General features: G+C 40.6%; 4 protein-coding genes across 8 annotated transcripts in view; 1 reads left to right on the forward strand and 3 right to left on the reverse strand.

Moving 5' to 3' along the window:
* tle2b (TLE family member 2, transcriptional corepressor b) overlaps window positions 1–6829 on the reverse strand; it is a 68268-nt gene extending 61439 nt beyond the window's left edge. For both annotated transcript variants that reach the window (XM_026345087.1, XM_026345085.1), the window contains exon 1: window positions 5966–6829. In XM_026345087.1, coding sequence (XP_026200872.1) covers window positions 5966–5989 — 24 coding nt within the window. In that variant the 5' untranslated portion in view covers window positions 5990–6829. The remainder of the gene's footprint in view (window positions 1–5965) is intronic.
* Window positions 6830–34013: 27184 nt separating this feature from the next.
* tle5 (TLE family member 5, transcriptional modulator) lies at window positions 34014–74127 on the reverse strand. Of its 2 annotated transcripts, none has more exons than XM_026345878.1 (7): window positions 73274–74127; window positions 56330–56418; window positions 51579–51642; window positions 45826–45870; window positions 40379–40441; window positions 39580–39654; window positions 34014–37748 (listed from the first exon to the last, which is right to left on the reverse strand). In XM_026345878.1, the coding sequence occupies exons 1-7, from the start codon at window positions 73298–73300 to the stop codon at window positions 37521–37523; spliced, it is 591 nt and encodes a 196-aa protein (XP_026201663.1). In that variant the 5' UTR covers window positions 73301–74127; the 3' UTR covers window positions 34014–37520. The 2 variants fall into 2 exon arrangements, with proteins under 2 accessions (XP_026201663.1, XP_026201664.1); XM_026345879.1 differs by having other exon boundaries at window positions 37521–37745.
* A 1045-nt stretch (window positions 74128–75172) lies between these two features.
* On the reverse strand, window positions 75173–105914 carry LOC113152086 (guanine nucleotide-binding protein G(q) subunit alpha). 2 transcript variants are annotated; one of them, XM_026345083.1, is made up of 7 exons: window positions 105779–105914; window positions 87998–88182; window positions 86810–86964; window positions 85537–85665; window positions 82372–82501; window positions 80212–80365; window positions 75173–79826 (listed from the first exon to the last, which is right to left on the reverse strand). In XM_026345083.1, exons 1-7 carry the CDS (start codon window positions 105912–105914, stop codon window positions 79636–79638), a joined length of 1080 nt encoding a protein of 359 aa, XP_026200868.1. In that variant the 3' UTR covers window positions 75173–79635. The 2 variants fall into 2 exon arrangements, with proteins under 2 accessions (XP_026200868.1, XP_026200869.1); XM_026345084.1 differs by lacking the exon at window positions 85537–85665 and adding an exon at window positions 86238–86366 and having other exon boundaries at window positions 79636–79826.
* A 6471-nt stretch (window positions 105915–112385) lies between these two features.
* Window positions 112386–124951, forward strand: LOC113152141 (guanine nucleotide-binding protein subunit alpha-11-like). Of its 2 annotated transcripts, none has more exons than XM_026345203.1 (8): window positions 112386–112650; window positions 113000–113182; window positions 115170–115354; window positions 115705–115859; window positions 117839–117967; window positions 118683–118812; window positions 119441–119594; window positions 122256–124951. In XM_026345203.1, exons 2-8 carry the CDS (start codon window positions 113032–113034, stop codon window positions 122459–122461), a joined length of 1110 nt encoding a protein of 369 aa, XP_026200988.1. In that variant the 5' UTR covers window positions 112386–112650; window positions 113000–113031; the 3' UTR covers window positions 122462–124951. The 2 variants fall into 2 exon arrangements, with proteins under 2 accessions (XP_026200988.1, XP_026200989.1); XM_026345204.1 differs by having other exon boundaries at window positions 113039–113182.
* The last annotated feature ends 19228 nt before the right edge of the window (window positions 124952–144179 follow it).

Genomic DNA, 144179 nt, shown 5'->3' on the forward strand with positions numbered 1-144179 from the left:
ATCTTATTGTTTGAGTCCGTTGAGTAACCTCCATTACTTCCCGTCAGTCAGTTTTCTTACATTTCGTTTTAATATTAGATCAGTCTTGGTCTGTCTGTCCCTCTGTCAGTGCCTCTGCCTGTCTGACTGTCAAATGGAAGTCTTCTGATATAGCAGCTGCATGTTTTTACCCACCACTGGCAGCGGCTCTTAGAAATAGACAACTGTGAAACAGATACATGTCTGACGTCACTGAGAAATAAATGATTGTGTCTGTCTGTGTATCTTCTTCGTCTGTCTGTTTAACCCCCGGCACATGCACTTAACAACAGATGAGTATTCACATGGTATAAGCAGGCATGCCTATGCATGGATATATTCACTTGAACCCACAAACAACAATGCCTTCTCTTTCTCTGCAGTGTCATTCATCCCTCCTTTTTCTCTCTTTTCCTTCTTTACTTTTTCTTCTTAGCCCCTTTGTTCTTCCTTTTTCCCGTGTCTTTCTGAGACAAGCAGAGACACATTCAGATAGCACATAAAATAGTAATTGGCTGGTGAATTATTTACGAAAAAGGCATATGAATAGATGAGAAATACCAAGAGTAGCAGAGGAGTGTCAGTGCCCCTGTGTACATGCCTGTGTGTGTGTGTGTGTGTGTGTGTGTGTGTGTGTGTGTCTGCTGATGTGAGCAGCAATGAACATAAAAAACACCTCATTGGTTTGTGTGTGAGAGAGAGAGAGACGGAAGAAAGGCTGCAATGAAACTTGGGAATATAACTTACATCAGCAGCCTTTTTATGAAGCCCCCATATTTTTACTTTCCTGTCAGTCAGTTCTTCGTGAATTCTGGAGAGAGAGCCACCCTGCCAGCATCCCAACAATACAAGTTCATTTAGAAAAGTGTTACTGTTTAGAGTTTGCAGCCCCTTTGTTGTGTGGACAACCAGTGAACATCTTTACCAGTCATTTATTTTGCCAGCTAGCTAATCAGTCATCCAGTTTAACAGTTAATTAATAAGCCAGCACTGAGTGAGTCAGTCAGTCAGTCAGTCAGTCAGTCACGTAGCTAGCCAACGAACCAAAAGTCAGACAGACAGTCAATCAGAGAGCTACTCAGTTAATGCTGCAGCCCACCAGTCAGCCATTAAGCCAGCAGTGGATTACAAATCAGGGAAAGATTGGCAGCCAAAAGAGTCGGTGGACTCCATCCAAGCCTTGCTGTGATCATTTCTTTTAATGACAAAGAAAAGAACAGGGAACACAGGATTTGAGGATAGAAAATGGCCTGTTTTTTTAATCAGAGAGCAGACTTAATCTGGGCGGCAGCTGATGTTTGAGTAGAAGTTGCTGGCTGCTTGTATGACTTTTTGCTTGCTCTTTGGGTTGTCTCACTGCAGCTATATTGTTGGTGTTTGACTTTTTGCCATTTTGCGGGGTTGCCTTTGAAATGTAGAATCAAATTAAATGTAAACAAGAAGAGGACAAAGGAAAGGAGGGGAGAATGTCATCGGTGGGAGGTGACAGCAATCCGCTGTGCTGTTTACCGTACATGGCTTTCATTACAGCCACAAATGTTGGGGAAAAACAAACTGCCTGACACAGCTGGACGCCAAAAAAGACAGGTCCACTCTGTGCAAAAACAAATAGCACACAGTTGCATGTCCAAAAATCTCACTCATACACATCTGCAAACACATACACACAGCTTAAGTAGTTAAGTTTGTCTGCAACTACAAAATGAAGTCACAAATTCCATCTTATACACATTGACACAGCGATCAAAATGGCCCTGGCCTCATTAATAAAGCATATGTGATTTCTGTGGCTGCATACTTGGCGTCAGTTCATTTACTTGGCCGTAAAAATTAAGTGTTACCCGACTCATGGCCAAATGAAAAGAAGGACACCACATGCACATTCACAGATGATTATGCATTTTCAGTCTACAGATTTCCAACAGTTTCTTCAGTTGTACCACAGACTAATATCCTTGCTTCCTCTGAGCTTCTGCTTTTCATATTTCTCTCATTATCCCCCAAACATCCTCCTGACACTTCTAAAGCAGAAAGTGACGTTCATGGACAATGTAATGATAATGATCTGATCAGATTTGATTAGTTATTCACAGTACTGTTTTTAATTCAATGCTGTAAATCTAGAGCATTTGACACCAACTCAGCAGCTAAAGCGGCCAACGCTGCACTAAGGAAGTCCAGCTTTCTGTCTTTCTCTTTCACACTCACTCTTTCTTTCGTCATCGCATGCTTGCTGAGTAAACTCTGTCTGATCTTAGTCCTCTGGGATCAGCAGCTGAAACTTCTGGAGGACAATTTGGGGAAAAATGTGTAGTATGCCTACACACACAGTGACAGGTTTAAGTAGACATTGAGCTAAATCTGTCTAGATTCTGCTGTAAATGTCCAGAGAGTAAACCAGAAAGCTGCATGTGGAAGTAGAGTTGTGCTTTTCAACTTGCGTGGGTTCACATACTTTTTCCACTAGCAAAATTAGGTTTTTATGGTTGTTCTCAAGAAAGACACGAAAGATCAGGATTTCTTTTTTGAGTTATAATTTTAGGCACGTTGTATGCACAAGGTTGAAATTAGGAAAAATGTGAGCGTGCGTCTTTCGTAACGATGAAAACACAGTAAATCCTCTCTCTCTGTCTCAGATATTGGGGTGTGGTAGCCAATCAAGGGCTTGTACACGCACAGCAACAGTCGAGGTCGGACTGGGACATTATTTATTGTTATTGTTGTTGGCACACAGAGCACACACATGCACACAAACCACTACCGCTCTCCTTTCCCTTTCCTCTCCCAGATCCAAACACACTTTAACAGCTGCACGCACACATGCACAAGCACTTTTACAGGAACACAAGGACACATACAGACACGTACATTGTGCACTCACACCAAGGCGTACTGTACATATACACACAAAGACACTTAACACATACGAGCAAATGCATGCAAAAAAAAAAAAGCACAAAAAAAAAAAAAAACACTGCGCACACACCTCAAATAGAATATGTACATGCACACATTTATACAAATCTAAGTCAACGAACAAGTGAACACACACTGGTAATACAAAAAATGTATACACTCACAAAGCACGAAAGGGACAAGGACACATAAAAAGAAGTCACAAACAAAAAAACACACATTAACACATCTCACACAAATGCTCACACACCCACATTCACACAGTTCTGATAATGCTTGCCACAAAAATCCAGTGGAACCAATTACAGCTCTGCTCGCCTGGCAAGTCAGCCCTTGGTTTTAACCCTTTCCTACTGTGGAGTAGGGAGAAGAAGGTCTTACTTCTTTTCAGAAAAACACATAACTCTGCTTGAGTCTTGGATGTACAGTGCATTTATATGTTTATATTGGAAACACCTCCAAAGGGACAAGTAAAGGGTTGAAAGGAGCAGCTCTGAAGGCAGCTCTGTCTGCTCTGGATGATGTTTGCTTTCAGGAAGTGGACCATGAGACATGATTGACACCAGCAGGAATACATCAAGCCTACAGTAAACAGTGTCACGCCTGTTTTCTAGGGTGCCACTTAAGCAATGTGATGGGTGGTTATGTACCACAAAACCACCAAACAATATGTGAGAGGTTCATTAAAAAGGCATTTATTTACTTAAAAGCGCAGTGCGCACTATTTTCCAGCACAACATCCTAAATGAACTTTTTATCTTGAATTTCATACAGTCAAAGTCACCTCCAGTTCCAGAGCGTGTAACAGCGATATGAAAATCAACTTGGAGAAATTAGCTCTTGATCAGTAATCTTACTTTTTGATCAAAGGTTATGACTTTGTGGTCGTGCAGTAGCAATTGGAGACTTCAATCAAAACTAAACTGACATTTGAAAGTCAGCAGCTGCATAACTTTTGGTTTTGGAATCGTGGCTAAAGCGTGTGCATATTTAGACCCCGTGAACTCACTACTCATGTATTTAAACCCAGTAAGTGAAAGATTTATGTGACAAATACATGCTATGACTATTCCCCTGTAAAAATGGGCAATTAGGACACTTAAACTATGAAAAAATGACACAGGGAAATGTAGATTCCTGCTGCAGATTCCTGCTGTGCTTGGAGAAACAGATTGACTGAAAAAAACAGGGTGAACTGCATATTTTATAAGCTAAATAACCTTAAACTGAATTTATAGGAACAAACACACATACAGATCCATTTTGTACACATGCACAGGCACAGACTCTGCAACCACAAACATACAAAAGCATGAAAACGCAAGCAACACACACACACACACACACACACACACACACACACACACACACACACACACACACACAACTGTTCTTTGCACCCTCACACCTCTCCACAGATCACATTTCATAGCAACACCAGAAATAAAGTTCCACTGGCAGAGGAGGGCTGCAGAGGTAGAAGGAGACAGAAAAACGTGAGAGAGACAGAAGGGGAGAGATAGAGGCTATCGATCGGTTGGAGTTGGCTCAATCTGGGATTGAACTTTATCACAAACGCAGAGCATCGCAGCAGGAAGCTCTCTGATACGCCTTTAAAGGAGAGAACAGAGGAATGTTCACACTCTATTCTTCCTTCGCATCTCCCATTCATTTTCATTTCTCTTTCCACCCCCGGCCGTGCCTTTTTAAGGAATTCGTTCTCTCTCTTCTTTTTCAGCTCTTGCATCTTTCACTTTCTCCTTTTGTTTTTCACTTCTCTCTTATTTCTTTCAGCGTCTCTCTCTCTCTCTTTCTCTCTCCTCTCCCTTCCAGCGGCTGGCTTATTAGCATTCTCTCTGTATATATAATTGATTCCTCATGCCTTCCTCTTGTGAAAATGTCATTCATAATTCTGTGTGATAGCTAGCTGGCTGGCTTGCTGGCTAGTTGGCTGGCTGGCTCGCTGACTGGCTGGTTGGCTGGCTGCTGCCTGGCTGACTGTGTAGCAAAGTGGCCACTGACCCATTTGTAGCAGATTCAAAGAGACTGACAACCAAATCTGATTATAGCAACCGAACCGGAGCCCATGTGAAACAAATGGCCTAAGCCAGACTGAGCCTAAGCTGCCATTCATCTGTCTGTGCTTTTTAGTCTTTGTATTTACCCTTTATTTTGCCTAAGCAGGTAAATTAATGGCAAATTATTCACTTTTTATAAATGTTAAAACTGAAGAAGGTAAAAGAGATTAGGGAGGTATTAAAGGTAAAGTACTTGTGCACTCACAAAGCTTTCTTAGTGGTAATTGAATGAATTAAGTAATATTACTTTCAATTACGGTCTGTGTGTGAGTGTTTGCGTAGCAGCAGAAATAAGCAAATGGACAGCTGACGGTCGGACAAACTTTTGCACACATGCACATACTCTAGTGCATCTCAGCTCTATTGTCATTCAGGTGCTGCCATGCACACAAATGGTGTCACACATACTGTACAGTACATACACACCGAGATGAATAAAACACATACGAACACACATGTAAACGCACTCAAGCTGAGAAGTGCAGACGCAGTTATATGCCACCTACACAGCCAACCACCAACAAGATCTCAAAGGCACCTGGGTGCAGCTGACAGAGAGGGAGGTTGTGTGTGTGTGTGTTGTTGTACTTGATACATATTGAGACCAGAAAAAAGTATTTTCCTAACAGAATAAGGACATTGTGGCCCGTTCTCACAACCTCAAAGGCTGTTTGAGGGTTGGCAGTCTGTTTTAGGGTTAAGCTAGGGTAATACATAATGTCAATCAGTGTCCTCACACATAACGACAAAGACATAGGGAGACTTGAGCAGAGAGACATAAGGAGAGGCCATGAGGAAATAAATAGAGGAAACAAGATAAGAGGAGCAGAGAGGCAAGAAGAGAGAGAGAGCAAAAAGAGGACAGAAGAAGACTGGACATGAGACACAGCCATGGAAAGAAAGACAGAAAACAGTAAGACAGACAGGAGAAAGAGACATAAGGAGGTACTTACCGGATGCCTGCCCTGAGGGTACATGATCCCAGGAGAGGAGAGGCTGCCAGTCCGTTTGATGGCCAGGTTAGTCCCCTGGCCCTCCACTCCTCTGCCCTCCACCGGTTACTTAGCCTCACACACACACAGACCCACACTCACACACACTCAGTGAGCCCGGTCCCTGCTCTTTAGCTGGACTGAACACAGTAGTCTTTACTCTTGCACAGTCTCTCTCCTTCTTGTTCTTCCCAGCTCTCACTCTTTCTGTCTTCTAAGGCGAATTCCTGTTGACATACAACTGAAAAGTGCTCAGTCCGTCATGCTGTTTACCCATCAGGGACATGATAAAACCTGGAGCACCAGACTTTACCTCATTTGTCTTTGTTTCGCCAAAACTAAAGTCTCAGTTTCTCCTCCTCCTCTTGGTCTTGATGTCTCCCTCTCTTTCCCTGTGATCAGTCAAGGTCCACACAGTGACATGACACAGAGAATTTCATCCAGGCTCTCCTCTTCTTCTCCTCCTCCTCTTGTGCTCCTCCTTGTGCCCCTTCACCCGGCCGTCCAATGGCGAAACATAGAAACATAAACACACACTCAGCTCTGTCCAAATAGTCTTCTTCTCTGATTTTTCCTCCTCGTCACCCTCACGCTGACACACTGAAGCCTCTGCCTTGACTGCTGCCGCAGAAAAGAAGAAGAAGGAAGAGAAGAAGAAGAAAAAGAAGAAGGAGGAGGGAGGGGATAGGCGAGGGAGAGAGAGTGAGAGCTTTGTTTTTAATCTAAATGTGGAAAAAAAAACGCAAGAGGAAAGCAGGAAAGAACAGCAGGTCAGTGGAGGATCCAGCGGGCTTTTCAGCAGCAAGCCCTAGACTGTAATATATTGTGCCTGTTGGCTTCAACACAAACAGGACAGGCTGCTAAAGCTCCTCTTAAGGTGGAACTGAGTAAAGAGAGACCCACTCACAGAGAGAGCGAGAGAGGCAGAGAGAGGAGAGAGAGGCGAGAGAGGCAGGGAAGAGAGATGGATCCCTTTTCAGTTGTGGTCAGACAGACAAAGCAATCAGTCATGCACAAAGACTTAGGCTCAAACTGATATGAATCGAGATTCACACACAGACGAATGCTCCAACGCTCAAACACACATTCACGACAGCCATAAAGGACAGCAGCACAAGCAGACAGATAATAGTTATCTAGAGCGATAAGTTTATTACTCTGTTTACGCCTTGCATTGAAACGCGTCTTGGATAATTGGATAGTGAGCCAATCATGCTTAGCCACACGTAAATCCAGATGTGCACACACGCAGGTTGCAGCGACGGATGATGCAGATCAGGAAGATGTGTGAGAAGTGCTCCATACAGATGTTTTATAACAAGTCACACACTGTGCATCTACTCCCCACTCATCTCCAACATCCTCATCTGAAGACCAACACGGATGAACTCAATATCACATCAAAATGGAGGCATTTTTTTTTGTTTATCGTAGTCTGAGAAGCATCCAGGTTACATCAAGCCGCTTTTGTACCAAATCACTGCACTGTGTGACCCATCTGGCAGGCGCACACAAACACTGAAACAAACTAGATTAACAGGTAATCTAGGTCTGTTAATTAGGTAATGCTCACTCACATACTGACCTGGGTTTGGCTAATAAAAACCAGTCAGGTGCAATAGTTAGACTACCACCTAAACCTTATTATAGTGCTGGACATGCATGCTGCTTGATTCGTTTGGACACAAGTCAAATGTCACATGTAGAATATCCCAGGAAATGCACCCATGCACATGCACATATGTTTAAATGCTTTATCTAACATGGTTATGCAGATTGCCAGTGACTTAGCTTAATCAGGTATTAAGTGTCTTGCTCAGAAGCACAGACATAACAGCTGAGATTTAAACCTCATCAAAACCCTGCAACTCAACAAACACAGCCCAAAACCACGATGACATAACAAAACTCATTTCTCTTAAGAGCAACGTTGATTTACTCGGAACAAACACAGCAGCTGAGTAGCTACCAAAAAAACATTAATCAACAGCTACCAAGAAAGTGTGCCGCCTACATAAACGTATGTGTAATCAACAGATACTCAAAGAAAATGGACCTTACAGAAGGGGCCACCTACTGTAAGGTGTCGGCGGTGCAGAACCACCCCAGTAATGTCCACCTACTGCCAAAGATGTCATCAAAATCAATATGTCGAGTATCTGGGGGATTACCACTGTAACATCCCACAAATATCCCCACTACAGCAAGATAAAAATGTCTGCCTGCCTACTTTTGACTGCTGGCTCCGGTGCACATGTTATTTACAGGACTGACCAGAATGGACCTGGACCAACTAAGACCGGGTATTTAAAGCCTTTCCATGTACAGTACAGCAGTCTTGGCGCTGTTTATAATGACTTTATCCGGGGCAGCTCTGCCTTTGAACTTGATCAAACAGCCATTAATCCGACACTGCAGAATCGGACACAGCCAGTCTTGGCATCCGTGGAGGGTTTCCAGTAAGACAGAAACTGCATTTGATAACAAGCAGGTTATCCAGAGGGCAACTCCAAGCCTCAATTAAGGTCACATACAGACATCCTATTATCCGATGCAGTTTGTTACACTATAGAGCCTTTTGGGGAAACCTAATTCTGTCTTATGTTAACCTGCATTAAAGCTAATTTTAGCGTCTTAGCTGAGCTGAGTAGTAACCACGGTGCTATTTTGAGTAAGACATTCTGTTTGTGCAGATGTGTCTGGAGAAAGACGTTTAACTATGTAGGTAGATAACAGGTGTTGGACATGTAGTGGACATTCAGAGGAGAAAAGACAGTTCTGCATCATGACAGTGGTGATGAAGGCCTTTTATCAACAGCATAAGATCACTGACACTAAACGGATTGAAACTGTTACCCAGCAGGCAAAGACAGTCCATTCCCATCATTCATTTATGGGTGAGAGCAAATGGAGTTTGAGTAAGTTTAATGCAATTCATGTTAAATGAGTAAAAATGAAACTGTTAATAAATCATATTATTAAAAAAGCCAATTAAAAGTTAAACTTTTATCATAACTTGGTCTTCATATGAGTAACTCATTGCTTGTACGTGTACGTTTACTTGCATATTTCCATTATATTCCATCTCACCCTCTTAAAATGAAACACTGACTTCCTATGTAAATACAACACAGTCTCATCTGATGAGGTGTGTTGCCATTGCAGATCTGTTTGGCCTGGAATGACCTGTAGTTTATGGTGGCAAATGTTATGTTTGAAAACTTTAAATGTATATATAGATTATATTTGAAAAGCATGATACTATGTTGTTTCACTGATGTAATGAGTCTATTTAACATTACATTTTAACGTGATAGATAAACATTCCAGCGGTTTTATGTGTGAAATAAGTGAATTCCCAACCCACAGGGCTGTAACAGAAGCTCTCACTCGCCAACATTATGTTCTGTGAACTCTGCAGTCTCCCTCTGTGAATATTTCACAACTAAAGCTCTGCAGCATCAGTAGAGTTTTCTCCAAAAGTTTGAGAGGAAAATCAAAAAGTAAGAGACAGAGTGGAAATAAAGTGTGGATTTGGAAGCCAACAGCTGTCAAAAGTCAGGGTTGCATGAGGAAGGGGCCTAACCCTGCTCAAACGGATCAACAAGTAAACCCTGAACAGATCTCCTGTGTCACAGGACTGTGGATGTCACCCCCACACGCCATGGAGCCAAATGTACTCTTCACCTAATTGTCTGTAATGGATTCAACAGGTAACAATGTCCTCACACTGCATGGACAGGTGCACACACACAGACATAACATTGTCCAGAGGTCACACAGGTTGAATGTTAACAGTTGTAGTTACCACCAGCACTTATGAAAGAGTATTTTTCCACAGCAACACAGTTTATGTTCAGCAGGTTTGTCTGGTCACACCTGTCCAAGCTGACAATAAGTATAACTGGAGTTCAGAATATCGTGTGTTCACAATTAGATTAATTTATTTACATTTCATGTTGATATCAAGAGCAAGAAGGTAAAATCCCTCCAAATGCAACACTAGAAACTCCATCATTACCGGTATAGTTTGAAGGTGCAAACATTAGCAATAAATAAACTAATAAACATGGTTCAAAGGGCTACGGTATATAATCAGAGTAAATGTGTCACCTTCCTTTTAAAAGAAATTAGTTCAAACAATTAAAATAAAATGCTTGGTTGCTATCTATGACTTCTTTTTCTCAATAGATGCTGAAACTAGCAACAGGTTACAGTTTCACCTGCGTGGGACAGAGTGCGCTGCACTGACCTCGGCCCGGGTGAAACATGAGGAAGAGCGAGGACGCAGGCCGAGGAGATCCACACAGAGGGGTCAACAGGGTCGGGGTCAGCATCAAGCAGCTGATCACTAAATACATGGAAACAGATAACAGACAGTGGGTTATTGTGTAAGTCCGCACTGTGCAGGACAGTGGGAAAAGAGGAGAGGGGTTAGCATTACAGGATGAAACTCCACTGGACTGTCTGGTTCATTCATGTGAGTGAAGCTTCAGTTCCTGGTATCAGACTGTGAGAGTGCACCTTAACATTTCTAAGAGGGAACTGAAAATTGGCAAGATAATTTAATCACTTGTTGTTGTAAATATAAGTCAAACTCTACCATACAAATGCGGCATTATTTTATTGTTAGCTTCCTACCTGACTTTAACACTGAAGAGTGATTTTATCTTAGCTCTGTTAGTGAAAACTACAAAACACAGGTAGCAGCATTTTAACATACACCTCGGTGGTTGGAGTCCACACTTGCATTACTAACTTATATTAAAACCAGGTCATCGGTCTGTTAGGTAACTACACAAACTTTTTCTTGCACAAACAACAAATCCTGAAGGTGATGGAAACTCTGGTTTCATGTACACATCTCAATTTAGACTCTACAAGAAAATACCTGCAATCCTCCCGGTCCACCTTAAAAGCTCTTGCTTGGCTGAGGGCTCACTGCGCGTGCTGATTGGACGGACCGTGTGTCGTCCTATCCAATCGTTGCCAAGGAACCCCACGTTGGGTCCTGATGTCATGGGGCAATCGGACCAATAGCGAGCGGACTCTGCCGCTGAATGGGGGCGGGCGGTGGCGGGGGGGGGGGGGGGGGGGGGACTGAGGAGTCTGTGGGGATTGTGGGTATTGAAGTTCCAATTATTCTGCACACACACACACACACACACACACACACACACACACCTGTGAGTGAAGTCCAGTACGACAAAGTTTTATTTTCCTTTGTTCCACGAATGCAGAACAAGCCAAAATAAATTAAATGAACTAAATGAACTAAACTCTTTCTTCCTGTATTTTACAAATGAAATCTGTCCACTTATAAATGTGCACGATCTGAACCACGGGTGCTTTTTGCTGCCTCTTTCTCTCTTTTTATTGTGACATGTGTCCTCTCCTCTTTCTCTCTCTTTCTCTCTCTTTCTCTCTGAGATCTGTCCTTGAATGCATCTCATTTCGGGGTAATATTGTGATATTGGGTACATCTCTGCACACGTCGCCACGATAGCTCCCTTCACAGACCACATTTTATATCTCTGCTGCTGCAGAGCAAAAATAAAAACCTGCTGACTCCCATTTTACTCAGTGTCTTGTCCTTACTTGTGAGGGAGGCTGATGAAAAGCTTTACGGAGGGGGTACACATATTTCTCTCTCACAGAGGGTACCGTCATATTTATGAACGTAAGGCTGAAGTGCACCATGTGTGGTCCTCGCCGTATCTACTGATTGACGCAGGGACACAGTGAGATCATCTCCAACTAGGATGTTCAGTGTGTGAACATGCGATTGGAGTTTTCTGTGCATCATCTTCAGTTTGTGAATTTGAGTGTCGTTTGATTTCAATAGTAAACCAAAGTGTTTGTGGCCTGGCTGTGTTACCTTTGTAGTCAGAGCTGCTGCTGGTGGAGGAACCTACCTGTGCAGCGGGTTCCTAAGTTATAGTGGTAAACATTGAATTTGGCAGCGGTAACTCTGAAGAGTTGACTCTTTAACCTCATTTTACTTCTGTCATTTTTGGTTATTCAGATCGAACAGTATTCTCCTTTATAACGTTAAGTATCTCATAAAGCTATCTTGCCGGTGGGAGTCATTTCTTTCTTTTCTTTGCAGGTTTATAGTTATATTTTCCATTTTCTTTGGTAAAATGTTTAATTTAAGAACGTCATGAAAGAGTAATGAACACACAAAGAGTCCAATCCACAAGTTTATTTAAGCAGCAAAGACGTTAACGCTGCACCGAGCTGCTTTAAAAGGCAGGCCGATGACCCCGATCATCAAATCTAACATGACAATAATTCAGAGGAATTCAGAAGAAGAAAAGATTAGCAAGTGATATGTACAGAAAATATTCTGTTCTGTTTCATCGTAGTCCTTCACATTGTTCTACCCTTTTAAAAAAGACTGTGGGATTGATATGAAAAATGAGGACAGAAATTTATCACTGACTGACCTCACACACACACACACACACACACACACACACACTCCCTCCGCTGTCAGTCAGTGAAATGATCTGCAGACCTGCTTTGACTAATCCGTGCAGTAATAGGAAACGGCAGAGGGAGAAACCTTATCCTCTGTGATGTGGAACTCTGGATAAACTCTGTGCTAGTTTGACGCCGGATAAATAGACGACTGTTCACACACCGGCAGACACACACACATAAGCACACAGAGGAACACAAACATATAGACGCACACACACACACACACACACACACACACATACACAGGGGCGAATAAAAAAAATACAATGTGTACGTACCTGCTGTGTGTTGCAGGTCCCCAAGCGCCTGCAGGCACATGTGATCTCCTGACCTTGCAGTGCAAACATTTGGCCATACTGTGTATGGATACACGTGTGCGTGCCTGCGTGTGTTTGCTTTCGAGTGTGTCTGTTTGTGCGTGCGTTTGACGTGTCTGGGGTGCGATTGTGTATGTTTTTGCAAGATTAGTGTGACTTCCTGGCTGGCTGTGTGTCTAGCGGGTCCGTATGTGCAGTAACACTCTGTGCCATAATTAGCTTCATCCAACTTATTTCCTGCTCCTGGCTGCAGGAAAGAACTGTGTCACTTGTGTTCATGTGAGTGCGGACAGCGACATATTTCTGCATTGGCTCTGTATTCTGGGACATTGGATATGAAATAAAACGGAGACTGTTGAAGGGCGCTTCCATTCATATTGGTTGAACAGTGTAGGATTTATACCCAAGTTTTCAAACAATAAACACGAAGCCAAAGCGGGGAATGAGTTCTTAATGGACAAACGCTGCAGTGTTCAGTCCAAGTGGTCGAGTGTTGCACGGGGTCCTATCACAACATGTTGGATGCACCTGCAGAACCACCTATTTCTCTTAACCCATCCACACCACCCTCTTATTTTTCTCCCTGCTCTTTCCCTTGAAGCAGTGTAGAGACTGTCCTGCTGTAAAATATGGCTCTGTAGGTCCTTAAAACAACCAATGCAGACCAATGTAATACAGTTGGTTGATGTCTAGTGGCTGGAGTAAATATGACACGGTCACATAGTGTTTAGAGGTGGAAGGTTTCATAGGGAGGAGGTCAGCGTGGATAGTTAGACCAACAAATCACAGGTGTTGTTGTTATTGTAACCATGAGGACGTTTCGCTCATTATGGGAGTGACGGACGTGATGTGATGTCACGTAAAGCACGACATTTGTGCCTAAACACAGCTAAGCCAGTGTGTTCCCACAGGTGCTACTGTATTGTCAGCTGAGACATCACCTTCACTGAATGATGCAGGGTCATCCAACATGAACATGGTTGTTAGTGTAACTCAGCTGGTCGCCCTCGCTGAAGACCAGACTGAAGGCATTAAAAGCCATGTTAACAGTCAATCAAAAAAAAAAACTGAAGAGGGAGCACTAGAGAAGAAATCAACTGCAACGATGCGAATGGTTCACACACTTCAGACTGTAATTGAACAAAATAATTACCTCAATTAAAGAGTAACTGCAGGCTTGTACCAGCAACCGGTGACTACATCCACTTGGTACAGCACAAGAATACCAGATCACACCGGGCTCTGATGTAGGGTGTGGACAGGATGTGTAAAAATGTAACCTGGATGTAAACAATAAAATCTAAAAGACAATATTATAAGCTCACATTCGCATTGTCTGATTTCAAGCCCAATTTGCAGGAGAACGAAGCCAACAGAAGTGAAAATGTGTTACCTTCCCTCTATTAATGAACATCAGATCAACAGGAAATGAGGCAAGTGTTCATTTGAGCACAACGACAGTCGGTGTCAGTCATGGTCTTGTTCTGACAAACACCGCGCAGCTCGAGATAATGAGAGGAAAAAAATAAGTGCACGTTCGATACGAGTGGATCCAAGTTGTTCTGTTAATCAAATTCAGGTTCTGTTAAGCGAGGTGTGTGTGAGTGTGTGTCTGTCCGACCTACGTAGCTTTATGTGACTTTTGTACTTGGAGCCTTTTTTTTTTTTTCTCACTCTAATTCTGTCTCTTCAGTCGCACGCAAACGCGTACAGAGACGACGGTGTGTAAATGTATTAAAAGCTCTATAAGCTGTTCCTGTCTATATGCATCTCAGCGCCTGTCACTTTGATGAGCTGTAATGAGTGTACTTACAGTACATCAGCTATAAATACAATGTCTTTGTGCATTTTTGCACAAACCTGGGGAAATGAAAGTGCATTACGATTAATATATAATGACCTGTGGCTAAACTGTGTTAGTGTGTATCATTTTTGCACAGTCCTCATTTTCTTTATGTTTGTCCGTGTGAACCCGTGCTTGTGAGTAGGTGGAGTGTGTGAGACCTCAGGTGCTGCTCTATTCGTGCCCCTGCCTTTTTCCTTTCTTGATCATTTCCACTGACATCAGGCGAATAGACCCAAGCAAGCTTTTACCTCGCAATAGCTCGTCATTTATCCTGCAGCAGCAGCAGCAGCAGCACTGCACAGAGTCCCTGTGTTTTGTTTCTCATCTCTGCATGTTGCTCCATACGTCCTGCATACCAAACACTTGCCTTTGATTCCTCAGGCTCGCTCTCTTCATCCCACTCTCAGGTCTTTCTTCAACTCAATATGTCCCATCGGAGTGGAAAAATGGTTTGTTGCTTTATCAATAATACTAATCAAATGAGAATATCAATATGTTTCTCTCCCTCCATCCCTCACTGTGGTTTTGTTCTCTCCTCCTCTGTCTGCACGCCTCACCTTTTAAAACACTCTGACAGGAGAACGCATTATGTAAGTTTAAAACGTTCTGGCGGGGATCTTCCGACCAGATGCAGAGGGTTCGAAAACACACAGGGAGGAAGAGAGCGAGGTGAGACAGACGGAAAGATGGCAGATGCATGTGTGCGTGTGAGGAATGCCGGATTGGTGTGTACTGTATGTAGGTGTGTGTGTGTGTGTGTGTGTGTGTGTGTGTGTGTCTGCTGGACGAGGTGCAGATGGCGGATGTCAGTGTTGAAAAATTCATGATGCCATGTTTGGAGATTCCTGGGGGATATCTTGTTATTCAACTGGCCTTACAGAGCAGTGCACACACACAAACACACACACACAGCAGACCTATCAGACCTCTGTTAGTGTGTGTGTCTGTTAAAAGATTTGGAATCAAAGAAAGAGCCGGACGTTAGCAACATGCAGAGAAACACTGATACAAACAGCGAAATTAAATATATTTTTGTTATTTTGATTTTTTTCTCTCTCTCTTTTTGTTTTTGGAGACGTCTCCCGGGAAATTTCTTTGTCCTAAAAAACTGCTAGATCCATCGAACTGTCAAGTGAGTATTTCACAGCATTTTCACAAGAATAAAATGTTAGTTACTGTATGCACATTTCCAACAAACACACTGACTTATCCAACTTTACACCAAATCTATTCCCACAGAAGATAAAAACAAAGCAGATAATACTGCAGGGGCAGTTTGTAATGTCGCTTACTGTGCACCAAGTGCATCAAAGTGGTTCATATTTTAAGGCTTTTCATTCAAATATGAAACAGTTCCATGTTGTATAAGTAAAATTACAGTTTGCAGCCATGCTGGAATCTCTGTGCAGCTCCTTGGCACAGCAGTACTTTGGATTAGATGCTGAAATGAATATGTTAACATACTCACAGTGACAATGGTACCATGCTGATGTTTCACACATGTAATGTCATGATAACACGTGCTAAACAGCGCTTAACACAAAGTTGAGCTGAGGCTCACAGGAAGTTCTAGTTCTGATACTCTGAGTGTTTAAATATTGGACAAATTAAAACACATACCTTGCTATGTCTCCGCATTGGAAATCAGATGAGCACTAAAGTGATTATAATTCATCCAGAAGCAGATACAAATGTCTACAATAAATGTTGAGGTGATGCATCAGAAGAGTGTTTTAATGGTTTGAAACTACACAAGTGAGACCATCTCTCAGTATTTTTACCAAGTTCCACAGGAATGTATCTGATAGAGTTGACACTGACACTGACCTCCAAAACAGAAGGAAGAGGAAGATGATGATGCCTTTTTTGCATAAGGTACTGAAGAAGCTCTGCGTGTTTGCAGGTTCTCTCTTTCTCTCCTCATGTGCAGCACGTACGGGGTTCCTCTGTAACAGTTACTAACGCTGGGAGAAAACTATGCATGGGTTCAACGAGCAATAAAGAAAGCGATCCTGACTCCCCATTGCAGACATTACTCCATGGCTTCTCCTGTGACACTGTGTTTATTGAGTGAGGTGTACTAGACGTTCGTGTGCCAGGACCATTTGTGCAAACAGAGCACTCCAAGTCCAAGTGGAGCAAGTTCGGACTCTGCAGCATAGAGAAGCTAATGGAAACTGGCAGCGGCCGACGTGACAAACCCAGAGCCCCACAGAGAGCTGAATAGGATCCCTGAACATGTTGTTCTCATTACAAACCCAATGTCTCCTTTATTTCTAGTTTTTGTGCTTAACACGAGATGCCTCAATAGTACCTCACAGAAGTCAGTGGAATATTTACTTTGGATGGATTTGTCTTCTTGACTTCTTTATCTTGGATCTTCTTGTCTTATTTGATTTCACGTTTTGTAAGCAGTGTATCAGATATTCACTAGAAACTGGTTGTGCTTCTATAATGAACCCATAAAAAGATATTTTCATAATAATGGTTTGTCTTGCAAAATAGACACTTGAATACTTAAATAGGTCCCCTGATGATGATGTCGTTTTCTTTTTAGCCTCTCTCTTCATGCCCATGATGACTTTATATGTTTCCTATAACCAAAGCTCAGGATATTGATGCTCTCTAAATCTATTCAACACATTAGCAGACTGTTGGATGAATCACATTCATCACTGCATATTTCCTTAAGTAACTTTTTTTTTTTTACAAGAGATAACATAACATCTAAAAGCCAAATACAAATTACTGGATTTCCAGAAGCCTTAAGTCAAATCACGACCACCTTTCTCCATATTGAAATGTATTGTATAACCTTATGCTTACATGACATACAAATAAAGTATGAACCTTAAGGAATAAGAGGGCTGTCATCCACAAACCACACATAGAAATCAATGTTCGGGATGATCGATGCTGTAAATGAAATTGTTTTCAAATTCCCCCTTTTGTGATCAATATTTACACTAAAGCATTTAAAATGCCTAATAAAACAACTCAGCTAGCTCCTGCAGTTTATACGTTTCTTTGACTTCTGGCTAAGTTAGAGGTAGAGAGGTAGTAAAGAAAAGCCACTTCCACACAAACGTCTCTGGACAGATCCTCGTGCACCAAGGAACCAGTTTCAGGTTTGGCTGTGGTGTGTGTGCACATGACTTACGACGCATCATCCACACATACTGTATATCTACAAACCTGGACCTCTGTGCGAATGAGCACACGAGTAAACGAACATTAAGTGTGTGTAAGTATGGGAATTACTGCAGCGGGGACCACACAGATACCCACACAGACAGGCACGAACACATACTACGTGCCTGTGTCGCTGCAGCCGAATGTGCAAACATAACAACACTCGTCTATGTACAGTACAAACTGGTGCACGCACTATTACACACACGAACGCACAGACACACACACACACACACACACACACACACACACACACACACACACACACACACACACACACACACACACAACTTGGCACGTTGCCTGGGCCATGTCATGCCAATTAAGTTCAGAAACTAAAAGCTTTCCATCTGGGATTTCCACCCCAACCCACAACATTAACCCTGTCCTGAACTGAGACCAAACACACATAAAACCACACACACACACACAAACACGAACACACACTCACACACAGTTAAAACCGCCCACACTGTGAGCAAGGATCTTACAGTAACCAGCTAAGACACGTCCACACCATGCAAACCAGACATCACACAACTTTCCTCCTCAAACATTAACCTAGTTTCCTTTGAAGCCTCCCGGCCCGTCTCCTTTTCTTTGCTCACAGACTCACGTCAACGTCGACATTCCCGTTCTCCGTGGTAACAGTATCTGTGACGGGGTAAACTGAAAGGCAACGGGATTATCAGGAGTTGACAGACATGCAGATATGATCTGGAAACAACATGAAAATGAGGGTTGGGTGGTGCAGAAGTCAAAAGGTGTGAGAGAACTTAAACTAAATGGCTAATTTATAGGGCCGACCACAGGTTTTTATTAACTGTCAGCTGTGGATTATCTAGGATAGCTGTGACATCAATTGTGAAAAGAGACTTGTGCCTGTTTAGTTTTTCTAAGCTAAAAGCACAAGAGGAATTCAATTTGATTCAACTGGATTGGATAAGGATGGAGGCACACGTGTCACTGGTAAATACTTCAAACCTGCAGCAAATAAAACCAAATATATTTGCATGGCTGGACAGCACAAGTGGTAAATGGAAAATGTTTTTACAAATAATTTGGGTGAAATGACCCTTTTAATAACTTGTTAGGATAGACATTATTTGCAGGCAAGTGGAGCAGAGCAACGTTGTCTGGCCAAATGACACCATCTGGCAGGACGCTGAGGTAACAGTCAGTCAGTGAGTGTGTGTGTTACAAAAGGCACATGTATAAATGCACCCGTAAGAGATAAAGTTAAAAAAGATACAGAGGGGAACAGTTTATGTATGTATGTGTGTGTGTGTGTGTGTGTGTGTGTGTGTGTGTGTGTGTGTGTGTGTGTGTGTGTGTGTGTGTGTGTGTGTGTGTGTGTGTGTGTTGTAAAAACAGTATTTCACTTTGACGGAAAGTAATATTCTGGGTCTGGATAGGTTTCAGGCAGCAGACATGGGACGTCCAATGAAAAATGGTTGTGTAATGCTGTATGTTCCACGTCCATCACGTAGAAAAGGGAAATTAATAACAGAACTTAAAAGATACAAACTGTGTTTACTCTCAGAAACAGAGTGGAAATGGTCAGATTGTGTCAACAAATAAAAAAAAAAATTCTGTAACATTGCACGAGCGTACAACAGAGTAACCCTGTAAAAATTTGCTTCCATTTTATGACACACAGTCCTCAGTGACAGCAGCGTTCCCTGGGAGAGTAAATGTCAAAGTGACATTGAGCGAGCATCAAGCCAGTCTGGGCTTATGTGTGTGTGTGTGTGTGTGTGTGTGTGTGTGTGTGTGTGTGTGTGTGTGTGTGTGTGTGACCCAGTCTGCACGTCCTCTGGGACTCGAGCTGGCTGGCTGACTGTTCCCAAGCTGTCACCAGACATTGACTCAGAACGCTATACACTCACCATCGACACAGTGACTCACCGAGCTCCATCCATCAAATTCATAAACACATTCAGAGAAACTTTGAATCCCACACCCAACGAAATTAAATTGGTTTCAGGTCCCTCAACTGAATTATGTTGGAAAGCAATATTTTTCAAATCTCTTGCTCTTTACGCCCAGAATTGGATTTGTTTTCAGGAAATATTTGCTTATTGAACTCTCTACCAGGAAGCATTTGGTCTCATTAAGGCCTCAATGATTTCACTGACAGCATTGTGCATTCAGACCACAAGCAACCACACTTCTGTTCTCCCTGTATCTGCTAAATAATTGTAGTTAGGAGAAGGGATATCGTCTAAGACACAGAAACCGGCTGGTTGCTAACTGTAATACTGCGTCATCATTAACAGCCAGTGCAGCAATATACATTATGTCCATTAAGTTACCTCCTGTTTTTAGTGGTAATGTGAGCGACTGTGAGGACCTCAGAAAAGGTAAGATAGATAGAAAGATAAGGAAAGGGAGGCGATGGAGCCAGATGACGGCTATGGCAGCAGCGTTTTTCTGGCTAAACTTCCAACACTTTTTGACTTCTTCGTCATTGATGAACCCTTAAAACGATCCAACGCGCTTGAAGCCCGATGAGCTGATCACAGCTGCACAAAGAAACAGGAACAGTCAGACCTACGGGTAGAACAAAATAAAGACAGGCTGGGCTAACACGCTCAAGTAATAACAGAACTAAAAAACTGGTGTTTGACTTGAACACTTATGCGTCAAGTGAAGATTCAGCACTGTCCATCAGACGGTTCGTGACCTTACAGGCTGAATATATTCTGCGTGAATGACAAGCTCAGAACAACCTAAACTACTCTGGACTGGACCTATAACTGAGTCAAACTACTGAACACACTCAAGCAGACATATAGCCAGGGAGAAAAAAACATATAATAGCTATGGACTGACTGGACAACATGTTCTCAGAGATTTATATGTCAGCAAGTAGAGATGGAGTCAGAGTAATCTGTAGCAAAAGCAAAAAAATGTGAAAAAGAAAATGATATATGTGTTGTATTCAATATTCTTTTTCATCATTAAAGGATGTTTTACCTACATTAAACTACAGTAATGATATATAATACATACTGCACTAAAATAAAGTGATTTAATGTCTGTAGTTAGTTAATACTGGGCCCATTAAACAATGATAAAGATCCAAACTGTTTAACATGTGGCCCACTACTTTGAGCCCCTATGAATACAGGACTAACAGATATTTGTACGTCGTCTTGTGTTTATATCCCTGGTATCTCACTTGTACTTATACTTGGCGCGGCTTCATATTCTTTCTTTCCCAATTTGCGATAATACTAGTAACGTTAATGTTAACGTGTTAGCACTGAGCACGGGCACAAACTGGGGACGCGTGGATTCATTTGGCATCAGTTGGCGACGAATGAAATGAGGCTCCCCAAAAAACTTGGCGCCTCTGTTTTAAGATGGATTTCTGTGTCTAATCCCGAGCCTGCCGTTCTCACACGGATCTGTGTTGGTGTTGTTAAAGCTCCGCAGACAGCACTGTACAAATATAGATGAGTAACAAGGCCTACTGCAAATAGAACAGAACTGAATTTAATCAAATCAACACAGCATGCTCTATGTTCCTACGTTCACCCTCTGGCAGCACTCCTCCTCCTGCTTCCTCTTCCTCTCTCCCTTTCTGTCTGCTTTCTGTCTGACTCGGTTTCTCTCTCTTGCCTCCTTGCAGACCGTGAAACACAGGCGCATAAATACACACGGGAGCACAAAACATCACCTTATCGCTGCACTCTTCCCCCCTTCCTTAACCAAAACTCCACACTCAAACTTTCTGGATATTATTGTTGTGTTTCTTTTCTTCTTATACTTCTTCTCCCTCCTTTGCTCTTCATCTTCTTCCTCTCTGCTCTATATGGAGATACACTCATCTAGTAGCTGCATCCAACCACATGCACACTTACCCACACACAAACACAGCCTGCATCCTCTGCCTCTTGCAAATATATCATAGTTCCCATCAGCCGGACTAACACATAAAGCACCATGAGTCATCACGTTAATCATTTGCAGCTTTATCACTGACCAGCTCTCTGCAGGTTGCAATTATCGGATGATAAATTGTGTTTGGTGGTATTGTCAGAGTACTTAGACAACAGGGAGCATTAAGCTGGGAACAGAGCAGCAACAGGACGCTGATGGCTGGCCTGTGTCTCAAGTGACACATGAGGATAGTTTATGACAGGCTTGGGTTGATGTGTGTGTGTGTGTGTGTGTGTGTGTGTGTGTGCATTTGCTCTACCGCCTCAATTACGCAGCAGTCAGTCAGTCAACCATCCAGCCGGTCAGCCAAGCAGACGACCGGGTCCACACGGGGTGAAGCAGCAGGCTAGTAAGCAGAATGAACCGCAGTGGCAGCGCAAACAGACCACAGGCAGACCACAACCACAAAGCACCCTGCCATTTGCATGGCTCAATGTGGCTGTACGCAGGGAGGAAGGGGAAGAAGGCAGGATGGGGAAGGAGCAAAGGGAAAAGGATGGAAGGGAAGGAGGGCTGGTGAAATGGCGGGGGCCAAGGCGGATGAAGGAAAAGTAAAAAAAAAAAAGAAGCAAGACAGGAGGCGAGAAAGGAGAAGAGGAAGCAAGTTGGCAAGAGGGATGAAGTGCTTTTGAGAAGGTAGGAACAGACTGTCGAGAGGGAAAAATGAGGAAGGACAAGCAGAAAAGCAGATTTGAAGGAGGTAGACATTTACACAAACCAAGAGCCCAATTTGAGCGTTTCCTAAAAAATGTAGCTTTCCATCTTCATCGCGTCTGTCTAAAGCCTGCTCCATTTAATACTGGCAGCTGAGTAATTCAACTGACAGAGGAATCACTGTGGAGAAACGATTTATTCTAATAGCCAGCCGCATGCAGTCCTGATTGTTATAGTGCACAGGTAACCAGAAAAAAAAAAAAACACGCTACCTGCATGTGCGTTTTTCGCCTTCTGTTGCAGGCTCACATGTATGTGACATGAAAAGGTGGGTTAGGTTTTATTTATCATGAATTCAGAAATAAATGGTGGGGTGTTTTGTTTGCATATGTCTTCACAGAGCTGAAGCCTGTTCGAAAATGAAATATATTAGAATTCAGCCTCAAGACATACTCAACATCGTTTCTACAGCTTTAAATATAAAGTTTTAATAAAATACTATGTCCATTTGGGAGGTTGGAGGAGATGGCTGGAACAGATAACAAGCGGAATAGTTTCAGTGTTGTTCTGATCACCTAAATCCTCACAAAAAAGACACATACAGTATGAATGGTGGTGGGTATGGAGCAAACACAGACATAACATGTAACAAAGGTCCTGTTGGTATGTAGCATGTGGTCAGTGTGTCAGACTTCATGAAGGTCTGACACACTGACACTAAGTAATTACAATCCGTCCTCTGATGGCTGTAAATGGCTGCACCAGATTTATTACATCTCATCCGATGGTTTTTGAGATATTTTAGTCTGGACCAGAGTGGTGCACGGATAAAGACCAGAGTGGAAAAGACTCAAATTGATTTCTAACTATCGGGGTGTGGGCTGGCGAGCTAACAGTGAGTAGCATATCACAGATGACAGCTGAAAACACTTGTATCACAGAGGAATCAGCATTCCAGCAATTGAGCAAACCTAACATTTTACAGCCTGTCAACCATGTATTTATGAAGTCATACAAAAGACAGTGAAGAGTTCCCACCGACCAGAGTTGGAGAAAAAAAAAAAGACTCTTTCATAAGAAGAAAAACACTACTAGAAAATCTTCTGATGTGAAAATGTCTAAAAATCCAAATATGACTAAATAGCTTTCACTGCATGAGCAGCATTAGAGGCTGTTTGTGGCCTTGATCCGTGTACGACAGAGCTGGAGAAAAGATGGATAAAGTTTTAATACGGACAGCAAGGAAAAAAAGAGGAAATCAGAAATATTAGTAATGTGAAGTACATCCTGGCAGGAATATATTAGTGAAGCTCACAGAGGGGCTGAGAGGATCTAACATTAGCACTGGTGTGCTTAAGAGACTAACTACAAGCAGACCATTATCTTGTCATTGGCACTCACTGTAAAGCTGGCTTTTAGGGAAGAACTCCGATAAACGCAGCTAGAAATGAAAAGCTGAGAGAAAGTGGAAAGAGGTAAAAGAACAGTATAAACAGAGACGAAGAGAGGCCGACAACAACAAAGGCAGACTGAAACACAGAGCCAGTGATGTGGCTGAAAAGAAATTCAAGAAAAAAGTCCAAGCGAGATAAGGAGGTTTTTTTTTTTTTAGATGTATCAGTGAAAAAAAGAAAGAAGCAGAGATGGTTTCATGGTGTGAGGAGAGAGTCAGGCCACTATTGTAGTGAGTTAGCCTGAGGTGTTTTCATACTTGAGCTAGCGCTGATGGATGGAGGTCGCAAGCGGATGAATTAGTGATGAGGATCAGGATGAAAGTGCTTTCCAGAAACAACAGGGCAGAGCAGACAGAGCTGGGGCACATGGGATATAGGCAGGCCGGGGCTGTGAGGCTGGAGCGATAGACGGGACAGGCCCGGGCGTGAACCATGACCTGTCAACGCAGGAGCATGCGTACAAACAAAACTGCAGCACGATGTGTAGGCCTGCCAGCGTGAACGCCAGGTCACGTTCGAATTTCTGTACAGCTGCAATCTATCAACGTTTTTTTAAAGGTTTACTCATATTTCCCGATTTATGAGTTTCTTTCAAAGTACACAGTTCCTTATATTTTGACTCCTTCCAAAGTCTAGATGAGAACTACACAGAAGAAGAATTTGATTTGTTTAAATCCAAATATTCTCCGTACCCTTCAAACCGTGATCACATCCTCTAAATCGACAACAACAACATTAACAGTGTCAATCTGTGATTTTTCAGGTTGGTTATTTTGGGAAGAGCTCACTTAGTTAGCGCTTCCTGTGTTTCACAGGAACTCTACGACAGCAGCCAGAGAACAGGTGGGAAGCATCTTGTTAACTCGTTCGTTCGTTCGTTTGCATTCAGAGCAGAAAAGCCTTTCATTCATTTACTGAGGCTTCAGCTGGCCGAGATATTAATATTCAACTCTTCTCTATTGGATTTCACCTGTAGGATTGTTATGTTGGCTTTAAGATGGAGGTTATTATTATATAATCAGAACATTATTAATGGGATATCTTTATAACATGTAAAGCATCAAACATGCTCTAGATATTTAAGGTTTCTATTACTGATCTTTATTGTAAAATTTAACAACATTAACAACAAGTAGGAAGAAGCAACAGCTTATTTCAAAGAATAAAATAGTTAAAAGAGAGAACAAGTTTGGTTTGTACCAAAATACTCACAGCTCATAAAGCTTAGCTGGAATCATGTAATGAATGTAATCTGTTCATCAAGGGTAAAAACATGTCCATATCTGTAAAGTACCTGATGAAGAGCCATTTGAGGCTCGAAATGTTGTGCTTTTACTTTCAAAGTGAAATAAAGAAGAACTTCATGCGTGGGCGCACTCAACAGAGTTGTTCAGGTTCTTCTGCATTATAATTATACATTACATCACACTGTATATGGCAGATACAAATCAATGTACAGAATGAATTTACTAGAAGAAAAAAAACAAAAATAATAAATGTGTTGATCAAACAGGGCTCAAGACAAAGTTGAAAATCAGCTGGGGATCCGGTGGCACGGTGAGTTATCCACTAATGCAGGATTGGTGGTGCAGTCCCCAGCTCCTTCTAGGGCAACACACTAAACCCCAAGTTACTCCAGTGAATGAAGCAGCAGCTGCATCATCAACTGTGTATCCTGGAAATTTCCCCTCAGAAATAATAAAGTAACAGTATCTATGTATCTTCAGAAAACACTGTGCATTTTGATACAGATGCACAACCTAAAGTTTTGGGGACGCTTCTAACAATAATACTGCATTTATAAACACTATCAGTCTTATTGTAGAAGCTGTGGCACCATTCACAGTTATTCAACGCTACTGTCTTCTGGACTCATTCAACTTCTCTACAAAGAGAAATGAGCTGTACAAACACATTTTTTGTTTTTCTATCTGGTGGATTCCTTTTGCCTTTGTCTATAACAAGTGAGCAAACTCCATCTGTAGAGGAAGTTCGTGATATAAAGCTAAAAGCTTCAGATATATGTAGCTAGTCAGTGGACGATACTTTGGGAATGTTTTGCTAAACAACGGTCTGGAATTAGTGAAAGGTGAAAAGAGACAGAGGAAGAAGAAAAGAAGCCAGGAGTAGGAAGAGGAGGAAGACGGAGAAGAAGAGGAGGAGGTGGAGAAGGGAGGCTACAAATAGAGCTGGAGATCGAGCAAGGGCACTTGTTAAATGAATTTGGTTGGCTCTTAGCGATGGGGAGTCTACTCCACTGCTATGCCAGTAATGTGTGTGTGTGTGTGTGTGTGGGCATACGTTCTTGTATGTTCATATCCTCATATTTACACATGTAAGATTGCCAGTGTGTCGTGAAGAGTTGCCAATGAGTGAGTGTTTCCGCAACTGAGTGTGTGTCTCAGTAACTCTGTTTGTGTGTGTATGTGTGTGTGTGTGTGTGTGTTTCTTAATGGTTTTGCTGTGAAGTATGTGTGAAAAACATTACTGCGCGCGTGTGTGTGTGTGCATATCTTTTGGACAGGCAACTATATAATAATAATGTTTCTAAACGATGGTGTGTCAGAAAAATACCGGGCCAGGGTGTGTGTGTGTGTGTGTGTGTGTGTGTGTGAGTGTGTGTTTTAGGCGTACTGTCACCAGGATTGGAAGTGACAGGCAGGAAGTATCAGAGGCAGCTGGGTAACAGCCCACTAACCACACAGGGGAGGGCTCTACACTGAACGACATTACCACTGGGGGTAGATAGACTTTAGAGAGAGAGAGAGACAGAGACAGAGACAGAGAGTGGGTGACAAAAATAAAGAAATAAATCACAAGAAAACAATAAGTTAATAAAGAAATGAGCCCAAAGTACTAAAAATGAAATTTAAAGCAAGACAGCAGCTTCTCAAAGTCCTTGACGTCCACTTATTTGTTTATCATTAATAATATTCAAAAATAATTGATTCCATTAATAAACCATACTGCATGTTGGTACTTGACAAATCACAGATTTCTGTCTTTCACCAGAAGGAGGTGCCAGGAACTGAACTGGATGTTTGCCTGTATGAATGTCACTGTGAGGTAAAAGGCTACACTCAACCACTCTTCATAGTTTGATCTCTAGAGAGAGAGAGAGACTAACAAGAAATATTACTGTGGCTCCTCAGGCTCGTGTGAGAGATGCAGTACAACTCCTGGCTGACAGGAAGCAGCCTCTCGAGGGGTTGGGAAGAATCTTATTCGGCACACAAACAGTCAGCAGTGGTGCTCCACAGGGATGTGTGCTCATTCCACTGCTCTTTCACCTCTACACAAATCACTGCACCTTCAGTGATCCATGTGTGAAAGAGGATGGGCTTCCTGTGTCAGCTCAGGAAGTTCTAACTACTTCAGGAACTAGTGATCTATGCGTTGCAGTTCTATCACTGTCTGGTTAGGATCAGCCACCAAACAAGACAAGCAGAGACAACAATGGACAATCACAACTCCACTGGCATAAACCGGCCCAACATCCAGGATCTTTACAATTCCAGAGTCACAAAACAGGCAAAGCAAATCACTGCAGACCCCACATAACCTCTACACAACCTGTACCAGCTGCTCCCTATAGAACACCATGCACCAAAACAACCAGACACAAGAACAGCTTCTTCCTGCACAACACCACTCAGTGAAGAACAGTTAGTTATGGATTACAATCTCTGAGCTGTGACTGTGCAGAACCAATGCAACATCTGCACCTTCAAATGATATGAATACTGTATTAAACCCAAACTGTGCAATAACTGGATATTTCATTCATGATTTCACGGTTAAATAAACTGTATATACTGAGCATGGCTTCACGCCTGCACAACCTATAAATGCAGTTTGTCTATAATGTCATTTGTAAAATAGCTACTGTATCTTTCTCACCTACCTGCTTGTATACTCCACCATATGTTTAGTGATTTTTTCTCCTTCCTCGTATGTGCTTATATGTATTAATGTGCATCTTTCTTACTATGATTTGTAAATACAAAGACCCATGGTCAAATTTCTTACTGTATGTGAGCAAATATCCTTCATTAAATCTGATTCTGATACAGGTGCTCTGGCCCTGGGACCCCTGACCTCTCAAGCCCCTCGGCCTGAGCCCAATAAGCCAATAAGTTCATATACGACGTAAGGACTTTCCATTCCGAACTAGCTAAATACTGATGGTGGCACTCACTGTGTTGTCTGAATCACTTTTTACACCTCTGCGTGGTCTCTAATGAGTCACCTAATAGTTACTCTTTCACACATGTATGACGCATTCTCACTTGGGCAAATAGTCAAGTGTAATAGCCCGACCAGTTCTGGCGATGGTCCCTGTGTAGGGTGTGCAGGATGCACTCCAAGGAACAAAACGTACACAGCGGAAATCCCAGTGTTCAGCGCAGTCTCAGAGCAGCTTGGTTAAAGCAGAACCATCGGAACAATTACATACAATGAGCTATGTACAGTGGCAAGAAAAAGTATGTGAATCAAATCATTGGCCGTTGATCAGGGTTGTTTCTTTACCTCACTGCTCTTGGGGTCATTTTGACTGGTCGCCCACTTCTTGGTAGTATAGCCACAGTCCCAACGTGTCTCCATTTGTAGATTGTACTGTAAATTGTAACTGTAGACTGGTGAATTTCTAAAGTCTTTGACATCATTTTGTAAACCTTTCCAGCTTTTTGTAAAGCTGGAAATCCTCTGAAAGCTCCTTTTGGCAAGGCATGGCTCACATAAGCGTATTCTTCTTGTGCGGCGCGAACTCAACAAGTTAGAGTGTTTTTTGTGAGTGGAAGTAGCTCTAGTCCACACCTCCAAACTAAATTTCTTAACTTATGCTGACACCTGACTCCAATTTGCTTTGTTGAGGTCACTATTCAGAGGGTTCACATTTTTTTTTATGGTTGTTCTCAATAAAGACATGAAAGATCAGATCACATTTTACGACAAATGAATGCAGAATGAATGCGGTTCACATACTTTTTCTTGTCACTGTGTATAATTAGAAAAGCACTATACTGAGCTGAGCAGATTGACTGATAAGGAATGCCAGTTCGCTGGGAATCCCCTCTAGTACCTGCTGTATTTGCACAATTGGGCTCAGTTGGACATTGTTCTGTTTTTGTAGGTCTAGAGGCTGGTAATGCATCTGTTTAGTGTCCAGGCTGACTAATGTGCATTCTCAAAACAGTACGGGTGTTGTTAACATATGGTAGCATACTAAACATATTCAACAATAATAATCATAATTCCTCAATCACATGTTCACAGTTACAAGCAGCAAAGTGCTCTGTGTTTCTATTTTTCAGTGTCATCCCAAGCATCATGGAAGTTGAAAATATTATGAGACTCTAGTTTTCATGTCAAGACGTCATGAGCTGTGCTTGAAGCAGCATGAATTGTTGATCAATCGTTGGTCCCGACGCTCTGTGTCAGTTTAACTAAGGGTGGTTGTGGGGAGAGTTTACAGCTGAAGGGATTTCTCAGCCAACCGCAGCTGGGTGACTCACAGCCTCTTCAATATTATCGTGAGAAGGAACATTTTGGTACCACTGTGCCTGCATAGTCACCAAAACCAAAAATTCAACTGTATCTGGCAACCCGTGATAAGGTTGGACGTACTATACAGAAGGAATCAGTCAAGATTAATAAAAAACACAAAGCAGGAGAAGGAGAGTGATGAGGTACTGTCATTAGGCACTAAAACAAAAAGGATTCAGAGACAGAAACGCTGACAGATAGATGATGAGTAATAGTGATAAGGCAAGAAAAGTTATGAGTCAAACACGAAGATGGGATTAAAGATGAAAGAGACAAACTCAAAAGGAGGAGTGAGCGAAACGAGAGAAGATGAAGAGAATAGAAAATGAGCACGAAGAGCAAATGAGAGGAGAGAGCAGAGAGGAGACAGAAGGTTAGGGTGAACTCTTAGGAGAAAAAAAGAATAGATGAAAATATCCGAGCGCAGAAAAGAGATAGAACGAGATGAGGAAGGTCAGTGAAGGAGAGAAGAGGACAGACAGAGCGTGTGAAGACTGGAGAGAGAGGTTGTTTGTAACTCATATGACTCCATTAAAGTTTGAATAGTTCTCATCTCTCATTCTGTTTCCTGCTGCTGGAAAAAAACCAGCTGCTGCACACACACACACACACACACACACACACACACACACACACACACACACACACACACACACACACACACACACACACACACACACACAAACCCAGAGGTATCTGCATGCCCACACACACACGTGTTCGAATACAGTACGCACCCATGCTTTCATTCACACATATGTGCACATATAAACACACACAAACACACACACACACACACACACACACACACACACACACACACACACACACACACACACACACACACACACACACACACACACACAGCGCGTGCGCCTCACAAATATAAACAAATAAACACAGTAAGCATGACGTGTTTGTTTGTGTGCAGAACTGTACGGAGAAAAGACAAGATTAGAAAACCAGGCCAAGAGACGGTTTCCCATGGTGCATCTCTGGAAGCATCTGTATTAGACTGGGCTGTGTCAACACTGACTGCTCTTCCAGCTGAGGTCTAGAGAGAGGGAAAGAGACACAGAAACAGTCGAGGGGAGAGCGAGAGAGTGACAGCAAGAATGGGAAGTTAAATTTGTGTGTTTGCTTTTTTTTTTTTTTTTGCCATCTCTGTGAGTGTGTCTGACAGACACGCCAGGAAAGACGGATCACTCCAAATGCAGAGGAGAGGAAAAGAGGATGAAGATAAATAGAGGAAGCCTTTGAACAGAGAGAGACAATTTATACATAAAAAAGCGTCAAAGTGGCAGGAACGAGTGAGACAGAGAGAGAAAACGGGAGAAGGGAGAGGAAGGAAGTGACAGTGATGGATGAGAAGGATGGATGGAGGGATGGATGGAGGGACGTGCGGCGGGTTAGAGGATGGAGAGGCGGCAGACGGAGATTGACAGCCTCCTTTCCTGGGGATGGATGAATAAACTGGCGCAGCAGGGGTGTGGGGGCGGGTGGGGAGGGCTGGATGGCGAGAGTAAAAAAGACGGAGAGAAGTGAGCGAGGGATGAAGGGATGGAGGGATGGGGGGGGGGGGGGGGGTAATGAGAGATAGAGTACATCTCCGTAATCAAGCCATAAAGGAGAGCGGGAGTGGGAGAGCGAGGGGGAAAAGACGAGTGGGCTCTGAATGAGTCAATCATGATTAATCAAGACGCTTCTCACTCTCTCCCTCTCTCTGTTCGCTCCGACTCATCATCATCATCATCATCATCATCATACACACACACACACACACACACACACAGCCACGCAAAAACGTGTTTTCCAGTGCAGCCCCCCTGTGCATTCCCATCAGCACTGTGTACACATACACAGGGAAGTACACGCATTCATGAATTTTTCAGAGCCACAGTCAGTCAGTATCTGTACAGCAGTGGTTGCCCGAAACGTTTCAGAGCGTCAGCCTTTACCTGGAGCTCCACCAGCCAACGCACACGCAATCAACTACGATACAACAGTGGATTATACGCAACTTTGATGTTTGGTGCTTTGACCTTGTCGCTCTTAATATGGAAGCATCAAACTCAGCACAGCAGGGAGTGATGATTATGCTTGGAGCATAGGTTGAGGGGGCTCTAACCCTAAAGGTGTGAATGAAATGCAGCCGTTCTCATTCATTTAAATCCACCAAAATGCACAAAGAAGAGGGCGGAGTTCACCTTTTTCAAAGCAGTGTCACATCAATGCAACTCTGCATTAGTGGCCATGTTTGTGCAGTTTATCCTGTGGAACAGTCAGTGCTGCAACTGCTTTTCAGAATTGCACAATCCTGTCTGCGAGTATTACAAACCACTGTGCTGCCATTTGGCACCTAATGAACTTCTTAAGCACACACTCTGTTCCTCCGACTGGATTTTCCAGATCATATGTCGTTGTATCACTAGTACATAGAAACAACACAGCCCCACTAACCCCGATGCCCAGCCGCTGTTTTGTAATAATGCAGGGGTTTGCGTTACAGTGCGGTCTGCCTGTACAAAGTGTAAGCCTAAATCCTATGAGAAGATCAAAAACCAACGGTGCTTCACATACATCACTTTGTTCCAGTTCATTCATCAAACACTTTGCTGCATTCAGGATTTTGGGGCTGCGACGGGCATGCGTCCAACTCTTTCAGTAAATTTGTGAAAACTGATTATCCCCATTTTACTCAGCTGCTAATAATGGTAAACTAAAAACCGTTTCAAGCCGTCTTAGTCCCATATTTATTTATTTATTGAAGGCTTTACAGCAGATATACAATAAAAGCAGAACCCATGCAGTCCCATCCACCTGTGTTCCCCACGGTAAATGAACATGTCAAACAGTGCAATGATGTGGCTCCACATCACAGGTGAATAAGCTGTAATAGGCAATAATTATCATTAGGATCAATTTATAAGCAGCTTTTGTCTTTTCATGGCACTAAAACAATAAAAAATATAAAGTATCACTGATGCTGTCCTTTGATGTGGCAGAAATTAAACAACTCAGGTGTAATTGTGACACTCGGGCTTGTTTCCACAGGCTCTAATGTGCTCTATAGAAAAAAAAAAAGCCTGGATGAGAGAAAAGCTCTCCTCTGCTGCTTCCTCTGCTTCGCTGCTTGTGTGAATCCTCAGACAGAAAGAGAAAAAATAGGGCACTTTCATATTTATTTAAGTGTCAGATCCAGAGCCGTCTTTAGGGAGAGAGGAAGAGAGAGGAAAGGAGGAAGGAGGGCTGCAAACCTGAGGTTTCACAACTCTTTCTCTTTTCTGTTTCTCAACACACACACACACACACACACACACACACACACACACAGCCAGGCGTACACACTTATCTGCCTGCTTGGACTCACAGGGGAAAGGCAAAGAGAGGGAGGGAGTCATTTGAAAGAAAGTGAGAAGAAGACAAAGAAAACCACAGACATGTTGCAATTCACAAACAGAAAAATCAATGCATGTTTATCTATGTGCTTGTGTGAATGGAAAAAAAAAGAAGAAGTTATGTGTCAGTACTAAAGCACAGAACGTCATAATGAGTCTGATATCCAGGTGCCAACCAGGCCGCGATCCAGTGTCGCAGCGGTGTCACATTAATTCAGGGTACGTGTGGTGTAGAATAAACAAACCTCCATCAAAGCAGGGAAAAGAACAGAAAGTCCCCACGATGCCGCCACATACTAACAGTGGAGCACATGTGAGAATACCTCAGAGCAATTACCTGCTGGTTTTTACCTCAGCACAGGTGCTGCTAAACGTAAATCAACACTTCCTCCTGGTGGATCTGCCGTGAACTACAGGAACCCTGAGGCAGTCAGAGGCCACCAGATCCTCTTTGAATTCACCTTTCAGTGTCCTTCCTGGAGTTTGAGACAACATCATTGTACTCAGTAACTACGTGCAGCATGCTCCTGACTAGTTTCTGGATTTCTTTGTTACAGGTCACCTCTGGTTTAGACAGGAAGTATAGCTGGTCTACTTAACATAACGATAACCATAACTTTAACCTTAAAGGTCATTAAAGGTGTACTGGTGCTGTCGGCTGTCCTAACAGCTTCATACCGTTAGGACAGCACTTATGTTGCTATGCACTGTAAATGCCAGGAGGTTTGTTTTCTTTTACACTGCAGTAACTTTATTTAAAGCTACTTTTACACTTTCAGACTGATCTTCAAGAAAAGTTGAGGAAGGAGCAATTTATAAGAAAGAAGAGAGAAAAAACAGCCTAAGGCAAAACATAAGCTGTTTAATATCAATAGGACTGTGTTTGGAAAAGGTAGAGAATGAAGCATGATGAAGCGTGAATCACTAAATGCCCCCCCACTCTGCCAAAGCTACAATTTCAGAAGCTGGACTGTTCTCAAACACAGCAACATACAAAACGTTTACTGTGATGGATCACGTTTTAAATCTGTACGAGCTGATTTTCACACCTTGATGAGATGTAATAATGTCATAAAGGATATGAAACAAAGTCTTATTTTGAAAAGGTCACAGTTAACGTTGAGCCAGAAGTGCTTTACAGTGAGAGACATTCAAAACGAGTCCAAGGAGAGAAAAAAAAAACCTTTTAATGATTTGATTGACTTTATTTGTAAGGCACCAGAAGTCTTTCCTTACTGCAGAACATTTCATATTACTTATAGTAAATGTTTATTGTACTTTTTATAGTTTTTTTTTCCTTGTTTGTTTAAATGAAGCTATGATTTCAGACACAAAACATTTTTGCCAAAGTACACACTTTCAGGTTTTACATTATACACAAAATAAGTGTTTAAAAAAAGACCTTTACAAAGCTCAAAACGCTTACAATGCTTCACGCTATGGGGGCAAAAAGTGGGGAGGGCAGGATGTGGAATGGGAGTAAAGGTTTCGGGGGTGGGGGTGGAAAGAGGTCAAAGGGCAAAAGGTCAACGTACTGCAGTTTCCCCCCTGGTGTCACATTAGTTTTGTAACAACAGCACAAGAATCATCCAGGACAGACAAGAGAAGATGCAGCCATATACACATAAAGCTTTCTATGTATAACTGTATACAAAGCCGAGCACCTCCAACTACTTTAACAAATACATAGAATTTCATTTGTAAGTTTATAATGTCAGCTTTGTAATTCTCGTTCTAGTTCATATCGATTAATATTTAAAATCAAGGAAGAGAAAAAAAAACAACAAAACAAATAAACAAGCAAGTGCATTGTTCACAGAAAATTTGGACCAAACATTAGAAGAAGAAGAAAAAAAAAGAAGTCTCCACTAGACAGAAATTGATCTCAGTTCCCCTGCAGACATGCACTGATGTGTGTATGTGTGTCTCACTTTGTCTACACGCTCTTCATATCACTACGACAAGTACAGTATGTAGCTAGATACATACAGTATGTGGCTAGATGAGAGGACGATGCTTAATTCACAAGCAGAGTAGCAGGTTAGCTTTAGTTGTAGTAAGAAAAGCAACGCGTTTCATCTCTGTGGTTTACTCGGCAGCGATCGAGCCTGTACACCTGTTTATACACACCTTGTTTATGTATTATTATACATACACAGCAATGGGCATCCCACCAAATGTCATCAACTGTATCACCATCATCTGAACTTTAAGACACGTGAGGGGATTTCATCTGAAATTGCTTAATATGTACTTTTTTCTTTTGTTTCTTTCATTTCCACTGCTAAATGTTTTAAACTTGCACATCAATCAGCCATTCAGTAAGCAAATGTCTTAACGCAACGCAAGCTGTGCTTTATCGTTACATCGTTTTGTGAGGTGTGGAAAGGACTCTTTATTTCGGAGATAAACTCTTCCTATTGATTTGCTTATATAGTGTATCCATTAAATCAGAGACGACGTCTGTGTGGGGGTTGGTATAAAACAACTCCATGCACAGGCCGTGTTCAAATGAATGCTCAGGCAAACACAGGCTGCACCTGTCGCCTCCATCAAATACCCTTTATGGATGGACAGTGTCGAGGTCAGAAGTTCAAACACCACTCAGACCACAACACCCTAAAATGTTTTCTCAATTCACAGAGAGAAGCCATTCAGCTGAGCCCCGTTAAAGCCCCTACAGACACGTTATGCACCTATGATGTTGTGTACATGTCGTGTGTAGGTGTTCAGTGTCCAGCATGTAAATAGTGTTAACATGCATTATACATAATTCAGAGAGGAAGTTCTTTAGAAAGGTCTGACAAATCTGTCTCGGCCAAACGAACACAGCGGGTGCGTGCAGTGCTGTAAGTTGTAAATCTAGAGACATTGTGAACTCAGCTAAACTCTGGCTGAGTTGATGTCACATTATCCGCAGCCAAGTTTCACTGAGGTCTAATCACACAGAGTAACTAAAAACACCCGTGTGTGTGCAGGGGGAGCCGTTTTTAGTCAGATCAGAGCAGCTGTGGAGGATGCTTGTGCTTCGTCTGTGTGATTCTACACTGAGATTTCCCTGTCAGTGGTGTATCAGGTGTTAAACTGTATAATGAAGTGTTACTCTGACGCATGGCTGACCTGTATGTGCACAGAGAGTCAAAATAAACAGTATTTAAATTTGACGTTTCTGTTTAATGATGGCACGAAGACATTTCATAAAAATAGACCAAAGACTATTCCTCAAGAACTGGATCAAGTCAGAGACTGGGCCTGACTGCATGCAGAGATTAATGTCGCCAGGCTAGTGTCTGTATATTAGGTTTGTACACACACAGTGGATAAATAAGACATTCCCCTTGTGACACAGCCTGTACTCTGTCACTATCCTGTCCTTGTTTTGCTCAGGCCTGAAACCAGTGTGGAGGATTCTTCAAAGACACACGCTGCCCTCTACTGTCAAACACACAACATACACGCTCTGTCCCCCCCCTGTCTCCCTGCTCTAGAACTAGTGAGCACTGAAAATGAAAGAGGTGGTGGGAGGGAGCAGGCATCAAGTTACACCTCTTCTTTTTGCTGCACATTGTTCTTCCTCAGCTTTGTTTAACTACCGATGAAAATGTCTTTCAATTAAGGTGCTAGGTGGATTTATAAACTAAGGGTCATGCAAGGATCCTAAGTCGGGGGGTCAGTCGGCTTCTTGTTGAGGTGGGGTTGTTATCTCGTCTGACAGCTTTCCCTTTCTTTATATAAATTTAGGATTATACACAGAATCTCTAGTTTGTCGACTTGATATATCTTCTGCTCTTAAAGCAGCAGTTTTTTGGTTAGGATGCGACTGTAGCTTTACACAGTAATACAAGTGAGACATTTCTCTCTTTAGCCTGGGCATTAGGGCAATAATTAAACATCTTTTTGATCAATGGCAATCCACCATTTAAACTCACAGCCAACTTTTAACTTAGAAGCATGCAATCTGAAATACTAAAAAACAACAGTGATCTCTGTGAGACCTTTACTGTAGGAATATGAAGTTTGTAGGAATCCTGTGATGTCAGTGCAACAGCTTGCCAAAGGACCCCTGTATTTAACATTTAACCTGTTTTAACACCTACAGTACAGTGTATTCAGAGCAGTAAAGCCTAACGAGGACCCACTTAGAACAGAGGCAAGAGGTTGGGGGAGGAGTGGGAGGAAGTGAGGCATGGATTAAAAAAAAAACAAAACAAAAAACAAAAAAACAGAAACTAAACAGGAATGAGAACTGAGAGACAGAGCAACAGGAAGGCAGGAAAGAACAGAAATAGAAAGCAGTCGTGTTAAAAAAAACAAACACAGAAAAACAAAGCTTAATCGTATAGAAAAAAGAGACGAAGAGAGTGTTTGAAGAAAAGACACCGGATACACCAGAGAGACGCTCTGATGATGATGTGAAGAAGAGAAGATAAAGAAACAATCCTTGCATGGTAAATATAAAGACATGAGGACCGGTCTGACGTAAGGGGCAGATGCCAACGCTCTCCTCAATGTGTTGGTTTGGGGATCTGTAGCTGGAGCTGTGGCGATGGGATTGATGCCCATGTTAGCTAGGGTCAGAGAGAGGGAGACCAGGGGAGAGGCTGTAGGCCAAGGGGGGCTTGAATTAGGGGATTCAGGTCTCTGGGTAAAAACAGAGCTGAATGGGGACACCATCTAATCAGACTTGTCTCCGTCCTCCTCGCGATGGCTGTCGACTCCGTCGCGTGACGCCTTCTCCTCCTTGGCCAGCTGGGCTTGGGAAGCCAGCAGGGAGGAGAGGGAGAAGAGACCGGAGGAGGTGGTGACGGCGGGCAGGGTTGGCTGGCTCAGACCCAGCGGCAGGGGGGTCATAGGCAGGGCCAGGCCTTGGAGCTGAGACAGCTGGTGAGCCTGGAGCTGCTGCTGCATGAAAGACAACCAGACACAACTTAGACACAGCAGGACATATACAACCCACAAATCACAGCAAAACACAGGCACTGTCGCATAAACAAAATCTGCAATGCTAAGACCTCATATACATCACAGGATGTATGTATTATTCAATATATAGCCCCCGAGGCGCAGCACCAATAGCTCAAGCACAAGAGGACAGATAGAATGCACATATCATAGCTAAAATACACGCTTGGTAGGAAATGGACAATCTGCAGCACACATAACTTATTCATAATAGATGCAATTTCAATACATAACCCCAAGGAAAGAACTCAAACAAAGAGAAGAAGGCAAAACAAATGCAGAATAGAGAGAGGCATGTACTGTAAAATAAAAATGAAACATGTTCCTGATACAGAAGAGGACATGCAAAAGCTAAACAAAACAAAAAACAGACACATGAAAGTATACATAAAAAAATCTACCATGGGAAACATGCATTTGATTTTATTAAAAAGACAAATTGTTACTGCCAGGCCTCTGCACTTTAATCACTCCCCACTGCGCTCACACTCAACATGATGACACATAAGTGGGTTGATGTTTATGACAGCCATGATTGACTTCTCATAAACAGCATCTAACCGCCCACGGTTGTTCAGGCTGCGCCTACAGAGTCAATACATCTCCTTTACATTCAAAGCAAGAGCTGCAACACTCTATATCCTGTATTTATACATGAGGGGATATTTATGGGGATATTAGCAGATGTCAAAAGAAGTCTGTAATGAATGAAGGTTAATAGTAATCATACAAACGATAAAAGTGACTGATTCCCAGTATTTGATAAAAAGGTCTAATCCTAAATACACAGCCATGCAGAGCAGTATCCTCTATTTCTAAAGACAAGGCTGGACGAGTGACTAGGTTATCACAGGAAAAATGATGGGGCCTAGCTTATACTAAACCTTAAAACCTAAACCTAAAATAATGGAGTAACTCACTAGCTGGAAGCTAATTAGCACAACAGTGATATAGATAATCACTTCAGGGATTAATAAAGTTAATCTTATTTTAAGTATGTTTAGCTAAATAAATAATAAAAAATATACCTAGTCAAAAGGTTTACTGATTGTGGCTGGTCAGCATACTGAATTAGTATTTTAGCTATTTTAGCAAGTTATTTTACTATTTTTAGCAATCAATAAATGAACTTTCATACAGTAATCAGTGTGTTGACACTCAAATGATAACAGCATTTATACTGATTTATTGGGATGCGATGATATAAAGTATCACTTCAAAGAAATCCTTTGAAAGGGCATTTTAAACAACAAAGTCACTGGCAGTTAGAAATGAGCTTCCATATCACAGGTTGCACTGAACTGGATTCATTAGTTCACTGAGTCATTTAATTTTATGATAGGATTATTTTTCAGAAGGCTTGGCTCAAATATTTGTTTTTTAACTTACTGCTGAAAAAAGCAATTATTGTATTTTTTTCTTTTTAAAGAACAGAAACTATGCTAGTTCTGAAAGCAGGAGTGTATTTACTATTTGTAAGAAAATCTTTATATTGACCTGAATAAGCAAAAGCTTTGTAACACATTTGAATAAATAGAAATAATAGATCATATATAATAGTATCAAAGTATCAAATTTGCCACTACTACTTACCTTATCAATACTTCACTAAGGTCTACATTAACAATTAGAGCTAAAGAAGCATGGTCAATAACAAGCTAATACACAAAAGGTCATTACAGGAAACAACAGCACTGGCAATAATGATCAATAATTGTCTTTCGAACTGTCACCAGACCCAGAGGTCTGGCTTGAGGCTGGAACATCGTACCCTTATGATGGTGTTCATCTCTGGAGGGGTGACCTGCTTGGCCCTCTCTATGGCTGCCAGGACCTGCTGCTGGTGCTGAAGATGGTGGCGAGGGAGGGGTTGAAGATGAGAGGAGGAAAGTGAGGAAACAATAAAAGCAAGACAGAAACAAGGGGAGGAAAGTTTGGGGGGAGAGAGGTGGAGAGGTTAAATCAATATCAATAGTCCCACACACACACACACACACACACACACACACACACACACACACACACACACACAAACACACACACAAACACACACACAAAAGCCTTGACACTGGTGAATGGATGGTCGGCTGGTGTGCTGTAATGGGTGGAGGTCAACCCCCTGGTGGGCAGATAAGAGCATGGCTTATCTGAATCACACAACCATTGATTACGCTGACACACACAAACACACACATGTGTAAAGAAAAAAAGGGGAGCGGGATGTCAAAGGCAGAGGAGGGAGAGGGGAGGAGGAAAAGGGAGGGGGAAGGGAAGGCTGGAAGGAAGGGACTGATTGAATATGGCAGAAAATCAAGGTGGGGGAGGGAGGAACAAAATGAAAGCGGGGTGGAAAGGAACACAGAAGGCGAGTGATGATGAATGACGGGAGGAGAGAAGTGGAGAGGAAAGAAGAGGGGGGAGGGATGCTGAGCGAGAGGTCAGGGAGGCAGAGAGGTAATGAGGCGGAGATGAGGGTGATCTCATTCCAGGATGTAAGGAATAGGGCTGAGGGTCAGGGGGTTAGTGACGTCTTGGTGTCAGTGTGTGTCCGAGTGTACGTGCATGCTTACCTCCTGAGACAGGTAGGGCAGGACTTGTGCGCAGATCCCATTCAATCTCTTCACTATCTCCGCCTGCAGGAGGAGAGTAACATTATTATTCAACATGTTTTCCTACTGTCTTCAATCCTATTTTATTTTTATTTGTATAGAACCAAAATCAAAACAGAAGTCATCTCAAGGCACTTTACAGTGTTTAAGGTTAACGACCATACAAAATATTATTGTATACAGAATTATCCAGCGGCAAGAAAAAGTATGTGAATAAAAATATAACGTGATTTGATCTACATCTAAGTAAGGAATATTAACAAATATAATGTGCTTTAAGTAATAACACACGTTCCAAAGCAGCTCTATTGGGCTGAGGTTTGGCTCTGACTTAGTCTCTGTTGTGTGTTTTGAGTTATTGTCCGGTAGCTTCACCCAACTTCTACAGAGTTTCAGCTGACATACAGACATTCTCACTTTATGCTGAAGAATTTTTGATGCACTTGGGAATTCCCCCCCTCCCCAGTCACTGCAAGCTGGCGAGGCCCTGATGCAGCAAAGCAGTGTATAGTTTTAATATAGTTTCATCAGTGTAACCCAGTTACAGTCTGCTTTTTCAGTGTCTTAACTGGGTTCTACACACACACACACACAATAAAAAATAAACATCTTCTATGACTATCGTACTCTATTGTGTGGTTTTTACTAAATAAGTCTAAAGTAGCAGAGAAGTCAGATTACACCAGGGAAATAGGTCATATTACTCATCTGCTGCATGTATACACAGGTTTACAGTACCCAGGTTAGTAACTTTCACACTGTCAGGGCTCACTGGTACACTTTACACGAGTTTCTTTTAATGTCACTAGCAACGCCTTTGTTTTCTCTATTATGAAAAGTCTAAATGCAAAAAGATCTATTGATTACGAACACATCTACACGTTTTGGTGATGTTATTCTCTCCCAGAACAGCTCAACTAAGCCTCAACCTGATTTGACATTACAAATGAAAACACATTAATAGTGTTTAAACTGTTTATCAGGCCTTGAATACGCCGTAGCTTTTATTTTACTGGGATCAATTCATTGTTGGGCTGTAAAATTTGTTGATGATAAGAAAGATATAAAAAAATATCACCAACAGAATGTAAATTGTCATTCAGCAATTCAAACCACAATCTCATTGGTATGGGCAACATCTGCTATGACCTTCCTAAACTGGGGCACACATATCTTACATCTCTCACACACACACACACGCACACACACACATATACAGCCTTATCACAGTCCCTATATTCACCTCCTTAATTAGGTTGCTTGTGCTGTTTCTCTAAACTCTTCATACACAATCACACATATACAATCAATCACAAACACACGTACACATACAAAGTAACAAACACATACAAACACACACACATACACACACATTTGTATGTGCACGCTCACACAGTTTTTCCTCTTTCTTGTCATACACACTGCCTATCTCCCTCACATGCAGGTCTATTATCACATTTGGTTGGTAATCATTCAATCCGTCTGAGATATGCAAAGCGGCAGTAATTGTGTTAGAGCCTAATTCGTGGCGCAATGAGGAGAGAGGGGCTCTCCGAACAGTCATTAGGCATGCAGAGCACAGCTCCCCATCAAGCGCTTCACTCCTATCCGCTCATGATTACACATACACACTCCCTGACATCTCCAAAATGTCTCTCTAAAATGTCTCTGCGGGACTTGTTTCACGCTAACTATGGATCTTCGTCTTTTTCAGTGCCCTTTATGCTGTCTCTTTTTACCAGCCTGCTTCTGTCTCTTCTTTTATCTTTGCTCTCATCATCTTCCTCTCCGTCTCTCTCACTCAGCCTCTTTTTTTTTTATCTGAATGCTTCTTTCCATCTTTTGTCCTCTTTTTCTTTTACTCAGCTTCTTTTTAGCTTTTCTCAAGTGTTACTGGAGCACACATTCACTGACAAGAGCATTATATGTGTGCAAATAAAACATACACAATATAAACCTGGGCTGGGAGACTGGACAAATACATCAAGAATCTGCAACAGAATGAACTCACTGCTGTTGTCCATCTTTGCTGCTTTTTGCCAATTTAAATAGTCTTTATCTTTTGCCATTTAAAAATAAACATAGGCTCAAAAGGGAGAGCAAACACAAAGACAAAAATGTGTTCAAGTTGATTTAGAATGTGCTTCAAGGAAGCATGGACGGCAGCCTAAACAAACCTAACATTTCACAGACTTCCTCAGGGTGTCCTGGTTTTGTCCCTGAATGAACCTCACTATTTGAGTTCTAGCGCTTCATGCCAGAAATACAGCAGCACTTGATAATTGTTCATAATCTCTTAAATATCTCAAAATGATTCAAAAACTAAAAGTGGACCTCATTCGCACATTTAAAAGCAACATTTGAATTTGAGTTATTACACATACATTGTAAACACTCACAAAACCTTATATCAAGTGGTGGAAAATGGAGCATTTACTCAAGTCCTGTTCCTAAAAAACATTTTTAAAATGTAATAATTTCGACTTGTACTTATTATTTTCAAAGATAAATACTGTACTTTAACATCAATAACAAAGGCTTATCAACTATAATTATATGTTACTTTTAAAACGATGATATTCAATACAAAACATTTGATGAGCTTATTCAATATGATGTTTCATTTTCTCTATGTTAATAATAAGCTCCAACTCAACATGATACAACCTTGAAATGCTGTACTTCACTTTTAAAAAACATTTGCTGATTAATTTGTTGATTAATTGTCTGCAATTAGTCAGTAAATAGTGAAAAATTCTCATCAAACAAATTCAGTTTTGTAATCACATAAGACACAGAACAGCAGCAAATCCTCACAATTAAAAAACTGGGAAAAGAACTAAAATGACTTGAATGAATTATCAATTATTAGAATAGTGATAATAGTGGTATTAGCCAATCAACACTATTTCTGCTCAACCACTTTTATTTAAGCATATACATTGTAGGTACTCCTTTAACTACTGATGAGAATAAAAAAAAATTCACAAATCTTCCACAATTCAAACCATAGGCACACATCCCTCAGCGCAGATGAACAGGAGACACCATGACTGATTTTACTGTACTGCATGTATAATGAGAGCTTATACACAATAAATGCGCCTCCGTTATACAATATAAAGACAAAAAACAGATGCACTGTCAGGTGTGATACACATGTACGGGAGGGAGAGACAATAGACAGGCAAAAAAAGGACCTGGCAACAATACGGCTCCACTGAACATGTTACCAGTTCAAACCACAGCTCAACCTTGCTTCTCCTCACCAAGACAAAACAGCAAGAGAGAGAGAGAAGAGACACAGTAAAGAGGCATTTTTTTGAATTGAGTAGGACAGAGTGATCAAGAGGGAGCAATTGAATGTGTTAGAGTGCGAGAGAGAAAGAAAGAGAGGGAAATAGAGACAGAGGTGGAAAGAGGAGGAGGATGGGGGCTCTACACAATAGGCCTAGACATGAATGCTCCTCGACACTCGTTTCCACACATCCCCTTCAATTTCAACTCTCTAATGGAACTAGCGGCTCTCCACACCCACTCATGCTGTGCACAAAGGAACTGCACACGCACACGCGCGCACGCACACACACACACACACACACACACACACACACACACACACACACACCAATGCTCATGCAGACAAACTCAAACCACTCATACAGACACAAACATTTTTCAAAAATTGCAGACAGACAATAGGAAAGCACATGAGCATGTTAAAAATGTCTTGCACACACACACACGTCCACACTAATGAAACAACAGAGACAACCACACTTGCGGTTGTCTGAATTTCATCCTCCATCAGATAAAGGAAGACGGTGTGAGGAATCACATGCACAAAACTGAGTCTGTGTGTGTGTCTTTGTAAGTTTGCCCCACGTGCAACACAGTGCCCGTCTTGTGCTTCCTACCTCAGAGTGTGTGTGGGTGCTTATATGTGATGGCTGTTAAATCATGGAGGCTGCTACTTCAGAGGGTGTGTATGCATCTCGATTTGTCAGAGCACACTTGGTTCTTCCAATATGGCTGTCAGCATGCGCCGTCAATCATAAGACTCAGCGTGTGTTGGTGTGTGCGGATGGGGCTCCGCCAGACGAGGTCACTGTTAAGGGCCGGCCCTTCGGAGGCCCATCGCTCTCTCCCTCCTACAGGCTAGGCATAAATTACTCCCCCAGCTTCGGCCACACAAACTGATGTATGTACACGTGCTACTGCCTGGGTGAAAGCTTCCCTCTCATTTCTGTTTTAAAATGTTTACTGGTTCCAACTGCAGTGGCTTCAGTGGAATTAAAGTAATTAAAGGATTGAGGCGGCTGCTCCTATAATTTTTCTCTCCTATGAATGATTACACTACCTGCAGAAATCTGCACCATAAAATTTAGCAGCCGTTTTCCAACCAACAACATCCACATTGTATAATGGGACTAATATTTCAAAACTTATACCATTGTTGGAATACTGTGGATATGCTGAACAAAAATGGATTTAGAAGCAGTAGCAGACAAAAAAATAAAAAAGAACGAAATAAAATAAACACAAGCCCTCGGCACCTGCATTTTGCACACACAGCCTCAAGTGACATCATTCAAATGTCTCTGAACACTCCCTAAGTGATGGGAGATTATCTCTGCAATTCACACCTGCCAATCAGTGAGTTGCAGGTGTACAGTGAGGAAATGATGTTGGGAACGCACAGCTGCGTCTGCACCAACACAAGTGTGAGGAGCTATTTTGGACATTAAAGGCTCTGGGAGTAAAAGACTTGGCTGCTGGAGCACGTGGCCATGGTTTTGGCAATAAAATTCTCCCAGTTGAATTATCAGTATAAACAACAAACAACAGCAGGGATGACTGATGAACACACTTTGTCCAGTCACCAAGTTTAAAACTGTGTAGTCCTCACTATTCAACAGTCAATTGATCAACTAAACTTTAGATTTTAGGTGCCGCAGATGAACTAAGCACATATTTGACATATCGACTTCAACGACTGAATTTGTTCAGAATTTTCCAGAACACACATCTTTTATGCCTCGTGTTTGTTGTTGTTTATGGCTTTATGGTAGCACATGAATGTGAATATTGTCTTGTCAAATTGTGCTTTACATAACTTTAACTTACCACAATGTAGAGCTAATGTAGCTGTGTTGTATTTTTGACTCTGTTTACTTTGCTACAATACAGATGGAAATTATTTTGCTTCTTTTTCAAACCACTGATTTGCTTATAGAGGACTTTAGTTACATTTCTTATTAAATCACTAAACTGCTGTAAATACAAGCCACACTTGACTGCATTCTCCTGAGTTATAATATTTTTTGCACAAGCAATTTAAATTTGTGGATATGTAACAGTTTTGTGCTACGTCACGTTTTATGATTCTAAAATAAATGTTGACTCACCTGTTTGTGCATCTCGATATTCAGCCCATAAGACATCTCATAGTACTGGAAAGAAGAGAGGAGAAAAGGCTTTAGTAAATCCTCCTCAACACAATGTCCATGCTAACAACTCTTTACAATGTTTGCAGTGAGTGACAAACCATATGTTACATAGTTCACTGAATCTGGATTATTCTATAATGGCAAATGAAACAGATTTTTTAGCAGCTGACAATCTCTGTTCTTAAGATGTAATTGACATTTTACTTTAATTGATAGAAAAAAAAAAAACAAGAAACAAGGACAGAGAGAGTTATGACATGCCAATAAGGTACAAAACATTTCATGCTGGCCAGCTAGCAGCCTTAAACAAAATTAAAAGATAATGCATGATAGTTACAGAAATACATAAATAAACACAATATAACAACAACAATAGAAATACAGTGATGATACTTTACAGGCCTCCACTCTGGATGTCTAATGGAGAGCAATGCTGGAACTACTACTGTAATTATACTGTATGTGGCACGACTTTTCTATAATGAAGCTAAAAGTATCCCAGGCTGAAAATATACAAAATGATGCTTGAGAGCAAAGTCGATGAACCAAATATGACAAATCTTTGACATCTTAATGATTCCCGAAATCCCAAATTTTCATTCTACGAGTGTATGCCCACTCACAAATGTGCCTGCGTGCACTCACAGAGAGAAGAGAAGACACACTGCTAGGAACAGGAAAACGAACTGAGAGATAAAAGGAGAGACAGCAGAGACAGAGCCTCTGTTGTGTGAGTGTTCAGTGTTAATGAGAGGGCCACCCTCTAGGCGTCAACCCTGTTAATCACCCACTCTGTCTGCAGGGGGACTGGCTCCGTCACTGGAAAACAAACAACACACACATCTCTCACGCATACATGTGTGCGCCCGTACACACACACACACAACATTCTGTCACTTTCTTGCACAATGTTAAACACACACTCCCTTGTTGTTTTCTGTTCAATATCATACTGACACTACAGTGTATGTGAATGCCTGTGTGCACACACACACACACACACTGAACACACACCCATAAGCACACATGCACGCACTCTTTCTCTGTAGCTGCTCAGACCTACGGAAGCTCCCTAATGTAATTACAGCACTGGGGAAATGGAGGTGCAGCCGCTGGCTGGGGGAGTGGGGCAACCCGATATGCTATTAGAGAGGGAGTAGGGGGGTGGTGTTGTGGGGATACAAGGCCAGGCATGCCACTGATGGAGTGGAAGTGCAATTGAAAGTGGGCGCGTGTACGTGCATGGTGTGTACATGTCATGTCGTTCTATGGCTGTGGGAATGAATTTTAGTTTGAAACCACTGCATTGAGGACATTTTGCTTGGTCCTCACAACTACAATGGGCAGTTTTAGGATTTTAGGGTTAGAATTAATTTTAGATTTATGTTTGAGCCATATACATAGTTATATTATTGAAAATTTGTAAAATTTGAGCTAAACCTGATGAAAATCCATTTCAAAAGCACTGATGTTTATGATAGATCAACGTATCACAACTCCAATTAAGGCCGTCTCTTACAGTGTCCATGTTATGCTTAATTTAGGGTTTATTTTTTATTCTAGGGCTCTATTGATGCAAAATTATATGGTTGTCAAGTAAAAATGCAAATACATGTTTTAATCCCTCTTTATGCAACAAGCCTTGAGACTGGAGCAACTCGTGTGAGCCGTCCCCCGATCTTACTCTATTCTTATTCGGGGGGGGCAAACTAACCCCAAAACACCAAATCACCACTATCTCTCACTGACTGTACAATCTGTCTCAATCAACTGTAAAGACAAATGACAAATATCGTCCACATGAAAACACAAACTAAACAACATTTTTCTGTCAAGCTTGCAAAAAAACAGGCAGTCAGCTAACTGTGCTACTGTTAAGAACAAATTGATAAAACACAAAAGTAGCCCAACTAATTTAATATGACATTGTGGTATGTCTCTCCTTCACAAAAACAAGTTGTAATATAGTATACTACAGCAACAACCCGGCTGGGTCATCAGTCATTCCTGAAAACCTTAACATGACTCCTTAAAAAACAGTTTTTAGTGAATAAAATTTCTTATAATGAATTCAAATGCAGTACAAGTAAAAGCCCTAAAATAAAATACACTGCAGGACCAATGCTGTTCTTTCATTTAAGTGAGATGCTTTGCCGCACTCATAGGTGACTTCACATGTGTTGTCTTGGTAACCATGCTGCAGATGGCTGTGTTTTAAAAGGCTAACTATAACGTTTGACTCATTATGTTAATAAAATGTCAGAAAATCACTTATCAAAAAAAGTTTCAGTTGAATGTTCTGCTACATCACGTTCTCATTTTCAATAATTAAAGCTACAGCTTTAAGCTAACACTAGTATGAGAATCAATGCACCCTGCTGCGCCTTAGCCTCCACCTCTGTGGACTGCTACACTCCGACATGCTCCGTATAGCACTTCGGGTTGTCGTCATTATGAAATTACAAAAAATAAGAATGCTCCAAAATGTACTTATCAAGCAGAAATCACTGTAATTGTCTGACTGGTTAGAAGGACGAGCCTGACTCAGACTTTTAAAAGTGAACATTTCTGCATTGTTGCCAATGCTGTTGAAGGAGTATGAGTCATAAAAGGCTTTCACAGCACCTCTTCACATTACGATTTGCGGTTTTAGAGAATATTTCAAAAAAAAAAAAAAAAGTAGGCGAGCATGTGTACGCGGGCGAATGTGTGTGTGTGTGTGGACAGAGACATCAAGAGAGTGATAGGGAAAGAGAGGAAATGAAGGGGGTTGAACGTAAAGAAAGAGGAATGAGTTCTGTTTTAATATCTGACAGCGCCATTGTTGAGGTGTGTTCAGGCACACACAAAACGTGGTTGAGGGTAAGGGGCAATTGTCATGGTTATTCATCCCCCTGCAGACTGAGAGGACAACACTGTATTTATTTAGTCATTAAAAGTTAATCTCAAATAAAGTGACTGCTGAGATTTATTCTGGTTATGATTAAGTTTTTCAGCATGGAGAATTTTCTCCACAACTGGTGACAAATTGTTAGTGACAAGAAGCTTTGTTCTAAACCTTTGAAAAGAAAATAATAATAATTAAGGTTGCTTAAAAGCAGAAAGACATACTAAAGCTAAAAGTTAACAGCTAACAAAGACAAAAAAAAAAAAAAAAAAAAAAAAAACAGCTGCAAACAAGTTAATACAAAAACAACCAATGAAAACACTCACATTTTATGTTCTGTACTTTGTGATGATAATATCAGCCTGTAGGCTACCAAACATCCTGCTGGACAATTAACCGATCATCAAAGCTTTTACACAAATTTGGTAATTGAGGAAGTTAAGGAGTTTTGCAAACCATGTAAACTCTTTATTGAACTTTTACCTTAATCTAAATTGTTTACAGTGATTAAACAACAAATAACAGACACATTTGTGTCAGAACATATTACAGCTTTTTTCCCCAATAGAAAATTTGTGCCATCATCATTATATGCTAGCATAACATCAGGTGCTCTTGTGACATAGTATGCATATTGGCGTGTGTGTACAGATGTTATCAAGCTATCGTGATTGCAGCGTGTGTGTGTGTGTGTGTGTGTATTAGGGTGTATTTACTCATGATGAACACACACACAGAAAAAGTGTTTCAGAGTGTGTTTGTGTGTGTGTCTGCTGACTGGCTGATGGTGTTGTGAGTAGTGCGGTGGCACAGATAAGATGAGATTAAAGCCAGTCAGAGGATCAATTAGAGGCAAAACATCAGACGGCTACACAGCCACGGCCAGCAACAATGAGATTAGCCCTGAGGTGGAGCAGAGAGCGGGTGAGCACATCTGTGTGCGTGGGTTAACGTGCGTGTATGTGTGGACAGAGACAGAGAGCGATAGGAAAAGAGAGGAAATGAAGGGGACTGGAAGGTAAAGGGAGGAAAAACAATTCTGTTTTAATATCTGTGGCTATGGTTGAGGTTTGGTTCAGGCACAAACACAACTGGGTTAAGAATAAGTGAACGATTGTCATGGTTAAAAAAAGACAATGTTCGGGAGATGAAAAGCTATCTTGTAGGGCAAAGTCGTGGGGCGTCATCCTGCTGATGCATCACCTGCATAGTCATAAGACCTGTTGTCTTTGAGGCACTTCATCTCATCACGTCTCCACGTTTGTTAGCGATAAATAAGAAAATCAACAAACTTCCCAAAACACTTAAAACATCAGATTGATAGCGTTTGGTCATATTTCAGTTCGGTACGCTTTCTCACCAGGAGGACCGCACCAGGGTTCGCTAGATGATGATGATCGAGACCACCTCTTTTAGAGGCCTCAGTGCACTCGAGTGCATGTACCGTGTTCACACCAGACAAAATGAACAGCACCAAGAGAGAAAATGAACTTGAGTTCAGTTTAAACAAACTGGTGTAAAAGCACTCCTAGATTTTGTTTGAGGACTTTCTCCACTGCTGGAGTCCAAATAATATGAACAGCACAGCAGAGCATTTTGACACCAGTGGATAGATGTGGATTGATTTGTGTTTCTACCAAAGAACAAAGACATTTCAAGTTGTGGTCAATGAAGTACACTTTTACTCAATTCACAGGCAGGGGATTACAGCACGCTTTCAAATCATAATCAACTTGTCTCAGATATGAAAGCTGCATACTCCCATACACTCTTCTCTGCTTTTTCTGTACAGTCAGACAGTCACAAAGCCAGCAGTGATTCATATTGTAATTCAGTGAAATAAAAAGTGAGTGGTTTGGCAAAGTAAGCTGAAGAAAGACAAATTTGCCTGTTGTCTATTGATTGAATCGAGTGCTGCGCAATCAACTGAATCATAATCACAATGTTAGCCTATGTGATTATTTAACAACAAAAGGGTGCAAAATAATTACATATTTATAATCATACATGTATATATGATATAAACCTATTCTCTTTATTCTCCTCATTATTTATTCACCTAATGGAGAGATGACCAGTCAGTCTCCACTGGCAGTGGAGCGTGTGGTCATATGACTTCCCAGTATGAAATATGGTCAATTTAGCTCCTGTGTCACAAGATTTAGCAGTTTTCCAGACCCCTAAGCAACTGTTGTTTTAAAAGTGACTAATCCCGCACCTTTCTATCCAGACATGAACTAATTTCCGTGAAGTAAGTTTCCTGTGTCCTTCACTGTCTGTGTTCAGTGAGTGTGTGGGAACACCGCAGCACTTCAATCGACCAATCAGCTGTCTTTGTTGTTGTTAAACCTAAAAAACACTCAAATTTAACTTAACTATTTAAATGTAATTTTATTTTACCAAAAAACACAAAGGCTTTAGTATCAAGATCTACTTCCAATGTCTATTAAATTGAGAATTCATTGTGAATTTGATTCTAATCATATGGTGAGATTCAAACCCTTATAGACAACCTTTTTGCACATCATGAAACATAAAACATACATGACAACTGCTGGTACGTATTGCCCAGCCTGACTTGTTTTTAGCACTGTAAGATTTCTGCAAATATCTTGGTGAGTATAGTTTTTGTCAACACATAAAACAGATGGTCAAAGATATGAATATAAAATCTTGAGTTGTAATAACCCAGAACTTTTAAGATGAGCAGCAAGACATAAAAAAACAAGAGTGTAAAGAAAGAAACGGAGGGTGAAAACAAGAACAGAGAAAATAATTTATTTACATATAACACCAACATATGTATACGCACAGCACCACTCACCATGATATAATGGCGCTGCATCTCTGACTTCTCGCTGGCCAACTTGTCACACTCGAGCTTCAAGCTGAGGAGAGAGGAGCACAGAGTCCGACTTTGTTAGTCATTGTGACAATCTTCCTTCTAAAGAGCTGACATCAGGTGATTTCTCCCCCCTTTATCATCATTGCCTCCACTTTCGCTAATGGCACCGTCATCACTTTTATCATCACTTCAACCCTCATCACTGCCTACACCTTCATCATCATCAGCACTCTCTACATTGTCATCTTCTCGGTTCCCATTACCATCTTTATCATCATCATCACCACCTCCATTGTCATCATCGTTACCACCATCAATATCCCGACCTTTACTGGTCTGTGGCGGCGTTTTCACTGAGCTCGACAAGGTGTCGACTGACAGAGGAGGTTAAACTCATTCTGAACTCCAGTGATGTGTTCAGACAAAATTTCTCTTTTTTTTAACAGACTCTGTGAAGTAAAGTCTAAATATAGCATTTCCTGTGACCCAGTCCCTGCGAAAGCCATTAGCTGTAATCATGTCAGCGCTGATGTCACACGAGGCGACAGGACAAAGGAGGACGTGTCAACAAGTCAGCATGATTGCTAAATGAAAAAGACAGAGGTTAAAAAAAAAAGAAGAAAAATCCCTTTGACGCATTTGATTGAAGCAGCCAGTTACACGGTGCCAGGCTCCAAAGGCGTCATCTGATGTGAAGACTGGATAAGACTCAGATCAAATAAAGATATGCTCAGGCACATGGTGGATAGGTTCAGATTTAGGATAAGTCTGAAACCTGTTTGATGGTTTGCATATATTTGTGCTGGGATGTTCTTCTCAACTGTCTGCAGGAAAGACAGCTCGATTACAGTGAGAGTTGGCTGGATCTTCATCGCTGTTCGTCTTAACTGGCAGAACGAACGCAGCGTTGCACATGCCAAATGATATGAGCTTACTCAAACCTACGTTATGTTGCGTCTCCTATAATTACCACAGCGACTGTAGTGTTGGATGGAGTTAACTCTTTAGTTAACTAATTAAAATTATTTCAGTGTTAGGGCTGTGGTTGTGTTGATTTTTTATGTATCTGTCAGTCATTTGTGGGATTTATGAACATAGGATGGAAAATTTGCTATAGACCTACAGAGTCAATACCACATACTACGTGCTTGTAGTAGCTGGATTCAAATTAGCGCTGGTGGCAGCGTGCTGGGTTATCTAATGAAGAAATGACATTTAGATTTAGTCTGTGTTTAAAAACTGTTTCCAACTTTAATTTTTTTTATCAATCAAAATATAATTATTTTTATATTATTTGTTAACATTTTTCTTATTTTTCAACAACTTTTTATCTAATAAATTATGTGAGATTTAGTCGAAGTTATCGCTGATTTTATTTTCAGAGCAAAGAGAAATCAGTCGTGCGATGACCTAAAATCTGTGTTTGTTATCAGACAGAAACGCCCCCACGGGTCTAACCTCAGATGTCACTGTGCTTCCACATACACTTAACATTTAATACAGTCAATACACAGAACCTCTTCCGAGGTGTAATATCTAGTAGTTAATCAGTTAATATCAGCAACATGATGTGTTGTAAATTTTTTGCATTACGTAACTGCCACTCATGAAGCAACTCATTCATTGTGATATATTACCTTCACCCAGGAGTCCCAGGAGTTGTTTTCATTCCATCTAAAATTGAATGCAGCCAAGCGATGCCCCCATGCAATTATCCTTTATTGAAATTAACTTTAATTGTGGTACACTACAGGGGGAAAAAAAAGTTTTAACAATCTCAAATAATGCTTTAATTATTCAGCTGAGCAGTTATACATAACTTTTTTCAGTGGAACAGTGATGATGTAATTGTTTTCAAGTTATAATTGCAGTGGTTTTTCTGCACTGCTCTTTCCAGACATGACTTGGTAACAAAGAAATGTAACTAGTTTTACATATTATAATTTATTGATCAAGTGTACTCAGTCCTTGCTCAAAAGACACTGGAACACAGTTCTTCTTGGATGAATAACAGATGAATAACTGCTAAAACTGAATTAGTTTGATGGAGACGTACAGGTGCCAGGTGAATGCTGCAGTGTGGAAGGGACCTTAAGGTTAAACACAGGTGATGATGGGTCCTGCTGTATGTAAAACGCAGCTAATCAACTTCATGGTCGCTCATGCCACAGATCCCCAACATAATCTACAGAGGGAGAATGGGTCATGTTTTTATGGAGGGGTGAGGGGCGATTGTATTGTATGAGCAGCCTCCACTTATCCAAAACACTCCCTTTCCCTTCTACATAGCCCTTCCTGCTGTGTGGTGGGTTGTCATGACGACGGGCCTCCCTGCTGCCAGCCTACCTGGGATTGGCTTTGTGCCTCCTCTGATTGGTGCTCAGGAGCCCTCGGGCCTGCACTGCTGCTCTCAAACGACACTTTGATGGAGTTTTATTGCCGATGCTTTCGTCTCTAAATCGCTCCTACTGTCATCTTTATTTTGATTTATGTATTCCCTGATCTATTTATGCATATGAACGAGGGGAGGGGGGAAGAGGTTGGGGGAGAGGAGGGGGTGGAATAAGGAAGACAGCAACAGCTACAATGCTTGCTACTATACCCAGGGGAATGCCTGTGGTACGTTTGCCTTTTAAAGGCTTCAGCACCAGACAAGCACAGCACAGCAGCAGCAGAGCACTACAAAGCTTCGTCTGTGGCTTCCAGTCCCCCCCCCCCCCCCACCTCACCCAGCCCCCCTTCTGAGTCAATAGGCACTGTATGCATGTTCTGTACACTCAGACAAAAAAGGTATTCTTTCAAATGTGCCCTGGTTCTCTAAAGAGGGTTAAACGGTGCTGCTCACCGCTGTGGGAAAGACAAAAACGAAAGGCGAATAAAAAGACACGAAGGGTGTTGTTGCTTCAATTCTCCATAACAAGTGCGATTAGACTGAAGCAGGGATTTTACACAAAATATGCCAGGCTTTCATCTGTTTCTGCCTGTCTATGTAACCAGCAGAGGCAAGCCTCTGGAAGGTTCTGGGAGAACAGGTACAGAAGAACAAACCAACCTCCTCAGGAAGGAAAGCAGGCTTCAAAGACTCAGCTCTCACAAAGAGAAGATCTCTTGCTGAGATGGAGACCCTGTGGCGTCCCCCCGCCCCTCTTTATAAACGTTATCAAACAGATCAGTTATGGTTGGACCAGGCACTTTGGTAGTGTCTCAGACTTCTGGCACTGTAGCAATATTTAAGCAGTAAAGAGAGATCAATAGCACAGGGTAAACGAGATTGATTTAGGTATGAGTCAACAGAGGATGTTTCCTCAGCATGCAGCGTGGAGGCAGAATGAAGGAGTAGTGGAACAAAAGCAGACATTTTCATGTTATCGCAGTCGACTACTGAAGTGTTCCTCACATTCATGCAGAATTTTCATAAAGCTTTTTTAAAGTCTAATTCCTTAGATTTGGGGGAAAATAATGCAACTTGGGACACATAAATGTGAAACACAGACTCAGTTTTGAGGCTGTTATTTTAGGTATTTAGTTGTGATGGGTTGTAAAGCAACTGTTTATTTTATTTAGATTTTTTTGTGAAATTATTTTAAGTCAAGATAAATATTTTTTCCATCATCAATTTATTATTGAAAACTTTTATTTAGTTCTATTCTTACTCTATACTTATTTTGAATGGTATGCTTGCCTGTAGATAAATACCACATTCCTGCTAAAGTTACAGCAGTTTGTCTTTGTCTAGTTTGTGATCCATCAAAGGCTCAATCTTGTGGGTCACCTAAACTTTGTGAGAGAATTGCCAATTTGTTCAAACTGAATATTTCTCAATGCAAGCTTGCAGAGAATTTAGTTTTATCGTTATCTACATTCAGAGACAAACAATCGTTAAATACATGTGACCTTCAAACCCTCAGGCAGCCCTGTACAAGAAATTATCATCCTACCATGATGAATATAGCCACATTTGCTCTGCAGTACTTTGGAAAACAGTTTAAAAACTGTCACTTGACACAGTCCTCCACTGCATTTAGAAATGCAAACTTAAACTCTATTACACAAAGACATATATCAATTCTGTGCTGCCAAGTTCTCTGGTCCCAAACTCATGTCAGATGGAAGACAATCAAACAATGGCAACCACGGACTGCTCAGCAACCCTTGAATCCATCATCAATGGGCAAATATTGCATTTCTAGAACTGCAACAATTAAAATCCAATGCCTAAAAGAGTGAAAAGTGTAATTAAAAGGCAAGGTGATAAACATGTATCTGTCCTAACTTTATGTGAGTGAGATTCAGACATCAAAATTTGATTTAATTTGACAAATTTAAATTTGCCTATATTTACAAAATACAATTAAGCTACTCAGTGAAAACACTGAACAATAAATACCAAAGTACACAGTTATTTCCAGGGGGAATAATAATTAGAATAATTTTAGATACCAGTGGGCTGGTATGGCTATGGTCTGTTCATGAGTTTAAATGGGAAAGTCTTGAAAGAGTCCTTATGTTCACAATCATGTTCAGGAAATGATATGACAGGTTCTTGTAGCCATATTGAAGCTCATTTCAGCAATTTAACACTGTACCCACTATTGTAAAAAAGGTGATCAATAAAGAAAAAAATTAAGTAACACACAAGACACACGAGACAATCTGCTTTTTAAAAGGACTTATCTGCACTTATCCATATTAACGTCTATATGTGTGCATGTAAGTGTTTCTATTCGCACCTGTGATATTGTGCTTGGAGGAACTGGAACTCATCCTTGATTCTGTCACAGGAGTCAGAGGTTGTAAATTTCAGCTGCTGCGATGAAGCCTGCCAAAAAAGAAAAACACAAGAGAATTAAAAGTAAGAACCACAAAGAATGGTGGAAGACAGAGAAAGGGAGCAGAGTGAAAGAAATAATTAAAAACATGAACATAAAATCAAGCAGTTTTCAATTTGACGCAGTCCAACGAGTGCATCATTGCTTAGAAATTCTTTGGCAAGTATGTTTCCACTCACAAGGAGCCAAATTCATAAAATCCTGTGTAGATTCAAAACTAAAACCATGCACTCACAAAGCAGAAACATGCATCCCCATTGTTCCTGCCAGAATTTTAAACCCTTGCACTGTTCTGTTATATATCTCAACCACTGTGAAATTGTGTGCGTGCACACAAGTCTAACCCACACATAGCTGCAATTAGCCATAAATGGAAGTCTATACTCCCCTATTTAACCTTCTATAGACATAACCCAGACTCTTTCTGTCCTTGGACTGGCACCAGCAGCATCTCACAATGCCGAAGCAACCTTAAGGAGTTATTACCCACAATCACAGCATATGTTGTGGGTTGTAACACCCAACTGGTTGATGATACATGAGACAGCCAAACGTATACTCCAACGTGCATTATTATTTCAAGATTCCTTGCTGTTTTCCCAACATTCAGATTGGGTGGCAAATTCTAAACATACTTATTCAATCTAGAATACATCATGCTTGTATAAATACAGACAGTAACTCAAGTTTATAAATATTATTATAGGGAACATTTGGTTGACTTTGATTTGGTTTGGCTCCAAATAAAATGTCTCTTAAATTATCCGTTTGACATCATTGGTCTCTCTGCCACATTGCAACATCACACAGGGGGCGCTTCTAAGCTTGGTGTAACGTCACTGACTTGTAAGTTGCTTTGGATAAAAAAGTCTGCCAAAAAAATAAATGCAAATGTTTTGAAATGCAAGTTTCTGAAGCAGAAGTATGCAATATAAGCATTACAGCAAAATCGAGAACACGACATCTCCATTGTGCACTATATTAATCTTGTGCATTTACCAAATGCATCACAACTCAGCTGACAGCAATGTCTGTGTTTGATGGTCTTTATGGCGCTCATTTAATTTGTAATACATTACTTGAATGTTAATGACCTAAGTCCTATCAGTTCTCCTTTAGCCTGACAGTAGTCAAAGGTTCAGGCCACTGGAGGACCCAGGACACATCCACTGTGGTCCTGTATGGCTGAGCTCTAGCTTAGTCATGGTTATTGAAAATACAGTGGCCCATACCATACTGAAATGTTTACTGAATGGAATTTCACACTAGATAAAACTATCTATCTAGTGCTACCCATGTCACGTGAAAAGATTTTGTCCGTTGCTCATATAGCCAGCCACACCATCGTTCTTTCACCTAGCCTGAATGATGCTATTAGCCAACATTGTAATTCTGTCCACACTGCATTCCCCAGGCAGCAGTGGATGACCTGGTTGTGTGTTAAAGCACAGCAAGCATCAAACCCAAATAGGGACAAAATCTCATTATTTCTCAGCAGGCTGCATAATGGGTCAGGTGGGAAAAGAACGACATTTTCCCACTATGATTGAGCAGGCATAAAAAAAACATCAGAAATCTGATTGCAGCACTTACGGGAAGCGAGCCCACTGCTGTTAGGAATGACCTGTTGCTTTCTACCCCCGCTCCCCGCGGCATGTCGCTCAGCTTCATTTTTAACTACAAATAGGCTCCTTCTCATTCACAGAAACATGGCCAGAGAATATGCTTAGCAACAGGATTGCTTCAGGTTGTAGGAACAGACCTGCTTGCTTCAAAGGCTGAATTATTTTTTGCTTTTGTGGTTCAGTAGGCAGTGCTCGGATCTAACGCAGTTAAACGGTCGGGTTGATTTCATATAAGAGCCTTCCAGGGTATAAACATTTTGGTTTCAACAGTAAATTAAATATTCTTGTACAACACTATAAACAGCTGCATTTGACATATTTAGAAAAATTAGGTTTGGAAGATGACGAGGGACAGTTATGAGGTAATTACAAAAAACATCGCCATGCCCAGTGATGAGCCCAGTGACCTCAGCCATTACACTTTCAAATGTCATGTGAAGTGCTGACATTATCATGCTGCCACCACACACACACACAAAACCCCAATCTACACAGACCAAGTCACTGCTCTGAGACAGAGACTTGAACTGTAAAGCAGAATAACCTTTTCCATTATCTCTCCAGCCAGTGTGGCATGGACCAAACTCAGCAAACAACGGCTCAGCTATATGGGTCTGTGCCATACAAAGGCTGTGTCAACACAAGGCACTTAGCAACAAGCAACCATGCAGTTCATGCTGCAGTAACTTCTCCCTGCACTGGTATGGTCTCTGAACATTTGGTGTGTGTTTGTGTGTTTTTCTGTATGTGTCTGCCTACAGGTTGCCTCCTGTGCTGGAGGGTAAAATTGTTTTCCTAGATCCAATTTCCTCCCTGTGTAGTGCAGTATGCAAAAATACCAAAGTTCCTCTTAGTCAGCAGCCCGAGGTCGGGCATCCCATTCAACAGGGAATACAGAGGGAGGCACAGACAAGACAAAGACGTCAGATAAGCACCTCTAAAGTCCTAGAATCATTAAATACCCAGAGGCCAGGAAAGGCATATTAGGATTTCCCATAACATTTAATGAGTAACTTCCCCATATGGTGTACATATGTGAAGTCAGTTTGTTATTTTTGAAGATACTTAGATGATCTGAAAATATTATTTGACAATACAAAGTGTCATAACGTTCATAAAATGACTTTTTGAGTTTAATAAAGATGATATAACAGTTAGGGATGGGCTATTTAAGCTAAAATGCTGCTCAATGTTTGAAGGGAACTACTCAAAAACAATTGGAAAACAGAGGTTCTTTGTTGCTTTGTATTTTGCAGTAGTGCTACCACCCCTCGAAACATTTCCTTTGCAGATATAACAAGTAGCCATCTAACTTGTCGGCATAGCAAACATGAAATAACATTTACATATTGATTCTTTTGCTCTCTCATGTCTACTGGCATGTATGTGCTGCTGATGCATGATGTAGCATTTGTCACAAACACAGAATCAAAGTGAATAGATTGGCCCCATGTCTCTGCCCATCTAGATCAGCCTCATTATACAATACATGATCAACCACTTGAGGCAATATCGGGGACAGTATCTGATATTACATCGTATCTTCTTTTGTGTGTAGTTATCACTGTAGCTGGTGTTGTTCTTATCCATCTTCAGGTTGGTGACAGAAGCTTTTAATTGTCCCTCCACCCCTTTGCTTAGCAGAGCAGCAAAGTATTCAGAATTTGGACTCTCTCTCAAAGCTGGACCAATATTCGTGTCTTTGCCTTTTGCCTTAAAGACCTTTTTCTGTTTTCTGTCCTTTTGACCTTTTCCTCTTTGTTGTTTGGCTGTGTGTAGGCTGTTGGAAGCAGTGAAACTGCTGCTTTCTTGACCATACTTCGCTCATGGCTGTGCCAGTATTGTGACTTTAGCATGGTAGATGGATAGCAGAGAAGGCAATCAGTTGGTCCTTGCGGTACCAAGGACTGCATAAAAACACCACATTTTTAGCACACACACTAGATGGACAACTAGAGAGGAGAGTTATGCTGAATATGAAAAAAATAAAATCATGGACTATGCTGATAAAATAGTAGCTTTAGCAGTGATTGAGTGTATTGATTTTACATATTTATATCATATAAGTATATATATACATATGCGAACATCTCAAAAATAACATATGTTGGCTTACTTGCAGCACAAAGAAACATGACGTCTGCTTTCCCGGCACTACCCTGATTTTATTGTCACTCACAACGGGACTAAATGAGCCTCTTCCAGCTCCATGTAATATACATGTAATATACACAGCTAACAATGTTTATTATCTCTCTCTCTGTCAGTGACCAAAACGAGGTGCTCTATGGGGGACTGAGAGCCCACAACAGATGGATGCCCATAATGCTAATGAAATACTGCCGTAATATTGTGACATACAACAGCTGCTGCGACAAAAAAGAGGTGCCTACTCACTGCGTGACTGAAAATGTGTTTGTGCAAGAAAGCAGCTCAGCTAATGTGTGTGCTTGTGCTTTTGTTTGTGTTACAGAGAAACGGCATTGACAGTGTGAATGTAACACAGAAAGATATGTGTGTGTGTGTGTTAGAGCAAAAAAAGGACAGCGAATAGGTGTGTGAGGATCAGCTTTGTGTGTGTGTGCATCTGTGTGTAGAGTGTGATAAGCCCTTATGTATGATGCTTGGTTGTCAGAGGAACAAATATTCACTGCCATGAATCATACGCAAGCACACAACAGCCCACACACACTCTCCCTCACATGCAACATTTGCATAGTACACACACACATACACACACATGCGTGCGCACACACACACACACACAAAGCACCTAAATGTAGGACAATCTCTAATTTGATTCTGCCCTGCTCCTTTGAGACGTAATTAAAGCATTAAAAAGCTTTGTGCGCTGGTGAGGCAATTGAGACAGTCTTCAGCGAATAAATGGGATTCATCATTTCAGGAAATTGCTGCCCCACCCCCATCCCCCACCCACCAACCCAAGCCCACTCATCGTCACCCACCCACAGACAAACAAGCCACCCCCAAACACACACACACACACAAACCCCCACCACTCCTGGCCTCATCATCTAGTCCAATCCATGTGAAATCTACTGTGAACCATAATGTCTATTTTAAATAAGAATCAAGCTAAGGTTTTTTCTGCTCCACAGATCAATCGACAAAGGCGATGGGAAGGGATGGAGATTACAGGGAGGGTACTGCTTTACACGCACACACATACACACACAAAAGTGATTAGACACACTAACAATAAATGAATACAGTACATATTTCCAGTGAAGTATTTAGACACACAAGGAGAGTGCATACACAAATATAATACACACAGAACGACACAATAACAGCAGGATACACTGGAAAAACATCCTCCTCAGTATAAATCCAGCCTGAGGGTAGCGGCAATGTGGGGATTGTATTTCCTGGAGCACTGCCTGACTGTTTACATCTCAGCTGGAGTGTATTTGCGTGTGGTACGTGTGTGTGTGTATGTGTGTGTGTTGAGGCAAGGATGGAGCCTTGGCATTGTAATCTCTCACTAATGACTGGATGTTATCTCACTCCCACTTTTTAAATGAATGCAGAAGATCTACACTGACGAGCAGTTGGCCTATTTCTCAATGCCAGCATGTCCGCTCCATAGCAACAGTCCCAAGGATGCCATGTGAGCCTTCCACCTCCTCTGTCCATCACTGATTGCCCAGTTTGAGTGCAGAGAATGGATGCAGACAAGTTATTATTCAACGGTAATGTATTTTCTAAATGACTGAAAAGACAGGAAATGTATTTCTGTTGAAAGCAAATAGTAATTTGCCTTTTTCAGTTGGTTTTGGCAGTAAGATTAATGGATAAATTAAAGCCTAGGTGTGAGCAGTATGTGTGTGGTTTAGATAAGAACCGTCATGAAAAGTGATGAAAGCCGGTACAGAAAGTGGTGTTTAGTTGTGAAGCCTTACTGCGATACATTTGGAGAAATTCAACACAACGGTGAAATGGAAGGTGTCAAAGTCCATTTCCTCTAAAATCAAAGTGTCTACAAGTAGAATTCATCCTACTGAATGAAATAATTATGAGCGCTTTGTGCACTGTTGTGTTTTGCTGATAAGCACCAAACAAGATCACATCCTCCATCTAAGAATAGCTCTAACCAAACAATTTCATCTAAATATCCCGGATTAGTGTTTGGACTAAAGCGTATGTGCTCAGTGATCTGAGAGAGGGACAGGGCTAACTGGCCTCCATCCAAGCTCACCCCAGCCAACTCTGTCTGGGCCAGGCAAGCCTTGCTCTGCTTATGCGTACAGTGTGTGTGTGTTTAGTGTGCGTGTGTGTGAGAAGAGGCTGAGGAATAGGATTGTGTCTTCAGCCGCTCTGGACAGGGGCTTTAGAGCGTGGAGAGAGCCTAATCCTGTTTGGGCCAGGAATTTGATTTTGATTATTATCTCTCATGAACCAAACCAAGGCTTACCCCCATTTCTGCAGCGTTATCCCCACAACACATACACACAAACACACACAAACCTCCCCCTTGCAGCCCAACAGATTTGACCTCGTTAAGACGCTTTAAAGGGGATTATTCTACTTTTATCACTTCGAGTGAAGTGCCCTTGCAAACATAGGTTTGGCATGGCTTGGCCTCCCTCCCCACTCTGCAGAACTATCTTGACCCCCACTGCAAGGCTAGCCAAGCGCACAGTGTAGACACACACAAACATGACACTTAAGGCACACTGCCCAGCAAACACAGATGCTAAAATGTACAAGACTTTATCCACACACACACACACACACACACACACACACACACACACAGCAGACATAAGTGGGAGCAGGCATACTATAGAACAACACACACACACACACACACACACACACACACACACACACACACACACACACACACACACACACACACACACACACACACACAGGAAAAGAGTGCAGAGATTGCAAACCCAAGGGAAATGGGCAATTTGTCAAGAGTGGGGAAAGTGGTGAGGCCGACAGGGCTGTGGGTTTGGAGACCATGGCTGAGATTAAAGCCAGACTTGTGAGGGGGGGGGGGCTTTAAGATTACACCCAGTACGGTTGTGCAGATGATTGATGCCTGCTTGTAAAAACCAAGGTTATTACTTACAACAGCCAGCAAAGGAGGGAAGACGGGGAGGGAGCAGAGGAAGATTGGTCCCAAAGTGTGCAACAAATAAGTGTACAATGAAAGCAGAAATTTGGACTGCTGGCATGTGGCTGACACCAGAGAACTTCTGTTTCATCTGCTCAGCTGAGGTGCCAGCACTAAAGAGGGGTGTACTAAAAGTTCCAAAAGTTAGTGCCATATTTTCCCCCCCGACTCCAATCCAAGCCATTTAATTTTGAGCTAATGACTCCCACTGTAATCGTGGTATAATCCTACAGAATAATGGCATTTTTGCATGTTTTCAACTGTTTCAACTGTACTTAAACTTTCAGCGTGGCCAGGTGATTGCACCCGGCCTTGAGTTCAAACATCGCAATACGAGTGACTTTGCCACAGAATAATTTCATTTCATGAAACCACCAATCCAAGAAACATCCACTTTAAAACAGCAAGTGGCCAGTAGTGCAGATGTGAGAAAGTAGGCAGAATTTGAACCTGTCCTTCACTCTCTTTTCATATGTACAAATGAGTGTGACACTGTAAAAAGAACATCCAAAAGGTTTCCATGGTTCTCCCATTATTTAGGCAATTTTTGCAATGTGCACCTCACAGGTTTTAACTCTCTGGAAACCAGCAACATCATAAAATTCAAGTTTGGCATCATTCAAGGTGTCCTGGGTGCACAGATAGCAGAGCTGGCAGATCATTTCTGGAGCATAATGCTTGTGCACACACCCACATATAACCATATAAATCCTCTCTTGCATCGAGTGAATTAAACTACCTATGGTTTAAAACACAAACCATACAGGGAACAGGAGTTATTGAGTAGTTCCCTGCAAACAAGTAACAACTAGCTGATCCAAAGAAGGTTTTGTTCTGTAGAGCACTGTACGTCGAGGTCCAAAAGTGTGTTTGTCAAAGTGAAGAATCAATCCTCGCATTTTGCTGTGGGTGTGCCAAATATTAAGGCATGATGATGTGCTGTAATTAATAAAGGTTTGGTGCCAAATGCTCAGTCTGTGGTTGAAGGGGCACAGGAACTCATTGGTGGGAGGGGGGTGGTCTGCAAATTTTCTCCTCTTTGTATTTTGCACTTGGCCAAAAACACCTCACTTTGCATATTTATGAAGGCAAAGGTGCAAAATTCACAGTGTGCACTATTTTGCTCATTTCAAACACTCACTCTTCATTGTGCACCATAAGTAGATAAGCTTGTGCCATTTTTTGTAGGGGGTTATCAAGTTTGCATGTAATTTAGTACACACAAACCTTCAGTAAATCAGGCTTTAAGTATGCTTAGGGCTCTAGCCAAAGAAAAAAAAACAGACAATATGATTGCCTGCATGGTAATTTTCCAGTCCTTAAATGTTGTATTGACGTGCTTCACAGTCTGCTAACTTTCTAAGTAATTAATTTTTCACTCAAACAGAACTTTCTGTAAAACCTGTAGCCCACACCAATGCAGTCCCTCACCACTTTTAATGACTATTTTAGGTACAAATACCTGTGATCTCTGAATACACTTCATTTGTGACACAATTACCATCCCATATGAATTCAACTGGTTGTGTGAAGCTGGCAGAACAGCAGGGTGGTGACAACATCTGCCGACAGGTTTTGTGAATTCAACATGATAGAAATCATGCAAATCTGTCTGTCTTTCTGTAGAAATCAAGTCTGTCACAAACGTCCCCCTCTTGGAAAAACACGGCGAAGGAGGTTTTCATGGCCTTTTCATGTCCGAATGGGATCTCGGTGGGGATGACGTGATGTTTCAGCTGAGGTTTTGTTGCTCTCAGGCATACAAACAGAGCAGCTAATTCTCTAGTCTGGACCGGTGCAGTGCATTTTGGCAGGTCTAGGGGCCCTGGCTGGGCTGGGCCAATCAAGCAGCCCCCCGTTGAGCTGCTTTGTTCCAGCCCATCACACCGTTCTGCTCTGGAGATGGGCTGCCCCGCCCACCACTACCCTCCCTCCTTCCCACCTCCCACGCACTCCTCATAGGGAGCCACTGCTGAATACTGATGCAGCCGCTTCACTCCAACCCCAACCTCACCCCCCCTCGTTTACTCCCACACAAAAACACACACGCACACCACCCGATGAGCTCTCGACTGCGTGTGCGAATGTGCATGTAAACACACACAAGCACAAACTCATTACCATTCTACTTTTTTCTCTTCACGCACAAATCTGCAAATATGCTGAAAGAGAATAATGTATACAGACAACAAAAGGCCATCCCACACAAACAAAGCTGTCAATTGCTTATGAATTTGTAAGATGACAGCCAATACTACATTCCACCTCCACATCGACATGCAGGCCTCATCCATAAATGTAGCAGAAACACACACACATTCACATTTGCAGCTCCTGCAGACTTGAGCAAAAACCAAAGACATAGAACAACTAAGTTAACATCTGTTTTTATTTATATTCACATTCTTTCTGGTGAATTTGCTGCAGTACTTTATGGAAGGCAAAGTAGCCCACGCAGACAAAAGACTTATGAAAACAATTCAGCTTGTACATTTTATTTTCATGAACATTTAGAGAGAAGTCCTATTTTCTCTACTACAATGACATGACAAACTCAATTGTTCTTAGTATAATTTAATTTTTTGGTGAAATGACTGTGATAAACCACACATTAGCTTATACAGCATTCCCTTGGCCTTGCCTATACTGTATGAATATGTCACTGCTCGTTTAAATCTTCTTATTACCTGTAGCTGAAATGTACGTTGCTAAAGTTCACGTAGGTTTGTCTCTCCTGTTATTTCTGTCTGTCTGATACAATAAATAACCACAAGGTGAAACTTCTGTAACTGATTGGCCCAGCAGGAGACTGCATCATTCATAGTGAGGTGACATATTTTCTGTCACTTTGATTCAGTATTTCTATCAAGCTATATCCTGCTCTGATATATAATGTGAACTCCAAAGGGATGGTGCATAAAGTATGTGTGTCTGCAAGTGTGTCTGTTTTGTTTTAGCTGTAGCCACACTAAAATGAATGCACCTAAAGCTGTATAATGTGATGCAACAAAGACCACAAAGAGAATACATATGAAACCCTTTCAAAAAGCTGACATATGGCTGTCATATAATAAATCTCACAGTCAGTGTAAGACTTGACTTGTGACACAATAGATAAATGCTTTATTAAAAAATAATCAGAAAGCCAATTTGCAGAAAGCTGCTGGATGATGTGGGGATAATGTGCGGCACCATGCAAATGAACTAATACTATAAAACAAAGTAACATGATTAATAGAATTTGTGTTCCAAGTATTTCAAAATAGAGTTTCTGAAACACCTACACTACACACTGTCCCTAAACACCTCCCCAGCGCTACTGCTATGAAGACTGGTCCCTCATGCTACTTGGTGTACTTCTGTGCACAGCAGGCCCATTTAATACAAAAAGGAAAAAAAATCCAGTATCTGAGAGATTTTAAATATTTTGCAGCTGTCAGGGAGCTGCTACTAAAATGCAGGAGACTCCTGTTCTGAGAGAGGTGGGATGTTTGTTATTCGGAGAATTTGCTAAACAGGTATTTTGATAAACTATTTTAATTGGCTCACTTTTATTGCACATATACTAACGCATGTAACAACATGACCTAGTAAAGTTTCTCACCTGGGTTCCCTCTGTTCTCCTGCCTGCTGTCCACTCTGTGCAATGGCTGCGCCCCACCCCCACTCACAGAGAACAGAAGCTGCAGCATAAACATCGTAACAGTGTTTTCTGATCCTCTAATCTCACTCATTGCTCTCTTCAAGTGCTAACATAACACATTCCAGTGAGTCACTCACAATGGGGCACCGAAATATCCGAAATATTTTTTCACATTATTCCAGTGCAGGTTGCAGATTTGTCTGCAGACATTTTTAATTTATCGACTGCCACGATGCAGACTGCCGATTAATTCGAAATGTCAAAGACTGGAAACGATTAATCGGCCAACCACTATTCAGTACTAAGGTTGGTCAATCATCCGTTTAATATCTCTGACTGTACTGGGCTCTTCTTAGGCACACATTCAAGTACAAAGACACTCAATGTAGTATAAACAAACGCGTTTGCACTCTATGTGCATGTGGACTATATTTTGCTCTTTACCAGTAGCTGGAGTTTATAGGCTTCAGTTTACTCTTTATTACCACTAGCACATAAAGAGCTGAAAGGAAACATTTGAACAGCCAATGTTTTTACCCGTCTGGTTGTGTCCATCAGTGCGTTTACATGCACTCAAGTAGCCAGTTTACAGTCTACTTTGTCGAGAAAGTCAGTTTCTGTGTCCTGTAAACAGGAAACCTGGTTACCGTAATCGAGGTAGGGGATTAGAGAAACCAGATTTCCCTGGGTTCATTTCTCCCAGAGAACTCCTATCACTCTGCCATGTGAACGCATAACCAGGTTTCTAATCTGCTTTTTACGAGAGCGCATGTGCACAACAAAGGCTGCAGACACTCGCTGTTTTACTACTATCAGCTAAGTGGAGCGGCTGGATGAAAGGACAGATAAGGAGACAGAGCGACACAATGTAATTTCTAAATTCACTTAATGATGAGTTTAGAAAGCAATGACTTGCTGTTTATAATGCTGCATATTGCTCAGACTGATGTTGAGGCCATCCATGAAGGTTAGGGTTAAGGTTCCCATTTCAAATCCACCCAAAATCCCACTAAAACGAAAACCAAACAAAAAGTACCCCATGAACATCTAAATTCAGGCAGTTTGCACTGTAAAAAGGAGCACTGACTGTGTCTCTCACAGCGCTGTCAGTCACCACTCCCCAACACACGTATCTTAAACAACAACAACAACAAAAAGACAGAGAGAGAAGGAGAAAGACAGAAAAAGGTGATTATGAAGCGGTCTTTTCTGTCTCTGTAAGCCAAAATCCTTTGGTACTTGGTTCCAAAATCAGCCCAGGGCAGAGGAGAAATCAGATTACTCTTTTGCTGCTGCAGAGAAACCTGGTTTCTCTCAGTAACCTGGTTACTTGAGTTCATGTAAACGCACTGCATCAGTGCATTACATGCACTTTATTAACAGGTATACTTTCTCAAGTAAGCAAATTTCTAATCTGTTATGTTAATAGGAAACCTGTTTTCCACAATGGGGTTAGGGCCTAGATGCAGATTTCTCTGCCATATATGTTTTTCTAGTCAGCTTCTTATAAGAGAGAATGTGCAAGACAAAAAGCTGCGGAGTAGTGAAGTGGAGCAGCTGGGTGAGAGGTAAGAAACAGAGCAATGTCTCTTAATTTTTAAATCAGAGTTGACCCAAAGTAAAAGTGAAAGTAACACAAGGTGGCCCATGAAACTTTAAATAACTCAGGAAAACGTTTCTTCTGTCGCTAAAGTTAAAATCTGAACCATGTTTCCAAAAGAAGTCAGAGGTAGAGGAGAAATTAGGATCTTAGCCTTATGCTTACCCTCTACACTCAAGATTATTCAGTCCACCTTGTCTGGTAAAAGCAAACTTCTCATGTTTTTCATGATGTAGCCGCCTTTTACCAAATCATTCCAACATGGTTTAAGTGGCTCGATTACACAGGTACACAAAGGCAGTGCTGAGGGTAGTGGTTGCTGCTTTGGTTCCACCACATAAGTAGACCAAAGTGGACTTTTGTTCTACCTGTCAAATACTGCTCCATTTCTATTCATGCTGCCACCGTGGTGGACCAGTTTCAAACGACATTTTTTGGCTCTCAGCTTTTGTCTCATTGTGGTTTAAAGTGTTTCCATGTTCACTGAGATGAGTGAGATGGATGGTAGGCTAAAATATTTCCACATGTTAACTGCACAGTTAAAATCTTAAATAAATAAAAGAGAATGTCTGAACATCTATACAGAAAATCAATTATATCGGATATTTGAATCCAGCAATACTTTTTGTTGGAAAGCAACTTGAGGCCTGCATACACCTAATCAATTGTGTTTTGTTTACAATACATCAGTAGAACAAGTCATATGATTAGAAATTACACTTTATGTATATATTTCTAGTTTCTTGAAGAGAAAAAAGTGTTCTCCAACTACAGAGAGTCTGGAGTCTTTTACCTCTTTATAAATCTCTAAACTTTCTGATGTTGTGCTTAGCGGCTTGGCTGAACAGAAATGCCCCCTCTCTCACTGTGAATACTCCGGATTATTACCTGCTGTGTTCATACCTGGGCTCACTTGGACATTACGTGGACTATGGGGTTTGCATATGGTGACCCTGATAGCTCAATGTGCAATGCAAGTAGACAAAACACAACCAAATTTAAAAAAACACTAACTTGATAACATACTGTAGATGCAGCATTCAGAAAACCACTGCAAATAGCCACAACAAAACCAAGAATAAAATGTGCGGCAAAGTAACTATACATCTCTAGATCTACATCTGTCACTTTTTAATGCCCCTTGAAACAGTTTGTAGATGCAACAACAGTCTTATGTCTGGAGGCAAACCCTGTCAAGACAAAGGGCTTATACTGGGGTGCACAGGCCTTCCGCATAAAGGATATAAGTCAGAGTGTTTCAGTGTGCATTCATATGTATCTTCTCTGCCTGCTTGAGTCCAAGTTGGTGTGTGTTCAACACAAGAAGGGCTGCACCAGTCTACACCCCTCCTTTTCATTCTACCCCAAAGCAATTTGACAATCATCCACTGTGGCCCTTCACAAAAATCAACATCACCTGTGCCCCATGGCCTCAACTCGACCACTCAGAAGCAATGTCTCCTGCGGGGTGGGGGTGTTTAGAGGCAGGGGGCTGCGGGGCCCTGTTTGTCATGCTAATCAGCTGGCCTAACCTTAATGACCCAGACATCTGCTGGCCTGCATGTGTCAAGCCCCATATTCCCCAGATACAAAAAGCAGATAAGACCCTTGAGGCTGGTAAGAATGTCTGTGTGTGTATGTGTGCGTGTCCCCTTGTTGTCGATGTTCTTTGGGTGAAAGAGAAAAATCTTTTTATTCCAAAGCATGTACTAGAGCAATAATTACTAGCTGAGAAGAGAGACTAAGTGTATGTCTGTCATACTTTTGTTAGTTTATGTATGTGTGCTCTAATGTCCAATACCCCCCACCAACAAACGCACACAGTCAGGCTTGTTGCTAACACTTAGACACACATGAACACGTGTGTGAGTGTGAGTGTGTGTGTGAGAGAGAGAGAGAGAGAGAGAGAGAGAGAGCGTAGTGGTGGGGGGGAGTTTGTTTAATGGGCGAGACAGGGGACCATGGGGATTAAGCTCCCCCCAGCTGGAGGCTTTAGAGGAAGGCTGGGGGCTGTTCTGTTAATTCAAGTGGGCTTAATAATGCCTGTGCACCCTCTGCCCCTGACCCTCCCACCACTACATCAGATCTGGGAGGAAACGCATGATAAAGGGAGACAAGTAGAAGGAGGAGGGAGTGTGTCTTTGTGTGTGTGTGTGTACAACTTGTGGCCATCTCTACTGTGGAGCATGGGCTCTGGGGACTAGAGAGATTTCTCCTCTCTGTATTACTACTCTGCGACTTTGGCACCAGGCCTTTCTGTTGCTCCACTTTCACGCCACAGCCAGCTTTGTTGAAGCTGCATTAGGATTAATCAACACCCAAACAATATGGCAAATGCTATCAACTGGGTCAGGCACCATGCCACTATCAAATGAGGCTTTTTTCCTCTTAAACCAATGAACTGTGCCCATAACCTGTCATAGTGGATTAAAATAAAAAAACAACAACACATGAATCCCTGTTATACCATGGTCTTCTTTGTATCTAAACAGACAACTATCTGAAATGACGACAACTTCTGAACACAGTATACTGTGCACCCATATAACCAAATCAGCGTTAGACAGTAAATCCTCTCTCTTGTGTCTAAATATGATCCAAGTAAAAGCTATCTATTCCCTCCCATTACACCCTTTCACATACACTTTGCATTAACAAAATAAATTCCCCAAAGTGTCCCACTAAACTACAGCTACAGCTTTTATGGTTTTACACAGGAAACACTTTAACATTATTTTAATGTAACATGACCACACAGCACCACCACCACCATGACTACAGCTTCCTCTGCAAAGTCCTCTGATGTTGTAAATTACATGCATCATATATGAGAAGAGCCTTGATTGTGCATATTCACAGTGAAAATATTACGTTTTTTTAGATCATATGCCAATCTGTAACTTTAACTTTACTACAAAATGAACAAAAGAAAGCAAACAGAAAGCAGATTCAGTAGTAACTCGGCAGATTTGAGAGTTCCATCATTTGTCATTATGAGGCAGGGCTGTTACTCTCTCATCCTCCAGCTCTTTATCTTTGACACTCATATCTATATGGGTGTCACACACTCTTTCCATCCTTGGGCCCTGTGACAGTGACAGCAGCAGCAGCGACACAGGAGAACAGGCAGGATGTGTGTATGCACAGGATATTTAATTTTAAAGCCATGACAGAGGGTCAGAGGTTAGTTCACAGGTGTATATGTTGGTGGAAGTGGGAAGGGGTGGGGGTGGATTGTTGTAGCACGTTAAAATTCAGAACTAGCTGCAGCTTCAGATGAAGAGACATGCTACCCCATTTTTAATCCTATGTGTTGGGTGTTAACAGGCCAGGCATGCAAAACGGACTGCAGGAAGGTATTATCTGAACCTAATTAAAATATATCCAACTTTTAACTCCAAATTAGCAAAACAATAGTTTTAGGATATGTCTAAATGTGCACCTATGCTGTAAGATGTAACGTAAATAGCAAACAGCTTGCTAATTAGTAAATAAGCAGACCACCACTCTACCAATACATTTACCTGACCTGCTACTCAAACTTAAGTGCTTTATGTTTATATATGTAGGGAATCAAAGAGGGATCTCACAAGCCACACTAATGAGCATCTCCTCCACATACATTAATCCACATCTGCTAAAGACTACATTTCATCAACCACTTGTATTCCTGAGGTTCCCAAATCCTCACATCCTCCTTCTCTAGTCTAAGAATACAGATCAGCTGGTTCACATCAGCAGCAGCACCACAGTGCAATACAATCAGGCTGCCACACAGAACGACTGCCAAAGGGCAAACCATTCATGTCACAGAAAGACATTCAGGTTGTAGCTTCAGCAAACAACTCTTCGCCTTTCAGCAGTAAAAGAGCCAGAGCTGGCGACAAGACGTTGCCAGGGAAAAGCAGAGAGCAAAGTCCCTGGTAACACAACAATCTTCTTGCTGTTGTGTTTACCTGTGCCACACTACACAAACGCATCTTTGTTATAGTCGCCCCTGCATGGGCAAGGAAAAATGTCAACCAAAACTGGGAGGCGAAAGCAAAGGTAGGCTACCATTTTTTTTTTAAGTTTTAGGTAGGTTTGCTATGGCTCCATGGATGATGCACCAGCCAAAAATTTAAATGATTTAATCAGAGTCCTCCACAGCTCCGCAGCAGCACTGACACTACTGAATATTTCTGCTGTGACAAGTAACACACTTCTACCAGGCACTAAACATAAATGTTTGACCAATGGGCTGAGAGTCCTCATCACGGATGAATGCATGCCCTGGACTGAGTTTCTGTTACCATGGAAACTTGAGATTTAGGGGAACAGAGATGATGTGCGCTTTTTTCCAGTCATAAAAAAAAAAACCACCCACCTGCACATAATAGTGCACTTAAAACTGGATGGAGGTAACGACTCCACTTGTATTGTGGTTTGCCTTTCTGAGAAATGTTGCAACAGGGCTGCAGTTAATATACGTCTGGTTTTGGTTTTTCCAGATTTGAGCCAGATGAAACTAAACTGGGACAGTGGAGCTTTATTACAAATGTTTATTAGAGCTGTTTCATTTGAGCAATGACTCCAAAGCCTTCATCTGGACAAGAAGACGGAATATTTAACACTGTCCAACCACAGATCCTGTGCAGCACTTAGCAGAACTAACACAGCAGTTATTACTGTCATAATGGCTCAATCTGATTTACAGCATGTCATTAATAAGTTGCATGCATCATTTCCCTGCCTGACTAATCTACCTGGATCAACCATTTGGTACACACTGTACAGCTAATTTATGAACAAATGACATTTTTTAAAACAAAAAAAAAAAAGCACTTACTGAGTGTCTTGATTGTGGAAACATCATGTCAGTTCCTTGTTTGTTGCTCTCCTTTCCAAACACGACTAACAGATTGCCCTGTGTTTATGATTTTTCCTTGCGTTGGTCCTTTGTCCAAAACTAGCCCAGCCTTCACCAGGAGCTGTCCAGCGTTAGCAGGATGACTAGCTAACAGCAGCTAGCGACCCCCCCCAAAAAATAAGCTGTTAGCGCCGTAAAGGAGTCGGTGTCTCGTCTGGGTGATGCAAGACCATTCAGCCGTACCCGTCCCAGCCCCGTACCTAGCGAGTGTGCGGACAGGAAACCACCATCAGTGTTGGCTAAGCTAGCTAACGCTCCGAAAGCTGACGCACAAGCGGCAGCGGTGCCAGCTCAGCGCCTGGATACGAAAAGCCGTCGTGCACGCAGCGGTGTTCGGCTCTAACGTTGGAGGCGACGCCGCCGGAGGGAAGCGGTTTCTCGGTTTGTCCCTTCTCCCTGTGCCGGCCCCCCCTTTTTTTTTTTTTTTCAACCAGCTTTCAGCTCGCTCTCTTCTGCCAGCTGCGACCACACCGGCGACGATTTAAAAAAAAAACCCAAACAAACAAGAAAAGTACGAGCAAAACCCACGGTCTAATTCTCCGAAATCACAAGATGTCTGCGGTTTCGTTTAAGTTGAATCCCGCGTCGTCCAAAGAAGTCGCACGACTCGGGGACAAACACGTCGAAACCTGCGAAATGTGGGACGGAAAATCAACTTCTAATGTTCCCAGACTCTCAGTGTTTATCCTCTGAACCAGGGAGTCGTGGAGAAACAGAGCGGATTTGTCAGCGGCGGCGAAGCTAGAGAGTCAGTCCATTCCCGGAGCTGGTGGGAAGGCGCTGAACGCCCCACATAGAACCGCGGCGCGTAGACGAGCGGGGCCGAGCGGAGCCGAGCGGGGCCGAGCGGGGCCGATCTAGACGCCGCAGATCTAGCGCAGCGTGCGGCCGATGTGTGAGCAGCTGGCGCCTCGTGTGGACACATGAACACACTGTGAGCACGAAGCCACAGCAAAACAACAACAACAAAAAATAATTATAATCTAGCCCAAAAGAGTTGCATTTTTAATCATAAATGCAACGATAGAAATGTGGTTGCTCCTAGTGATGATTAATTAAACACACTCACAATTAATTCCTTTCATTCTAATTATCTTTACTGTCAGCTATAGATAGTAGCAAACGTGAAACCCCTTTTATTTAGATATGCTTTAATCCCATTTTAAAATGTAAGAGAATGCTCCAAAATCAAATATTTGTACAATGTGTATGGTTGTAAAATGTGATTTCTCCTAGAAACAAGATGCTAAACAACATTTGTACTTGATGTATTACACAGTTTTGAGTGATGGGTGAGCCCACCTGTTTGGAGCTCTTCTGGTTGTTTCCTGTTGTTTCTAAAAACTCACTCAGTGCGAGATACTCCTGAAAAATCCTGCGTCTTGGGCTCAATCTACCAGCCCCCACTGTAACAATGACTTAACTTTATATGTGCGATTCCATTTGCTTCAGAGGTGAAGTTGCATTAGATGTTAAACTGATCTTGTCAACTTGAGAAGTGCTTTATGTGAGTGAGAATGATTAAATCGATGTTCACGTTCACTTACAGGAAGCACTGAGTGTCTTGCTGAAAGGCTGTAGTCACAACACAGCTACTACAGGTAACTGAACCTAGTATCTGTACCTGAAAAGAATCATACTAGTATTTATGCATCATTACGACAGATGATTTACTGAATGGGCCTCCTAGGCAAAAGCAGAATGTGAAAACAAGTTTAGGAATCATCAAGGTATGCTAATGGCAGTAATAAATGTGTTCATACAGGTTGCTATGGTAATATTTAAGAGGACAATGAAAGAACATGTGCAAGGATACAATAAGAGAACATAGGAACATATTTTATTCCAATTTAAAACATTTAAAGGAGAAGGCTATGAAAACCATTTTCATGTTTGAATGAGGTTCAGGCAACAGTGGTTGAAATGAAACATACAAAAGAGAAATATGGCTAAAATACTGTAAATCAATAACCATTAGGACCCTTTACATGAGGGCGTTGCATTAATACAGTATCTCACCCACCCACCCCCTCCCCAACCTGACAAACACATGCAATTAAAATGACATTTATCTTAAAAACAGCAGTTCATCATTAATCTTAAATATAGAATAAAACTGTCCTTTTTTTTTTGTTAATCACATACTTAGTGTTTGTTTTAAAAAGTGGACCAGGAAATTCACAGGCCCTCTGATTTTACACAACATTGGCACTTGTTAAGAGTCTGGCTTTACAAAGAAAGGGGATTGGCACACTCATTGTACATAATTTACATTTGGTATACTTAAAAAAAGAAGAAAAAAATCAAACAAAAAATACATTACTTTCAATTTGTACACCACTACACAAAGTCTATTTTTAAAAAAAATGTCTTTCATCTTAAGTGGTCCTAAATACACATTAAGGTGTGTCAACCTTACAAAAGAAAAACAAACAAACAAAAAAAAAGATGCAAAGATAGCTTTTAATATACTGTGTGTCCATCTCTCTAACCAGAATGGATCTCAAGCATAAGCAATAGCCATCGAAAGTGTACACGCACACACATCTCAAAGTACCAACGAGCGCGCTTGAATGGACATCTAAGTTGCATGAATGCAGACCCAAAGCCGTGGTGCAGATTCAGTGCCTTCAACCCAGGGAAAGAATACAGAGTCCAATCAAGCAAGAGGGGCTGGGGGGCAGAAAATGGAGGTCATATCAACGCACCTCACTCACAATATTTTAATGGCCATTTCAGTACCTTCACTTGGCGAATAATTCAATAAATAGGTTAATACTGAGGCTTAACACATAAGCTTCACTTGGGGAAAAAAAAAGAAAAGAAAAAGATCCGAAAGTCAAGTTAGTCAATTAACAATCGTTTTCCCACAGAGATCTGAGTCAAGTTACAACAAATGTTTAATTCCCAGTATAGCTTCTGTTGCGATTGATTTTGCTTGGCACAGTGTTTTGTACTGGATTGTCGTACAAACCTTCTTCAGCTCACAGAAAATGTCAAACATATGGCCAGGCAAAGATAAAACAAATACAGTGCAAATCAACGGGAAGGGTTTCTTGTAGCTGACCCAGGTCGGCTGTTGACTTAAATCACTGGTAGTACAGACATGGGACTTCTCCTGTGAACCACTAAGCAGACAAGGCGTGAAGTCCACATATTGAAAGCAAGTGACACTGAAAACTGAACAAACAGTACGTCATCGTACCAACACGGGTCCCTGGAGTGGTCACCTTCATTTTCTTTACCACCCTCAAAGCGGCCAATTCAAGTCTATATAAAATCTTAAAAAAAAACTCACCAGCATAGGAATGCATCTGCCCTTCAGGTGGCAAGCCAAGCCATTTTATTCCCACAGCAAAGCAGAGCAGAGCTAAAGTCTGTAAATTCATCCACTTATCAAAGCACTTAATTTGAAACTGAAAAGGGTGCTGAATTGTGTCGCCCACAAAATTAACTTGTCATTCATGCGACAAACTGCTCATGAAAAGACTTTTTAAATGTTGGCTGAAGCACGGAAGAAGAACTTGTCACCAGTAAAAGCAGAATAAACAAAGATCAGTGGCACTTTGCACAGATATAACATGTGCTTCCTTCATGAAGTGCTTCACAATGCACAGTCTAAACATACAAGATAATAGCTTCATCGATAAAATGTACACGTTAGCATGAGTTGTTAAGATTATTCTCACAGTGTACATCTAACCACAATCAATAATCAGCAAGAAGATTACACTGCTTTTATGCAGACAAATCACAAGAAATTTTGACTTAAAACCTTTTGGCAAACAATTTAAGATCAGTAATCATTTCTCTAGTGTGGAATCTGACTCAACTGGCTCTTTGAATGTACACACAAAATGTCAAAATAGGCCACCAGTAAGTATTTTGTGACACCAGCACAGGCAATGCCAAAGTGAACTACTGAAACACTACCAATGACAAGATAAGGCAAATATGCATGACCACATAGTGAAAATCATCAGTAAAGCAGATCAGCACATATTTCATGTCAAGAAAAAAAAAGGATGGTCAGGTGCAAAATCTAGGACACGAGAAATGTGCTTTTATACTGCACTTCTTTTGACATCAGCCATTCACCTCCTCTAAAGGCAAAAAGATTGCAAACATAGAGCCAAACAGCCACCAGACCTCCCTCAGGAATATCATGTTGGACTGCTGCATTCCTCCCTCACTGAACCTGCGGCGTCAATCCTCAGCAGGATGTCAACACACTCGTGATTCATAGCCCCCCTTGTTAATTAATTGCACCTTTTGCTCTATGGTGTCCATAGAGTCCTTTCATTTCTACCAAAGCTGCTAGTAGTAGCCCTTGTGATGAAAAGTTATGAAAACTTACCTGAATTACACTGAGGACAAAATAGCCGTCTATCAACTTTCAGTTTAAATGAGTATTTCAACAACTATCAGGCAAGAGACACGATATGGGATTGGTACCAATAGCCAACACATGTCCTTAAAAATTACAAAAAAACAAAACAAAACAACAACAACGCATGTTTCCTTGAACAGCAAATATTAAACCACAAGTTTTTTGTCTGTTTTAATTTTCCTATTTGCATAAAGCACAAACCTGACATGGAAACTTTCCCACTGTCAGAATTTAAAAACAGAAGTGCAACAACTAAATATATGAAGTATTATTAGAAAGATAGAACACTTGTCCATAAAATAGTTTTGATATTTTACAGCAGTAGAAAATCTCCTCCCGTCTCCTAGATTGGAAAAACTTTGAGCTGAAATTAGGGAGGATGTCTCATTTACTGTATCAACAATACATAGATCTGATTGATAAATTAGACATAAAAAAGGACTTCAGACTTTCTTGTCATCTGTTTCAGTTTATCAAGTGTTGGCCGAATAATATGGCAGAATAAAGTTGATTACGGAGAGAAGCCATCTAGATGATGGAGACAACCTGTGACTGAGGCTAACTGGCAGCACAAAAGCTTTATTTCTACAACTGATTATTTCACTGTACTAATCTGTTATCATCATTCACACATTCTACACAGGAAGATTATTCTCACCATCAACAAAAATAAATCACAGTACCAATGCATTTGTGATTCAGACGACTGCTGACATAAAAGAAATGCCACACAAAGTGAGTTGTTATGCCAACATGAGAGAAAACACAATTAATTTTGGCAATACCAGTTCCAAAATATGTTTTGTTAATATCTAAGCAACTTGGGGATAAACAGAACACTGGTAAAATCATTATATTTACAGAACAAATGTCTGTGGCTCAAATTTGCCAGCATGATCTAAAATAACAGGGGAGTTAATATATAGCATGTCCTTTATACCGAGAGTATTATTGACTCCTACATGTTATAGTTCTTGATTTATTTTTAAACTTTAAAATGGGCCGTTTTTTAAAGGAACATATTGCAACTCTTTCTGAAGTAGTGATCTTAACTTTTTTAACTTTAGAACAATGATAGTGACAATATAACCAAGTGGTTAGCAGGTGTACGTATTTAAAGTCTAAAGAGAACATCTAGTCATCTCTTTCTAGCCCTCACTCTGTGTGAGCAGCATGAAAACTTTATTTACATTCAACAGAGCTCAGGTGCTCTGTTTGGGGCAGGGTTTGTAAAAAGAAAATCAAGGAGAACCAAGTACCTCACTGCACCCTATCACTGACTGACGATATATTCCTATTATAATAATTAGTTACCCAATGTACAGAGTCAAGGATCTGCAGCCTGGCCTCACACCCTCATACTGTAGTGTATATCATGCATGGGGTAAATAGGAAGAAGGGGAGAGAGCCCTTTGTCCATAAAAGTATACTCTACCCAAAGAAGGACCTCTACCCACATTGTACACAGAAGCACTAGTGATAATGCGTAGTGTGAAAACCGAGAAAATGTGAGCAACACCAAGTGCCAAAACAGGACTATGAGGAGCCCCAAAACAGATCAAAACCCAAAAGAGAGAGAGGGAAAATATTGTGTTTCATGTGCTTCTGCAGTAAATAAAACCACAAAACACATTCTTTAGCAAAAGGGCAAATCAACAACTGAGTGGACAGAAGGGGTCAAACGTGGCCTGGTAAAGTATTAAGCCTTTCTCTTTGAGCAGCAGTATGATTCATGCTGTGTTTCTAGAAGTGGACTCTGCATTGTGTAGGTGCGAGTGTGTGTGTGTGTGTGGTGGGCTGCAGGTCGGTCTCCTGCTTGCTCTCTCTCTCTCTCTCTCTCTCTCTCTCTCTCTCTCTCTCTCTCTCTCCCCCCTCTCTTTCTGTTTCTCCTTCACACCAGGTTGTATTCTTTGAGGTTGAGCTGCAGGATGGTGTCTTTGACAGCTGCAAAGACAAAGCGGATGTTCTCCGTGTCGGTGGCGCATGTGAAATGGGAGTAGATGATCTTGTCACTGTCTGGGTTTAAGTCCACAAACATCTTCAAGATGAACTCTCGACCTGCCTGGCCATCCCGCTGTGGACCTGACAAAACAACAACAAAAAAAAAAACAACAACAAAACATTATCTTCTGCATCATATTAGACTCACTGGGCCTGTATTCTTCTATTATTTTTTATTTTCAGCACATTTCTCAGCATGTGTTAAATTATGATTTTGTTAACTAAAAATATGGAGAACTGCTTCTTTCAGTTTGGGCTGTAGTACAGCAATTTAACCACAAGATGTCACTGTACAATACAAAATACAAATGAAAGGATTCTGCCTGGATCAAATTAGAGATCAAAAGTAAAAGAAAACGTAACCTTTCTGTACAGATTACGCTACTTATGCTGTTATGATGGAAACCAGTCATAAGCTACTAAGATGTCTGATAAAGTAAAGGTAATGAAAGAATCATCAAATCACCATCAAACTCTGGGAAGTAGTCCACCAGGTGAGAATACATGATCTTCTCTTCCAGCAGGTCCTTCTTGTTGAGGAAGAGGATGACAGAGGAGTTTTGGAACCAGGGATATGTGATAATGGTCCTGAACAGAGCTTTACTCTCCTCCATACGATTCTGAGATGGACCCGGGAGGTCAGAAGGATAAAGGAAAAGAAAAAGAAACAAGGTGAGGATACGTTCAGATTATGAGTCTTTACAAACTCTGACTGATTCACTGGTCAGTGTGAATGAAATTATTAAACAGAGCCCTCATCATTTCTCATATGTAAGGAGTATTTTGTGTCTTTGCATTTGGTGTTTATGTTGACGTTGCTGAGCTAACGAATTAGAAAATATACAAACCATAACCTTGCTGTCTAGCCATGTCTGTGTCTGATGAGACTTTGAAGATCTAGCTAGACAGACCTTACAGATATAACACACAGAACTGAACAGAACAGAGTGAATTTCTGCTACATTCAGATACTTAAGACAGTATTTTAGTTATCTTCTGTTGTAGGAGGAGGGTATTGGGTTGTCTGGTGTCATACTTGATTTGACTTTAAAAAAAATGAAAGTAAAAACATAGACAGAAGAGAAAAAGGCTAGCAGGCATCAAAAACAAATAGCCAACTGCAAGAAACATGCCAACTAAAACAAAAAACTGTAAAATGTATTCACGCAAACCTGCAATAATGATACGTTGTGTTATCATACAGTTGCTAACATTGATATATGTTGTATGTATAATAGATGTTAGTGAACAGTCTGGGAACTTTTGTGCAAACAATCCCAAGAATGAAATGAGACATTTTCTGTTATGATTACAGATCCAAGCATATTCCTGATATAAAATCTATTCCTTTAACCAAAACTGTGAAGCAACCATTGAATGTATAGTAACTTTGGTTTGAAACCTGATCATATGAACTACTTAAATCTGCTGCTGATTGTGACTGATCTTCCTCATTCTGATTTACAGTACTTGTCAGCATTACTCCCACAGTTTTGGCAAGTTAAAACATGGTCCTAGCCAAATTTGACCTGTTGAAATCTATGATGTTTGAAAACAAACTTGTCTAGTCTGAAGGGTCGACACAAGGGGATAATCTCTGCAGCCAGTGAAGCCTAAATTCTGCTGAACATTGTTTGAGCCATTAACCATTAAGATTTCAAATTTATTGGGACAGCATCTCAAATGTGTGTATGACTTCCTACCTGTGATACATTACAAGCAGGACAACCAAATAAAAGGCATATTCATGTTTCTGTGTGTTTAGTGGGGAAACACACCTGAACAGGGCCAAGTAAGATAAAGTACAGTAATTCTGTGCAGTTGAACTGTTGCCAGAGTGGACAAAAATCAACAATGACAAACCGCTGACCATGAAGCTGTAGAGATTTACAGCAGATACAGTGAGTCAAGTTGGCAGCTGGGTCTGGTTTATGAAACCCAGTTGTCATATGACCAGGTCAAAGAAAGGGTCTGTTGTTAGGAGAGGAGCAGAGGGCACACAGGGCCTGATCACATTAGCTTTATTAGCCGTAATTCTATCTCAACCGTCAGAGGAGACAGAGCCGTCCAGATGGGCATTAAATATCTCTGAAGTTAACAGAAAGACATATATTCTTACTGTTGTGAGGGGCTCATCAGTAATCATCAGCAGACAGAAGGTATAAATTGGCCTGAAGATGCCTTTCGGGTAGAAGATGAAACCACTTCAAGAACCTTAAAGCCTTAAAGTTCAGCTAATTTTGTCCACCATTTGGTGCTGCAGACGTACTATACAATGGGTTTATCTGTGCTTTGCGGCTAAAACAAAATTCATAAGAGTGTTGCAGAGTGTGGTCATAACTCTGTGAGTTGAACAAACCACACCCTTCACATTACAAATGGCGAAATAAAATACTGACTGGTGCAGGTTTTATAGTATATGTATCCAAGCAAGCAAATATAAATATTCCAGGTATAGGACGATCAACGGGCTGTATAAGAAACTTAATTTAAAAGATGGGGAGGTATTACAATTTTATTACAAACTACACATAAAAGCCCTCAAAATACAACTAGACTAGACTTGAAGCCTCAGTATGAATGTATAGTGTCAAAATGTTGTGTAAGCACACTGTGTCTGTCTCACCTCATTGTCAGATTCCACCAAGACCTGATCGTACTCGCTAAGTGCCACCAGAAACATGATGGATGTGACATTCTCAAAGCAGTGGATCCACTTCCTCCTCTCTGACCTCTGACCCCCCACATCCACCATCCTGTTTGGAATGTGATGGGATGAGAAGAGATGGAGGGACAACAAACATCAAGTGGAGAGAATAACATAAAAGAGAAGAAATTATAATTGGTCATTTTTCCATCAATTAATCCTAAGCATTTCCGGTCTTAAAAAGTCAGCATGCATCTCAGTGATTACCCCAAAGATTTACCAGAAGTTCAATCTTTGGGATTTCCATGGGTGTGAAACAAATTAGACTTAAACCACAATACAATATATCACATATATTATGTCTCAATTGTATTAAATGTAATTTAATTTAAATAATTTCAAACCAGTAAAAAGGGGCATTATTTTGACAATCGGTCCACTAAACCTATTATGTTCATACACACTAAGGTTTGTATACAGTGGTGGCCAACCAATGTATCTCAATGCTAGTGTGGTCTGGCTATTAGCGTAGAAGACCACTTAACATAATAGCTAATGAGTGTAGTGTAGTTCAAGCCAAACACCCATTTTGCAACAAGAATATATTCAGAGTAAACGTGAGCGGAGAATCTGCAGCGTGAATCACACAGAGGTCAGAGCGAACCTTCCCTCAGGTGAACCAAAATAACTGCACAGAGATGTATATACAAACAATGCCATCCTACTTTTCTACAAAGAAGATGCAGTAGAGTCTATGCAGGAGATACAAGGTAAGTCTAGAAAATATTTCTTTGTTTAGGTCAAGGGCAAAGGAAAGAAAGAAGAAGAAGAAAGGAAAGAAAATGAAATATTAACAGTTCTACTATTGTATATTCTGTTGCTCCTGTTCTAATGTCCACATTTTAGACAAACTGTCTCCTTAAATTACTAAAACTAAGAAAACATCACCTTATTAAGTTAAATTAGACTAAAGATCAAATTATTCAGGGTAAGAATTGAGGAGGGGCAGAAAAGACAAAGTTAGACTGCTCTTTCCTCCCGCTTCTTAATCTCTACAAAAAAATCTAAGTGATGATGATGCAGGTAATGCATCAAACTTTGACTGTTCGTATTAGTTATGCAGGTTTAAGTCTTATTTTAGTTTAGATTTTGACCAAATAGCTAATATCATTCTACACCTTTGCAGTAAAACATGAAACAAAGGTGAACTCAGTCAGGGAGTCTGCCAGAAGCAGAGAAGGCATTGATAAATGGAGTCCTCCAGAAGAGCCAGCCTAAAATAAAACTCCTTCACATCAGACGACCTTTTTTTTTTCCTCTAGCAGGGATGAGTGACCTACTTAGTACTACACATTCTCCTATGTTGGATAAGCCAAGTGAAACGACATTTTCTTTGACTTCAAAAGCCAATTAAAAGAGAAGGAGGCAAGCCTAATGGTGATGTGTGTCTTTAAAAGGCTTCCTTTGTTATAGATTCTGCTCTGTCCTGCAAGTAGACAGTCCAGTCGCACATGTGACTGTTACTATCCACACATTGGGCGTGGGGACTTCTCCTTGTGCAACAAGTGTGCTCCACATTTAATGAATACTTCAATGTAAATTAAGGCGCCTGAGTAAAAATGTTTCTTCTGACAATAGAGCCTGACACATCACATTCATACCCATATCATATTTGTATTTTCAGTCTCTAAACACGAAATTGATGTCATTGAGAGCATGTAGTGATTCACCATCAACAGCACAGCCAAGCAGAGTAGAGCCTAGCTGCTGCAGAGCTGCTGGGAACCTCTTCAGCACAACATCATTGCAAGCAGAGTTATTTCTAGCCTTGCCAAGCGTAGGAGGGGGCTGACTTGATGGCTTCCTATCGATTTGCACTCTTCTGTAATCGTTCTTGTTCCCTGGGTCCATTGCTAGCTCCTCATCTTCTGACGTTTTTTGAAAGGGAAGGTGCAGGGGAAGCTGCTGTGTGTATTGGTGGTGGGTCATAAGACTGTTTCTGTGCATCTGTGCAGTCGGAGAGAGACCAACTGGGAAGAACTACCATGTAAAATACTGTCTTTTATGAAGACTTTAGTATCTAAAATGTACAGTACAGCTTGGGATTGTTTATCAAGAATTCGTATACAACTACTCATTATCCTAAGCTTGTTTAATTTTAGCAAATAAAGTGCAGCTACAGTAGCTAACAGTAAAGATGAACTAGGGATGCAACAAATTTTTGTTTTAATTATTAATGAATGTTTGTCATGTACCGTAATTGAATTGTTTAACCTATAAATTATCAAAATAAAAATTGCAAACATCAAATTTTTTGTACAACCAGAAGTCCAAATTCATATGTAATCAAGACAAAAAAGAAAATCGTAAATTTTGATACTGGAGAGGTGGCTAGATAATGTCTGCTTGGAAATTTGCTTGCTGAAATTATAATGATTAAGATTGTAATAAAATCAAATCCCATTTTGATGCTACTTATAATTCACATCTACTAAGCCGCAGTTTGAAAACCAGTGCATTCCCACACTGGATTCAGACTTCCTAAACACGAAGGATTCAGAGTGCGAATTCACAATGTCTGCGTGTAATCAATATACAATTTCATCTCTTTGATAACCTCACTGTTTACTGTTAACTAGCTTTACATTGTTATCAGAGCTGTATTCGATTACTGCTTATGCAAACAGAACATCCTGCCACTGTAGCTGGACATCAAAAGCCTGCAGCTGATGAAAAACAGGATACTTATTGTGAAGAAGCCACAGTAGGTATATGGCATTTGTTGCCAAGGTTAGTTTTAAGCCCCTTTTTTTTTTAATCAAACATGTATCTACACAAAACAACAGTGGTTTAAGGCTTTTTATTTTCTATTGGACATTTTTTTAAATTTAGCAGTGAGGTGTTAAAGAGCTACAGGCAAAAGGCTACTGAACCATTTATAACAACTTCACACAATTAATTATCAGCTTTAGAATTTACTAACTAACATTATAAACTTTACTGTGAGTAACAATGGATAGACATTGGGTTTAAATCATAAAATAACAGGTTGTAGAAACAGGTTGACTTTTGGATTTTAAAATGAAAACAGAAAACTAGGGGAAAAAACTAGTTAGTAAAAAAAAAGTGTAGTTCTTCTTCTACCTGAAAATGATGCTTTGCAAGTCGAAGGGGTATTCTATGATCCCAGTGGTTGGGATTCGAACCCTAAGCACGTCTTGTTGGGTTGGTAGATAGCTGGGTTCAGCAATACGATCCAGATCACTTAGATAGCTAGAGACAGGAAGGACAACAAAAGACAGAGAGAGGGAGGAAGGAGAAAGTGAAGCATAACAGCAGATACAGCGGATGCCATCAAAAAGCAAGTGAATCAGTCTAGATGTAACCAAAGAAAAAACATACCCAAGAGTTATGAGGGGGATTAGGTGACATTTCATACCACCACCCCCCCTCAAATATTCTCTTAGAAATTTAGCTTCATCCTTGATGGCAACTCCTAAAGACAAAACAGTCCTCAGCTTTATCTTCTGTTCCCCTTCAAAGTGCTCACTGTGAAGGTTTGTAAGTTTAAAGGAAGCAGAAACTTTTAACTTGACTCCAAAAAGATGATTTAGCACTCAAGAGGCCGCCTCTGTCTAGCCAGTTAAAAAGAAAAATGGCTGCCTTTCTACCCGGACCTAAAAGGAGGACTGAAGCTAGTCTTTGAGAGTGAACCATCGGGGATGTGTTAAAGTGCTGAGCCTTGCTATGCAGCACAGAGTAGATGGAGATAGCGGCATCGACGGTTTCCAACTGGCAGCTACTCCACCAGTGACATCAGCAGCAGCAGCACTTCACACCAGTACCTGAAGACAATATTCTCCAGATCAAATGGGTACTCAATAATGCCAGTGGTAGGCACTCGAACCCGCAGCACATCCTGCTGAGTGGGCACGTACCCCGGTGATGCTATTCGTTCTAAATCACTAAGGTAACTGCGGAGGGGGGAGGGAACACATGACAAAGATGCACATGTAGGCAAACCACGAATCGCAACAGCATAATAACACACACAAAACTACTGTTTTTCATCAAAAACATACAATTAGAAACATGCATACAGCCAGCAGTAGATCCAAAAATACACAAAAATATCTGTGCATAGGCTTGAATTTTTTCCCAATCCTCAACTTTTTAACAGTTATATTATTCTGAAATTGATGAATGCAGGTTGGAATTAGCCCTGATATTATTAGCAGTCGTTTATAAACCTGCCAACATTTCTTCCCTTCCCCCAACTCTCCCCATCTGCCTAAACCCTCTTCCCTTCCTGTGCTCGAGTGTAACAGTGACAAAACTACTCAAACAATTTGAGACCACTCTACACATAAAATAAATATTCGTTCTATTCTGGTAGATGAATTGATCAAAGACGTACTATTTGGTTGAGTCTGAGAGCTGGTACTCTCTCCTGCGATCGTAGGCCTCCTGGATGCCAGGGTCAGCCCACAGGAGCTTTATCGCACTGATAAACGGCTGTTCGAATGATGACACCTTCTCCACGTCCACCTCGCGCACCAGCTGGGCATTATCCTAGAAGAGACGATAAAAAGACAAGTGATTCTTATGAAACAATGACATTTTGAAAATCCTTGGGATTAAAATATATTTATTTCGTGACCATCCCTGTACTGCCATAATCCAAAAAAGTACACACAGTACTACATTTATGGTGTAGCTCTACTTTTTAACTGTCCCCTTTATTCAGCTATGGTGCCACAGTTCACTGGGGGAAAGTGCTTCAGTTTAATTTGCATCTTATTTTACTTTAGGTTTATGATCTACTTGAATGTGGTTTGCATGAGATAAGTTGGACACACTAGCGTTGGACTGTGCAAGCAATCACAGTCACTTTGGCCAAGAAATGTTGACAATCCACCCACATAAAAGTTAACTATTTTATCACTGTGCATCATCAAGGTTTTTAAGTTACTCAAGGACTCTAGTTTGCTAAATTAAAAATATTTATTATTGAGTAAACTGAATAAAAAATTACTCCACCATCACTTTGTGACTCACTACGAAGTATCAAATTGAAATACAGAATCGGAGATAACATCTTTTTTCCCCTTTACTCTCCTTCTTTGCCAAAATTTGATGCCCACCTAATCCACAAAGCAATTCTTCTTTAGACAGCTGGAGACTACCAGACCTACCAGATAATGTAGCCTATAGCTGCTGGCCTCGAGCAGACATGAGGAGTGAGCATAGTATTCATGTCATTTAATTAGCTTCTTACAGCCCCCGAGAACCTCTGTTTAGATCTTTGTTTCTACCAAAGTACTGTCATGTTTCTAACATGACAGTTTCATGACTAAGTAAGGAAGAATTTAAGTAAAGAATGTGTTCAGTCCAATCCAGTGAGAAATCTCAAACGTGAAATAACCAAAACGGTTCTAATTTTGGCAGAAACCTGCATGTTCTTTTAGAATCCCATTACTCATATGCAGAATCTGATTGAAAACATGTGCTTTCAAAGTCTTTTATCAAGGTACATAGGTGTAAGCATTTGGACGGAGTGGATAGCTATTCAATAACACATCACTATATCATAACACTTACGCACCTTGTTCTGTTCATACTTGAACGGGATCTTGAGAGTCTCGGTTGCACGGATCATGGCCTGCATAGAGGTGAAGATGTTCTGGTAGACCAGTTTGGTGAAGCCCTTCTTATCTTCGTCTGTGTAGCCTGACCCATGGATTATTCTCATTTGCTTGATAAAAGTGCTCTTGCCACTCTCTCCTGTACCTGAGTGAAGACAAGAAGGAGGAGCCATAAATAAATATATGTAAAAAGATCAATCAATCTTGTTCCCACTCTTGAGCCTTGACCCAGGAACAAAACAGGAAGTTATAGCATCCTACAGTGTCAGCATACCACTAAAGGAGAATAACTAAATTAGCTGGAGTTAAAATGAAAGTGTGAATGTAAAGTGAAAATGTTAAGAGTCTGAAACCTGACAAATCTATCAAAACTAACTCGTTAGTTAAAGCTAAAGTTTATTTTGTTAATTTCTTATTTTTTATAAGCTGTTGTTGGCTTAGCACCCACAGATCTCTACTAATTGAACTTGGAATATCTAACAAAGTCAAAACATAGCTTTTTTTTTTATATAACTCATTTTTGTGGCCTGTCCTTGCAATAGGCTGACCTTGTCTATCCACCTACACCCTGGTGCTGATATACAAGGCTGTAAAGGAATCCACACCATCATGTCCCCAGGCATTCGTCCAGACCTCAATGCCAAATCAGTCCCAGTGTTTTACCAAAGAAGACTGCTTAGCTGAACCAATCAGTCATTTATCCACATTGTCTCAGCTCGTGGTTCGGTCCTCCTGTGTTTACTAAAACAGTAATACTGCAAATTCCTATTGTCTTAAGTGCAGTTGTTTTTCACACTTGTGGCACAGCAGCATCAACACTCATACCACTTACTACTGGCTGTATGTAATACTGATGAAGCAATGTGAGTTACATAACAGACTAAAATATATACGACATATGTTCATGGGTCTAATTGTGGTCTAACCATTGTCCTGCAAGTAAAGAAAAATCTTTTGTCATGTTGGTTCTGGTGACCCAAAATGTGCATTGTTTTGGCAGGGCCTACCACAGAGGCCCAACTGACTGTCTGGGTTAAATGGAGCAGTCCAGAGTAGCCACATGAGGACTGCAGGGCTCACCTCAGCTCAAATGGGAGCTGGGTTAACAGAGTTCACTCTTCCAATTTAGTTTTCACAGTGACCATGCATATGCACACAAGCATAAACACAGAAACATCAAAGTCATAAAGGAAATTTGTTTGCACATGCAGACTCTGAGACACACAGAACCCCACAGATCCTCCTCTCACACACACACTCACCTTCTCCACAACAGCTTTCTTCCACAATAGGATCTGTAGCTTTATATGGACATATTCTGACAAACAAATGACTACTTTAGGCTTAGGAAATACCAGAGCAAGGATGAAAACCTTTTTTCTTTCTAACACCGTTATTAACTAAAGAGAAATATTCTGAAGACAAGGCAGGGAGCGGTCAACTGAAACTCAACCTCTAGTTTCACTATGCAGTTATCTCTCCAGAGCAATCCTCTCTTCCACCCCCACTCCAACACCTATTTTCTTCCTCTACAACCTGCTCGAGCTCTCTACACCTCATCTCTCCATTTCACTTCTTCCAATATTCAAGTGACTCACTGCATTTTTAGCTGCATGTATACTCTGGTCTTATCTGTGTTCTACAAATCTCAAACAGATCTATAACTGAGCTGTTATTTATTATACTTTTCTATTATTCACACATTTCTCTAGTTTGTAAAACATAACGTGAATGTGACCTCAACAATTTAACAGAAACCACTGTTTGATTAGTCACAAGAAAATAAGGAAACACTTTTTTTTTTACATTTAAGAAGATGCAATTGGTACTTTTTTTGTACCAATGTTTTTGTATTGGAAAATTTTAAATATGCACATAACATATGATGGAATAAACGCAATAGTACTTCTAGTCTTTTTTTTTTCTTCCCAGGAAACAGGAAAGCGTGCAGACAAAAAGCACACATTATTATTATCCCATCTCAACTGTTTTCATGGCATAAATTGTATCCATGACAGTCTCCATGGAGTGTCAGTGTAACCAACAGCTTATGTGGGCACAGACCATACGTGTCAACGAATGCAAAATAGCACTTCCATGTAGAAATCTGGAGTAGTATAAACAACAGTTCTGCTCCCATTTTGGAGTTTCGTCAACAGGTTTGCACAGTTTAGCCAAATGCTAATAGCAACATAAAAACAGGCACAAGAAGACAAAAATTAAAGAGATCATGACCAAAATTGGAATTCATCCACAGGGGATAATGAATGTTCAAAATTTCAAGTTAGTTGTTGCTAAAATATCTGTATCTGTAATCTACCAACACTGCCCTCCTTGGACTAATGGAGGGAGTTAGCAGCTACTGTACATATTGGGAAGTGGCATTACCAAATTGGGAAAAAAAGGAAATATGTGTATAAAAAAAAAACAGACAGGAAAAAAAACACTAGTGATACGGATGATGTTTATAGCCTCACTGTGTAACTGTAGTGGCTGATTAGATAATGGAATGTGCTTTGTGCTATACAGTACAGCTGGTATTCCCAAGGCAAAGACATCGAGATGTCTTCCAAGGATGATGAGAGTCAAGTTTGACTGTCACTGACTGAGGAGAACAGTTGAGTGTACAGTGAAGGAGTGCCCTGAGTGCTGCCTGCCCTCTAACCAGACAGAATCTTTCACTGTGGAAAGCAGGCCAGGCAACATTGGAGTTTCCCCTTCAGACAGACTATGCCTTTGAGAGGGGCATAAATAGCAATTGTCAAGACATCGCACTAGAGAGTTCACTTTCTCATTAACTAAAGAGCTGAACATAAGGCAGTGGTGTATATTTTCTCTGCAGTCTCCTTTAGAGCACATAGAGGCAAGTTTAAATCTGAAGCTGTATAATGAAAACAGTAGACATTGGATAGACATGTCACCTTTCTTAGTTAATTCAGCGTTTGTGTATTTGTGGGATTCTGAAATTTCGAAACACAAACACAACCACAGGCGCAGGAGAGAAATGGCTTGCAGGCATGATCAGCTTAATTCAACAGATCCCATTGTTCTCCTGCCTAACTGGAAAACCCAGCAGAAGCATTTCTCACGGACAAGCTACTGTACTTTCACTGGAGCTGCTCCTGAGGGGTAAGGCTAGTTCCCATGGCAACACCTGCACTGGACTCATAAATACATGGCACAAAACACCAGCTGATAGGCCCAGCTGAATGGCTTCCACAGACAAACATAAAATCTTAGCATGCATTTTTTTAACCCTACAATATTGCATAAAATCACAGCCTATAGGAATTAAAGTTATGGAAGCAGTTAATGGACATAAAGGTTTCAATGTTATTAGCATGTTACTCTCTGAATATTGACTACATTAATGTTCTGAATCTGTTCTGAATTAGGTATTCAGACCATATAAAATTCAGATACATGGTTCTCAATGTCAAGTATGTCCATGCTATAACTGAGTGGTAATCTGTATTATGTATTCATAATGAATCTAATCTAAGGAAATGGCAATTTCAAAAAAGCAAAACTAATTCAGACTAAAACAACAGCTGTGGAGCAAAACCCTACGTCCATGAACATGATAATGCTGAGTTTCTATTGAAACTTTAGCCTACCTTCTTTGTTACAAATGCGGCAACACAGAATGACCATAAAGTTGAATCAACACCTCTGTGACACAGTTCAAACAAAGACTGAACATTATCACCTTTATGAAGGTTATGATGGTTAGTTTTGGCTGGGAGTACCTAATAAAGTAGCATATACATTGTTGTACTTGCAACTGAACTTTGTACTCTAAATGGTATTTGAGTATCCCCTACAGAGTGAGGAGAAATCCAATAATCACACAGCCGTGACCGTTAACCAAGACAGAACTGTGTCACTTTGCCCGCATTTTGCACTAAGCAGAGTAGTAGTCATTCTGCTAAATAACCATTAACTCACAATGAAAAAATAGCTAAAACAAATGGCTAAAATAGCGCTATTTCATTGGGGCCAGGCCAGCTGGAGACCACAGCAGATATTTCAGCTATGGTTTACATGAAGAGTAATAACTTGAAAGAGAAGGAACAAAAGGGAGTCAAGGAGACAGGAGGGAGAGGAAGGAGGTGCAAAGTGTGACAGAGTTGAGGAGAAGGGCACACTTAGTAAATGATTCCTTAAAACCTCCCTAAAAACATCAAACAGGAAGCTACGTCCACTTGAATTCAGTGTCAGGAAAGGCTTGCTGAAGGCCTGTCTGACTACACAGGAACTCAGTGACTGAGTGACTGCCTGGTGGCTCTTTTCTCCTGCGGGAACCTTTCCAGGAAAACTTTCAGGAACTTATGCTGCATTTTGACTAACGAGTGTAGATCTGGGATTAGATCTCAGGTCACAGTTTCTGCATGCCATAAGGTGCTGCTAATGTATGGCTTTGGGGTACTTTTTGGGGGTATTTCCAAATATTTTAAACGTTGCACTTCAGATCTACAACATTCCCCAATTTGTAGTTCTTGATATGTTCTAGAAAAACAAATGTACTTGGGAAACTTTTCCACCCCCCATTCTCCTCCCACTGGTTTTATGTATAGCTACAAGACCACAAGGGACATAGAGTTGCATTAGTATTCACTGTTCACCAAGTATAAGCTCCAACTCCAACACAATCCACTCAGTTTCAATGGCCATTCTTTGTAGAGCACCAAAATAACTCCACACAATGAAGCCCAACACAGTGCCACAGAAACTCCAATACCAGCTAGCGTTTTGGCGCTGTAGTTGCAGAGAGACAGACATCAGCACAAAAGTATAAATTTTCACAATGGCGTAGGCCATTTCCATAGGACTGTTGGGTTTTTGGTCAGCTGCCCTTTGTCTGTATCACAGTTATCAAGGTCACTGTACTCCCCACAACTTTAGTGCACGGAAAGGTCCTTAAACATCTAGGCTTAATTTCTGTCTTGGCATGTACTCTCAGTGTGAATTGTAGTATCATATAAGCATATGTTTATCTTCCTAAACAATGTGCAATCAATTAAATTTGCCAAAGGTGAACTCTAGTCAAGTTGTAAATACATAAAGAATAATTCAAGCAAACAGGATGCACCTAAAGGCACTGTTTGTTGGAGACAGTCATTTTGCAGGCTATAGTTTGTGCTGCTGAACAGTGCTGCACTGTATAATACTGTACTCTATTATTGTATTGGAAAAACAATAGGAAGGACAAAATAATACAAAACACCTGCCAATATAAGGTTACTCAACTCAACAGCTCTATAAAGTACATTTTTCATAATCATCACAATTTAATCAAAAACTAAAAACTATATATAATTATTTTTGACATTAGGGAAGAATTTGTAGGACTGTCGTATTAGACTATTAGTTTTACCTTGGTGTACCAGCAAACAAAGGATCTGTTTGCCAGTTTTGAGAAAATATGTCATCCTTCTAAACAACTTACATGCCAATTTAATAATTTGTCCTATTTTGGTTCCCATTTTAATCAAAATGCTTGTTGTACTACAGCTACAGTATTTTCCACTGGACAGAAGTTTTGTATTTTGCAATTCTTCAACTAATTGTAATCAGTCTTCAACTTCGCTTCCTTCTTCCGAGTCCAAGACTTAGTTGGCAACTTGCCCACCTACCACTGATGTGTTGCTGTGTAAACATACAAAAGAACTTTGAAAGTATTTGTCTTTTTAGGCATCCAGACCTGATGATTTTCATATGCACACACACATTCACCCACCCACCCACTAACATACAGACATTGAGGTCCTTACAGTAAAGCCATTAGTGCAGGTTAAAATGCTAATTAACCAGTAAAAAAAAAAAAGGTATTGTTTTTGTTTTAATTAAGGTATACACTCAATCTGGCATGGACACCACAGGTTTGTGCAAAACCTGATGACCCATGTTGTCCCAGCATAATCTTACTATATTCCAAAAAGCCTTTGTAGCAGGTTCTCTCAGTTCAAGTCGCGCCACAAATGTTCAGGCATTGAGATCTGTAAAGGTCAAAGTCCATCGCAATATTTTGTTCAAGTAATTCAAGGTGTGTTACAGTTATTAACCTGCTGAAGTTTGAATCCTTCCACATGAGGAAGCACCAGAGGGTATAGCATATTGCTGAGGAAAGAAGTAGTATGACTATGGTTAGGGTGGAGTCAATTCAACACAGATGTCCAACTCCTGAGTAGGCAAAACAGCCACAACTTGAATATTCCCAACAGCATGTTTTGTTGTTGGTTTGACACACAGCAATATGATTTTCTCTCTTGTTCATCTCTTTGCAATCACTCTGCTTCTGCTAAGTCTCATATTTGGAATCATATATAAATTGAACTTTTAGGTATGCTACATCTTACCAAGTGCCATTTTGTTTGGCCTTGGGTTGGAGACATATTGCTGATTTAATTCTTGTGTTCTTTATGTAGCAAATTCTGTGATGAGGTTGCTTTTCCATCTTTAAGTGAACACAGTTTGAAGTATTGATCCTCGCGTTGTGTGGCCACTTTCTCTCTGACTGATCATGGTTTGGATACAATTGATCAAATTGAAAGCATTTTAGAGTGCCGTGCTCTGCCCCGTTTAGAAACCTTAATTCTAGCCATGACTGAACACTGAAAAAGCCTCTCTTGGCTTAGAATCAGCTAACATCGCATTTTACATGTTGTAAAATATTTCTAAATCCTCAAACGTACTAGAAAATACCACATATTTTTGATGTTATCTCAGACTTTTAGACCGTAGGCACTCAACTGATAAGTTCTAAGACCTGAAGATGTGTCATTTGTTTTCTATTAAAATTAGGCCTTTAGGTCTCACACACTATTAACAAACTGAAGCAAACTATTCGTGCAAGTGATTTGATATACTTTATTAATCCCCATGGATTGTTGTTGGACAGCTGCGCATACACACTAAGGTACTACTAGACGGGGGTTCAGTGTCTTGTCCAAGGACACTTCGATGTGTGGCCAGGAGGAACTGGGAAGTGAATCACCAGGCCTAGCGTCAGTAGACATCTGTCCTAGCAATTGAACCACCATGTTGCCAAAGTGCTACAGTTACATGGAGATTCAACAATTAAATGATTCTCTTAACTGTACTAGATATCTATTTTTATTAAAAAGGCATTAATCAAAGCATCAATATACGTAGAGTTAATGCAGCCATATGTATATGTATATGTGTCAGTAATAAAAAAATAAATTAAAAAAAATCAGTTTGCTCAGCAAACAGCCAAACAACTACCGACACCTAGCTGCCTGGCATTCCTACCACTACTGTAGCACTCAAGTTTTTATCTACCAGGCACAAGAGCCTAGGAATTTATATTAACCCTAAACCTACATGTGGAAAAAATGGTTGTGATGGCTGATACAGTGCAGGTATAGTATAACAAACAGAGTGTGCATGGATTACAGGCTTTATTCTAACTCAGAGTTAAATAAGGTTATGGTCACTAATAATACCAGTAGGCCATAGAAGACTTTTTAAATTCTAAAAAGTATCAAACAAATAAAACTAAGCATTAGAACCTTCAATAATAATATTTAATAGGACTTTAATAGGGTTGAAAACTAACATCAACAAACTACAAAAGATAATTTTAATACTATGTGATTATCAATGAATTGCCAATTAATAAATTAAATTAAATATCTGATAACTGTAATTGCAGTGACATCACAAAGATAAAAGTGGATTAGAATGGATTACAAATTCATGAGAGAAAGCGAAAACACCTTCATTGCAGCTGGAGGTGTTCTGTCAACTCTTTCAGGCGTGTCATTTATCATTATAGTCCGAGGACAAAATGCTTTTTGAGCCGGAGGGACTTTTCGTTGCAGTACTATGGCCATTAGAAAAAAATTGGCTATAGGACTGGCAGGCTGCACAATATCCACTTTGCTTAAAACATCCACGGTTCATACATATAATATAAAAGTAGTAGGATCCTGGCAAATCTTTAGTTGTGGGCATGTGTAGTGCTGCACATGCACTTTACATCCTCTGCTTTGTGGACAGCTGTTTTCTGATATCAGCCACTGGCAGACACACCAACAACAGCAGCATTGCTATTTATTCTGTTCTGGGAAGTTGTGTGAAATACCTCACAATTGGGAAACTTGAGATGAGGTTTTGCTGAATTTTGTCCTAAATTCCTACACACTCAAGAATAAACAGAGTCGCAATAAGCAACATTAAGCAACTGTCTTGGTATATGCAGAGAATGTCCTCCCCCTCATAAAATTAATTAACCCAATTTTGCTCATATTCACCTTTAAGTTGTACTTATAATTATAAATGGTTGAAACAAAACAGTCACACTCTGGAACCCTGAAGCTGCATTACAACAAATATGAAAGTAGAGAATCTTGCATTTTGATAACATCTTTACACAACATAGTGTTATAGGGAAACTGCACCAATTTTCCACATCAAAGTATGTTTACTCCTTTTAGGTGAATCTCCTGATGTAAAAGTATAAAGTATGATAAAACAATGTCATGACAAAATGGTGTATGGTGTTAGAGGTCAGCTTAGCTAGAAGGCTACATTAGCCACTGCTACCAGAACATGCCAACAACTGCCTGAACTCTCAGTGCCTAATGTGAATTACAAGTAACATAATAAATATTATAATCCCAATAGTGTTAAATGAGGTAAATGGTAAATCGATGAGAGACCTGTGGCAATAATTACATTATAAACTTGTCATAGAATATATGGACATGACTTTAATTGTTTTTGCTGACCTTGACACTGTCCACTGTGCACAGTACATGCATGTTCGTTTACATAGGAATGTTATCAACAACTGCCCTCCTGTCTCGTCTCTGTGTCATATGTGTGAACACTACAAGATTATGACAGTTGCATTGTGTGCTTGCAAAGCAGATTTGCAAAAACTGGGCTACTCCATGGGCACAATAGGCAAACCCCATCACAATTCTGTGGGTGGAGAAGTTATAGTGCATTGAACACACGAGGCAACAAAGTAGTTGTCAGTAACTGGACTCTACGAAAGAGTGGTTGCCCTTCTCAAGAAGTTCAGTTTTTCTATTTTCATTTATTTTATCTCGTCAGTAAAAGAAATCTCATTTACTTACAAACTGAACACAAATGAATACATTTTTTACCTAAAAATGGCTTTTGTTTACTACTATCACTCAAATTCTTTTGATTCATCTAATCTAATAACTAATACACTGGATGACAACTGTAATTGCATAATGCCCACTACAAAACCACCACCAAAAAAGGCAAGTCAAGTCATATCTGGTCATAAGAAATAATTAGATGTCCTGGCAGTCATTTGTTAAGCAGAGTAAATATATTATAAAATATATTGAGTAGCCCACTGACAGCTATGGTGTAATTAAAATGGTTTAATCTGTTTAGACACAATTTATTGTCAAGTGCAATGGAATAGAAAGTTTGTGACTTACAGGGTGAATAGAAAACTATGTCAATATAGACCAATATGAATTTGGCTAATATAACTGGCAGATAGTTGGCAGAGTCACCCAAGAGAGCCAGGTCAGGTTGTAGAAGTCTAGCAATTTGAGGTTTCTGCAAAGTAAGCTCATGTGGGTGATGATTAGCATTATCAACCCTGGCTGTCAGTGCTGGTAAATTTACAGTTGTGGGAGTAAAAGTACAGGAAGGCATCTGCCAACTCTGCCTTTGGTGGTGCTATCGTGCCTATGAGGATAGTTGGAAACCACAGGTCAGCCCTGTGATGGCCCACAGTGTTACTGTACATAAACACACTCTCACAAATTTCTTAAGGGTCATTCTGTGTGTGGGTAGTTCTCCTTTACTGTCTACAATTTTATTATTTCTACAAACGCTAGCCATGCCTGCTGTTACCTTGGCAGCAGCTAACAGGGATTCAAATAAATATGGCTAACATAGGGCTTATCAACTTGGCTTACTGCTAGACATACTAAGGGAAAACCATAATAGGCGTAGGTAGACTCCATGTATGAGACATCCTTGGGTGTTGCCAAAAAACAAACACTCATTAACCCAGATGCTACCAACCTGTTTGGGCAGTGTGCACATCGACAGCTGAAGTGTGTGTGTTTTTGTATGTACATACATATACATATACATATACATATACATATATGGCAAAAGCTACTTTGAATGAAAAAAAGAAAAACATTTAAACTTTTTAAGTTTTCTACGCACAAGAAGAGGAAGAAGCTTATGTGAGCCATGCCTCACCAAAAGAGGACAGAGCTTTCAGAGGATCTACGGTCAAGAACTGGAAAGGGTTACAAACTAATGTCAAAGACTTGTTTTGGAGACACTTTGGGACTGTGGCTACCAAGAAGTGGCCGGTCAGTCAAAATGACCCAAGAGCACAACACTCAACAGTGAGGTAAAGAAACAACCCTGAGTGACAGTCAACAATTTAAAGGCATCATTAGAACTGGCTAACATCCATTCATATTATTCACGAGTCTACAGTAGGTAAAATATTGAACAAGCAGGGTGTCTATGACAGGACACCACGAAGAAAGCTGCTGCTTATTAAAAAGAACAGTGTCACACACCTGAAGTTTGCCAAAGAGCACATGGACACTCTGTTTTGTGGACTGATGCTTTCACACCGTAATTTGTTTGCTTTGGTCCGAATCAGTTGATGAGTTTGTATCATTGTAGCAGTTTCTCCTTGGTTCGGTTTTGTTTGAAACACAGAAAAATCCAAGCGAACCAAAGCACGTCACAACTACGTGAGAATGTCCTCTCCGCTTATTGGTCAGAAGGAAGAAGGTGAAGTGTTGTGGACTACTGTACGTTTGTGTGACAGGAGAGAGATGATTTCTCTATGAATGTTAACACAGATTGGTCATCCCATTGATTATTGTTTTTTACGTTACATCGCCTGCAGAGTCATCAGACCTGGTGTCCATGTGACCTCCTCACGTCCCCACGTTTGTCCTCCATTAATCAGACAGCATGTTTTTGGTGGACAAACAAAAACGAGGAAAATCTACACAGAGGGAAAACAAACTTGAGTCAGATTTAATCGAAATAAATCCTGTAGGTGTGAAAGCAACCTAAAATAAAACTATACTCTGTAGAACCTGGGTAATGCTACAGGACAATGACCCAAAACACCAGAGCAATTCCACAACAGAATGGCTTCAGAAAACCAAAATCTGCCTTTTGGAGTAGTCAAGTCAGAGCCCAGAAATCAACCCAATACAGATGCTATGACACGACTTGAAGAGAGCCACACATATGAGCTGCCTAAAGAATATGACTGAGCTCAAGCAGTTCTGCCTGGAAGAAATTCCTCTTGAACGATGTGCAGGTCTGAGCCACAGCTACAGGAAGCAGCTGGTTGAAGTCTTTATGGTTGTTTTCAATGAAGACATGAATGATCAGAATTGTTTTTGTGTTATTACTTAAGGCACATTATATTTGTTAATGCTCTTGACTTAGATGAAGATCCAATCACAATTTATGACAAATAAATGCAGAAAACTATACAATTCTAAAAGGTTCACATACTTTTCTTGCCACTGTATAAATACACACACATACACACACAGTATAATGTATGTCATTCAGTTGTACAGAATGTGCTCCCAATATTCTGGTGTAAAGGATTTGATTCTGGCTCATAGCCGCTGCTAAGTGATCTCTTTCTCCATCATTTCTTCACAGATAACTTTCAAATGAAAAAGAACTGAATAACGCTGGTTAGCTGGTAACATTTACAGTCTGCTGCCAAGTTTGCTGTTACAGTTCTTTAAGGTGATAATGTGTCACAGTTGTGTTCCATTCATGTGGGAAGTTAATACTGAAATCTTCGGTAATTGCTTATACACTTGATCTTGACTTTAGGTTTTTCTTATTAAGCCGTGTATATTTTTGACATTACTAAAGCCCGTATACTCATCCAACAGATGATCTTTGCTGTGAGATATTGCAATTTATGCAATGAATATGTTTGAGGGGCAGTTTGAATGTTACAGACTTGCCTGGTCTAAAACAGGTTTATACGAGAAAAAACACTGTGGTATTTGTGCATCTTTACATTAGTACATGTTTTACAGGTTTTCATCTATATTACTAACTTAACCTTCTGTCAACAGTGGATCCACTTTGGAAAAGTATCCCACTATCTTGAGTCACTGTTTGCACACTGCCGCAATGCGTAACATAAACATCTTTTTCTAACACTACTGGTCTCTTCTCACTATAACAAAGTAATATCTTGTGATGACACTTAACCAACATGACATATATGGGATGATATTTCTTTCTTTAATCAAGAGCACAGTTTTTTTTCCAATTGCATAAAATACTTTGATTATGTTATGCATTCTCTCAAAATCTTTACCTTACACTCAAAATGTCCCCACTCACACTCAAGTTTTGCTCTGCTCATTTTCAAAACTGTATTTGTGCTCTCAGATTTACTGCTCCTCATACAGATTTTCTGTACTTCTGCTCAAACCTTTCTCCTTGCCCTCGTCTGCTGCTGCGCGCACTCAAAACATTTGCTCACAGAATTTTACGCTTTGTGTGAACAGACTGTGACAACCCTATCTAAAAGAAATCAAATTCAACCTGGAACTGACCAATCACATAATGGGGGAGGGACAAAATGGGAACACTAACAGAAAAGATATTAGTGTAGGCTAACTGTTAGCATAAAGCACTGTAGCATTATGCTGTTTATCTACAATATACAGATACAGATGCTCCTGGCTGCTGTTTTGAACTTCCTGGACTTTTACAACCTGCTATAAAGGAGTAGAAATGTAGATCAAAATGCAGTATCTCAGGTTACTAACGTTATGCTCCATTCTTTTTACATTAGCATCATGGCTAACTGCTAACCAAAACACAACAGATACTTAATGTAACATTTTACCAGTGTCTATGGTTATACGGTTTACTAAAATATATATATGTAAATGAAAATTTGAGAGAAAGTTAGTGCTTTTTGGGATGAAGACACATTTTTAGCATGCTAGGAAGTGGGAACGTCATTGTTGGCAATGAATTTGAATTGCATTACCCTACATAGTTTACCTTGGTGTATGTAATAAACTGTAGAGAGAGTGTACAGTATACTAGATACTACAACAAGAAAAAAAATGTTTTATAGAAACAGATCAACTTTAAGATCAGTTAACTGTTATGCGGGTGACTGTCAGGCTCATGATGTTGCACAGGAATGTAACTCATCCTCAGATGAAATTCATCTGATAATTTATGTATAAAGGATACATGTATATGTAGATAATTTAACTATTCACATCAGCAGTTTAATAAAATTGCACTAAAAAGAAAGTAAAAAAAAAGTAAATTCCAATTTAAAAAATTAAACATGAAAGCTAACAAACTGGTGTTGTTACTGCAGCTCCCTGTGCTCCAGCTGTACACATTTAATTACTTGTGACTTTCATTAGCTACAGAGCAGGCGAAAGACCACTACTTTGACCCCGTCTCATCCTCACCCTGTATGTCTACCATACTGTGGAAAGCCAGCCTGTTGCTCATAAACAGCTGGAATTATTGTCAGTTTAAATCATTAAGCTACCAATGCTACTTCTACAGTAGATGTGAAATGATATAGGAATATATTTCCTACTGCATCAAACCAGTTGACTACAGTTCAACTCCTGCGATTAAAATTTTGAGCTCCATATGTCATTTAGAACAGCGTAGTCAACAAATGAAGCAACACCAAAAATGAATATTTCCAGCTGAACACTGACGTTGTTACAGCTGCAAAGGTTCTGCTCCACCAGCAACATTGGTAAACAATAACCAGTTTATTTTTTTCTAATCAGTGACAAATCTCCAGCTGTTAATGTAGGAAGTCACAAGTCACTGTAGATTTGTTAGTTTAGTTTTTACATACTGTTAGCAGCCAAAAACATTTAAAACTATGCTATGTGTGGACGTCTTTGAAAAAGTTCAAAGCCATGCGTAATAGTTTCCAAATGAAGTGAAACAAGAGTGCAATGTAACTCATTTTGTAGCTACACTGTGCTTTTAAATTTAAATAATGTAACAGCAGACTTCCACCACAAACTGAAACAAAAATTGCAATTTTTATCAAAAAAAAAAATTAGAGTTGTGAGGACTGAGAAGGAATGGCTTCCAAGTCTATCTCTTTCAGTGAGTCACTGTCCCAGAATCTCATCTGTGAGCAGGAAAAGCAAGACAATAACAATATGTTTCTCCGCCAACAACACTCTAATATCTCTAATTAATGTTTGGCAATATGGTGGTGAACTGAACCAACAAATGCCTTTTGTGTGATGCCAACTATGAAGACGTAATCAAGACCAAAAGACTTGGAGCCTTAAAATTTACATGTGGAGGAGCAACACATATCATCGAGTCACACAGATACATTGTTTCACTAAAATATCAGCTGATATCAGAGTTTTGTATCCGCTATTTCTAGCTTAACTTAGATCAACATCTGGTCAACTCCACACACGGCTATGGCAGGTATTGGTGGTACAAAAACTAGTGGTCAGCAATTTATTGAGTGGCAGTAGTTCAGGAACCCCAGGTTAGTGGTTTGATTCCCAGTTCCTTCTGGCTACTTGTCGAGGTGTCCTTGGACAAGACACCAAAACCCTGTAGTAGCACCAATATGCACTGTCTGGCAACTATCCAACCACAATTTCCCAAAGGCGATCAATAAAGTATGTGATTATAATGTAAGCTATTCTGACTCATCAGTTGAGCACGATAGCCACAAAAATCCAGTCTTGGTCAGTCTTGATATCAAATCTAAAAATAATATATTCAAAGGCTCCATTCACACTCACTGGCCAATTTATTCAGAGTTGCTTGTAATGTTTTGATCACTAAGGAGGACATCTAAAAAATACCTCTTAATATATTGCGCTCCAGTACGACTCCACCACCCACTTTGACCTCAATATTGAACATATAAAAGAAGACAATTTCAACAAAAAGTAGGAAATTATAACTTTGCAAAAGCAGAATTCAGGTCAGAGCAGCTGATTGGATTGCCTTCAACTGCACAGGTGTACCTAATAAAATGACTTGTGAATTTATATGTCTTCAGGGCTCCAGACTAGCATTAGTTAGTCAGATTTGGTGGCATTACCTCTGTATTACAACAATATGTAAACCACAAACTGATTAAATAATTTTACCATCAGATATGCACATAATTTTCACGAAATATAGAAGACGCGTACACAATCAACACAATACATTTCCAGTGTTTCTACAAGGATTGTCAGCGTAGCAGTGGTTTGTTGTGCACACATAAATGAGCATGCAATGCTGTAAAAACTCTATGGTCATACATAGCATTATTTACATTCAACTGGTTGTGTGTGTTAATTTTAAAAACTACAAAACTCAGTCAGGGACAGCTGATGTGTTTGTTCATCCTCATTCTGTACTGTACTAATGCAAAAACCTTTAACCAAATAAAAAATTAGCATAGTTCTTAGCATATTTGTTTCTGCTTCATATTTATTTTATTTAATTTTAAAGAAGATTCTAATCTTGTGTTTTTCAATTGGTTGGATTTAGATTATGCTTAAGAAAAGACTCTTTACTCTCTTCAGTGCTGCATCGTAACTTTTCACCAGCCCTTTACTGATTCTCTGAAATATGAAACACCTTAATTTTAAAACTCCAACAGAGCATAAGGCAGTAACCTAATCAAACGTTTATAATGTTAATTACAGTTGTTGTGGATTAACCATTTAATGTGGAGTGAATACAGGTTTGGAGCTGGGGTGTTATTTTTAAGCTAACTTGAAATCTCCCTAGCAACACGTTAAACAGTTCAAACAATAATAAGACCAACAACAACTAAGACATTAATGGAAACATTATGGAAATTATTAACCATAAAAATAAAGAGCTACTAAAGAGCTAGCAGAGGTTCAGTAACTAACACAAACCAATACAAACTTCACATGCCACCATAATATCAATAGTTTGTACAACCCTCTGTACAACAGTATGTTTTGAAATGCTGGAGCTGCTTGATCCACACACTTTATTGAAAGTAGGTAGATGATAATTTTGGTTTCACTTCAGTTTTAACATGCGGCTTAATGAAGTAATTGAAGTTTGAATCATAAGCAATAAATGCTGTATCAATGAATGGACTGACTATAGTTCTCAATCGACTTAAATGGTTCTATTGTTTAGGGCTAGATGTGGCGATCTGACCTAACCAAGCTCTAAACTAGTCAGTGCCCCCCCTGCACCTATTCAGAAAACAATCACAACAGAAGCAGCAGACAAGTAATCTGATCTGAGAGAGACAAAGACATGCAGGCAGACAGAACAGGGCTGTCTGACTTAAACACAATATGTAGTGCAAATCAACTTATTTAAACTTGTACAGGCCACTCTGTATTAGTTTCACTTTTTGTTGGACTTTAGTCAGACGTGTCTTATATATCAAGAGGCATTCTCTCTTTTACATCCAGCCATCTTTTATCATGCACATGCACACCAGATTAAAAAGTTAATTAAGTATTCCCCTACCCCAAAAACAGGACCAGGTTTCTCATTTACATGACAGATATGAAAGTAACTTATTCGAGTAAGCTGATTGCTACTGACGGTTACTTAAGTAAATGTCTACACAGTCAGTTTTGGAAGTTGTTATAGCTAATACTGGGAGCATCCCTAAAACAAAAAGGTGTGATTTTAGTGGCCTGAGAAAACAAACCACAGAGTTGTTGAAGTGAACTTTAGCCTTAATACTGACATCTTGCCAGTTCTAGTGGTATTGTAGCTGAACTTCTATTTGTACTGTACAATAAACAAAAATAGCAGCCTCTTCTGTCAATGTAATATTGCATCAAAACACACAATGGCTCTCCGTTAAACATGGAATAATTCTGTGGTTGGCACAGTCTTTTCTCTGGAGAACTGTTAGATCCCAAAGTGGGCCACCTCAGTGAAGGCCTTTTCTAGACTAGACACCAAGAGAGTGCTGTTCCCTTTAACAGTAACAGTTTTAATTAAAACCAACTCTTGTTCATTATTTAAGCCTCATTTTACAGGCAAACAAGAAGGCAAGAAGAGGGAAAAATAGGAAACTGACAGCTGGTGGCGAAAAGCCTTTCTTAATCAAAGTCACACATGATAATCTGCATAAGTCAGATGGTTTTGACTCACTAATCGACTTACTAAGATTTTTATGGCCTTACTAAAAACACTTGGCTTTACATTGTCTCTGGCGGTAGAACTGTGAGACAAGTTGTGATATATTCTTTACTGCTAGCTGATAAGTTTTCCCCATCTTCTCCTGTGACCTTTGAGGCTAGAAGATGACATAATATGGTGGTTTTGATGAAAACTAATTACAGACACAATGCAGGAGTGAATATAATTGTTTAAAAAAACTAATAATAACAACAACAACAACTTGGTTAAATTCCTGGGTCAGTGGCTTTTCTTAGTTTTCCTACTACTAGCTCCCGTTAGACTGGAAGCACCATCTGAACCACATCTGAATTTTCATTTGCATATCACATTACAGACAAATCCTGCGGTGACCAGCGTACTTGGGCTTGAGCAATTATGGGTGCAGTGTTTTGCATGTTGAGCCAATGAAATACAATCAAATCTAATGCTTTTGCACTATCTGGGGTGGTGTATGTGTGCAAGCATAAGCAGAGATGAGTTGCAACCATGCCAATGTGAGACAGGACGTGAAACCTTTTGAAATCGTTTAGGCTTACCCAGCAGAAGGAGCTTCAACTCCCTTCTTGCATCCTTCTTGTCTCGCCGGAGTTGTTTCTCGATCTCAGCGTTGATCCGTTTGGATTCCTTCGCCTCCTCACTCAGGCAACAAGCCATCATGGAGTCTAAAGTCATCACCGCATGAGCTGAAAAGCCCGTCTAACAAGGGGCGTCGAGCACCAGCTCACACAAAGTACTAAATATATAGAACCCCCTGTAAGCAACAGTCCGTTTTCAGGTTGTATAAAGGGCTTGATGGTGGGCTTGGTGCAGAACCTGGCCTTCTTTGTTGGTGGTAAACCTGCTGTCAAGTGTCAATTATCTGACAGCTTAGTCAATGTCTTGAGTAAATCCGCAGGCTACAGCGTCTGACAGCTGATCACAGAAAATTTGCTTTGCAACATCTCTGCATACATCTTAGATCAAATAGATAACCATTTTATTTTATGAACTTTCAGCCAGAGCTAAAACTAGTTTGGCCAATTCCCTAACTAGCTTGTAAGCCAAACGAAGCTAACGTTATTACCAGTCGAAAGTGACAAGCTGCTAAATGCCAACACTTCCAATTCCTTCCCCGCCTAGCACAAAAATACGGCCTTTATTTCAAATTACCAGCTTCGGTCCCAGACACAGTGGGACACAACTGGCTGCCACTGCCACATTTGTACAATCCCTCTGCTGGTTCCCCGGCCGAGTACAAACCTAGCCGCCCCGAAACCAACACCGTACGCCCGCGCACTGACAATAAGCGCCCGTCAAATTGCCCATCTAACGTTGCTGAACCAACACACGGGCTAACTCGTTGTGTCAGGTACTCGACGAATTATAGCCTTCGTAGCAGCCCGAATGAAACCCCTTCTTCACAACTGCGCTCTGAGCTGTTATCCTCTTGCAGTCCGAGAAACCCAGTGACCAGGACGGCTAAATGGGCAGGCTAACCGTTAGCTAGCTACGTTAGCTCAGCTAGCCATCCCTGGAATTGCAGCCAACTGGCTAAAAAGCAGAAAGCTCGGCCTGACAGAGAGCCTTCATTGTATAAAGCTGGGGTTCTCCAAAAGATCCCGGCGGGACCAAAGCTTCAAAATGCGAAAACGTCTTCCTGACAGTCAAATGGACCCCTACAGCCCGTGCATTTTATCGCTCCTGGTATTTTTTTTTTCCTCAGCGGTGGTAATCGCTCCTCGTCACCCACTCCTCAAGCCCCGGTGAGGCGCTGCTGCTGACGTCGCTTGGGATCTGATTGATTGACAGAGGCAGAGCAAATGAAAAAAGAGCATGTGGGCGTTAGAGGCGGGCCTATCCTGGATGGATTTGGTTTACCTCCCAAGTTTGCTTGAGTGGAAGTCTTCCTCCTGGAGGCGTGTCGCCGACCGCAACTTACGTTTGACTGGACGGTCAACGCCCATCTCCTGTCACATCCTGACACTCAGTGTGCAGCCCCACTGCTGCAGATGTTCGTTTCTGTTCATCTTTACAGTTGCATACAGAAGCTAAAAATCAATTTATAAAAAATATTCAGAAATCTACCCATAGGTAGTGGAGGAAAGTGCTGAATATATAGTGATGAACATCAGGTGGCCTATGATTGTATCATATTTAGTGTGCATTCATATTTTTCTATTATTCAGAGGGAAATAGTACACTGTTTTATTAAATTACATATGCTCTCACATTAAAACTTATAAACTACATAGCTTTGATAAAAAAAAAAACTTTTAGGATTGCCTCGCAAAAAACATTGAAACATGAGAGTTCACTTAAATAAGAGGCCTAAAGAAATCATTAGAAATCATTCAATATTTAACAAAATCTGCAAAGACAAAAGAAAAGACCTAAAAGTAATGACGAGTCTTGGTTAGAGAAATATTTTTTTTAATTCAGTTTTATCGCATTAATCATCACATAACTCCTTAAATTGATCTTTTGACTCTTTGGGGGCTACTAAGTCTAGAAGCACAGTTTAGTTGGACTAGTTAGACTAAACTAGTTGTCTTATCAACTTAAAAATTTTCAATTAAATCGTTTTTAACCAGCCACCATACCGAACAGTGCAATTAAGATTCAACTTACACATTTTTTGTAGCAGTAGTAATGTATGTCACTCATAGACATTGTTCTGTGGAATACTTGTACTTTTTCAAACTTTAGATAAACATAGCTTGTTTTAATTCTATGTATGATTCTGAAGGTATTTTATAGCCCATGCTTTTATTACTTTAACTCAAGTAAGTGATCTGTTGTTTTCTTTCACCACTGTCTGCACCACAAAGCTTGACAAGACAGAAAGGCACCAAACTATAGTACTAAGTCAAACACAACACAGGTAAAAGTCAAACATTGTATTCCTGTACCACAATATCAGGTCTGGCTTTCTTTTCAAAAGAACTCGTTGTCAACAAACAAAACATCATCATAGATACTGTCAATATTTGACGTGGCTTTCCTTCCTTTTGCTATGGATGATGGGATAGATAAAGTGTCTCGTGTTCTACAGCAAACCTGGTATTACAAGACAGAAAGTGTATTTACTTTGTAATGTGACACATACGATACAGGATCAAGTCACCGAAACACTATAGACATTGCAAATATAACAGAACAAGTTCACACTTTATTCTTTTAAATGGTCCTGACTGTGAGTCAAAGTACAGTAAATGTAGTTGTTTACTCCCACTGCGTCAATAGACTGAATATTTCATTCATTTCTGAACAGGGCTTGATTACTGCACAGAGGAGGAGGAGCATGGTAACGATAACAGAAGCAAAAGGCAAATAGTTTCATTCATTACCATCATCACCGGAGTTGTCATAATACATTCACAGCCCCATCACTCTCCTTGTTAATCCACCAGAGTAAAGGAAGTGGCAGCAAATGTGATTGAGCCAAGTGACATCTTGTGGACATGTGATGTAGTCGCAAGAGTGATGTTCAAATAAATACATTTTACTCATCAGTTGTGTCGTGGACTGTGTTTGACTTGCAACAGAACCTCTATTTTTATAAGATATAATATATTATAAGAAATACATTTGTAATCTAAATACCCAGAATAACTAATTCAAATGCACTGAGGCTCAAATTACCTTCAGATCTTCATTCACATCCTTTTATTGAGCCTAAGAAGGTGGAGGTGTGTTAGTCTGAGGTGTGGCTGTAAATGCTAAAGTAATCAAGTTCTTCTACATTTCAGTAATTTGATTTTAACAGACACAACGAAGTGGTTTGTTATTTCTTTCAGTTTTCCCCTCAAGCCAAAATGCCAACGACACGTAGCATAACTTGGAAAAAATTAAATGCTTTCCATGTCAACCAACTCATACTTGGTATGCTCGGTATGATCTTAAGATCAGCTTGACCTGACTGCCCACATCTCACTGTGCTATAACTCATGCCACAAGCCTCCACCCACAGAAATGACTTGCAACTTTATTCATTCACTTTGAATTGTCTGCCACATAATTCAACAGACTAAATTGTTCTTTTTATATACAGTGGTAAGTCATTGTTTAACATCATGAACTGGAACTGGAACTAAAGAGTGTTGAATACGCAGAGGCTTCAGCATGGGGATTTTTCAAATGCCCACTTTAAATAAATTTTCAGTTTTCCACTATCAAAAATCTTGTTGGAACACTTGTGTTTAAATGGGGGAGGAAAATGTGAATATGAAAGGAAACAGCCTGTGGTCCTCCACTGCCTTTATTAAGTTGCCATGTATGGATGGTCTGTTGGCAGATTAATCATTAATTGCCCACTGTTTCTCACAGCAGGTAGCGACAGAGGACAAAGTTTCCTCTCCTTACCATTTCTTTTCCTTCTGATATCTCTGTTTTTGCCTGTATGAATTAATAAAAAATGAGTAATGGTACGATGTGTGGTGCCATTCCTAGAGATTCAGACTACCCTTTAGCAGCAGGTGAACACGACACATATCTAGCTTCCTGTAAGTGGAGGGACAAGGCAGATTGTTTTGTGGTATAGTCAATCCACACCCACAGCTATGCTGGAATCCCTATTAGCTTCTCTTTCTGTCACCTGCTTCTTCCTTGATTTTCCAGTTTCATCAGGATATATTCTTATTAAATGCAATTTTTATGCCAAGGTGTATAGAAATGGAAAAATATAGGCTATGAAACCATTTGTTGTTATTAAGTTACTGAATAAACTGCTACTAACTATATTATTGAAGAGGATTTATCCACAGGGACAGCCCCTCTGTAAATGAACGTCATTCTGAGTAGTTACACTGTGCGTTTAGCTTTGTATTAAACTTTTTTTTACACTTACTGTAGATGACAACACTAACAGGACCCCTTCCACACACACTTGCTCTTTCTCCTCACCTTGTTACCATGGCAATGCAGAGCTCAGATGATCTCAATATCTGAAACCACGAAAGCCTGGCCAAACCGGTTCCACTGGCTGAGACAAAAGATTGACATCCTAATAGCTGCCAAGGGGAAGGACTGACAAAATACCTGTTGTACACTTCATTACTCAACTGGATAAGCGGCTTCACTATGACAAATGATTCAGATATTTCTCAGTAAAGGTTCGTAGAGTATATTGGACCTATGTTATGTTCAGTTTTGCCCTGTATTTTGTTGCCTACAATCTAATTTGTAATTAATTTATTAAAAATATTTTTCTAGAGTTGTAATATTTGATATTATGAGTTATAATCTCATGAAAGTTAAACGTAAATTAAAAAATTTAATTAAAACTAAAACAACTCATAGGGCCTAAGAACAGAAATGAATGAGACAGAAAGTCAGAGTGAATCTATGTTTTCACACAGAAAAAAGTAAAATCGTAACTTTCACTGTATAAGGAATATTAATTTAGTAAAACAGAGAGTCCCTGGTTTCAGTGGAGCTCAGCTGAAACATGAAGCAAGGGACTGGGATTCTCTGCAACAGGCTAAACAACTAGCTGAAACTGTATCTGCAGCAAAGTGCACTCCTTCATTCTTCTGTCAACACCAACTGAATTAAGGAAAGAGAACTTCCCATGCTGTGTTTTCAAAATAATAGTCCACTCTGATTAGACTTAAAGTTGTGCCATGGCCTCATAAGAAAGCGCAGTATTTATAACGCAGTTCAATTCTGCCATCTGCATTTTAAGTAAACAATCACAAAGAGAATACACAATTGTATAACGCATAACTACTTTAGTTATTTGTTCTGCTCGATTTTGAAGCTTCAAGTAATGCCAGATACAGTGCTAGCAAATAAGTTCATACACAGGTCTTGAACATGAATAGTACACACGCAGGTCTTTCAGGCCTCAGGTGGTGCAACAGGCTGCAAAACATATGCTGATACATTAGTTTTGCTGTCAGCATGTGCAACGTTGTTGTCTGCATGTATTCTGTCACGTATGTCCATTTAATCTGTAATACTCGTGACTGGTTTATTTACTTTGGAACAATATACTCCAGGAGTGGTCATTTTCAGCAATTAATCACATGAATTCTGCTTCTTAAGCATTTTGCACCTTATAAAAAAACACAATCACTTATGTCACAGCAGGTGTTTTTCATTTCTCTTGTATTTGATTCAAAAGGCTAAAACACTGTAAAGGCTGTACAAGCATGTCCCAGCTGATTTACAGTACATTTGTTCTGCTGAAACAGAAGGGAAATTCAGGTGTTGCAGTAGCCATTAAACAGAGAGACATACAGACATGAATATTTGTAATAACGCAGGAAAAAATACACATCACACATCTATGCACATCTAACTGAACACGACAGAAAACAAACTGCACACAGTTAAATCTACACAACAGGCAACTAGTAAGCATTCTGTGCAGTTGTATGTTTATATGATTGTGCAATACTAAGGAATGCGAAAATACATATAATACAACATAATGAATTAATGAATGTATCACTAGATTGTTCGGCTAGGTTGGAGCAGAGCTCTCCACTGTCTGATTATATTGGTCATTCATTGGTCATTGCTCATATATTGGATCATATATGTTCATTCCTCCCCACAGCCATCAGACTATACAACACAGTACTACAGTGACACACTATGTACCTTGTTGTTGTTTCTGTCATTTGTTTTCATACTGGTGTTAACTGGTTACATTATCGTTGTTTGGTGTGTAATTATTAATTAATTTAATTTTCTTGTAATTTATTTTATTTTTTCTTGTGTAGTTAATATTGATGCTTGCCACTCTATACTGCTTTTCTATACTGTCCTATATAATGTCACCTTGCTGCTGTAAACAAAAAGAATTTCCCCATTGTGGTATGAATAAAATCTATCCATCTATCTATCTATCTATCTATCTATCTATTATAGTCCTTGTACAGGGTGATGGCTGTTGGCAGGAATGACTTCCAGTACCTTTTCTTATCACAGCGGAGCTGGAGATGTCTCTGACTAAAGCTGCTCAGCTGTTTGACCAGCAGGGCCGTGGAGAGGATGCGTGCTGCTCTCCCTGATGTTCCCCAGCTTGTTCAGCATGCACCTCTCAACAACATGCTCCAAGGGTTCCAGGGAAGTCCCCCCAGCACGGCTCTTATTTTGTAGGCCCAGCTGTCTCCCTTCCGGCGCGGCTGCGGCGCTTTGCCGCTCTCCCGCCGCAGCGTCGATCAGAGCGCATTCCTGCCGCAGACTGCGGACCGCCGAGGCCGCACATTCCTCCGTGGGCGCGCTGGACTTTCCCAGGACAGAAGGGAAAAGTGTTTTTTTAAATAATGTGTAAGTGTGAACCGATGACAGCGTTTGTGGCTGTCAGCTGTTAGCCCGGCAGGCGGTGTGGACTGCGGGGGACGCGGCGGTAAATGGACGGAGAGAAGAAATCAGAGCGTGTACCTGCTCGTTTTGAGGGAGTGTGAGAGACTGATTGTAGGTAAGAAGACACCGCATGTTGATTCCTGTTTGTAACAATAAAACAACTTGTATTAACTGGGCAGTCCGTGTTGACAGAGAGCGACTGGGCCGGGGGAGTTTGTTAAAGTTAGTGCAGGCTGTAAAGTGTACAGCCCAGGCCTACTAATAACACTGTACAAGTGTTGAACCTGCGACCAGCTGAGACACTGAGCATGTTTTTAGTGTCAGTGTAAGATTTCCGAGGGACCTCAGGTGTGTTAGAACAAATCCTGGCACGCTTACGTGTTAAATTGAGAGTTTATAGAAACTATTACTGCAGGGCAACTTAACAACGATTTTGATTGTCAACCCTTATCGCTTCATTACAGCTGATTATTCATTAACTGTGCTCGCTTCGAGCATGGCAGGTTGCTGGCAGTTGTGCCGCCGCACCTGTATGTGCTGCATGTCCGAGGACGAGAAGAGATCCATCGCTGTGGACAAGGAGATCAAGAGGATCCTCAAGCAGCAGAAGAAGAAGGAGAGAAGGGAAATTAAAATCCTCCTGCTGGGTCAGTGACTGCACACAGAGCAACCTCACACAGCTGTTTGGTTCACATCTGGCAAATGAGAGTTGAGCAGTTTAGCACAGATACCAAACACTTTGATTTAAAGACATTTACATTACAGGACAGTAAAAGATGAGAAGACACAATAAGGAACACCCTGCATAAGAAATAATAGCTTGAGCTGATTGGTTGCCTGTAGCCTAGTGTGACAACTATGTAAGGCATGTGTCACCATGTGAGTATGTAAAGAATGGCCCCGACTGGGGTTGGTTATAGTCTACCTAAATGCCACAGAGACGGGAAATACATGGCCCAGGAACCCACAGGCACACTTTACAGCTGGTTTGATGACTTTAGACCGGATTGACAGCAGCAGTGCAATTGTTTGATGCTTTCGTTATAGATAGACACAGCTGAGGCAGGCAGAAGATAATAATGTGATATCAAGTTGGATTAATCCGACATTATGCTGGAATTTTTATGAAAAAACATTAGTTGATTAATCTGAATTTTCTTAACAACTAGTTGGATAACTTAACAATAGTTTTGAGCATTTAACACACAAACAGCTGAATTTCTTGCTCTTCTGTGTGGTAGTAATTTGAATACACTTTATGTGGCTTTGTGGACTTATCATAGGTCACATTTTAATAGCTGAAAGTAGTGAATATTTGGGATTTTGATTGATAAGTGACTTTAAAGATTAATTTCAATAGTATCACAACATCGTGATATAACAACTGTACAGCTGTTTCCTACTTTATTGTTTTAGTGTGAAGGTAGACAACTTTGTCTACAATAAAGACTACCAAAAAGATATTGAAATAAAACTTTTAGAAACAAAGCAATAGGCGTTACATGCCACATATTTAATGAGTGTGTGTCTGTTATCAGCAAATTAAATGGAAAACAGGATGGAAGCAACAGGATCTTGCCGTTTACCACTTCTGACAAACAATTTCCTGGGGGAAAGCCTGCAATGATATGAAGAGACAGTAAACAATAATATTGAATTATTACCCACTGTTATTTTCCCTATCACTGTGTGGAATTACTGAAAACAAATGTTTGAGGATGGGAACATGCGAACATTTTCATCATTTACTTTCAGTAGTTTGGGGCAAGAGTCATACACTGTTCACTGAGAATGGTTTTTTCTCTTGTAGATGGTTGAAAGATTGTCCAAGCATGTGTTATAGCAGCTACAGAGAAATAATATACAAACTATTTGGTATTAAAGAAATAAATATAGATAGAAAGGAAGAAAGGAAGTTGTAAAATGTCAGTTCAGTATTCATTAAAATTAGGCCATCTGAGACAATAACTCAGGCTGCTCTCTTTCATGTTACTTCTAGCACTTTGTTTGAGTATAATCTAAGAGGCTGACAGCACAGATAAACTGTGCACCTGTTAGCACAGCATCCGGTTTGACAGCTTCTGTCTGTCACCTTGTTCTTTAATTGTGGTTAGCTGGTTTTCTTTTGAAGGCTTTTTAACTTTTTTTTTCTTAACCACAGAAGTAGCAGATAAACAATTGTGTAATAACCCACAATATTGTTGAACCTAATCTTTTGCTTTGGTTTAAAACATCTCGGGCCTCATAAAGTGAAACTTACTCTATTCTTAGAGCACACTCCACCGCTTTTTCGCAGAAAACATTTAGGACTTATACAGTGGAACTAACAACAACAATGGTGACAATAATGTACAGCAATAACAGTTGTGTTTTTTCTGCTGTGACATGTCTGTATGTGCTGTCTTTATCATATAAAAAATATAAATTCTATTTACTATGCTCCTTTAAACCAGCGTTAGTAATTGATGCAGTGGCACAAGCACTAAACACATATCTTCACATTAAAAAGTTGTTTTTATGCATATTTAACCAACACAATTAAGAAACATCAGCATTAATTTAAAGTCTACTGACTGAATTGTACAACTTCTACTCCCACACACTACTATTTTTTATAATGAATATTTGCCACAGGTACTGGAGAAAGTGGAAAAACCACTTTCCTCCGACAGATGAGGATCATCCATGGACGAGGCTTCTCAGAGGAAGAGAGAAAGAGCTTCGCCAAATGTATCTACCAGAACATCTTTACAGCCATGAGGGCCATGACAGGAGCCATGACCACACTCAAAATCCCCTACTCAAACGTGGAAAACAAGGTACACTCACAGATATAGTACATGGACCTCTACCATCATAAACACACATGGGCACACCCACTCACAGTTTACCCACCCACATCAAACACACTGGCACAGAAACACACACAAGGAGCACACTGTTAGCTGAATAGACAGCTACCTGACTGCTCTATTGTAATGCTTTCAAATAAACAGGGTGCATATTGCCATGCTAGCTGGTAATGTCAACATGAGCACACAAAACTGAATCCTTGAGCACAACAGATGTTGAAGGACTAATTACTCAGAAAATCTGTGACAGGAGGCACTCTCAAGTGTCAGTATGTCATGAAATCACCTAATAAGCAGCATCTCTCAATGTCTTGTAGAAGTATGCTCAGAAGCTGCAGGAGGTAAACACGGTGCAGATCACCCAGCTGGAACCGGGCTATGTTGATGCAATCCGTCGCCTCTGGGCAGACTCAGGCATCCGGGCCTGTTACAGCCGCCGCTGCGAGTACCAGCTCCTGGACTCTACAGAGTAGTGAGTAGAGAATCAGAGTTATCAGATGATATGCTGAAACACTGTCAGAGCTGCCAACAACGATATCACATACAGGAATTTATTAGAGGAAGAAGAAACCTATAAAATGGTTAAATAGATAAAAAGCAGAAATTATATACCGCTGGACATTTTATTTACTAAATACTTTAGATACAGTCCATCTGAGAATAAACAGCTTCTATGATACATCTTTTATCACCTTTTTATTAAAGCTACAATAATACTAATGATACAAAGGTTTGCATGGTCCCTCTGTACCTGTACATGTGGGTGTTCTTTAGGTACTCGGGCTTTGTCCCACAGTCCAATACTCTAAGTTATCCATAGGTGTCAATGTTCTCCTTACATGTATGTCAGCCTGTCCAGAATGTACCCTGCCTCTTGCCCAGTGACAGATAGGATTGGCTCCAGCTCCCCAGTGCCCCGTAACAGGAAAAACTGTTGAGATGATTGATGGATGGATGGTTAGAAGGATGAGCCTTACTCCTTAGCTAAACTTTTATAAGCAAGTATCTCTGCAGGGCTGCAAGGCTGTTCTGTGAGTTTGACTTGACAGGAAGCTTGGACAGCCCCTCTCCATAATAAAATATCTTTTAGAGCATATTTCTATTAAAAAATTCAGAACTATGGTTTTAAACCTTTTAAAACACTGATATACTGTATATATCAATGTGGCCAAAGGAAGAAGAAACCAAAACACTTAAAAAGATGGAGAGAGAAAAAAAAAAGTCTATATATATTGTCCAGCTGCTCCATTTATTGAGTCAGTATAGAGCTCTAGGTACAAAATATCTATAAGAGACCAGAGTCCAGTGTGTTGTTAAGAGGAAGTGAGGAGGCTGTCACTAAGCTACTGCTATCTTCTTAGCAGTTGTTACACAGCACAGCAGGATTTTTTAGTTGATATTGTCAGATACCTAGAGACAATAAGCTGTTATAAAGAGGAGGTGGGACAATATAGAAGCTGCTTTGTTTCAAAAAATGAGACACTGGTGGACAGTCATGTGAAATTACACTCACGGAGCAGACGTTGCACAGCACATCAGTATGTTTACCCATAAGGTACAGCTTGCTCAATCCACATTGAGCAAGCACTATGCAAAAGTGTTGAGGAGAAATTCCCTTTAATGGGAGATGTCTCCACCAGAACCAAGCTCAGAGTGGGCGGAAATACACAATGAGGTCTGTGAGGTCTTATGATGGATATGGATGGAGATAGGATATGATGGAGCTTGATTATTAAGTGCTTTATATGTGAGGAGAAAGATTTTATATTGTATTCTATTTTTCTGTTTTTCCTTTGCAGGATCTCAGATAAGGTTGTACATTTTGTATTTTGTACTGAGACCACTGGAGGGTGCTAGTTCTTTACACACTGTGCAGTAATGATTTATTTCTCAGTCAAGTTGAAATTAAAAAATTGTTGAAAGAGTAAATTGAGGAAATGAGCCAACTGTCATGTGAGAATCACAACATTTATCATCTTCTAAGATGATAATAAGAGATAATAAGTCATATTACAGAGTACCACAGTTATCCCAAAACTGTGCATCTCATGTTCAAAGTAACTAATGTGTCACAAAACAAAGCCCGGACTTAGCTCGTCTGTTTTTTCTCTTTTCTATTGCTGCTCTGTTCTTTGTTTAACAGCAGCTCAATCATCATGGTGTGTTCATGATAAGAGACAGGCAGTGAACATTAGCTAACGACAGCTTGTATCAACACGAGCCATAAAGCCGTCGTCTGCACACAGGGTGATATGGACTCTCTCCACTCCCTTCTTGAATGTTTAATCTGCATTTTCTTTATCATCACAAATCTTGGTTCACCTCGGTTTGTTCAACTTGGTTGATGATGTGATGTAAAGGGAGGAATATGTTTGACTTGACGCCTCCGTCAGAAGCAAACTTTTTAGTAATGTTATAAACTATTCTTCTTCCGTCTTTTCTCTCCTTCAGTTACATGACTAATCTGGACCGCATCTCTGGCTCTGACTACATCCCCACTGAACAGGATGTGCTACGAGTTCGATTCCCTACGACAGGCATCCACGACTATGCCTTCTCTATCAAGAACATCACACTAAGGTGGCCAATCCTCAGATTACCACCCTCTCACAGGGACAAATCTAATACCAACACTATTCACTGCTCCGTGAAAAAAATACCATTGACTCTTGCACAGGCTTTGTCTCCTTATGCCTGTTTGGACCCAATAGGATCACATTTCTGACTGAGTCTGCACAAAGCTCCTGACGTGTCGCTCTGTGTGTTTTATTTTGAACGTGTGTTGGTATCGTCTCTTTCTGCAACCAGAGTGGACTCTGACAAAGCTCGGCAGACAAAGGCCAAAGTTCACTTATAAGGCACACTGTTCCCAGATAAAATGACTCCTGCTCCTAAATCACGATGTAAAGTTCAATGTTAAAACAACCAAACGAAGCATAAAATAATGATAAGTATGTTTAAAATTTAAAGTAATAAAACTTTAAAGATAATATTATACTTAATTTCCTTTAAAAAAGGAAATTAAGTAATTAAGAGCTTTCTTCTTGGTGTTTATGATGTTACACTATAAAAGTGACACTGTTCACGCTAGATAAACCTGTGATTCACAAACGTGAAGCATTGTCTTATTACCAGTTGTGAACTTTAACACAGGACAATTGAACACAGGAGTGACATTTTTATTGTTGTGTTGTCGATATAGCCATACTACCAGATCCTTCAGAACATGTAGACTTTTCTGTATATTTGTATATTAACTTCCCAAACTGTCTTCCTCTGCTCGGATCCCCAACAGGGTTGTGGATGTGGGCGGTCAGAAGTCGGAGCGTCGGAAGTGGATTCACTGTTTTGAAAACGTCACCTGCCTCATGTTCCTGGCCTCCCTTAGCGAGTACGACCAGGTTCTGGAGGAGAGAGAGACCATTGTAAGAGGCCTGTTTGTGTGTCTTTACAAATTTGTCTTGGTCAACAGCAGAAAGTCAAAAATTCTAACAGCATACAGAATTGTCAGCTAAGTGGATCAAAAGAGTGTTTATATTATATTATTGTAGAGCCACAACAATTATTTGTTTAATCAATTAATTTACAAAAAATTCACTGGCAACTGGTTTGCATCATTACAATTGGAGGTTATGAATTAATTGTTTCCATTTTCCACAAGCAGGTGTCACTCTAGTACAAGAAAACCTCTGCACCTTTTACGCTTTCTCTCCTTTCCAGCCCTGTCGCATTCTGTCCCTTACACAGTGTCACTAAGTCGTTTATCTCTCCCAGTCACTTTTCAGTCTGCCAGCACATTCATTAACCTCCACAGTGGCCCGTATGCACTAGACCCCCTATAAACTCACCTCCTCCTCTCTTTAAATCACTTCTTCCCCTCGCTGCCTCATCCCCAAATCCACCTAGCCATCCCTGAGAAAGCATGTTCTCCACTCTTGAAGTAAAAAACATTTCTCCAAAACTCACTGGAGTATATATTTTATCTATTACAACACCTTGTCCTGCTATACTGCTGCCTCCTGTGTGATATCTGACTCTGTCTCACTTTCTTAGAACCGAATGCACGAAAGTCTGGCTCTGTTCTACACCACCATCCATTCTCCTTGGTTCTACAACACCTCCATCATCCTTTTTCTCAACAAGACTGACATCCTGGCTGACAAAATCCAAACATCTGACCTGCAGAAATACTTCCCCAACTTCACAGGTAAACTGCACAATTTGTTTTTGCATAATTTATAATTACACCGTGCTGAAGTAAGAGTAATTGAATTAGATTAGTGTTGAACAAATTATTTTAATGATAAGATGATTTCGAAAATGGAAATTTACAACAGTGATTAGATAAGAAAAACAGGACCGTTTTCTAGGTATTTGTGGGTGTGGCCTGCTTTCATGTTGAGTTGAACAGGTTTGGGTTTGGATAGTTAGTCAGAGTGAAGACACACTTTGATCTTCATTATAATTTCAGTGACGTCATTGGCTGGACTGACTTTAGAGATTCCCTTACTAGTGCCATCATGAGATTGATGCTTTGTTTTTGTGTGAAATAGCTTGATTACGTTTGGTGCACACATTCATGTTTCTCTCAGAATTAATGTTTGAAAATATCGGTTCAACTTCCAAACAGGAAATTACAGTATTTGAGGGAAAGTCAGGGGACAGATTCTAGTCACTGGTCAGCTGATTTCTCATCATCATCAATTACCACAGTTTCACTAGTTGTCTGCGGGTGGCTGTTCCCATCACACTGAGCACAGAATTGTGTCTGTGGTTTTGATTTTGTTCCCCTCTGGCCAATTTTGCTTTGAACTTGCAGCAATCCCATCACCCAGTGGAAGTAATATATGATTTCAAACAAATTATTTGCAAAGTGATTTCTCCTGACTCTGAAGTGGAAAGATTCTCCCTCCAAGTGTCAGCCATACAAGCGGACACTTACAGCAGCATTATAACTTTTTCAGTTTTTTTGTGTCTTGTTTACTCCTTCATATGTCTCTGTGTCTACAAACATACACACAAGCAGAGAGTTGCAAATGAGTCCTGTCTAGCTACCTGGTGTATTTACAGATGTGGCTGCATTCCTGTAGCTTCGCTGATACGAGGGGCTGTAGTGTTGCCTTAATAGTCCCCTCCCTCTGTTACCCATGGCAACCACAGTCAGACACTGAGCTTTCCACAAGCCATGAACCCCCCGCAAGCACACAGGTGTGCATGTGTGAAGTGTGTCTGTGCGTGCAGAGTGGGAGTTACAGTGATTAGTGGTGTGTGTGGGTGTGTTTGTATGGCTATCATTGTGAGGACTTTTTGTAAGGAATTTTAACCTTGGGACTAAGGAAATTTTTACAAAGTGAGGACATTTTAGCCGGTCCTCACAATGAGAAGCGTGTTTAAAGAGCAATTTTGGGGTTAAGACTAGGTTTAGGTTAGGTGAAGTTTAGGGTGAGGCAGTTAGTTGTGATGGTTATGGTTAGGGTAAGGGAGTGCATGTGATAAATTAAAAATTGAAACAGAGTACGTTAGCATGGCCTATACAACAGTAGGGGGCTAGAGAATGAATTATGTCAATGAGTGTCCTCACAAGGGCTGCCATACAAAAATGTGTGTGTGTGTATGTGTGTGTGTGTGTGTGTGTGCGCCCACTGTGTTTTACCATCAACATTAGCAGAGTAAAATAATGACTCATACAGGGTCAGGCTTCTTGATGTGAATTTAACCTTAACAACAACTCAGAGCAGCTCTTACCTCTGGCTGCTATTTGCTGCTCACGTACAGACTGTGTCACTTTTCTTACCTGCAGCTATACTTGAAGGCTACTGGTGTTAAATAGCCCTGCAGGGATGAACTTTGTGAATTGGACAAACGCTGACATTATTATTCAGTTACTGTAAATGATTAGTCTTTTGACACAAAACTAATTGTTTGTGTCATTCGGGAAAATCATCAGTCACTACTTGCAGCTTTTTCTGTTTAATCTAAGCCTGAAATTAATGATTATTTTTATTTCCCACAGTTCAAATTAATTATTTTAATTCTTAATTAATCTTTTGGTTTTGGACTGCTCAGACAAAACTGAAGTGGACACATCACAATAAGGTGCTGGGGCCACTGTGCACTATTTTGGAAGTCATTTTATTATTTATTATTTATTTATTGTGTTGGTGTGTATTTTGTTTACAACATCCAAATTAAGCAAACCACTTGTAGCACTTTGCAGCTTTGGCTTTAACAGCACCATAACATTTCGACAGAGGTTGTTATCAAGTAATAAGTAAGTGGTATTAAAATTCACTGAAATTACTATCAGCCTCAACTTTTGCTGGTGACATGTATCTTTGTGGTCTCTCAGATGATCCTTTTAAGAAGTGGCTCTAATCATCTTTTCAGCCAATTTGCACTTGTGGGCTGTGCAGTAACTGCTGTTTATCCAAGAAAACCACATCAGGGAGGAAATGCAAGCCGAATATTTTCTTATGCCATTTGACAAAATTGTTTGGCAGCTTGGTATTTTTCCAGTTTGTGGTTTAAGGAAAATGAGATTTCTACTTGTTTTTTGTTAAGAATACTGTTGCATTACAACAACATTCTATCCAGCATGTATTTGTTGTTTTATATTTAGAGATGAACACATTTTATGAATTTTGTCAGACTCTAATCATCTTTCATTCTTCAGAATGAATTAAAATTATGGTACTTTTTATATCTAATTTAATCCTCTATATGCCTAGAAACATAAACATAACATACCTTCATGTCTTCCATTCTACATTTTCATTCTTCCCCATTTGATTTAGTCCCACTTCAAATAAATGTTTCATCTTTATGTTGTCTATTCACATCCCTCGTTTCCTTTGCTCCTCTGAAACAGGTAGGAGGCAAGACCCCGAAGGCGCTAAGAACTTCATTCGCAAGTTGTACGAGCAGCAGGCGGTCAACCGCGACAACAGGGACGAGTGGAAGACCCTTTACCCGCACTTCACCTGCGCCACTGACACAAACAACATCCGCCGGGTTTTTAACGATGTCAAGGACACAGTGCTAGTGAAGTCTCTCAGGGACTATGGAGTCATCTGAACTTTTACTCAGTGGTAAAAACAGCAGGAAGCGCACTATGTTTGCTCTGTTTAGTTGTCTGAGTGAAGGCTTTGATTGAGGCTGAAATGTCACGCTTTAGATTTTTTTTTTTCTAAAGCCTGGACAATTGTAGCTTCCTCCATCGCCTCTCCTTCTTCTTCTTCATCCGGACTTAATGAAGACGCAGGTGGAGGAAGAAGGGGCAAATCTGGGCTCGTGTCTCTCCTCTGTCACCATCACTACCCTGCCCCCTTCTCTTCCTGTAGAAAACATAAAAAACATTTAGTGGGAACTCTGCAGGGACACACAACAAGACTTCTTCTTATAAGGAAAAAAATCTAATCAAATTTCTCTCAGCCAGATGCTTTTTCCACATATTGATGTTACTTTTATTTTATTTTATTTGTTTAAAGAAGTGTTTGGTTCATGCAGCAACTGAATTGATTTATAATTGAAGCAGGAGCAGCAACAGTGTGAAGTGCTGTGGCACCATTAACGCAGTAATGACTTCTACAAGTAGAAATGAGGCAACGCATGGGTACGCATGGTTAATGCTTTATTTGAGCATTAACCATGGGCACATTTAGGTAGAGAACATGCTTGAACATGATACAAAGTGGAAAGACACAAAAAGTTTCAATGCACCGACTTCCAAACTAGTCTTTTTCATGAGACATGGCCAAAATCCCTATCCATCACAGTTATCTCACACTGGCTACATTTCTGACTTATCTGTATTCAACACAACTCCTCTGGACAGGCCTTCTCTATTATAATTTATAGAAAGTAGAGTGAATATTCATTGAATTCAAGATGGATGTGATGTGGATAAAAGGAAAGTTAGTTTTAGACCAACTGCTTCACCAAATGGCTATTTCTAATTCCTGTTCAAGAGTTTTGCACAGAACAGTTTCTTCCTATATTCATTCTTATTTTCCTCTTCTAATTAGTGAATTTGAATTTCTTAGGCAAACACCAATTAAACCGTACTGTAAAACAGCTGAGCACTAAGCAAAGACGCAGATATGGTGTTTTTAGTAGGTTGGTGATTAGAGGACCCACATGTTGTTGCTATGTCTGTTTTGCAGACGTACTCAGATGCAAGACGCTGAATCCCAACCAACTGCACCGATGCTTTACCTGCTATATTTATTTCTGCACAGGTTTTAAGAAAAGCAAGTGGTAACAGGAAAGTCCGGACCAGATTTCTTAATAGACTCTATGTTGTTCATCTTTGTTGTTTGCATCTTTTTTACTATCAGGAGGGAAAAGATAAGAATGTGAGAATCTGGTGATTTAATCAACATTTTTATTGTCATTTTTAGTCAAAAGTATTGTTCATAATGAGAAACCCACGGAGAATTATCATCCAACACTGCTGCTCTCTTTTAGCTCTTTGTTTTGGTTTTCCGTCCAGCAGCTTCTCTCCTACTGCTGTCATTAGCAGCTCTTAAGTCCCCCTGTACTGTGCCTATGTTAATTTTTAGAGTGCGTGTCTGCTCACAAAATCTTTTAAAGCTGCATCAAGTGCTTCAATATCTATTTTTAAGTGTGATAAATACAGTTGGTCACAGTCTGCAAAATATGCCTGTTTTGTACTTATCAACATTCAGTTTTCATACAGCAATGAAGTGACAGCAGCTTTCCAATTTTCTATGACTTTAAGTCTTCAACTAGCTTATTTCAACTCTTTGCTGAACCTTTGAGCTGAGCTGAGATGTGATTGAAGAGATTCTCCACCATTATCTTTATTTGTTTCCAGTCAAGACTCCCGTCAGCTCAATTCACAATTAATACACTTCATTAAAACCATTACTATAAATCTGAGCACAAATCACATTCGGTGGCTGACAAGAATCAAAAGGTCACGAATGAAGAAGCAGAGACTGTGAGAAAACAGCTCGATTCACACTCCAAGTTCAATCAACAATGTTCGGGAGAAAAAGCCAACAGGCAATCTGCTGGTAAAGGGTACAGAATATTAATATGAGGACTCAGGCTGCATGTGCGTGTCCTATTTATATCAGTGTGTAGAGGGGAGAATTTTTAAGTATTGATCAGGAGCATGACTTCTACCACCGAGTGCGTCATTGAGTGGAAAATGATGGTGAAATTCAGTAAATTAACTGACCGTGGGAAGCTACAATTAGTTCACTGTTGTGTGGTTTCTGTCGCTGATTTGGTAACTGAATATGAAGTATTTTGATGTCTACACTGCTGTGTTCAGATGTGGTAGCTACCTTTATGATGCCTTCAACACAAGTATATTTTTACTGTACATTTACTGACTACTGTACTTCTAATTCTTTTTAACTGCTGTATTTTTTAACACTGTCGCCTTCGGCACTGTGACGAGACGGTGTGTTTGCTTGTGAACTACTTTTGTACATTGGGAGACCTCTTACTATTTTTGTGCAGAATCGGGTGGAGGAAGTGGGCAAATATATTTTTTATTTCTAGTGAACATTAAAAACAAACTTGAAGACTCACTCCACTGTTTGCTTTTGTTTGTCTTCTGTGGAAGAGCTGGCTAGAGAGAGCCTCCCTGTCTGTCTGTATGATGTGTTTTCTTTTCGCTGTCACCCAGACAAATATGTTTTTGCAAGCTGGAATCAAATGTCCATATGACTTGACTTTGTAAATAATGCAATAATGCAGTATTTGCACAAGACTGACACAAAGACTACTTGTGTGGTGGCAGTGTGAGGTAGAGCTCCTCTGTAAACGCAAGTGTCGCATCCAAGAAGGAGAAAACAATGTTCAGAGTCTGAAAGTATAAATTTGACATTTGACAGTTCCAATGCTTCACACAGATGACGTTTAAGCTGCCATAATTTTCCATCCTATTGGCAGAACCAAACTAGTTCCTCATTAATGATGAGAAATCGCTTCTCCAAACAATATTCCGTCATAGTTCATTGCAGTCCACTGACAACAAACCTACTCTCTGTACACAACACATGACTCTTATTTGCAGAATAAATATTATACAGACAAAAAGCGAAACACGTCATAGAGTCCTTTACTTCTAACACACACACACACGCTGGTAGGCTCTGTCGCAAAACTGCACTATGGGTTTGTGAGAGAGATCTGGTGACTGTCAGTCTCATCCTGACGACTTGACATTCTCAAGTGTGTGTGTGTGTGTGTGTGTGTGTGTGTGTGTGTGTGTGTGAACATGTGCTTGTGCCTTTGTGCTTACAAGAGTGTATGTGTCAGTACGCGTGTACCTTTCGGTGTGTGATTCTGAATGTGTGTGTGTGTGTGTGTGTGTGTGTGTGTGAACCATAGAGACAGGAGCAGAGCAGCCTCCTGTCTCACAGCTCTGTCAGCAGTGAAGGTGCCTTGTTACCGCAGCCTCATCACTCATAACTCCTGAAGCCTTGTTCACATTCTGCCGACATCACTACAGTCAATTAACCATGATAACTCATTTCATAAACACTGATTAAAACAAAACACTGCTAAAAATACTACAAAATGCTCCATTCTGCAGAGGACACTAGTGCTGCAGTCGTACAATGTTGAGTCTTCATGCATTTCTGTATTTTAATACGGTTATCTCATTGCTAATGTTGTAGAAACACAACATGCAGAATTTGGTTTGTCGTTTATGAAAAACATCAAGGATCCAGGTGGATAGAAAACATTAAACATGGGCATTTTCTATATTTACTTGTTTGAATTCATTAAAACTACCTTTTACATATGAATCCATATGGATTCAGTCTTTGTTCACTTTTCAGCAGCACAGCTCACATTAGATATTTGCTCACTTCAGCTAGTGAAAATGAAACTTCCAGTGAGAAATAACAACAGGACTGCAGTCCTAAAAACATGTCGCTTCGGATTCTGTACATTCACACAGTTTAAGGGACTCCTAAGTCTGAACTTCCAGTACGCTCAGTCATTTTTTGTTTTCCTAGCCTCTGCATGCACACATGTACACCTGAGAAAAACTCTGCAGCAGGCGAAATGTGCGTACATGGAAGTGGCTCTAAGGAAGGTTTGTTCTGGTATTTCTTCTTCAATGTCTTCATCCTGCTTAGTCTGAAAATAGAAATGATTAGTTTTGTTTCTGTCTAGAGAAGGCCAGTGTGTCTGACTTGAAACCTCTGCACAAGCTCACAGAACGAGAAACCAGTTTGGGACAGACCCAATTTTCCGTAGCTGACATTTAGAATGATTGATTCCTCTGAGACCGTGTGTGCATGACTCCCAAAAATTGTCTGTGCTGAAGAAGATGAGAGGATTTGACAACAGGTGGGAAGCTGGGCCTCGGTACCCTTTGCTGATAATGAGGGATTTGTTTATGTAAATCTTAAACAACACAGACACATTCGGCTACTCTCTCAGATACCAGCGGTGCTGCTGCTCTGATCCACCCCCAAGTCTTGGCTCACACGTGCTGGGCTCTTCTGGGTGCTGTGCAATGGGTGAGAAGAGCAGCAGCTTGTGTGATCCTCTGTGTAGAGGCAGAGCTGAGATGCGTAGTGCAGGTTAGCCGGTGAACTTTTTAAAATCTGTTTTGCTGCCTGATTTGTTGCTATGGACCGGGTATTGCTGATAAGAGCTGGTCAAAGCTTTTCCATTTCCACCAATGTTCCTCAAAGCAGATACACACGCCGCTGTGCACTTATCATACTTAACATACGCTCCACATACACAGATGCACGCGCAGCTGCAACCACCAACAATAACCTGCCAAGATTAGCGTCTAGAAATAACCACAATAATGTGGCTAACACCTGTTCAACACAATACAAACAAACACAAACGCCCTACAGCAGAGAAAAGCTCCTAATGTTCAGAAAGGCGCAGATCGCTGAAGCTGCAGTTTGAGATGTTGGATTGCATCACTGTGTATTGTAAGTTAACGCAGCCATTGTGCTCCCACATGTACCTTTTCACTTTGGCAAGGGAGAAATGTTCTTCGACTTTGCAACATATGGGCACAAAGAAGAAAGGTGGTTATCAGCACAAGAAATGAATAAATTTACCAGCATGAATCACCACTTAGTTTTACAAGGCAGTATTTTCAGCAGCAGCTGCAGCAGCTGGTGCTGGCCCTTCGGAGCCACATTCGCCCTTGCTGTTTGTTGGTTCACACACAGTCTGTCTAAAATCATTCAAGATCTCGACCTGATCTAACAAGAACTCAGGAAAGAAAAGCATTTAAAAAGCATAATAATAAAACGTGTTTTTAATAAGTAAGAAAATCAAAGCAGGTTTCTGTTTGCCTCATCTCAAGTTCTGTTAGTATCATGTTTATTAGATCATGTGACATCACTTTAGATGTTTTTAGATATTCCAGCTCATAATGCAGCGGTAGAAAATTAGAAGAAAATGATCGTAACAATTGTAAAAACATAGGGAAAACACAATAAATAAGAAGTCGAAGGAGAAGAAGAATATCTTTTCCCGTTTGTCCTCTGCTTGGCAACACCTGGGCTGGACTGCATCTTGTGCATTAATGAGTTTTTGAGAAACTGCTGTAGGGCTTTGGTTTATTAATGTGGAGGAGCGAGCAACACAAAATGTTCCCAATTAAAATGAAGATGAATTGCAGCAGCGGGTCCCCCGTTGTTGCTCTGCTTTTGTATGTGTCTCTAAATCTCTGCCTTACAGACAGGTCATTAAGCACTAAAGGCTGCTCTGCTCCTGCGGCGTCGCAGCCCATACACATCACATCCTTCTCTGAGAGCTCAGAGTACTGTACAGCAGAGCCACAAAGCCATGCAGAGAGAGGGAGGAGGCTCAGATAGATTAAACTCATCAGGAGGAATTGATGCTGTGGAATTACTTAACCTGCATAATTAAAGACTGAAGATATGCTGCAGTGTGAACATTTGTTTCCGCAAAAGGTTTTGTGAACCAAAACACCAAAGGACTTAAGTGACCAAGGAGTAGTAGAGAAGCTATTAAATGAATCGAAGACGCATCAACAGCACTGCATCATTTTTAATAACTTCCAAGACGTTTGCAGAAAATGTCTACAGTTTGTAATTTAGTACAAATAAAAATAAAAAGGCAGCATTCGATAGAAAATATGACATTGACGACACACCGTGTTGAATTTCTATTTATGCACCATGTTGGGAGGATTGTTCAGACTTTTTGAATTCACCAGCTGGAAGACAGTTATTATACTTTTAGACTTGTGCAAAGTGTAGATTCAGCCTAAAGAATAGATCATTTACAATATCTGTACAGTAGAGGTAGTGCATCAGGGTCTGTCACACAGCTTGTTAAGCAATATGAATCTACATTATTATTTTGTCCAAATCCTGTTTTGATTCACTGTTTTATTACTTCTGGTGACTTCTCTTTTCTTTTTCTGTTTCCTTCTCCAATGAACAAGAAGTATGAGGTTAACACATGTCGTTGCCAAATATAATATATAGGACATAATCTTTATGGTCATAAATTTACTCTATAACTTCTTAAAAGTGTATTGTTAGGTATGAAGTTCTCATGTGAATTGGTGCTTGTATTATATTATGATGCACAGAAGTTTTAAAAAGCAAAAACATTTGGAAGGTCAGACTTAACAAAGTGCTTTACAGTAAAAATACCAAAGAAAGATTTCAAATTAAGACACAGTATAGCATGGATTGGATTCAGTCTGGCATCTAAAGCATTTTATTCAACCAGAAAGTGACAGAAATTAGTTGGAAAACACAAAGCAAAAGCAACAGCGTTCAAAAAGGTAACACGCAGCAAATGGATGAAAGGATCCATCAAAAACAAACAGGGCACAGAAAAACAATCTGGTGCAGTAAGGTAATAAAAAGAGTTTTAGTCGAGGTTTAAATGAAGCCGCAGAGGCATCAAGGTGAATGTAACCTCCGAAGCCGAGCTGAAAAATCTTCTTTACTTTCTGATCTGTGGAACTAAAGATAGTAAAGTTTCTGCAATACGTCAGAGGCTGTTTCACAGTATTTTTATACTGGGAATCCTGATTTGATAATCTGATGCTGACATTATATTATCTCGTTGTTCACATTGTTTTCATACAACAGGCAACAAACGTCTTCTCTATTTTATGTGATGTCTTTGTGCTTCTGTGTCTTCCTGTTTGTCACTGCGTGGTGCCGCTCGGATCACTTCGAATAAAAGGAGGAAAAAAGAAAGAGGGAGACTGCCGATCAACTGCTCTTATCTCCCTTGGGGCTTAACATTACGGTTTGACACACACAAACACACACACACACACACAAACACAGTTCTGTATACACACAAATGTATCACAAGTCTACCTCCACCTCCTCCTCCCACACACATACTTCACAGCAAAGTTTCCTAACAGTTCCCTTTTTTCCAGTTGGCCAGACGCTCAGTGAGCTATATGTTGTTTACCCCATTATCGTCTCTGACCACTGACACCAAGCCAAATGGAAAAGTACACACACACACGTGTATTTGTAGCCGGAGGAGACGCCGGCGAAATATGAGATCCACGTCGGGTCAGCAGCTCGATGCTTTTCTAACTGGAGAGGTTTTGTCTCGTGGCCCACACCTCTCCCTGAGGGAATACATTGTCTGGTCTGTTCTGGTTTAGAGCTGAGGCTCAGTCTGTAAAAGGCTCTAAAAGCCTGGAGATGTGGAAACGTGGAGGGAGTAAACCTATTTGTTTCCAAATGTAAATTTGTCTTTATCACAGGTCATTTAGCTCGAGGACTTGGAGCGTTAACTGCAAGTCCACGTCTTACAGGTGCATCTAAAAGTGACATAGTTTTTATTGTTATTATTATTGTTGTTGTCATTTCTGCACTCAACTCCTCCTGTAACGTGTAAGTTCATTATTTTGTCAGTGTGGGATCTCATGATTATCTCATTATCTATCTGTAGCCCCTTGAACTACAAGTGTAATTGTTATTATTGTGTTTTTATTGTGTAGGGTAGCAGAGACCAGGGACCAGGATTGAGAGTCCCCAAAGATGATGAGAGAAGTGCTGTGGGAGAAAACGTCCTGGTGTCACTGATGGGCAATCCCAGCCCACCCCCCCGTCCTGAGGGGCGAGGAGTGTGAGAAAAGGTGAAGAGTAGAGAGGGCAGCCAGGGTGGCCGTGATCCGTGGAGTGATCCAGGTCTCTGTAAGTGCCAGTAGCTGAACGGCTGACCGTGTATTGAAAGCTGGAATGAAGTAGAAGAAGAAGTAGGGGTGAAGGAGGTCTGGGTGAGACACTTCCGGCGTTTGTGAAGGAGAACAGGGATTTGTTGAAAGAACATAGCGAAGAAGATAGATGCAAATAGAGTGTGCTGAGATGAGAGGAGAAGAAGGAAAGGAAAAAGAAAAGAGAAGGAAGCCTAGCACAGGGAAATACAAGAGATAAAGGCTGAAGGAGGCTGAACACAAGGGCTGACGCTCCAGCCAACAGGTGCATTAAAGTGGTAGTAAAGTGATTGACTACAGCTGGAACCACCCCCTCATTGAAACCAGAATTTGGGTGCATTTGTGAGGCCAAAGGTATAAATGCTCAGTGATTATTGAGGCTATTAAATAATCACTCCACTTAAAATACCCCCCACCCCCTAAAACCTTTATAGGATGTTGTGCACATTGAGCTATCAGAAATTAAACTCTGTGGATTTGTTGTTTTGAGAAAATACAACACCTAAACAGCCAAGTTAGTGTATCTTTGACCAAAACAAAGACGTAGTTCACAGGCACAAACAATGAGGATAAATAATTGCTGGTTTCAGCCCACCCAGAGCTCACTGATGCTCCATTCAACCTGCTGCTCTCTCAGACACACAGCGAACACAGACAGTGGAGGAGTCGCAGCCGCGGGAGAGAACATTTAGTGACAAACATTAGTGACTCACCTCAGGAAAGGTAGTTAAGGAGTGCCCAAAAGGTCACAAGATTTCTGAAAAAGTTGCTGAATGTAGAAACACTGAGCTAAATTGGCAGCAGTGCACATCCAGAAAGTCATGTGACCTCGTGACATGACCGCGCTACACTGCCTGAACAGTCATCTCTATTTGTGAGTGTAGATAATGAGCAAACTGAACACATACACCAGGTTGTCGCCTTCACATACATATTTAATTAGTCAAACTGCAGCTTTTTGGGTCTATATAATTGTACATTGGGGGTTTTACTGAACACTTAGTAAACTGATAGTGTAACACACTGTTATTTCATCTTTGCGTGTTTTCCCCTGCAGCATCTCCAGGTTTAAGCTGCTGAAGGATACTTGGATTACCAAGCGTCTGCTAATTAAGTATCACACCACACTGTCATGCTGGTAATGCTTTGGAATATGATCAGCAGTGATGCTGAGTCTAGTGAGAGGAAATAAATGCACTCACCCAAGTGACACTGGATTCAATTTTTACAGAGAGAACACACAGAAGGGGTTTGACTTTACACTCGGGCTGAATAAAAATGTGCACCAGCATGTTATTGTACAGTGTACCGTGTGCTGGCTAATGTGAATACATGTATGAGATTTGCCTGTGTGAGCAACATGTGTGAAAGAACGGCAGAGAGCTGCTGAGGAGCGGTAATAGCTCTCCACGTGTGAGTGCTGCACAGGCTCCTGAAATGTGATAGAAGTGATTATGACGCTCAGCAGTGCATGTAGAAAATGCAGCTAACACCACCGCCTCCCCGAGAGAACTCTTCAACAATGGCTTAGCCCATCTTTCCCGAAGGTGAGGCTTCTTGATTGAACCACTTTAATGTAAAGATCTACCTCTGGCTCCTCGCAGACTCTTTATATTGTGCTCAGACTTCATTTACATAGAAAAACAGGCAACATTTTTAAAATGGAAACAATCACAAAGAGAGAAGCGCTAACCAGACATTTTACGTTCGCTTTACTCTCCATATTTCTATAACCTAATTATTTCTCAGACCTTTATAATTTGCACTTTGCATCCACTTTGTAGATACATTGCGTCACACTCGTTTATAGTAATTACAACAATTAAGCCACAGGCGTTGGGCTTTTAGCTGATGTTCTTTTCCAACAGTTGATTAAGCTTAAATTCTTCTATTCTCAACCTCAAAGCACCCAGTACTTATTTTATGTTTTTATATACTTTCAGAGCAGTGGTTCAGTGGTCGCGCAATTCCTGATTAGAGGAGTCCAGCTGCTCTGTGTGTCTGCAGTTGATAGCTTTTTCTTCTGCATATGCACCTCTCATTATATTTATTATATTCTACATGCACTACAATAGGAAACAGAGGAAATTGCATCAGCCAGAGTAGAAAGATAAACCATTCAGAAGTTCAAATGTAATGGCCCTTCCTATCGTCTGTATGTAAATTCATAACTTCTCAGAAGGCATTTATTTTCAATGAGGAAAATCTGGCATGAATGTACAAAACTTGTTGCATCTTCTGCTGACCCTCTTCTCACTTCCTGTTTAAAATCCACGGTTTGGCCCTAAAGTATGTCGACAGTCACAGAGTCTTCAGGCTGACCTCAGGCAGTCATTAACTATAAGCGATTTTAAGTTTTAAAATCATGGTTATATTTACAACGACATCACTAATTCTCTTAAAATTAAAACTACTGTAATTGCTATAAATCCATTGTGGTTTTGTTTGATTTGAATTATGAAGTCACAGGTAAATCTGTTTTTATGTGCAGTTATTTCTGCTAAGTTGTTACTGAAAGTCACAATTCTCAGTTCAGTATATTACATTTCATGGTGTAGCATACACCAGCTGCTTCTCAGCCCCCAGTTACTCCCACCACAGTATTCCTCCTCACTTTGTAATGATCAGAGCATAGTTCCTGATATTCAATGTGGACGTGTACGTTACCTTCAGGGTTGTTACCACTTCTTTACCGTCTTTTTCGGCTCTTCAGCTCCTTTCCCCTGTTCCCTGAGGTTCATTGCTGCCTGCTTGCTTGTCAGCATGACATGACCCTGCCTGTCTGTCCTCCTGTTTACCAGTAAGCCTTGGTTTTCACCTCAGCTCTAATAAATTCACGTCACTGCCTTGTGAGTCTGCATGTGAATCCTCCGGTGATTCATGATGTTGAGATTAATTGTAAAAACCTTTTTTCTTTTGTTTTAGTAACAACGGCTTTAAATGAGCATCATTAAAAGTGTCCAGACTTTTAAGCTCCTCTAGTTCACTCATTCTTTCTTGTCACCTTAGGTTACTGAGCGTATGCTGGAAGCCACAGGGAGTTATCTGGACTTACCTGAACGACTTTGATATACAGTGGATCTTCAAATGTTTTTAAAAGTACAAAGCTTTGAAACATGGCAGAGACAGCAGCGGAGGAACGCGGTGAATTACCTGATAAGTCTGTTACTCATCCACCACGCGGTATTTCAGGGAATCAAGCTCAGGGTGTTGCTGCTTATTTAGCCTGAGAGCTGCTGGGAGTTTGCAGGAGTTCTGCATTTCCCTCCAGAAGGAAGTAATGAGAATTACAGAGACAGATGGTGTGTACGCGATATCTGATGTTTCACCAACGTATTCTACCACCTGGGAGCCAGAAAAAGCCAGAGTGCCACAAACTTTGGATCCCTGGGTAACTATCTTTCTGAACATCACATTATTGCGCTGTGCCAAGGCGCAAAACTGGGCTCCTCAGGCAGCAGAAATGAGAGACGATTCATCTCCTTGGTGTACACCACAAGCCTAATGTATGCAGAGCCTTTAATGAGAATCAGCTGTCCAGAGTCTTTAATAATTTCTTATCCTTCTGATTTGGACACAATACTTATGAAGTTTCATGTATTTAATGGTGTTAACATTTAAGGATAAGGGACTATTGGAAATTACTGAGATAGAGAAAGGAACATATTAACATGTGATCCTGACTCAATTCTGCATTAAAGGGGCCAAACTGTACAGAAACCATTAGCAACTAATTCTCAAATTTGAAACTGAATTAGAAATTTCCAAATTTATGCCAAACATAAAATATTGTTAATATAAAAAACGTGTTTATCATAAAGAAATACAGGGTGAGTAGCGGTCTCTCCAAAAACACAAGGCACCCTTGAAGAGGTTTTTATTCTTGTTACTGATTTGGTGAGTTTGTTGTGTTTTTTTTTTTTTTTTTATCCTCCTCTCTCAGAACCACCTCCAGGCCTTTTATCTTCTTGATTAGACAGAGGAGTAATGAGCAAACAGGAGTACAAGCCATTTGTTCCATTACTTATGAACCTGAATGTGAGTCAGTGGAGTAGAGTACAACAGTGGCTCCTAACCTTTATTTCCTTGTCCCCCTGTCATTACAGGTTATGGTCTACATATCAAATATTTACATTTTATATAATATTATATATGTAAATTCATACTAATGGTCCCACTCTCCCTCCAAACACTGTACTGCAGTAAAGTACAGTTCAGGAAAGCAGAAGTGAAATGATCAGCTCTGTGTCACCTGGTCATTGTGTCGCCTGAGGGTGAACTCCTAATCTTAGCTGCACGTCGAGCTTCAGAATAATAATGGAGCCCACGTGCGGCCTTTGTTCTTGTCCTTTGTCTGCATCCACAGCCGCAGGAGCAAGTAGGAAAGGCGTTAAGGAGTAATGGAGCTGTGGACCGGTGCAACTTCAGTCAGAGCATGAGTACAGCACGCTGAATGATGCTTCATTACAGCGAGTCCGTAATGGCGTTATAATTGGGCCCAGGGGCCACGGCAGCAGCATTTCATGTCAGTCATGTCTTTCTCTTTGGCTGTCCTTCCTGCCCTCCCTCCCCTGGTTTTCCTATTGGTCTTTCAGCATCTGTTTATCTCCCTGTGCGTTTTAATTTGTTCAGATCTCTGTTTGTCTTCATCTCAGTTTCTGTTCCTCTGTTTCTCTCTTTGTCTTTTTCTCTCTTCTCGGCCTGCTCCACTTTTTCTGCTTCCCTGAAAGAGGAAGAGATAGATGAAGAACAATGAACAGTGTTCCCGAGAAGGCTCAGATGAACCGTTTTGTTTATAATGAATCTGCACTGCTAGTCCTCCTGGCAATGAACAGGAGGCCGGGAACGACAATTACGAATCTTAATTCATGGTGGCCACCTACACAGTGTGATGCATTCACACTTAAAGGTGGATTAAAGGACAAAAAGCCTCAAGCTTTTTTCTCTGCGTGTCAGCGAAGAGGAGATATTTAAATTACATTATTAAATATTTAAATGACTTGATTATCATTTGCGTTGGCTATAGGAGAACTGAGAATGCTGTAGGTGGGAAAGGGGGAATTGATAAGTGATGATGAGGAACTTAAACTAGTGGAAAATAGAAGAGTAAAAAAAAAAGATAAATTATAATTTTTTGACTGGCTTTTATTAAAAGATTGAAAAAGAAAAAACATCTGAAGCTTTTTGATGTTTTTAACTGATCTGAGTTTAAAGAAAAATGCTTAAAAGCAATTTGTTCAAATGCTTGATTTAATTATGCAACTAACAATAGAATTTATTGATGTATTCAGTTATATTTTACTAATCTCATTATCTTTTTTCTATATTTTCAGTTATGGGGTTTTTATACTTGATCATAGTTCATGGTGCAAACATAGACAACTCTTCATGCAACAGTTTCAGTAAAGTACTCCTATAAAACTCAACAACAGATACAAAGAGATCATAACAGATAATAAAACTCCAGACCTTCTGTTCTGGAGATACTCAAATAAATTAAACTAGAACGTAAACAAGTCAGTTTACCGTCTCACGGCAACAATAAATGAAACTTTAACACTAAAGGAAGAAAAATATCTTGAACAGACAGAAACTCATCTGCATCCGAGAGAGCGTCCTGAAAACAGATGTTCACTGTGATTTCAGCAGACGCTGTGTCTCTCTTCCTAAACGTGCCGGCCTCCCTCAAAGCTCAGAGCAATTAAACAGGATTTTCTGTTGGTGCAGTTCAGTTTGAGTGTGAAGATGCTTTGTTGTGTTGGTTATCACTGTCCGACCTAATTACCTGGGTCTTCTACTGTAAAGTTTTAATGACGCGATACAGTTTCTGAGCAGACATTTGTGAGGATTATGTGAAAACGTCACGGACAACGACTTTAAAAAAGGATTTACGCGTCTCTATAATACTGCATTTGATCGGTTTTATTAAAACATGAGGAAAAGCAAGAGGAAAGAAATTAACTGCATGAGTGACATCTTCGATTCAGCCTTTTGACATCAGTGACTTGATTTCAGACATGCTGTGATGATCCTCTACATGCTGCCAACACGGATGCTGTGTAAATTTGTGCAGCTCAGGTTGACTGAGACTCCCTGGTACATACAGGAACAATCACGGCTACAAGTAGCAGCAACTAGCAGTTTAGTCATGAACATAGCAAGTGCCACCGCTAGAAGAATGTGTTCATTTTAACATGTCTTCTGGGACTGAAAGAGACTGTTGTAACACAGCGAAAGACACCAGTGTTTAGTTTCTGCAGGTTAAACATCAGAGAAGTATTTTATCCCTCTACTGCAACGTGTTCACAATAATAAAAGACATCCGTGTATTACATTTGTTTGCATGTCGCACTTTCAGAAAATATCACCATCTTGGTTTTCAAAGCTACAATTCTCTCCTCCAAACTGGAGATACAACAGGTCTGCCGTGCTGGGAACTTCTCGGCACTAAACTTGTATCTTTACTTGTTTCCCATAAAAAAACAAAACAAACCTCATGATCCCTGCTCCACGGGAGCAACTGAAAACATTTCATTCACTGATTCAGTGGCTCTCGGCTCGGCAGTACGGTGCGGGGAGGCTGCTATGGGTATAATTACAGAGATAGATGAATATAGGGGTGTAATTACCTCTAAAGAAGGTTCACTGCAACTGAGCCCCACGAAAGTGTGTCTATATGTGGCTGAATTAAAGGGTTGTGACAGGGAGGCTGCAACCTGTACGCACCCGTGTGGATGCAGAGCTGGGGGTCCTATTTACATATTGTGCACTAATGAATGTTTGATTAGACGAGGTGGATGAGCCTGACCTTTCCTTTTTGTATGAGAGATGTGATGAAGCCGCTGTCGTAATGTGGAGAAGCTGTGAGACGTGAATACGCTCAGACAGAAGCACGTATCAAAAAGAAACACAGACACATATTAGCACAAAATGGTTTCACTTAAGAGTATCGCCATGTCTGAACCTAGTATTGAACCTGCAGTCGCAACACTATGAGCTTAGTAAGGCGTAAACACTGGAGGTAGACGAAAACAGATTCTGCTCAGAGTCAAAAATACAAACACAAAAATGCAAAACTTATGCCTCAGGTTTTTCAGGAGCATGATGGGTCGTGGGAGGGCAGAGCTGAATTGTCAGCGACAAGTGGACAAGACACTGATTCAATTTTAATGAAGAACCAAAGTGTAAGAAACAAAATCAAATCTAATTTAAAAAAATCTGTCCAATCGTTTCTCTGTGGGTGAAATATTTACTATTTAATCCTGCATCCTGCCTTTTCTTGGCGCATCAAGTGCAGAGTTAATGTGGTCATGAAGCTGCGGTCGTTATAAACTGAACTAACTAGTGCTTGCCAAGCTAATTTGTTTGTCGTTGTTGAGCTTAATTTTATTATGAAAATCCTGTCAGCAGCAGCCTGACCAACACAGAGATGAGCTGCAGGCTCTCGAAGAAATACATAAAATAGAAATAGAAATAAAACTTTAATTAAATGAATAAATATGTGTTTGGGCACTCTGCAGGTCGTGGTCCATGTGTTTGATTTATTTTGGTTCTCCTTGTCAGGCCATGTCAGGCATCTGTTGTCAGATTCAGCTGTACTGACATGACAGCAGTTCCCAAAACGTCCGACTATTCCTTTAAGACGAATAACTCAGTTAAAGCCCGACTGGAGGACGAAACAGCAGCACTGGGCGCTTTGCTACTTGATGGACATGCTAATTTCCCAGCCAGAGAGAAGCATTAAGAGACACGCTGATAAAGACAGACAGATGGAAAAAGAGCGAGTGATGCAGGGAGTAACACTGTGAGATGTCAGATGTGTGCGGAGTACAGGGGGTTGGCAGGGGGGCATTTAAATGCACTCTCAACCATTCAAAACAAGACATTATGGAGCACTTACTTGAGCCAAACAACACTGTAATAACATTTTCTAGGCAGCTCTGTGTGACCCGCAGGGATTAGCCTGTTACCACTTTGTGTCTTTGTGTTCGTGAACTTGTGATGTAACCAGTGTTCATGTGTTACACAATATGCACTTGCTGTTCATGTTTTATTCTACTTACTATACAACTTTCTGCTTTCTCACCGTCTCATGCATCCTCTGTCAGTTCAAACTAACTACTGCAGGTTTTAATTAAGGACAGACGATAACACGCGTCCTTTGCTGATGAATTATGACAGAGTGGTTCCTCTCTGTTTTACAAATGTTGAATAATGAGTTTCGGGTCATTCAGGTGTTTCCGGCTCCACTAAATATTCAGAGTTGTGGGAGTACAGCTGTCATTTTGCCCGTGGTGCTGAATCCCGCCACAGAAAGGAGAGAAATCTCAGCCCGGAGCCCTGTGCAAATGAACTCAGTCATATGGGCACATGCAAACCAAAAAGGAAGCTCAATGCTCAAGTGCAGGGAGACTTTATGGTGAAGTGTAATCCCTAAAATCCACGAGCGACCACAGAGGTACCACTCTGGCTCACATGGAGCCGATGCAATTCTCTCTCTCACGTTGCCAGAGGCGGAGGACGTACTGAGCTTATAGCAGATAGGCTCCTCTGTTTCCTATTGTGCTCCATATCTGCACTTTAAAAACCTCTACGGGCCAATTAAGGTAGCTATCATGACTGTGATTAGATCATTGAGCTCCGATGTGACAAGAATAACACATGTCAAGAAGCATGGTTGAGTAAAATACATCTTTGAATATGATAGGACGTCTGTGGATGAACATTATATTAGAGCAAGAACCCTTTTAGGTTGAAACTGCTATTTGGATTCTACTCAAATGTTTTGTTTTCAAGTTTCAAAAACAATTAACTCTCTGTCATTAAGGTACTGAGGTTTTTAGAAGCCTCGGTTCATGATTCCAGCACTTTACCATCATTAAACTACTAGTAGTGTTCAGTATGCATACAGATACTATTTAAATGGAGAAATGTAGTATTTAAGCAAAGGAGAGAGTTCTCTGAGGAGATCAGAAACACAATACCTGAGCTTGTTGGAGGTAAAGACTGTAAGACAACCTCCACACAGCTAGATGTCCCTGTGACTACGTGGTGCAGACTTAAGGATAGACTCAAAGACATGCTTACAAAGAGACACAAGCTGAACTACAAGGTCCATCAGAGCCTCCTCTCACCATGGAGGTATTTGTCCAGTCACGTCAGAGCTATGTCCACAGATGAAGACATGAAGGCTATGCCACTGTTATGTAGTGCCCACAGTCAGAGAGCTGTGTCTCCGTCACAGGTCATGGATTTTCCAACAGACTAGTCTAAAGTGGCCTTCTAAGAGCCCTGATCTGAAGGATCTATCGTGCATCTAAGGAACTGAACCAGAGAGTAGGATCAGAGAGCAGAGAGAACGACCTGTGCCGGAGTCCAAATGCCTCTATAGGTTGTACAATAAAACATTAGGATAATCAATCAGTCAAGCACAGTCTAAATGTAATGTCTTATATTTATTTTAAAGGTATCATCACCTGTAATGGTTCAGTTTTTAATGGGTAATGTCTCACTGAAAACTGGCAGGTTCCTGGTCTGAGCCTCAGTCAGCTGCCGCTGCTGCTCCGAACCAGACTGGCATTAGGCTTTTAGACATAACAAGGTTTCGTCTGCTCTCCTTCATCATCAGAGGTGTAATTAGACGGGTAATGGAGAGAGGAGCAGCTTTGGACCCATCCTTCCTAATCAAAAGAGCCATAACAATGCAAATAGCGACCCTTTGTTACCTCACATGCCTAAAAGACAAATATCATTTGAACTTTTAAAGCAGCAGAGAGACACCGGCGCACAGCCGAGCTGCTGGATTCAGATGATGACACACACTTTTTAATTCTCAGGAGAATGAACATTATGACTCGCCCAGATGAATAAAACGGGTAATAAAATTTGCAATGAGGGAGTGATGAAGCTTTGGCCGCCCTCCCCTCCACCTGCTGCCCGCCTCCCATCCACCCACTCCTTCTTTTTCTCTCATGAAATCGTGGCACACGCTGCCTTTTCTTCGCCTCCTCGAGTGTTTTCTGCTGCTCGTCGTCTTCCTCTTTCATTTTCTTTCACCTCACCTCTTTCTACCACCATGCTGCCCCCTCCCCCCGCCTGTCTATGTCAATCTCACTCTTTCTCCCTTTTATCAGACAGCCAGTGAAGCATGGGGAAGCTGTCTGCAGTGAAGACAACAGCAGGGGAGCGCAGGTCCGTGAAATGCAGGGAACTGAAACTTAAGAGACTACAGGGCTGAGGCTGAGTGACTGAATTAAGGGCTTTAGACAGTAATAAAAGAGAATATTTAGACTTAAAGGTCCAAGGATTACAAGCTGAGAGCTGAGCAGAGAGGCAGCAAAGCTCCTCGTTTCCATATTGAGGTTAAAACTCAATTTCAAGAGCCGATGATGAAAAACAAGATATTGTAAAGCCGATGATTAAACAGTCTCATGCTCGGCTGGAAGAAATTCCTGCCATCATACTGGTGATATTGTGCAGAGGCTGGACCTGACATACCCAATAGAGGAGTATGATGAGAAAAAGGTTCAGACTCAAGGCACCGTAATTAAACAATAACGTGTTCGTGTGCAAGAAGACGTTTAAAAGTCGTTAATTAGACCTTTAAAACCGGTGCAAATGAACAATCAACGCAGTTGATGAAGTGTGGCAGTTACAGGATTTCCATTTGGAGGACAGACTACGTACACACAGCCAGGAGACACCACTGCACACTTCATTTTTATATAACATTATGTCACTATTAAAAGCTCAACAATGTGTTTGCAGTGTAGGTGCAGGGAGCCGCACAATGCAGAGACAAACCTTAAAGCGAGAAATGTTTCTGGCTCGTGCACCAGGTGAGCACTTTTCAACCGTTTGACTGGACTCCTTCATTACGCCTGGTGTCCAGTCTACTGTAGCACATTTATGACCATCCCCTGACTCCGTCCCAGCTGCTGTACTGTACCAGCTCTGTTTCAATAGCTCCTTTTTACATTCCCTGATCTCTTTCCCTTGGTCAGACTTTCTAGCTCACCTGCTTCCTTTCTTCTACACAACCTTCGTCTGCTTGTTGTGAGCTCCCTGCTCAGTTTTATTTGGGCTTTACTTTTTGTTTGTTCCTCCAAACGCCTGCCTGCCAGCCAGTTGCTGACCTCCGCCTCCTGACCGTGCCATCTGTTACCACTGGTTTGTTCATTTGGACTTTGAAGAAACCCTGTTTTTGTTTGTGTCAAAGTAACCAGGTCACTGCACGTCTGTCCTCACTGTCCGTCCTGGGGTCACGGTTGTGACCCTTTTGCACCAGATGCAAAAACAAAATGGTTCTGAAACTGCTGCAGCTCAACAGCTCGGCCGAACTCACAACAGCAGCAGAGAGCTACACACACTTTTTTTCATTTTAGGTTTGATGCTCATATTTAATTAAGCAGGTTGCATTGTTAGTAGCTATAAGCTTAACACAGCGTCACCGTGGCAACAGTCAACAGTGAGCAAATGAGAGAATGATGTCCTTTCAACATAATACAGATAACCTCCAGCCGTGACCCAGTGAGGAGATAGGAGATATCTGTGTGTGTGTGTGTGTGTGTGTGTGTGTGTGTGTGTGTGTGTGTGTGTGTTTCAGCAGACGAGAGGTGAAATTAAAGAGGGGATTGGAAGAAAAGATGGAGGCATATAAAAGCAAAAGAGGAAGCATAAGCTTAAGAAACAAGAGCGATAAGGCTCCCTGTGGGGGGAAGAGGCAGAGCGAGGAGCACTGGGAGAATCTGAGCGGCGACGTGAAGAGACACAAGTATTCGAAGCTAATGAAAAACCCGCCTGCAGGTATTCCTCATATCTGCGGGCGGATCATTTCACAAGCAACAGAGGGACACTGATGGATTCAGGGCATTTGTTGTTTTGCGTTTCTTTTTAACACATAAGCCACCTGTTGCTGTTTTAAAGCACCCTGCAGCCCTTGAACACAGGATCCTGACTGTCTGAAGCACAAGCTGGATACTGGAGAGCTGCAGGGGGGCTAACTTAATTACAATTATTCATTTGCAAATGTTAATCAACATATATTACGGTGTCTATGTTGGCCTGATTTTGATTGAGCTTCTCTTTGTCCTAATATTTTGATAAAATGAGTCTGATGTTTTTTTTCATTTAGATGAGAAAAATAAATCTTAGTGACCTGCTAGCAGAGCTGTTTCACTGTTTGTGTGCAGAAGAAGGGTTTTTCTCATTCACCGTATGTGTATGAGCTGTGTACTCGAAAAGGGTTATTGCCCCACATTATTTTTGATAATTGCAACAAATTACTTCTCTCTCGCTCCCGAAAAAGGTTCTGCCGGGGTAATTTTTTTGTTGTTGTACACCTTTTGACTGACGAGCTGGGTTCTATTGTTACAGAAAATGGCGTCAGATCCCGGTTCCACGGCTCCGACGCTGAGATCATGCCTTGATTTACGTTGTCGTTGTATTTCATCGCTGCCTCTCCAACCACATTTTCACTTGTTAAACCTACATCCAAAAAGAGCAGAAAGCAGATACAGTATGAGCAGTGGACAAGTACTGCTAAAAACCAAAGTAATTTTTAAAAAGTAATGTGTTAAAAATACTGCAGTGTTGTGTGAGAAAAGACAAACTCCATCTGTCTTCTTGGCCGAGAGTGTTTGTGATATTTTATGCCCACTCAGGTTTCTTATTTGTCCTTTGTTCAGAGGTAGTGTGTCCTAGCTGTAGATATTACGCCCAACAAGCCATAGAGGTCACAAATATATATTGAGTGAGCTCCTTATTCTTCAGGAGACACTACAGTGCTTCTCTCAGACATTAAATAAAGCCTGTATAAATAGTAAAGTATGACATGTGTGCTGTATTTTACACTCAGCTGCATCTAGTTCTCATATCAATCAGAAGACACAGGCTAATAATGAGCTCTAGTCATTAACACTCTTTTCTTTTTACTGTACATATTTATTTGCATATATGTGAAAAAACCTACTCACACAACGTCCTTCATCGTAACTTTTATTGTGGATTACCCACAAAATTGACTTGAATTTATATTCTCCAGGTCTCTTCAATGGCCAAAAGTTGGTTTGGTTTATTTATTTCATTTGGTGATTATTTAATGAACCGTTAATGACCTGTCAAACAAATGTGGATCTGAGGAGTGCTCTGTTTTCAGGAATAATTCTCACGGCTCGTCGGCTCTGCAAACAGGTTCCAGTCTGTCGTATCTGTCATTTCCTGTATTAATGGACTATTTAAAATTGTTGGTGAGCTGATTTGATTCCTATTAACTCACCCACCACAGAAATATGCTTTTAAAAATTCATTATTATTGTTTGTTTTTTTAGGCACACTGCCTGCAGCCTGTGAGAATTTCTTAGTAACTTCTTTACTGCTTCTAACTTCTCACAGACTTAGGACCTATATTTAGCAATAAAATGCTTTGTGGATTCTTCTTAGAGAGAGGGAGGAATGAGGAGGGAAAAAGAAAATGTCAGAACACGCGGATATAGCAAATGGCACGGCAGGCTTTTTGACGTATATAATAAAGGCAAAAAACATATAAAAATATCGAAGCTGTCACCAGAGATGAATGTTAAGAATGAATTTCTCACTCAA

Source organism: Anabas testudineus, chromosome 4 (assembly GCF_900324465.2).
Source record: "Anabas testudineus chromosome 4, fAnaTes1.2, whole genome shotgun sequence".
NCBI classification, from domain to species: Eukaryota; Metazoa; Chordata; class Actinopteri; order Anabantiformes; family Anabantidae; genus Anabas; species Anabas testudineus.

Coding starts and splice junctions, on each gene's coding strand:
- LOC113152086 (XM_026345083.1), bottom strand. CDS start 105,914: ATGACTTTAGACTCCATGATGGCTTGTTGCCTGAGTGAGGAGGCGAAG. Junction 82,502..85,536: donor TTGCAAAGCATCATTTTCAG/GTAGAAGAAGAA, acceptor CATTCCAAACAG/GATGGTGGATGTGGGGGGTC. Junction 80,366..82,371: donor TGGTGGAATCTGACAATGAG/GTGAGACAGACA, acceptor GGTCCATCTCAG/AATCGTATGGAGGAGAGTAA.
- LOC113152141 (XM_026345203.1), top strand. CDS start 113,032: ATGGCAGGTTGCTGGCAGTTGTGCCGCCGCACCTGTATGTGCTGCATG. Junction 113,183..115,169: donor AATTAAAATCCTCCTGCTGG/GTCAGTGACTGC, acceptor TATTTGCCACAG/GTACTGGAGAAAGTGGAAAA. Junction 119,595..122,255: donor ATACTTCCCCAACTTCACAG/GTAAACTGCACA, acceptor CCTCTGAAACAG/GTAGGAGGCAAGACCCCGAA.
- tle5 (XM_026345878.1), bottom strand. CDS start 73,300: ATGATGTTTCCACAATCAAGACACTCA. Junction 51,643..56,329: donor CTCCAAGCACAATATCACAG/GTGCGAATAGAA, acceptor CTCTCTCCTCAG/CTTGAAGCTCGAGTGTGACA. Junction 40,442..45,825: donor ATATCGAGATGCACAAACAG/GTGAGTCAACAT, acceptor CTCCTCCTGCAG/GCGGAGATAGTGAAGAGATT.